Source organism: Lepisma saccharinum, chromosome 29 (genome assembly GCF_977018435.1).
Source record: "Lepisma saccharinum chromosome 29, izLepSacc3.1, whole genome shotgun sequence".
Lineage (NCBI taxonomy): Eukaryota > Metazoa > Arthropoda > Insecta > Zygentoma > Lepismatidae > Lepisma > Lepisma saccharinum.
Window position 1 is genome coordinate 48,594,600 of NC_139257.1, and position 120,351 is coordinate 48,714,950.

At 38.4% G+C, this 120,351-nt stretch overlaps 2 protein-coding genes across 5 annotated transcripts; both read left to right on the forward strand.

Moving 5' to 3' along the window:
- The first annotated feature begins 2,202 nt into the window (after positions 1-2,202).
- Nelf-A (Negative elongation factor A) lies at positions 2,203-52,631 on the forward strand. Of its 4 annotated transcripts, none has more exons than XR_014440964.1 (11): positions 2,203-2,416; positions 3,221-3,401; positions 7,031-7,116; positions 8,653-8,818; positions 12,303-12,491; positions 17,784-17,966; positions 21,010-21,170; positions 22,698-22,889; positions 36,286-36,385; positions 38,486-38,806; positions 40,943-52,631. XR_014440964.1 is itself a non-coding variant. In XM_083114790.1 (11 exons), the coding sequence occupies exons 1-10, from the start codon at positions 2,207-2,209 to the stop codon at positions 38,671-38,673; spliced, it is 1,656 nt and encodes a 551-aa protein (XP_082970916.1). In that variant the 5' UTR covers positions 2,203-2,206; the 3' UTR covers position 38,674; positions 40,943-52,631. The 4 variants fall into 4 exon arrangements, 3 of the variants coding, with proteins under 3 accessions (XP_082970916.1, XP_082970918.1, XP_082970919.1); XM_083114790.1 differs by having other exon boundaries at positions 38,486-38,674; XM_083114792.1 differs by having other exon boundaries at positions 21,013-21,170; positions 38,486-38,674.
- An 11,757-nt stretch (positions 52,632-64,388) lies between these two features.
- On the forward strand, positions 64,389-90,132 carry Idh3b (isocitrate dehydrogenase [NAD] subunit beta, mitochondrial). The gene is made up of 9 exons (XM_083115003.1): positions 64,389-64,460; positions 68,922-68,978; positions 72,043-72,144; positions 77,389-77,570; positions 78,794-78,935; positions 80,534-80,698; positions 84,185-84,394; positions 88,394-88,549; positions 89,862-90,132. The coding sequence occupies exons 1-9, from the start codon at positions 64,419-64,421 to the stop codon at positions 89,931-89,933; spliced, it is 1,128 nt and encodes a 375-aa protein (XP_082971129.1). The 5' UTR covers positions 64,389-64,418; the 3' UTR covers positions 89,934-90,132.
- The last annotated feature ends 30,219 nt before the right edge of the window (positions 90,133-120,351 follow it).

Here is a 120,351-nt window from a genome sequence, read left to right on the forward strand (position 1 = left end):
TGCACAGCACTTTTTACGTAACTTGCTTCACAATTTAAGTGATCTATTGTTGAGAATCCGGTAAAGAATAATGCATAATAATTCCGCGCGACTGTACTCTTATTTTTATAGTTGTTTTTAATAACTGACTTTTTTCACGTGATATTATACTTTTCCCCTTAGCTAGTAAATATGGTCCTTTGTTTTATATACACACATTTATCGTCAAGAATAGTTACTAATAATAATAATAATCCTTTGCGCAACAGTCCTGATGGGCCTTGGCTTACCTACCGACTGCCAGTCTCCCTCCCACGCTTTCCTTCGTCACCTCTATGCGTGGAGATATGCAACCAGTATTGGGATAGTCGGGGGGTCAGCCCGACGTATCCCCAGCCGTTATATCTTAGTAGGTTTCCGGGAGCGGATTACGCTTACTCATTCGAAGCTCCCCAATTTCCTCACGATGGTGGGTCCAGAGCCGGATTCGAACCTACGCCGTCGCATAGCGAACGATCTCAAGACGAGTGAACGCCTTAACACGCCCGGCTACGGAGGAGGACAGAATAGTTATTACAAAACATATTTTTTCTCCTGTTTCATGTCTCGCAACCGCTTGCCAATCCGGACAGGGCACCTGCATGTCAACAGAAGAATAGACCGTGTTAAAAATGTAAACATAAACATTAGTGAGGTCTTGCCCGGTCCCCCCGGAACTTCCGGTTTTGGCCAGTCCCTATTGTTGCCAATGCAGATTCACCGGTATACGAAGTAAGATATGGGCGCTTGTTTTCATCAGTTGTGCGACGATAGTCAAGAAAGGTATTTGCTAAAGTTCTACTATGAAGTAGTGGACGTCTACAATCCGTCGGATGATCAACTGCAGAGCAGATTATTAAAATATGAAGTGTCTTTATGGCCACCAGTTGTATAGCATATATACAAGTATCTCACACACGACGAACTGAAAACGTACGAAAGTTTAGATATATATTCAATTATTTTGTAAGTGGAAAACTGAGGGAAAGATAATTCTATAAAACTAGTGATATTATTATATTTTAAAGTATGCTTAAGTGAATCTTCGCCAACAAATCTGCAGAACTAATGAAATGACACATAACAAATGCTAGTAAATAAGTAAATATACGTGCTTTCAACGTCGCCTTTCCGCCTGAGGGATTTAGGGAAAACCTATGATATGGCATGCCACTTTCAGTTGCACGAATTTAATTCAAACAACAAGGGAGTTTTCAGATTGAAGCGACAAGCGATATCGGGATTTCGCACAGAGGCATTCGATCTAAAGCAAACCATTTACCAGTCACGCTTGCGCAAATAACAATCCGGGGCAACACAATGCAGGCGTGTATTGTGCCGCCTGATACTTGATTTTCCATGAGCTGTAAATGGTTATTTATAGACTAAATGGGCCTGTGTCGCTTGTCACTTCGGTACGAACCACTGCTGTCGCGTGTCGCTACGGTTTGAAACCTCACTAAGAGGCGTGCTTTTCACCTCAACACAATACGCAGATAAACGATCAACATGTTTGTAACAAAATGCAAGTCGTACAAATCCTTCCGGGTACCAATCCTTTCTTCGTTCTGCTTGTATCAACAGGTTTCGTCTCTCTACGTCCTTTGGAAACATACGAAGTGATACGTGACTCAATAAATTTGTTCCCGATCGAACTGTGCAACCATATGCTACACAGTTGACACCATATTTCCTTGTAAAAGAATCTCCACTTTGCCCTTTCATATTAACGTCCATATCACCGTAAGCGTAACCGGATGTTCGAGGGGGACCAGACGAGTGCGTATGCTCCGCAGTAGCTCCGCCTTTAACACAGTCTATAAGCGTCAAATCAAAATTTGCTCCTGCCACGTAATTCGTTTGACAAATCTAAGAATTGTACAGTATGTGTTACAGCACGGCCTGCTTTATATTAAAGATGGCCGTGGTTACAGACGTAATTGCTTACATAGCATGATGAAATCACGATAAAACAAAGACCGAGTCTGCTGCAACGCGCCTGTCTCTTTTGAGGTTACAGCAGAAAAATAACCTGGCAGCAGACACTCTAAATATTTCCCGTCCCGACCAGCGTACACTTCTCCGCCTTGCTGTTTTCCCGTTAGTGTCGCTGTATGCATCAAAATCAAGCGTCAAAGTCTGTATAAGTTTTTCTGCCTCCTCTCGTATTACTTTGAACTTCACCAATATGGCGAATGTGAGGGACAGTGATACTTCGTTGTGGTTACATAACAAGCTTGGAACCTCAAATGATTCATGGACTGGTGGCTCAATATGCTCTCAACTTAATGCAGAAGTACTACGGAATATTAAAGATTGTTTTCCGGACCTGCAAACCCAAGTAAAATTAAAACTACTATTGTCATTTTTTCACATTCCGCGCAGAAACGTTGAGGAGGTGTGTCGATAATTTTATAAATTTTTGATTTTTTTTAAATACTTGATTATCATAATCATTTTTTACAGTGTAGAGTTCATTATTTACTTTTTCTTACACGCTTCAGCTTGAAAATGTGCCTCTGTTTATTGTTGTGAAACAAGTTTATAGTACTTAAATATTGAAGTTTGCATACTTTTTGAAAATTATTTACAGTGGATTTTTTATTATTGTAATTATTCAGCAATGTAGGTGATTAACTTGTGTAGTATATTTTCGATGGTAAACTTTATTGGTAAAGTGAATATGTCAAAACATGGAGAAATTGTTGTCCAGATAGTGCTTCTGAAACTTCAGCTACATGATACAAATTTATTATTTTACCTACTCTTGTAGTGTAGTCTCCACTGGTAAAGGTAAAAGAAAATTAGTTATACATATTAACATTAGAGAAATTGTGATATGTCAGTAGCAACAACTGAGTTTTATGTAGATAATGACATTGATGAATGGTTGGTATGAATTTGCTCTTAGCAGACTAATATTTTGTGCCCAAAGGAATAATTTTGTTCATCCACCATGATATACCTATACATGTAACATGTTGGGTAAGTAGAATTTTAATATAAAATCAAAACTGTTTGTTGAATTTCTAGAATTAAACAATATTTCAACCCTTCTTCAAATTTGGAAATTTTTGAATAAGCTGATTTCTTTTTTTATCATTGCATATTTTTATGTGTGGAGGGGGAGGGACCAGAGAAAACTGTGCCTACACCACTGGATATTAAGAAGGAATTGTGTAATACCAATATTTTATTGCAGTGGCAAGTTGAATTGGAAGAAATTCTTGAAGTAGCCCAGGTGGATAGTGAACAGTGGGTATCCATGTTGGCCGAAATAATGAAAACATTCCCATCCACTGGGTCTCTCAACACAGAGACAATGGAATATGACGAAAATAGAAGGATATTTTTAGATTTAGTTAATGATCTCAAGAAGCTGGGTAAGTGTCTTAATTTTTATGACATGTTGTTCTAAATGCATGTAAATGTTATTTGTGAAGTGTTATGTAAGATTATTATTAATTTGATGTGAAATGTGGTCATTGACAAGCATTCCACTATTATAGCTAGTAAATCCAGGAATCACTTGATGTTTATAATTTTATTTTGGTCATCATGAAAAATGTGGCACTGTTATATTTGAGTTATATAATTTCTCGGTAACAGTTGTATAAACCGGAGACACATTAAACTCGTTTATTTTCAAATAAAAATCATTGCTACTTACCTCATATGCATAGCAGAACATTTTTCAAGATGGGGATCACTTTTTTTTCCATGAAAAAAAGCGTTATTTTTAACATTATAATCATTTATTGGTCGTTGCTAATTCGGCGGTCAAATCTTGACTCACATTGTCTATCGTCAACCAATCACCACCCCGAACACAAACGAGCGAAGCACACACATTCACAACGTGGATGCAAACATGAGCCTCCAGTGTTGCTAACCCCCATCACTTACCACCGAAAGGAGAAAAGGACTGCAAGTAGATTCTAGCCGTAATTTTGGTTATTCCTTTTTTCGCGTGCATAACACACAATAGACGCGAACATCTTGACTACCGTTGTAGGTATGCAGTGTTTCGAACCTCCTTCACCGAAAAATACCTAATTTCCGTAAGTAGTTTCTTCTGTAAAAATGAAGAAATGTGTCTCCGATATATGAAACTGTTACCCAAAGTTCAGTTGAGTAATATTAGTTGAAGTATCAACTTTGTTATTGGTAGAGGCATGGAAATTTCGTTTTTTGACGAAAACACGAAATATGAAATAACATGCTGTAATGTTCATTTTTCATGTTTCTGAAAGGTGTGAGGTACATTTTTCTACCCAGTTTTGTCACAAATAATGCGAAATTAACTGCAAAATGCGAAATATACTCTTAAACACGAAATTTACCGTTTATATACCGATGCGACACTTTCTGAAGTCTGAAGTATCCTGTGAGTTATGCAATTCACGGAAAATTGATTAATTATGCTGTAAATATTTGAGAAGCAAAAATGGACCCCTTTACATAGGAATAAACGTAATACTCTGGTAACTACATAAATGTGCTATTAGAAGGGATACGTTTATTTTGTGTAATAAGTGCAGTTTTTAAATCAAATTTAGAATTATATTCACAATTTTAAAACCAAAATGTCATTTTATATAGCACTTTTGATGGGATTATTCTCCGCTATAACACCAAAATTTTATTTACCGCTTTTGAACCCGAAATCGACCCTGTTCTTGTACCGAAATTTTGTTTATTTACCAAAAATATGTGCCTCTAGTGATTGGCCTGTTTTTGTTTCTCCTTCTCAGGCACAATGGTGCAACCCCTTTCAACACATTTCAATTTTGTGTGTGTGAGAGTGTGGGTTTTTCTAGCATTAATAGAATAGCCTGATAAAATCCATTGCAACTTGCACTGTATTAATTAATTGGAGAATTGTAATCTCTGTTAAGCATTTTTAAATAACTTCTCTCAAACTGTTACCAATTGTTGAAGCCTCCAGCCTTGCCCTCTCCCTGCACAAAGCAGCTCTGGACTCGACCAGCCTCAAATCAATGGGTACCTTGAAGCATCCTGGGGAATAAATGTGGCCAGAACATGGTGTTCATCACATCGCCTCCAAATTGGCCGAGTTCGAGAATGCCCCTAAATGTGTCCTCATGATATGGTGCTATATGCTCGGGGAACTTTACTTACACAGGTTTGCTATGCGTCTGGAAAACCGGGAATTTTGCAGATCGTCTGGAATTTACGTGCATTTTGGAGCCTGCAAGAGAGAGTGTTGCAAAATGAACAAGCAGTTCACTTCCACTTCTGGATTCGGTTCTTGTGATTCCTCTCCCAAAAATGATTCAGTTCAGAAACTTGTTTCTTTCGTTCTTATGATTCTCAGACTTGTTCAAAATTATGGTGCCTTCGAATTTCTGTAATAAATTTTCTTTTTTATAATACTAGATATTAGAAAGAATATGAAAGTAAAACTTGCAGTCCAGATATCTGATTGATAACTAAAGTACATTGACAATATGATCATAATTATCGGAAAGGTTGGTGAAGATGAAGTTATCGTCTATTATTTTATAGATCTTAGTTTTATTGGCATTTCCTATAGAATTCCTATATGCAGCATAAATTTCTCCAGATGCTGTGTACTTATAAATGTAAGCAAGAAAGCACCATTTTCTACAACACTATAAATCTGCTAGAAAGTGAAAAATTGTGTATGGTTTATGAACTGTCTCTGTTTTTATATTGTGGAGATCTGTTATGGTGAAACAATGTACCTCTGTTACCTTAGCCTGAAGGCTAGATGCATGTGTTTGTAGCACCCAATACATTTGATGCTGATTATAATTATTATGTGTTCTTGTGTGTGTAGAATGAAATTTGATATAAAAAAGTTGTGAAAATGAATATTCATAATAATTAACAGATTATATATTTAATTGAAAACACAAGGTTCAAAAGACAAAAGCACGAAGATAAACATGTCTGGAAAAATTTGTTTTTGGACTGGTAGACACAAAAATTATTACCTGTTCGATCTCGGCCGAACACCTCGCACTCGTTTATTTCGTCATTTGTAACATATGTACTTACCTATTCTGCATTGCGAAGGATTCTTTAAGCTGGGATTTTGCTTTTGTCACGAAAATAATTTAAATTTTTCACAACATTACATGTTGTGGATCATCAGTGGGTATGCAGTGTTTCCAACCTTGTTAACTGAAAAATACCTACTTTTGTGTTACTGATTTTGTATTTTTTCCTGGGTTAGGTTAGTTTAACATAGTTAAAGAAAGGGTTCCATGCACAGGTTAGGTTACGTTACGTTCACATAGTTAACAAAAAGGGTACCTTAATTTACCACGTCCCTGGGCTCTCTTCGTACAGGCATATATCCACTTCCCATTTTGTCGAATGTGTAGCTTACATGCACTGCAACATTTTGGACATTCCATTTCTTTCTTCACGATTCTGTGTTGAATTAAAAAATCGACTGCATCTTCCACACCCGGCAACAACTTCACAGGCCCATCCTGGACATCTCATGTTCTTTCAAAACAACGGCGTGGTTGGAAACACTGACAGGGGTTACATCATCAAACGTAATCAGCATCCGGTTCATGTAGAGGAAGCAAATAAAAGCAATGGCAATTGTGCGTCGGAGAGATATTTTTCTTGATAAATACATGAATTCTAGGTCAAATAGATTCCACGATGAAAGAAAATACCTCCACGAACTTTCAAAATGCTACGGAAAATCATTTCCGTAAGTAGTTTCTTCTGTAAAAATGAGGAAATGCGTTCGGCCGAGATTGAACTGTTACCCAATCAAATTAACTTCCCACACAAACTAAACATCGACAGTTACTGCAAAAGCAATACGCAAGAAGCTTGCAAATCAATAGTACAAATTCCCCACATGATTTTGGCAGTGGCTACCGAAATTAATATAGCTTCAAGAAACTAGTTTTGTGGATGAGTGAGTACTACTAAGTGATACATTGTCATGTTTAGCACAGAGCAGTTCTAGTGGTATATAATTATTTTTTATTTTTTGCAGTTAAAAGGCATGGTGACCATATGCTTTTACCTCTGGAGTGCCACTATTTGAATAAATCAGCGTTAATAAGTGTGGTGGGTCAGCAGGTATGTACACATCAGTTTTTTGTGTGCGGCAACCCTGTTCGAAAGTAATAATACGGAAAAGACATTGAATATAAAAAAATGTCCAATAATATACAATCCAATTTAGTAAGTTAAAGTATACAAATAGGATAACATCGTAGTGTTGTCCTTTGGATGTTTTAACCTCGCATGGATGTTCATTATCCACTCAAGAAAACAAAAGATGAGGGCAGTAGTGTAAGTTGTTACCAAATGTATGATACCTTAAAAATGTAAATATTATTTTTGGAAACGATTTTACAATACCGGACCCTTCTCCAGTTTCGTTCATATTTAGCATACTCACTAATTTAGGGCTCCTAATCACCTCACCGTGAATGGTTTGTGGGGAAAAATGTCAGTAAATAATGAGCAATCGTGCATTTTCATGGACCCCCCCTTTTTTTTTTGGAAATTCCACACGTGAACGCCAAATTTTAACTTCAGATTCGCGATTAGGAGCCCTAAATTAGTGAGTATGCAAAATATGGACGAAATTGGAGAATGGTCCGGTATTTTAAAATCATATCTTATATTTTAACAATAGATAAATTAGTTGTCAACCATTGAATAATTGACGCCAGAGCAGTAGCAGACTGTGGTCTGCTGCAGAAACTCTGAAATAGATTTGTTGTAGGTGACAAAATGTCAATTTCGGGGAAAAATCTGGGCCTTTTTTTTTTTTTCAGAAGGAATTGTTTAAGTCCCCTTTTTGCCCAGATAGGCTAATTGGAACTGCACCTACAGTTTAAAATTGGATCTGAACCAGTAGCCCCGTCCAGTTTGCTGCACTTTTTGACACCGTGTAGTGCAGGTGTACCCTGGTGTTGGGCTGGTGGAAGGAAATGACGTTCAACCAAGTAGACGAATAGCGGTTTTCAAGTTCAGAAGATTCACCAAATGCCTGTCTGCTGCTTTAAATGGTCATTTGATTAGTTAGCATGCATCATTAGGAAACGTCCAAAATGCACCGGTGCTCAACATGGCACCTTCACTCTGAGTCCTGTTCCCTCCAACTGGCTTTCTCAGCTGGCATGCACAATATTGCCCATTGGTATAATTAATGATAGTTACAACAGATATTTTGAAGCAAAAAACTGATAAGTTGATGCTTATTTAAGAAGTGGAGCACTTACACACTAATGTTAATCAGCTTTTTATAATTACAATTTTCCAGCATTGGTATCGGTGAGAATCGGCAGAAGTATCTGCATTGGTATTAATTTCAGGTCAAACTGGTATTTGCTTGGCCCTAGTAAAAATGTCATTGGGTTGTGGCAGCTTGTGGTCAAGCATGTTAAGTTGTCAACTTTTAATCTTGCCACAAAGTTGTCGGGTTCGAGTCTGGCCCGTGTCATGGGCATTTTTTGTGAGTGTTCCTTTATCAATTTCATCTAATCATCGTGACATTTGTGATTAGCCAAAAGTGTCAGAAAAGCAACACAAAATACAAGCGCATTGCGTTGTGGCTTTTCTTTATCATCACTTGGTGATATGTGCAACCGTTCTCCTTTGCAGGCACCCCCAGCCAAACATTTTACTTTAAAGAGGAAGCCAAAGTCTGCAGCACTCAGAGCGGAGCTGCTTCAGAAGTCGGTGGATGCAGCGAGTAACGTAAAGAAGAGCCTTGCTCCAACGGTTCCTGTTCGGTCGCGTGGCATGCCCCGGAAGATGACCGACACAAGTAAGAGACTGGAGATGTGTTTTTATCTATGAATTCTTTTCCATTCAAATTAATGCAGATTTCCTGAAATCTTGATGAAATTTTACATCAATTATGTGTTAGCTTGTGTAGAATATTGCTGACGTGTGTCAGCCCGATGGCCTAGTACATTGTTCGCTCAATCCACTTTTACCATCTGCACGCTTTCGTTCTTTTATAGCCTGAATATCCTTTTTCTGCTTCATGTAATCATGATACTTCCTCATCGCCACAGTTAACCTAAAGAGGTATTGGTAGAGGATACATATGTATTTTTTGATGAAAACACAAAATGTGAAATAACACATTGTAATGTTAATTTTTCATCTTTCTGAAGTGTGTGAGGTGCATTTTCCTACCCTCCTTTGTTACAAAATGAACTGCAAAATGCGAAATACCCTGTTAAACACGAAATTTAGAGTTTCTTTATCAACTTGACACTTTCTGAAGTGAGAATTAACCAACGCGACAGCCTGAGATGGAAAATTGATTAAATCTGCTTTAAATATTTGAGAAATCAGCTTTAAATATTTGAGAAGCAAAAATGGACCCATTTATACTGAAACAAACTTGATACTCGGGTAAGGACATAAATGTGTTATTAGAAGCGATATGTTTATTTTGTGTAATAAGTGCAGTTATTAAATCAAATTTTGGATTATACAAAGAGCGTTCAATAAGTTTTGCACAGATAGTTATAATATTTTTATTAGTTGCAATATGATGATGAAATTTTAGGTGAACATACTTTGATCCTTTGGCTAGAAGACAATGTCACTCAATGTAGCGTCCATCTGCTCTGATGCATCTCGTCCAACGTTCTTTCCATGCCTTGAATGCACTTTGGTAAAATTCAGGTGGCTGACTTTTACTCCATTGTTTCACACAATAAATGAGGTCCTTGTCACTGTCGAATGTTTTTCCCCGCTGGTGGGCCTTCAGACGACCGAACAGGAAAAAATCTGAAGGAGCCAAGTCTGGACTATAGGGAGGCTGAGGGGTGACTTCCCATCCCATTTTCATGATTTTTTGCTGTGTCGTCATGGCTGTGTGAGGCTTGCAATTGTCGTGATGGAGTTTGATGACCTTACCTTGCAGCTCTGGTCTCTTGGCCTGGAGAGCACGTCGTGACTCCATCATGACAATGCCAAGCCTCACACAGCCATGATGACACAGCAAAAAAATCATGAAAATGGTATGGGAATTCGTCCCTCAGCCTCCCTATAGTCTGGACTTGGCTCCTTCGGATTTTTTCCTGTTCGGTCGTCTGAAGGCCCACCAGCGGGGAAAAACATTCGACAGTGACAAGGACCTCATTTATTGTGTGAAACAATGGTGTAAAAGTCAGCCACCTGAATTTTACCAAAGTGCATTCAAGGCATGGAAAAAACGTTGGACGAAATGCGTCACAGCAGATGGAGGCCACATTGAGTGACATTGTCTTCTAGCCAAAGGATCAAAGTATGTTCACCTAAAATTTCATCATCATATTGCAACTAATAAAAATATAACCATCTGTGCAAAACTTATTGAACACCCTTGTATTCACAATTTCAAAACCAAAATGTGATTTTAGTGATGTTGAATAACTGAAAACACTGAAATGTCGACATTTCTTCCACACAGTACACCCTGTATTGCATTGTGCACACTAAGAAGGCCTGACATCTGAACTCACAGCCAATATACCTAGTCTTACCATAAATACTGTCCCAAAGTTGAAAGTTGTAAGTAAATAGACACAGAATGGTGAGAGATATTTTAATATCAGAATAACATGAGGTGCATGGATGCATTATGAACCAAAATCACAAATAATTATTCAAAATGGCCACCTTTAGCACTGACACACTTCTGAAGTCTTCGTGGCCACTCATCAATGGAATTACGCAACACATCAAGTGGAAACTCCGCAGCTGCCTTCTGAAGAGACCGCTTTAAACTGTCAATATTGAGATCTCTCTTCTTGCAAGCCATCTCCTGAAACTTGGACCACAATTTGTAGTCCAAAGGGTTTAAGTCTGGACTGGCAGAGGGCCAATCTGACGTGGAAATAAAGTCAGGAACATTTACCTCCAACCACTGCTGGGTGGTGCGTGCTTTGTGTGCTGGGGCTGAGTCCTGCTGGAAGCTCCACTTCTCTCCATGGAAGATGGTGTTGGTAAGATTCTTGCATAGTTTCTCAAGCACTGTCTGCTGGTACACTTTGGCTGAAGTTTTGACCCCCTTTTCACAAAAATGGAGATCCGTCGTGCCCTCGTAGCTCACACCCCACCACACCATGACTGATGCAGGATGGTGACCCCTCTCGATCCTGGGGGACTTGTCAGCAGCTTCCCGAGAGGATGTGGCATACACCCTGTCATTTTGGGCATTGAAAGTCTCCTCAACACTGAACATTTTTTCATCAGTGAAAAGGATTCGACGGTGCCCATTTGCTGCGTAAAGCTGAAGTAACCACTTTTATTTCCGGAGCCTCTGGAGCTCAGTTCACTTGTCAAGAGATGTCCTTTGCGTCGTTTGTAGACATGGAGTCCCAGGTCACTGCGTAACATACAAGACCAACATTTTTGAAATCTTTAGCTCACGAGCCATCACTGACTGTTTCCGTACAGGATTTTGTCGAACTTGTGCCGCCACTGCTTTCACAAGTTCTGGTGTTCGTACTGTGCATGGTCTTCCTTGCCATGGGCGATCTTTAACAGTACCAGTCTCAACAAAGCGCTGGATAGTGCGGTACACAAATTTCTTGGAGATTTTCAGCTTCTGGAGGGTTTTGAAAATCTCCCCTGGTGATTTGCCTACCTTGTGCAACGCTACCATGGCCACACGATTTTCGTACTCACCCCATTCCATCTTGAACACTTACAACAGACACCTTTCCACTTGACCAGCTCAACAACCAATGACTCACGCTACCGCTCTTGCCATCTCTCGCTTGTACGGGTGGGAGTACAGCCAACCTCAAATGTTGGTACAGTATTTATGGTAAGACTAGGTATTTCTCTGTGGGACTTGTGTGCTCTTCATAAGTGTTTGTGATTGTCCATTCATCAGTTTCGTCCTCATCTTCACAATTAGTCAAAAGCAGTATAAAAGTGAAGTAATGCAAGCAATAAATGCAAGCTTACAAACTCTGCATAGGATGTTCATGTAAAACACTGCACAATTGAATAGAAGCAGTATTGGTAGATGACAGGCATAAGATGAATAGACAACCAGAGTGTTTGCACAAGATAACCTGATGGAAAATCTTAGTGAAGAAACAAATTACAAACAATTTCACTTACTGAAAATAATGAAAAATAGAAGCTGTGTCTTGCTGTAGTGATGAATGTTGAGATTTCATTAAAAAAAGGACCTTGAGATATTTACTGTATAATTAGTTTTGCTGACTCCTATATTAGTAAATAAAGAATGCAATGTTGCCATATTGTAGTCATATGTTGTTTATTTTTCCTTGCAGCACCCTTGAAGGGCATTCCTAGTCGTGTCCCTGCAGGAGGTTTCCGATCGCCTAGTCAAACAAACCCTTCAATGTCTCGACCTATGCCCCGTACTCCTGCAGGGAGGAAGGACGGAGGGATCAAGTTACTCGACATAAACGAGCAGCCGCTGGGCTTTGCGCAAGCGAAGAAGAGGAAACGATTGCTTGGTAAGCATGGATTTTCAGTGTTGCCAACCATAAAAACTTTTCTTTATTTGTGTGTGAATGTTTCGTATAATTTTCAGTGCTGTTATATTTTGTAACATGTAATGAATATTGTCTTTCTTGACTTAAAACTTACAAGAACACATCACCACTCTTATCACTTTATTATCATATATCGTAGATTGGTCCATTTAACATGCATGTCTACAGAGGTGGTTGTTTACATTATGCTGAGCTCATTCTAGTTCTACCTCTTGCCAACAGATGGCATACATGGATTGTCTACAGTATAGTGTTCATTCAAGGAGGTGTTTATTTTTTTGGTATGCAGCTAGTTTATTTCATTACACATGCAAGGTGTCTACCAGTGAAGGAAAAGTCAAGAAATTATGCTTGTGGTCAAGAATTTACATTGTTATAAGGTATGCCCAAATGAAAAGGAGACCTTTTCTGTTGCGGCGTTGTATCTAATCAAAGAAGGTAAATATGTTTGCCGGTAGCTGGTTAGGTGTTTGTCCCAGTTTGCAGGTGTAGCGAACGGCTTCGCCTGCCGTTTCCTCAGTTAAAGAGAGTTGTTTTGAGTGGACGGGTGCATTATGGATTCCTCCAGATCAGCGCAGAGAGCTGTAATCCAATTTCCAAGGCGAGCATGCTTCACAAATTAATCGCAGGATGAAGGACGTTTACGGAGAGCAGTGTCTCGCACGTTGCACCATATCAGTTGGTGTCAGTATTATGTGGGGCGACGTGAAAGCACCAAGGACTTGCCACAACCCGGACAAGCGCACATTGCTTCTCCAGGACAATGCTAGGCCACATGTGGTCAAGAAGACCCTTGACTTGCCGAGAACATTTCAATGGGATGTCCTTACACATCCTCGGTGCAGCCCCGATATTTCCCCACGTGACTTTCATATCTTCGGCCCCTTAAAACAATCACTTAAAGGTCAACGGTTCGCCTGTGACAAGGAAGTGCAGAACACCGAGGAAAACTGGATCCGTAAGCAACCCAGGAGTTTCTACACTGAAGCCATCCACTCCCTTCCTACGCGCTGGGATCAGTGCATCAATATCAATGGCAATTATGTGTAGGTATCATGTTACACATCAATTGTACTTCACATATTATGTCATGCAAATATTCTGTATTATAATATCATTTAGATATAACCGTAGTCTCCTTTGCATTTGGGCATACCATATACATTCCTGTACTGGGATTTGATAAAATTGAATATTTGGAAGTTTAAAATTGTTTTGAGTTGTGGCTAAGCTTTGTCTTAAGAATTACATTCTTGTATGCATGAAATTTTGTAAGAACACTACATAAAATAACGTTGCCATTCCCCATCTAGGATGAAGTGTGAAGCATTAATTTTTACATGCATTAATAATTTAAGCAAGTTTAAATCTTGTTAAAGTACAGCGTCAGTTTTCATCTTCACCGGCCTTGCGGTAGTGATTTTTCATTGAATAAAAACACCTATTTTCTTTAATTTCCAACTACAGTCAAACCCTGATTTTACGTTTTTCAGGGGCCCATAAATAAGAAACGTAAAATGCAGAAATGCATATGGGAGGGGTGAAACTCAAGTGTCAGTAAGAAATGACTACACAATCGACGTTTTGGGGGTATATTATATCAAAAATTGTTTAACAATGGGATAGAGGTATGATTATGAATTTCCAAGGGAAAAAGCAAGACCTGCTGTGAAAGTCAATGACGGATTAACGGGACCCACTTTCGTAGGGTAGGGACGTTGGATGACTGTTTCTAACTGCCATCTGTTAGGTTCATTTGATTGTGTGGGATATCTATTTACTCTGTAAACTGGTAATTAGTTGCTAGTTTTTGAAGTCCCGGGTAATTAGAGAAGTAGGTGATCATTTAGAGCTGGACGTCAAGCATTTTTATATTCTGCAATCAAAGTGTCCTGAAGACATGCAGAATGATTCAGATTCCACTTTGAGCTGCATATGTATCCAGTCCCGATTAGCCCAACAGCATGAAGTGAAGAAATCAAGCTTTGTCAAACTTACGCATTTTTAGACGTCACAAGAAATTATGAGTGACGTGTGCAAATTTCCCCCCCCCCTTGGGCACGCCACTGAGTGTTATTTACATCCATATTAATTGACCATTTATTATTGGATTTATAAGTCTTGTGGTGGGCAAACACCCCTTCCACCAATAGTTTCCCAGTAAATAACGTGTTTCCTTTTTTTTTTTTTGTCTTCCCGACAACTTTTTTTAATTTTGCGTGATTTATTTTCAGCACGTGAATGGTTCCGAAGTAAACGGCGATTATATCATTCGTAGCATCATGTGCATTTCCTTCCTGCACTGCTCTGTGTGTTCAAGGTGTTTATCCGAAGCCAGAACAAGAAAAGAAAAAGATAGTCTTTTTTTGTTAACTCTCGCATTGTGTCTGTTGCTCGTGTTTCTTCCCTTATGAGTCATAGCTCTAAAGCCGGCTGCTTGCAGACACCCTCCGACCCGTTTGCAACGGGAGGGAGTCGAAGGGGGAGACGAAAAAAGGCAGTAGAGCCGCGCGTATCGGAAGTGTGCTCATTCCCGCTCGACCAAGTTACAGAAAGAAAAGATGGAAAGGGGGGGGGGGAGGAAGGATCACTGCTTGACACTCTCCCATGTTGTCATGTCAATGCTTCAGACATAGGAGCAAGATTTCCGACGCAGGACATTAAAGAATGAGAAACCGACTCAATCGTTCAATTACTGCATAGCTGTGCACGGTGGCTGATTAATGAGATCATGGAAGAGGGCATGTTTTTTTTTTTACTTGCATCACGTTATGTTCGTTGAATGCACGTATTCAGTTTCAAGAGCAACTCCGTAATTTTAGACGTCCAAGGAAAGAAGATGGGAGATCGCTTTTTGCCTTTTATGTTAATTGGTTAAGATGTCACGTCCACACGAGCAAGAAAATCAGGGCAGAAATACTTGGCACTTTTCACTAAAGACTAGTGATACCGTAGGGGGCATGAGAAAGCAACCCCCCCCCCCCCACTTTCAAACGAGAAAAAGGCGAAGGTACAGTTCCCCATGCACTTTGCACCATGCTGTGATGCATATAACATGCATGTGATCAGCACCATGCTCCGACTGCCTTTACCTCACATACTCTTCGATCTCTTCCAATTTGGAGGTGATGTGATCAGCACCATGCTTGGGCAGCCTTTACCCACCAAGGTTGCCGCCAGGTACAAATTTATTTTAGGCTGGGTGAGCTCCAGAGCTGCTTTATGTGGTAGCTTAGATCACCCGCATTTTAATGGCATTTAGATGCGCACTATATTTGGCTGCTCTCAGAAAATATTGCCGCACCCCTCGTTTATTCACTCATTTTTCCTTGCCCTGTCACTTTACAGCACACGAGTCACGTAATATGCATAGAGACACATTGTCTGCCTCACGTAGAATAATACATTTATCCAAACTTCGCCCCTCCCCCACACAATTGATTTCACAAGAATATTGTTACGTCAGTGAGTAAAATATCGCCCTATCCGCTCATAGAAAAGAAATCACTTCAGCTTCATTCTGATAACCAAATTATATAGCGTTCGTGACAAAACCACAGATTTAAAAAAAATCAAACTAAATCCAATCGTATTTACTTAGGAATCGAAACGACTTTCCATTGAAGAGGAAGTGCAGTTATCATCATGTATGGCAAATCCTTATTTTCCATTTCCAACTCTGCAAACAAGAAGAAAGGAAAAAAATTACAAACATGAAACAAGCCTCCTCCCCTCTTTTTCTCGTTCCCGTCAACTAGGAAGGATTCCGTAAATGAGTGGGCAATGAGTCCCGTTGTCAATTTTCCACTCGCATTTCTGTGGAGGGGAAGGGCAATCAAAGACACCTCAGTCACACACGTGTCCAATCTCTAGGGAAGGCAGCATTTAGAGAGAATCGGTTTGGCAACAGTGCACTTCTGAGACAAAAGGATCGGCCCATTTATTCTTCACAGGGACTACAAGAAGTGCCGTTGTCCCTTCCTGTCTTTCAAGGAAGGTGCGACAAATGCAAGTTGTAGCCCACCTCCCCCCTCCCCAGCCTTCCACAGACCATGCCTTTTCGCTCCTCTCCTCTTGCATGAAAGCCTAACATCTGGAAGTTCAAGGTTGCGTGGTGAATGAAACAACTGCAAAAGCAGGGAGAAGTCACGGTCAGAAGTCAGCAAAACAGGTTTCTGCTAAATTTTAAAGATATCGTCACAGCTCTAAAAACGTATAAAGCGGGAAACAGGAGTTTGAGCGAACGTAAGATCGAGGTGAACGTCCTATTATTTAACACGACCTTTTGCCGGGACCTGACTGGATGAACGTATTAAGCAGGAAAAACGTATAATGCAGGAACGTAATATCGGGGTTTCACTGGATACCTAAGTAAGGAGCAATTAAACAAGTGTTTAGATGAAGGGTGAAGAATTTTGGATTTGTTATTTTGTAGACACCCTGACATGTCAACACATGAAAAACAGTGTCATGATATTCATTGCAACTTTGACGGATAACTTGATGAAATGTTTGTACCTGTATTCAGATTCAACTGTAACATTTCCCTTTCGGAGGGTGCAAAGTCAAAATCAAACATATGCACAGACATGAGCATCGGGAGTCAATTAGGTTTGTCGACTCCTTCCCCCCCATACCCAGGAATTGGCACCTTTCATTTCAAGTTACAAAATACCGAAAGCTTGTTACTTCTTTCATTATTAATTACAGAAATATGGTTCAGTTAGTTATTATTTGAACAGACATTTAGTTATTATTCAAACAGAATAATGAAGTAAAAAAATACGTTAAATTGAAAAATGAGAAAACAATGACTACAGTTTATTACAAAATTGCGAAAATCAGTTTTATTTGCGAGTGCACACACCATACATTCTATCTAAAATTTCCTTCTAACTTTTAAGATTATTTTTTTTTTTTGAACGAGGTGTGACCTGGATATACATTACTTGGGGGATGGAGTAGAAATGTCTCTCCAAGGGTATATTAATAATTGTTTTTATTTCTATTATTCAAGTTTTATCAATTGCCTGACCCCCTACAAAAAATTCTAGCGACGCCCATGTGTACAAATGTTAGCTGTTAAATTAACATTAACTGTGCGTATTGAGAATATTCTATATAGTTAATATGAAAGTTATGAGAAAAGGAAATTTTAAACCATTATGTGGATATTATGTACATGTAATAGTAGGGAGTCAATGGTTATTTAGTGCTGTGTTAATATATATATATATATATTTTATTTATCAGAAATTGAAGAAGCTAAGAAAGCAACTGAAGCCCAACAACAACAGATGCAGCAGCAAGAGCAGAACAGCACGCCTGACTATGCAGTGGGGCTGACGGCAACAAATCCTCCAACGCCGGCCCCTGCCGTTGTGACGTACCCGCCAACGCCTCAGCCTGTTACTACAATCATTACCACGTTGCCCAGTAAGTGCAGTTCAATGCTTAGGTACATTTTTTTCATTTAGCCTCCCCGATGGTGCAGTGGTAGCATTGTCGCCTTGTAATGAAGGGGTCCCGGTGGATGCACATAGTGGTTTGGATTCAACTCTAAACTGTAGGCCCAGTCCCAATTAGCCTATCTGTGCATAAAGTGGACTTAAAACACCAACTCAACTCAACAACTCATTTAGCTCATATATGAGGGGATATCTGAGTAAATTTTCTACAGCCAAAGTATTCACAAAAACTGAAATATACATTTGGAAGTACATATATTTGGCACTTTTCCGTGAGATGGCAGGTGTGTGCATAGCGTGCACGCTGAGAGGCAGTTGTTCCAAACTATGCTGAGACGTTCGACACAGTTGAGCTGCAGAGTGTCATTTGGTTTCTGTGGTCAAAGGGACAGAAACCACCTGAAATCTTTCATGAGTTGTGTACAGTGTATGGTGACACGTGCATGACTTTCACAAATGTCTGTAACTGGTGTGCAAAGTTCAACGCATGGCATGTAAATGTCTTTGATGAACCCCGTTCTCGACGGCTTCACACATCCCACACACAGAGAGGAAGACCTGTGGTCAACAATCCAAACAAAGAGGATACAGTGGGCATTGCATATGGCAGTGCATACACCATCCTCCATGAAGAACTTGGGTATCGCAAAGTGTCAGCGAGATTGCTCCCCAAACAGCTCACGCCACAGCATATGGAGTACTGTATGGGATACTGTCTTGAGCATTTGCTCCAGTACCATAGGGCTGGAAACATATTCCTCGACCACATTGTTACCGGGGACGAATCGTTGGTTTTTCATTATACCCCTGAATGAAAGCAACCGAGTATGGTATGGAAACACACAAACTCACCCCCACCCAAAAACTTCAGGACAACCCCATCTGCAGAAAAGGTTTTGCTTACAGTTTTCTGCGACAGCCAGGGTGTCATTCTTGCTGATTTTTACAGGAGCAACTGTAAAAGCGGCTGCATATTGTGCCACACTGTATCGTCTATACGAGCTGCTCTGCGCCGTAAACGTCCAACAAAATCTCTGAAGGAGGTCATCATTTTCCATGACGATGCTCGTCCCCATGTGGCTGCATCAGTGACGCAATTCCTGGCATTGGGAAATTCTCGAGCATTCAGTCCAGTTCTGGCCCAGTCAGATTTTCACCTGATCGGTACAAAAACAGAGTCAATTTCGGGTTCAAAAGCCATAAATAAAATAAAATTTCGGCCTTATAGCTGTGAATAATCACATCAAAAGTGCTATATAAAATGACATTTTGGTTTTAAAATTGTGAATATAATCCAAAATTTGATTTAAATACTGCTCTTATTACACAAAGTAAACTTTTCCCTTCTAATAACGCATTTATGTAGTTACCAGAGTATTAAGTTTATTGCTGTGTAAAGGGGTCCATTTTTGCTTCTCAAATATTTACAGCAGAATTAATGAATTTTCCATGAATTGCATAACTCACAGGATACTTTGGACTTCAGAAAGTGTCGCATTGGTATATAAACAGTAAATTTTGTGTTGAAGAGTATATTTCGCATTTTGCAGTTCATTTCGCATTAATTTGTGACAAAACAATGTATGAAAATGCACATCACACCTTTCAGAAACATGAAAAATGAACATTACAGCATGTTATTTCATATTTCGTGTTTTCGTCAAAAACGAAATTTGCATGCCTCATATCAGCGTTGAACAAAAGTAATGAACCGGAAACTTTTACTAGACTATTCATGTCATTGAATGCAGCTTATCACACAGTCAGAGGAAAATTACTGCTATTATGGAATCTTTAAAACACACCATTAAATTTTCATAACTGATGTTCATTTTGTGGCAAAAAAAGCCAGTAATTGTTAAAAATTAAGATGGAATACACAACGTGTAATTCTAGGAATTTCAGCATGCTTTTCAATAACTCCCTAGCAACAGTAATTTTCTTCTAGCTGTACTACACTAGTTCAATATAACATCTAGGGATGTCGGTTTATTAGTAAAATTCCCGATAAAGTGCCCCCCCTGTGCATAGCACCATACCATGAAGGCGTATAGGGGGTGTGGGGGTAACGCCCCACACTTTCTTGATCCAGTCGTGAGTGGGGGTGATGTGATCAGCATCACACCCCTGACTGCCTTTACTCCCCAGGGTTTCTTCCAGGTACCCATGTTATTTGATGCTGGGTGGGCACCGGGGCCGCTTCCATCGTTAGAAAAGTTCCCGGACTTGAACCGGGCAGGGATCGAACCCGGGACCTTTATCATGGTAGTCAGATGCATTACCGATTGAGCCACCGTGGCCACTTATTGGGTCAAATAAAGTGCACGAACATGTTGATGGACAATTTGCACAGTAATACTCATGGATCCCATTGTACCAGCCAAAATTTCATATCGGACCATCCCTAATAGAATTGTATTAACCGTACTTACAGAAGTGCTTTTGTGTTGATTCGTGGCACATGTTTTACTCCTTTTGTACAGTCATGGACACTTGTAACGCCCATATGCTTTCAATGGGATTTCTACAACCCAGAAGTGTCCATGACTGTACATAGCCACTGTGCAGATTACGCTATTCTCCCATTGACACCATTGTACAGCATGCAGTGCCTACATGTTCAATGTTCTGGTTTTTAGTATGCACATGTGTGTTGTGTGTCTGCGATATGTGGACTGTGGCAGTTCTTCATTGAACCACACTTGTATAATAATGTGAGGTAGATGGGGCACTGTCTATGTGCACGATTACAAATCTAAACACAAGGTTTTGTACTTGTTTTATTTACAATTTTTTTATTTTTTCTTTGGAGGAAAATGTCATCCTAAGTGTATTCTTTAATACACTTAGGTGTAAGTTTATTCTTTCGAAGTGTAGTCACTCAGATCTGTCATTACTTTATAGCCATCTGAGATTTCACAATTTTATTTGTAGTTTTTCTTTATAAACGTTTAACCATTTCTCCAAGGTCTTGGAAAGAAGGTTTTTCATGTTTTCTTTTTTTTTTTCAGCAGCAAATGTTGCAGCCGCATCGGATGCAGCTCCACAGACTGGCGAGACTTTGACACAGCAGTTGCAACCTGTGACGGTGACCGTTGCGAACCCCCAAGAAACGAAAGTTCAGGTGGTGCAGCCAAGTTACGTTCCGCAGCCAGCAACGGCGGCTATTCAGGTAGTTTTTAGTTCCATTCATTATTTAATATCTTTGGTACTGACATTTCCTCAAGCACAGTAACGCTGCTTTGTTTATAGTTAACCTTGTACTGAACCAATATTTAAACACTGTAACAATTTCAAGTTGGAGGGGAAAATGACTTGGATGTATAATTACGTAATTTGAACTGTAAATTTCAATATTTGGTGAAGATAACTACAAACTTTCAGGTACAGTAAAACTTCTCAATAACGGACACGCCTGGGGGAAAAATAAATGTCCGTTATCAAGAAGTGTCCGCTATTCAGAAAATAGTGTAGTATGTTAGACAATAGGATAAGCATATTACAGTACATATGTACTTTACGAACATATTTTTTTCCCCCCTACATTCAGGGAACAAAATAGTGTACTACATACGGTGAATTTAAACTGTGCAGCTATGTCTCGAACACTAAGTTTCTCTTTGTCGTAGACGTTGATCGCTTCAACTTTTACCTTTAAAGTCAGTCGTTTGTGTTTCTGTGACATTGTAGCAGAAGTGACACACACTTCCCAAGATAACAACAAAGAATACTGTCTACTGTCTGCACTTTTAAAAAGAAATACGTTCGGTGTAGCATGAAACAATGCTCGCTAGTTCGAAATACTGGCCATTGTTGTGTCGAATTCCAGGACTTGCGACCGTATACTTTCAGGCTGTCTGTTATTAAGAAGTTTTATTTGTTTTGGGGAGGTAGTTTTTAGTGTCCACATCCATTATTAAGAATCTCCGTTATCGAGAAGTAATATTGCAATTAAATCCCATGTATTTCTACTGGGGAATGTAAAAATGTCCGTAGAGGTGTCCGTTAGGAGAAGTTTTACTGTATATTATTTATTGAAGGTGTTTCTCAAACATAAACATAATTTCACACACAGAACATAAGGAAATATGTGTGTGAGATTCAATCCGTGTGATGTGTCAGCCGCTGAGACAACACACGTACACTAAGTTGTCATCTCAAGATTTTGTCGCTGAAGACTTCTAGTTCATGTTAGCATTGCTCATCTAATCATTTCTCATCACTGTCATTAACCAAAAGCAGTAGAAAGAGATGCAAACTAAGAAAATTATAATTATGCAACATGTGCAAGATACTTATTTAGATTCTTTAAAACATTAAGAAGACTTGATTTCTTTAAATGTCTGAAACTGCTTTAATAATTACTTGAAAGAAAAGAAAGAGTTGCTAATACTTCAGTAGCCAGATGGTTAGCACCTTTGGTGCAAGCGATCCCAGGTTTGGAGCCCAGTGGGAGCCCCAAAAATTTCAGCGTTGACCCAGCATCGTGAGGTCAATTGCAGAGCTTCATAATGAAGTAGCAGGCTTCGGTCTCGAAACCAGAAAATTGTGGCGATGGCATTTAATGCGCTGACCCATGCATCACCCAATGAAAAAGTCTGCTCTGGCAGGCCTTGGCCTTTAGAGGGCTGTTTACATGGATTTTATTTTAGTTTAGCTTATCTTTTGTACCGAGTTTATCACACATTTCCCATTACAGGTGCAGTCGCAACCAGCGCAGGTGGTGGTGACCCAGCCAGCAACGGCGCAGGTGGCCACCATTCCGCTGTCGGCTCACGTGATTCAGATCAAACCAGCCACGCAGCAGGTGACGCAGATCAGGATCCAGCAGCATCCGCCAGTGCAGCCACAGGGACAGGGGAATCTGCAGAGGAAAGGATTGTCCCTTACGGTACGTTCATGCCCTTTAATCTGCAACTTTCAACTGAAATTGTGCAAAGCTCTTCTTTGCTTCAATAAGTTAGCATGAGACGTAACTGTAGTGTGTAAATAGGTTTATGAAAATTTCTGTGTGTGTATATATGTATTAGGGATGGGGCGATATGAAATTTTGACCGATACCGATAAAATACTGATATAAAATTGACCGATCTAATATAAAATTCCAAATGGTTCTTGAAGAACCTGAATGGAATTTCACAAACATTAATAAATGTGTTTCGAGGTGACTGCAGTGCAAAAGAAGTTGGGCTGTCATTCCCCAGGAAACCTTTCGCCACCTGATTGAAAGTATTCCTGCAAGAGTGAAGGCTGTCATCAAGGCTTAAGGGTGGGCCAACACCGTATTGACTGCCAGCGTTTCCAATGGAGGGCAGCCCAAACCTTTACTTCATTTTCAGGTGGGTGTCCAATATCTGATATTTTACTGGTCCGATATAAAATTGCAAATGTTCTTTGAAGTTTAGTTTATTATCTTCGTTAAATAATCAATGTAACAAGGTTATTGAAATGTGTGTGTGAAAAAGTAACTACTTGTTTAGACATTTACATTACAAACTAATGCATTGGAATTATATGTTTATACCTTTCAAAATAATAACAAAAAGCCTGAAAATATGACAATTGTTACTTACTGATGATTTACATGCCTTCCTCTTAGATCCACTGTAATCAGTAATTCAATCACTGTCTGAGTTTTAAGGTTTGATAACCATGGAAGGATTTGAAATATGTTTTCCCGTCATATATCATTCATGAAAGCTAAACTGTACATTATCAGGTTTGGAAAACAAAATTCACTTCTTTTTGTGCCGTCAATGATGTACTAATTCTTGAAGCATTGTCCAGGTTCTGGTACATCTGAGTTCAAAGATATGGGGATGTTTGTCCATCACTAATTATATTCACTTTTGTTTCACATAAAATGCAAGCACATGGGTTAATTTTGTCCTTGAAGTGTTGAGAATTTCATTTAGACTCTTATTAGACAAAGCAAACTGAATGAATATAGTGATCCATGTAAACGTAAATGTTTGGTTCAAGATTGAAATTCCAGACATTTATAACTACAGTGGAACCAAGATTTTACATTTTCCTGCTACATTCAATCATGATGGTCCCAACGTACCAAAATGTTATGAAGTTTTGCTCGATTTTACATTTTCTCGCATTTTAATTTTTTTCAACTTGGTTCGCTCAAAATCGTAAAATCAAGGTTCCACTGTATTTCGTGAACTAAATTTAATTCATAGCAAACGTGGCACTTTTTTGGGTGTAACATAATGTATCATTATTATTATTATATTTATATCTGTATTACTTATATTTACGCTGCTACTTTTTCATGTGTCAACCTGTGTATGTATACAGTGGAACTCTGGTTTTACTTTTTCTTGGATAATAGATTCAATCATGATGGTCCGAATGTAGCAAAGTGTTATGAAGTATTCCTTGCTATGCCACCTGTATTTGGTGTCTGTTCTATATACCATGGCTAATATATAGGGTTATGGGTTCTTTTTCTACGAATGTGAATCAAACAGTGGAATATCTGCCAATGGAGATAATAAGAAAATATATTCTGATACTTTTACGATACATAAGCCATATTTAACCCCTTAACCGCGGCGACCTTGAAGAGAAGTTCGACAAAAAAAAGATCGTCTACATATAGACACCGCAAAGTAATGTCATCATAAATAATAACTATATTCAGACTCTCTGCAAAATGAAGCTAATCAAAACAATCTATATATAGGCTCTGCTCCAATTTACCATTATATATTAATTTTTGGATTCATAAATTATTTTTATATTTTTAATTTGTACTTTCAATTTCTTTTCATAAGGTAAAATGTGTAATAGTTTTTTGTTTATTTCTTGAATAACAAACAAAATACACGTAATTACAAAATTAATATTATTAGTGAAATTTTATATACGAGGTTTTTTTTAATTAGGGACCGTTTTGCGCTCACGTTGGCAACACTGCGTGCTTGGCGTTTTGCGAATGTGTGTTAGTTACTGACATGCCTTGCACGTAAACAGATGCCATTTGCACGTTGTAAAATGCTTGGTGTGGTTGCGGTGGACAATGGAAGTGGTGCAGGTGATTGAAAATCTTGCCGAGTGTGAGATACGATCAGTGATCAGGTTTTTGACTGTGAAAAATGTGAAAGCGGCAGACATTTATCGCCAGTTACGTGAGGTTTATGGTTAGAATGTCATTATTGAAGGCAAGGTGCTTAAGTGGGTAAGTCCGTTTAAGGCCGGTTGCACAAATGTTGATGATGAATCACGATCAGGAGGCCCTTCAATCATAACGGACTCATTGGTGCATGATGTTGAGAGCGAGATAAGAGCCAACTGCCGAATGGACAAACAGTTAATGCAGCCATGTATTGGAACTCTCTCAAGAAACTAGCGATTATCACCTATTCCTCCACTTAAACACTTTCCTCACTGGGAAGCGATTCAACATCGCCGATGAAGCCAAACAGACCGTGACAAATTGGCTGTCTGAACTGGCGGCAGATTTCTTTGATGACGGTCTACAAAAGTTCATCTACCGCTACGACAAGTGTCTCAACAACTATGGGAACTACGTTGAGAAGTAGCTGAATGTACATATGAACAGCCACAGAGGTAATTAAATTTCTTCCTTTGCATGTTTTAATTTTATTTCAAAATGGTCCCTAATGAAAAATAAACCTCGTATTTTGATTACAATGATAAAATATGTATAATGCCACAAAAACTTCTGTTGCTATAGAGTCAGTATATACCTACTTACAATAAAGAAACTAACAATTGTGATCTACATTCAATATATAATGTCACTTTCAATAGTCCTTCTTTTTTCTCAGGCTCATATTTACTTTGGTAAGTAGTTCACTGTATGATACTCTTTAAAACATGGTATGATGCAGAATGGCAACTTGCATACATCACAGCAATAGATATTCCTTCTAACTTTGTTTTGTAGTGTACAATACACGTATCATCTTTGAAGCTTCTTGAGACCAGGTGCATCACCAGTAAGAATTTCGACTGGAAAATGTCTTCCTGTAAGCCTTGTTGGACGTGTTCCTAAGTTGAGGGGACATCAGTTTTCAATCCAGTAGACATCTTTTCCATAAGCGCTGATGAGCTGCTCAACGAGATCCATTTTGAAATCAATAAATTTCTTTCCACCTCCGTTGCGCCTGTAAATGATGTGACTGTTGAGAAGAGTTATCTCAAGCAATCTGAAAAATATCTTCTAGTATTTCTTAACTCCTTTTCTTGTAGGCGAGGAAGCAGATGTAATTTGGTCCATTAGATCTATTCCTCTCATGTGACACCTTTTATACTGTACACACACTGTGGGTTTACTAATGGGTTTTCCTGCAACCTGGACGTCTTCCTTCGTGCCATCATAAATTGTGCTCAGCATATTTACATATTTCTTGTCTCTCCACTTCATGAGCTTACTCTTGAACCTAACAATAGTTTTTATAACCAACCAAAGGTTGGGTATACATCCCCAATACATACAGGCAGCACTCCACTCCAACCAAAGTACAAGGCCAATTCAATTCAGGTAAAATTAATAGGAATAGACATTCCCAGATATGTTAAGATTAACAGAAATTAGGCCTAATTAGTAAAAGTATGATAAAACATCAAAATATTAAGTAAATAATAAGCCCCAGACCAAAATTCATTGGTTATCAAAAATACATCCCTTTTGTTGATAGGTAGAATTCAGAGAGCACATGTTACTTTTCATGCAAATTTTTTATTAATACAGATATTTCCAGGATAATATTTGTGCAAGCACAAAATAACTTGCTTTCCCTGAAAATAACTCCGAGTAACAATTATATGTGCAAACAAACCACAAAAACATCAAAAAATCGATGTTTTTGGACAAAAGACAATCGGTCTCACAGCACCAGAGCCATCTGGTGAGAGTCAGTGGAACTAGCCCTGACTAGACTGCCATCTATTGGGCTTCTCAAGGTACTTGATGAAGGCAAGTAACCCAAGGTGCTGTGGACCAATCAGATGGCCTCATGGGCGTGGCTACCAGACAATGAGTCTGTGATAGCTTTTAACATGTGAGGAAGCCATCTTGATTTCACTTCTTGCTAACAGTTGGTACAGTTAACATCGCTCCAAGTTTTGGGCCAGAGTAGGCCAGTGGAGAGAGGACAATGGTGTCACCAGTGTGTGAAATATCCAATAAGGGCTTGGGAATAGTCCTGTAGTGTATAATATGAACGAATTACAGCACTGGAAGTGTCTTAAAGTGCATGGAACCTATATCCATGAAAATTCTGAAATTCTCAAAAGCACATGGTGAGGACAATGAGCCTCCAGGAAGCCATGATGCTTTGTATCCAAAGACATCCATAATTAATCGGCACATCCTTTGTGATATAGCTCCCTGAAACCGTTCATTTGCAAGACAATACCCATATGTCTTAAGATACCGCTATATTTTTCGTGTAAATTCTCAGAAAATCTCCCCATTTATAGTTGGAGTGACATGTGCAACAAGGCCCAGGTGTGGTAAGGTGAATGCAGAATATGTAAGTACAGTGTTTTTATTACCCATTTTGTTGGTTCCAATTGTAAAAACAATCTTATAAGTTTGTGCAGTGCTTGTATATAGTTAAAATGTATTAGTACCCCGAATATTAAATGTGTCTTTCCAACATCTTGATTTATCAATTCATATTTGGGCGGGTAAGTCCGGGAAGCGTACCACTCGCTCCGGAATAACTAGGCTGAAAGTCCCTATGATACACCAGCAATCATTCCTCGGAATGGATGCTGGTCTACTGGGGACATCCTCCATGTTAATGGTCACTGGAGGACAGCGTAGAGCTGCATGGGGATGGGTGCGTCCAGGTTGCACAGCAGAGTAGTTTCATAGGTTCAATCAAGCCCAAAGTGGGTGAGTAGGTTAGGTTAACCTATCCTATTGTTCGGCAACGTAACCTGGAGGCACGTATCCCTGGACCAGCCGCGTAGACAAAGCCATTCAACTCCCGAATCCATCGTCTGTCTTTATGTCTTTGTCTTTTGTCTCTTGCGCGGATCGCAAGATTATGAGACTCAGTACCGGCACTCCCCAAATATGAATACCAGATCAAGGTCGTTGGAACGACCAGCAGGTCGTGGGTTCCCACCCAACGGTAGTGCAAGTACCAGTAGTAACCCCCAACTTGACCTCATTGTGGCAATGCTCCAGGAGCAAGCGAAAGTCTCTGAAAATGTTAGTCAGAAACTTGAAGCACAGGGTCAGAAACTTGATGCGCAGGGTCAGAAACTTGATGCGCAGGGTCAGAAACTTGAGGCACAGGGTCAGAAACTTGAGGCGAAAATTGATGTTCAGGGTAGGGAATTTGCCAAGGCATCGGCTGAAGTAAATAAGAAACTTGAAGCCGTAAGGACGGAATTCCAGGCCAGACTGGACTCCATCCACAATGCCACCACGAAGACCTCAGAATTGTTAACTAAACAAGTAGCGACCAACACCAATAGAATTAACCAAATAGAGATCCAATGTAATGACCTAGAGTTAAGATTAGGTAGGGATTTTACACAAGTGTCAGGCCAAATTTCGGAACTGAGGGAACTCGTTAGCGAAGTGCAAGGCGGTGACAATCAGACCACCACAGCTCAGATTCTAGGAAGGTTAGATGCCCTAGAAAACATATGCAGAGAGCTCACTTGCAGTGACCACATGGTCACGATCGAGAACAGGGTTCTCGAGCAAGTGAGGAAGGAAATGCCGAACTGTCAGGCGGAAGGCCGCAGCTCGCATGTATGCATTTCCGAGGGCCAAGTCACTGAGCAGCGCACCTCCTCACAACAAAGGGTTGGTGAGAAACAGCTGCCAGCAGAACAAAGGTCTGACGATGCAAGCCTGATGAGGATTCTTGCTTGCCTGGAAGGGATGGAGAGACGAATAACTCAGTCCGCCCTTCCACTTACGTCAGCCACCATGCCCGTCTCACCTGCACGGAATGTGTCTGTTTACCATGCCTTGCACAAAACCAAACGAAGACCTAAGGGTTACGAAAGCTCTGACCAGAGCAGTGGCTATGTGTCTCCCCCTAACAAGTACCACCCACTTGGTAACTCCCCGGAATCCAATTCCGAAAGCTCGGATGCCGAAGTCCGCAGCCAAAGGAAGAGGAAGAATCGGAGGAGGAACAAGAGCAAACCTAGGGTTAGGTTTGCTGATCTCAAACAGCTCCCAACCTTTAACGGGCAGGGTAACAGGCTGGCCTCAGATTTTGTGCAGGAGTTTGAGAGAGATCTCTCTCTCCTGGAGGTAGATTTGGCGGATGCCCTCCAAATAATCTCGTTCTGTCTACGGGACGAGGCAGGGCAGTGGTACGAGAGGAACGAACGAAAGTTCAAGTCCTACTCGGATTTCAAAAGGCAGTTCCTCTCATATTTCCAAGGGGATGGGTGGAGAGCTTCTTCCCTTGCGAAGGCTCTCAACGAAAGGTACAACCCATCCCAGCACAGATCAGTGCACAAATATTTCTGGCGACAAGTCAAAATGATTAGGCTTGCGTTGCCAGAAATCGCCGACAACCAGGTTTTCACCCATGTTGTGCAACAGCTGCCGCGCAGCTTGAAGGACCAGTTAATCCTGGCTCCCTTCGTCTCTCTTCAGGAGGTGGCCAACTCCATACTTCGGTATGAGAGTGTGCAAGTGCCACAATATCCTGAGAGGGAAGTTGCAAGGCCAGCACGACCCAATTACGGGAAAACCACGACTCGCATTAACCGAACCTATGTGAGTCGTGGTCAGGGTGAAGCGAGCGGTTCATCCAAAAAGGAGGACGCTCACATGTGCAAATCTGCGAGGGGCTCCCGGCCTAAGGAGTACCCAAACAGAAAGGTAGACCGGAGAAAGGGTGGAACGTCCCAGCGTAAGAGTTCCGCCAGCTCACACGGGTCTTCCGAGCATCTCGCTGAGGTGCATCCAAATGTGCACAACCAGGGAAACTAGGTAGGCAACGTCCTGACGTGGGGAAGGGCGATGCCAAACCTAAACCTGTCCCACAATGTTCAGATTCATGCAAGCACACTCCACTGATAAATCAATATCAGGCAGTGGGTGATTCAATGTTGTCACGTCTTGCGCAAAGAAAATTCGGGTATCCTGTCCAAAGAGACAGTGATGGTAATTACCACATCGGACTTTGCATATCTGGACAAACCTCAGCGCAGTTGCTCAGTGCTTTGAGAAGGGAAAAGTGTGTCCATAAAAATGTGTTATTAATGGTATCCACAAATGATATGCTCCGAGGGAAGGACACCAACCAGGTGTTCCGGAACCTCCAGGATATCATTTACACCCTAAAGAGGAAAGGTGCTCAGAAGGTCATTGTTCTGACTCCTCCACCAGTTCCCAGGTTAGCCAATGAGAACCGACACAGGTTCTGGGCCATGTATGACTCACTAATTGCAAAAATATTATCCCTTGATGATAATAGCAATGTAAGGGTTCTGGATTCCTCATCGAAATTTGTGCACAAGGGCCAAGAAATGAACATGTCGCTGTTCGAAGAAACCATGGGTTACGGTCAAAACATGAGACCCGACCTGGTTCACTTCAGCCCACGAGGTATGGATGCCATACTCAATGCACTCGATGAGGTAAAATGGTTCACCAAACCAGGTCACACACCCAAGGGTAAACAAATGGAATCTCAACAGAGTGAGATGAATGCCATTCTGCCCTATGAGCAACCCTCGGGAAACTAGCCTGTGCTATTCTCGCTGGGGGTGATGGTGGCCAGGGTGTAACAATTCCTACTCGGTTAGTAAGCATGGAATTTAATAGTGAGGAAACTCATTGATATATGTTTTGTACATTTTTCACTTCCCCAAAGAATCATAGTAGACAATGGTCCCCAGTTAGGGCCAAACAATTCACTCAGGAACTCCGTTATGGAACACTGCCATATTCCTAAAGGTGAACAAACCGAATGGGATCAGCAATTGTTCATGGCTGTATCCCGGACGGCCGAAAGGTGAAACAAAGCCAACAGTAAGGTAAATAAGTCACAGCAAAACAGAACTGTGATCAAAGTGTACGACTTAGTTTTTCTTAAATCCCATCTCCAAAGCAAAGCTCTAGAGGGACAGACCCACAAATTGTTCCACACCTTCTTCGGTCCATTAGTTTGTAGTGATCAGGTGACGGATAACATATTTAATCTTGTTCATTGTGTTAGCGGTAAGAGCCTACCCAACCAACATGTCAATAACATGAAGTTGTGGAGGTGTAGCTATAAGGTGTATAGTCATTACATTGAGAAGCTCAGACTACTACATCCGGTGTTAGCATCGAGAGTACCTCAAAGAAGTTAATTCAAGCCAAGGGGCCTCTGAATTCAACGAGGACTCAACCTCAATCCCGACGGGGTGCAGCCGTTTCCCTACGACTTGCTTTGTCTGTTGGTAAGACGAGTAACTGCGCACAAATGGCTCCACCCTCGTACCCTTGTGATACTTCCCCATGGAAACTGTAGATGTCTGCTCGTCAGCTCTACGTTTCTTCCTAAACCCGATATCAGTAGGACCTAGGAGAGAAGTACGCGACGGTACGGCTCCTGCGCTATAGTATTAGTCGCATAAGAGGTATTGGTATCCCTCTAGCGCATCCAGGGTAAGACGCACGGATAGGAGTGTACAACAGGTACAAGATGAGGAGAAAAAGCTACACATTTTTCGAACACTAGTATTAATATATGTTAAAGGTCAGAGGTTTTGTGGATGAGGTTCTGTCTGGTCTGTGACATTCACCCATTTGTACATAGGGTAGAAATTTTTTTTGTCAAGATCATGTGAGGGATTATTTTATCATTGTATGCAAAAGTCAATTTCAGTGTTGTATACCAGAGTATTTCATTGTTGCATACAAAAGCCTATTTCATTGTTGAGTGTAAGAGTCAATTTCATTGTTGTATACAAAAGTATTATTTCATTGTTGTATACAAAAGTATTACTTCAGTATTATATGCCAAGGCAATTTCATTGTGGTATAAAGGGTAATTTCATTGTTGTCTACCCAGACCATTTCTTTGTTGGACACAAAAGTGAGTCCAACCATCATATAGAGGTTTATTTCCCTATGAGTACAAATCTATGCTAGATCACTCACTACCAATCAAGCAAAATATTGCTTAGCAATCATTGGGTATTTGCACTACCGATGGGTTGGGTTCGACCAAACCAGGGTTAGCAGTAATGGAAATATGCGAGCACCCCCAAACATATAGGGTTGTTTATAAGGAACAACCCAAAAACCAACAAGGGTAAGGTCAAAGCCTGCGTGTGAAGTGGGGCCAGTGAGTACATCACTCCAACTCCCCCTCAGTGTCACCACAAAACCCCGGAGCAAACATACAAAAGTGCATGGTGTCATAGGCAGCAGCAGACCCCCAAGCATATTATACCAGGAACTAGAGACAATCTTTTCAGCGTTCCAACAATATGGGGAAGCAGGGAGTGTGTCAGGGGTTCGTAATCGAACAATGACATCCAGAAACGAACCACCATGACAATCCTACAGACTTCACAAAATGAGTGCATTCCACAGATTGTACACAATCCCAATGGACAGCCAGGTCGAAGCATTGTTCCGCTAAGCGAGCAACAAAAACATTTGATGGCAACGCAAAGTGCACAAAGCCAGGCGACAGCTATCTCCACCTAAGGAGATATTGAAGAACAATTGTGAGGTGATCAAATGTGGACAACAGACCAAGGCGTATGGTGAACATTTTTTGAAGGTACTGCACCCTCAAGTGAATGAGGGGCAGAGACATTAGATACGTACCTAAAAACTACTAAGCAGTTCGAATACAAAAACTGTATTCAGTGCGGCAATAAGCAGATATAACATGAATGACTAAAATCATTTATTGAAAACTTTTAAGTGTGTGTTATATTAACCATGTATATACCGTCTAGGAAATTGTTCGATATATCGGACAGAACAATATCTCAAACATAGATCCAAGTGACGGGCAAGAATAATTGCAAATTTATTTTCTTTCATGTATATGTTCTTTTCGGACCAGCGTGGTCTTAACAATTCAGTGTGTATATAAATATTTTGTGTATGTATTTGGGTATAGTGTAGTAAAGGGTAAAGAAAAATGATCCGCTTCACGTATCCTTTTTCTTTTCCCGAGGGCCCGGGATATGTATAACCAACCAAAGGTTGGGTATACATCCCCAATACATACAGGCAGCACTCCACTCCAACCAAAGTACAAGGCCAATTCAATTCAGGTAAAATTAATAGGAATAGACATTCCCAGATATGTTAAGATTAACAGAAATTAGGCCTAATTAGTAAAAGTATGATAAAACATCAAAATATTAAGTAAATAATAAGCCCCAGACCAAAATTCATTGGTTATCAAAAATACATCCCTTTTGTTGATAGGTAGAATTCAGAGAGCACATGTTACTTTTCATGCAAATTTTTTATTAATACAGATATTTCCAGGATAATATTTGTGCAAGCACAAAATAACTTGCTTTCCCTGAAAATAACTCCGAGTAACAATTATATGTGCAAACAAACCACAAAAACATCAAAAAATCGATGTTTTTGGACAAAAGACAATCGGTCTCACAGCACCAGAGCCATCTGGTGAGAGTCAGTGGAACTAGCCCTGACTAGACTGCCATCTATTGGGCTTCTCAAGGTACTTGATGAAGGCAAGTAACCCAAGGTGCTGTGGACCAATCAGATGGCCTCATGGGCGTGGCTACCAGACAATGAGTCTGTGATAGCTTTTAACATGTGAGGAAGCCATCTTGATTTCACTTCTTGCTAACAGTTGGTACAGTTAACATCGCTCCAAGTTTTGGGCCAGAGTAGGCCAGTGGAGAGAGGACAATGGTGTCACCAGTGTGTGAAATATCCAATAAGGGCTTGGGAATAGTCCTGTAGTGTATAATATGAACGAATTACAGCACTGGAAGTGTCTTAAAGTGCATGGAACCTATATCCATGAAAATTCTGAAATTCTCAAAAGCACATGGTGAGGACAATGAGCCTCCAGGAAGCCATGATGCTTTGTATCCAAAGACATCCATAATTAATCGGCACATCCTTTGTGATATAGCTCCCTGAAACCGTTCATTTGCAAGACAATACCCATATGTCTTAAGATACCGCTATATTTTTCGTGTAAATTCTCAGAAAATCTCCCCATTTATAGTTGGAGTGACATGTGCAACAAGGCCCAGGTGTGGTAAGGTGAATGCAGAATATGTAAGTACAGTGTTTTTATTACCCATTTTGTTGGTTCCAATTGTAAAAACAATCTTATAAGTTTGTGCAGTGCTTGTATATAGTTAAAATGTATTAGTACCCCGAATATTAAATGTGTCTTTCCAACATCTTGATTTATCAATTCATATTTGGGCGGGTAAGTCCGGGAAGCGTACCACTCGCTCCGGAATAACTAGGCTGAAAGTCCCTATGATACACCAGCAATCATTCCTCGGAATGGATGCTGGTCTACTGGGGACATCCTCCATGTTAATGGTCACTGGAGGACAGCGTAGAGCTGCATGGGGATGGGTGCGTCCAGGTTGCACAGCAGAGTAGTTTCATAGGTTCAATCAAGCCCAAAGTGGGTGAGTAGGTTAGGTTAACCTATCCTATTGTTCGGCAACGTAACCTGGAGGCACGTATCCCTGGACCAGCCGCGTAGACAAAGCCATTCAACTCCCGAATCCATCGTCTGTCTTTATGTCTTTGTCTTTTGTCTCTTGCGCGGATCGCATTTTGCCTTTTTTCAACACTTCGTCATTTAATTCCTTGCAAAGGTTCTTCCTCGTGAAATGCACTGTTACTATGGCATCTGATTTGTTAGCGACAAGAATCTCATAAAGCTCAGGAGAGACATAGAAATTGTCTATTCCAAGAGTGTATCCTTTATTCAATAATGGATCCATAAGACTCAAAACTATCTTCGTTGGCTTGATGAATCCTGTGCTAATTTCTTCAGATATTCCTGGAATATTACAGGGATAAGTCATTTTTTTACCCGTGTAAACTAGAAGATTCCAAACATAGCCAGTTTCTGCTTCTGCTAATATGTAACATTCAATGCCAAACCTGGCTCTCTTGAGAGGGATGTATCTTTTCCACCTGAGTCTTCCTTTCCACAAGAGCAATGATTCATCAATACTTATATTTTTAGCTGGAAGGTAATGGGATTTGAACTTTCCAAGAAGAACGTCTAGCACATCTTGTTCTACTTTATCAGACAAGTGCAAACGTTTCATAAGTAAGCTGAACCTGTCCCTACTAATGCACTTTGAGAAGAAAGGAGTGCATATCAAGCATTGGTAGAGTGGTAAGATTAGATTGTCTGCTTTCTGACAATCCCTTGCAGAATAATGAGAGCTAGGAAGACGTACATCTCACCAACACTTGTGTCCTTCCATAAAATGTCTCTGCTTTTCAGTCTCATTTTACCTGATTTCTTTTGTCATTTCCTACTTTTTTTTTTGTGTGTGTGTGTGTGTGTGTGTGTGTGTGTGTGTGTGTGTTTGTGTTTGTGTGTGTGTGTTTGTTTGTTTGTTTGTTTGTTTGTTTGTTTGTGTTTATTCACGCACCCTTTTTCCACAAAGGAGTCGGCATGAAGTTCACGACATGTCTTATTCCAATATTCCACAGACTAAACGACCAAAGGGAAAATCAAAGGTCGCGGTTATCCCAGCGTTGCCTCGACCCAGTGCAGGCTTTAGGGCAACAAATGTGGATATAGCGCCGCCAAGGGACCAAACAAAACTCTGGCAAGAAGCTACCTGTCTGCCAGAAGGAAAAAAAAACAAAATTTAGAATTGATTATTCAACTTCCCTAATCTTATACAATATATGTTGGTTATGTCGATCCTTGAGTTTTCCGTATTTCTTTATGCTTTTCTATTATTTATTTATAACAATTTAATCACTACTCAATCACAGTTACTTGTTTCGTTTGGTTTTAATCACTTCCTAAGTCCTTTTAATTGATCAATAATCTATTTTCCACTTCGCCGCTTGGTCGCCATCTATTGTTGTCTTCGCAAATATTTTTAATATGTCTACCGTTGGCTTCGCTCATCCAGGCATGTAACATCCTCGATTTTACATTTTCCTGCATTTTACGTTTCTTCAGCTTGGTTCGCTGAAAAGCATAAAATCGAAATTCCACTGTATTTTTTAACTTACTTTCCGGGTGTATTGTGCTTGCTGATTGAGTGCCAAACATTTTCTGCATTACATTGTATAATACAATTGACTTCTTTTTCAACAGAGGGAGCAAATGTTGGAGGCCCAAGAAATGTTCCGGACGGCCAACAAAGTCACTCGACCAGAGAAGGCTCTCATTTTGGGTTTCATGGCAGGTTCAAGAGGTAAGTGGACTTTCATGTCTTAAAACTAATGCACCTGCTTATAATTGGTAGCTTAAAAATCCAGACACACATGAACTTTCTCAAAGGATCAAGGCTCATCGCTTCTGTGATAGCCTAATGGTCAACATTAATGCCTTGCAACCAAGGATCCATTTCAGTTGTGTGGAACCTGTTAGGTAAATTGTGCGTAAAGTGATGTTAGAACAAATTGTGTGTGCATTCAAGAGCTTCTGGATATCACAATATACCGCAGGTGACATCGGTGGTCTAGTGGTAACGTCGTCGCCTTGTAATCAAGGCATTCCGGGTTTGATTCAGGTGCACGGTGGTACGGATCTCACTTTAAACTGTAAGTCCAGTTGCGATTAGTCTATCTGTGCATAACTTAAAACAATAATTCAAATTCTTCTTCTCTAACATTTAACAACTTTACTTTAAATGGATTTCCACTGAAAGGAACTAGTTAACAAATTTTAAAACCTAACATTTCATGCTGTCAACATGTTAAACATTAGATAAAAATCATAAAAGTTAAAATACAGAGGGTTATTATGTGTGGCTTACGAGATTCCAAAACCGATGTTTCGAATGTTGCCTTTTTAATGTCAATTTATTGGAGAACCCTGAAGAAGGATCTGGTGACGGATCTGAAACGTTGGTTTTAACAAGAACCTTGTAAGAACGCGTAAGAAAGAAGACTAAACTAGGTTGCGTTGTGATTTTATCTCATTTCTGATAGGGATGGGCCGATATGAAATTTTAGCCGATACCAATACAGTACCGATATAAAATTTACCAATACCGATCTGATATAAAATTAGAAATGGTCCTTGAAGACCCTGAAATGTTCATTGATCTTCGTAATAAATGTGTGTTTCGAGCTGATTGCAATGCAAAGGAAGTTGAATATTTAGACATTCACTTTTTCAGAAAGTAGGGCATGGAGATTATCCATAAAAATTGCAACAAAATGGCAGAATTTTGCACTAAATTGTAAGATATTTATCGATATATCAGATCGGTAAAATAATCGGTAATTTTACCGATAAACCGATACACATATCGGCCGATACCGATCGAGTACCGATTAATCGGTCCCATCCCTAATTTTTAATAATATGTTTATACGAATTGTAGCTTTCCTGGTGACGTGATTTGAACAAGTGTTCTCGGTTTACCAGCCAGATTAAATCGGCGTTAGTTTCCAACGTTTGAAGTGCATACATTGCTCTTGTCATCAGGGAATGTAATAAATTGAGACCATTCTAGGGTTAAATTTGTGACACTGATGTGGGTGGAACTTGGATGATGTCTTGCTATTGGCTCGCTCTGGATCCTGGTGTTCTTATTGGCTGGTGTCGTGTTTTACTGATTCTGCTCTGCACAGCCCCTCTACCAGTAGCAATACAAAATAGGAACATCCCACGACAACAGTTTGCCATTCGTTGGAAACACATCCTGGAAGTTGAGCAGAATTCTAACCAGGCACGGAGTGAAGACGATTCACAGACAGCCACTGAACACCAAGGCCCTACTATGTTCAGTCAAAGATGACCTGGAACTCCACATTACAGGAGTGAGTGTGGGACACCATATGTAAGTCAAACAAGATGCACCATTGAACAGCAACGTAATGAATATCAGCACAACATCAGATTATTTCAAAGAGAAAAGTCAGGACTTGGAGCATCACTGAGGGACACAGGATTTTATTTGCGGACACCAAAATAATAGCCAATTGTGCCTGCTACTGTGGCCGACGAGTAAAGGAAACCATAGCAATTTCACGAGAAAGCACCAATCTCGGCAGGAACGTGGGACTTTAGCTCAGTCACGCGTGGAACCAACTCCTCCGTAAAAACACAACACCAACCAGAGCGAACCAATAGGAAGACAGCATCCAAGCTCTGCCCCATCATAGTCACACATTTAACTCTTACATTGGTCTCCATTTTTACATTCCCTGATGCGCTTGAAACATTGGAAGCTAATGCTGATTTAACCTGGCTGGTAACCCAAGAACACTTGTTCAAGTATGTTCATGAATAATCCTTTGATATTACTGTGGCTGCCTTTTTCTCAAACATTGTGACCTTGCAGACAACCCCTGTCCCCACCTGGGTAACATCGTCACAATCAAGCTGAGCGAGAACCAGGAGAACATCCAGCAGCCAGATGAGACGTACCTCACCATGATTGTGGAGACGCACTTCCAGATGAACTACAACACCGGCGAGTGGAAGAGGATAAAGAAGTACAGGAAACTAGAAGAGTCAGCAGCTACTTAGGGTGAGTTACCCCAGAGGACAAAGATGCTCAAACTAACTTGCTGTTGGAAGTTACATATGCTCAAGGATAACATAACTTCTGCCATTCTTGCATGCTTTTCCTGGATTTGATTGTCCAAATTTGCTGGTAAAGGTAAGATAGTATGAAGTACACTTATTTCGGATTATTTGTTCCTTCATCATCTTCATTGTTTTTATCATCCAGCCCCCTCCCAGAAGGCTGAGGCAATTACACTTTGAACCGCTATTCATACCTGCCAACACTCTTACTAATTGTTAAAAGGTGTTGAAAACATTGACTAATATTAGTGGGCGAGTGTTCCATTCCCATTATATGCATCAAATTACCAGAATTTTATGATGGATGTGGTAAACATAATTTTAATATTACATACGAACGTGGAAACACAAAACTTTACATATGTAGCCAGAATTTAACTCAAAATATTCCAGAATTACATCAGAATGTTAAAATACCTGTTGTGTACTTGCAAAATACAGTTTTTTGCACAATCTTGGTGCAAAATAAATGATAATTTTGCATAGTTAGACTCCACCACAATTGTGTCACGTGCCATTTTTGTGGAACCCGCAAAGAGCCAAAATGCCGGAAAAGTGTCCTCGGGTATCGCTAAATAAAATGAAACCAATGCTTTCCAATACCAATATCATGGGAGTTAGCTGATACATACATTGGTATCAGCTCAGCCCTAATTACAATACAGGGTGTCCACAAATGAAGTATACACTTTCAGGTTGCTTGCAAAATGAAACTACAATGTAGTCCAGTTCCATCCATGTAAGCTCCAGAATGTCCAGTGTTACACTACCGAAGGCTACGTTAATGCATTCTTGGAGATCAGCGATAGACTTCCACCTGTGTCTTGTAGACAATATCCTTGATAAAGCCCCAAAGAAAAAAATCACAAGACTCGTAGCTTTTTCCTGCGGAGATGCCTTTTTTGTTTATTGAGCCCACTAGCGCCACACCTAGCTGGAGTCCCGAACTAGCACAGTGTTGCCAAAATTTCACAGTTGCCAGTTATAACCAACCCTTTAGCCTTCTTAAACTCGAAGGTTATGGCTGCAGCAACACAAGTCTTTCTTCTGTCCCTATCCTGGGCAAGATCAATCCAATCTTTTCCATCCATACCAGTTTCCTTTAGGTCCATCTGAGCATTATCTCTCCGTCTTGGTCTTCCTACAGGTCTCTTACCATTAGTTTTCCCAACAAGAATCCTGTAAACTCTCCCTTCCTCTCCCATTCATGCCACATGGCCTGCCCATCTAAGTCTTCTTGATTTAATTATTCTAATGATATCTGGACATGAATACAAATTATACAGTTCCAAATTATGTAACCTTTTCCACTGACCTGTCTCCTCATCCCTTTAAGGATTTTATTTTCAAATACAGTAACAGACAAAACATTTGTAATGTAGTTTTCATTCAACAGAAAAAGGAAGTTGTATACATAATTTATATACACCCTGTAGAATGTTCTATACAACATGAAGGCTCACCCATTGCTATAACTTCTAAAGCCATGAAAACCCTTAGATTAATTTACAGATTTAAAGATATTACACATGTTTCTGGTCTCAAAACCTACTTTACAACGTGTGTTGTAGCTATTCTTGAATATGGTTCCTGTATTTGGTCAATGGCCTGTGATAGCAATATAAAGAGAACAAACGAAGTGGTAAATTTCTTTATCAGAATAGTCAAACCTAGATGTCCAGCCCTTGCAAACTTTTCCAAACATGAAATTCTATCTATTCTTCAAATTCACGGTCTTTCCCTTCGAGATCTCACATTTCTTTTCAAAATCATGAATGGACAACTTTTCACTAACGAACTCTTGCCACATCTTCACATCCGGATCCCACGTACCAACAGCAAATGCAACAACTTCTTTTACACAAAAGCCTCAAGGCTATCCCTAGAACAAAGGTCACTTCTCTATAGACTACAAACAAGGTACAATACACTAAATGATCCTCCAGGCTTCCATTTATGCAGGCTTTCAGAACGACGTGCATCAAGCAGCTGAAGAGAAATTAATATTTGTTATATCCTAGTTATTGTTTTATTCTTGTTTCTTATATACGTGTGTTTGTGTATGTATGCATGCTTCTCATTTGTTAATTTCTTTTTTTCTCTGTGTTGATATCTTGATATAAAATGGATTTGTGTATTCAGGATAAATGCAGCCTGACTTTGCTGCACAAATGTGCTTCTATCTTATTTTTGTTTCCGATTTGCTTAGTGATGGAGTTTACCTCTGAGGAATTCTACGTGCATGTGAGCTGCAAGAGAAGATGCCAGGAGTTAATGGTTGTGAAGTCAGTTGCCAACAGTACCAGACTGAATATTGGTAGTGCTTAGAGTAACGCTTAATGTGTCTTTTGTAAAATGCCTGTGAAGCTGTCTGAATTAATGAGAAATCAGTATTGTGGTTTCTCTGTATACCCAAAGACACTTTGCTATTTACACAGCGGCATTTGTTCCCTTCCAATTCCCTTTCGAGTGTGCCTAGGAATGTTGTATACTTGTATGGTGGGCAAGAGTTGTTGCATGACTGTAAAGGTTGTAAAAGAAACTGTGTGTGTGTGTGTATCGAGACTTAAACAAATGCCTTTGTCAGTATGTACATACAATGACTTTGCTTTCAATGTAAGTTTTCATTTGTTCTGACTGAGGAATAAACAGTTTGTTATAATTTTCTATAAAAATAAGAGTTACTTCTGCTTTGGCTTTTATGTCAAGCTAAGTTGTGTGCAATATTATGAACATTATTAAATAATTGTATAGAGTAAATTTTCACATTAATAAACGTGCAGGAGGGTCTCTTAACATGGTAGGTTCAAGATAGCTTCTGCTTGCACCTACCTATACAGGGTTTTTTCGGGCTGATGATACAAACTTTCAGGGATGATGGAGAAGGGCACATGTATCAATTTGAGATCCGGAACCCTGGTCCGGAAACGACTTAGTCGAAAGTTATAAGCGAAAATCGGTGTATGAAGATGTAATACTTTTATTACCTGCACAAGTTTCACAAGGCGCTACATTCACAACAGTTGTTCAAAGTGGTGTCCCCCAGCTTCGCTTCAGGCATGACATCGCCACACACAGTTCTGGCATACCCATTGGAACAAGCCTGGGGTCGTTTGAACAATGTCACAGGCAGCGTGAATTCTTGCCAGGAGATCCTCTTCAGTCTCGACAGGTGTCTCGTACACAATACTTTTCACATGACCCCACAAGAATAAATCAAGTTGGAGTCAATCAGGTGACCGAGCTGGTCACGGAACAGCTTGTGAAACTTGTGCAGGTAATAAAAGTATTACATCTTCATACACCGATTTTCGCTTATAACTTTTGTCTAAGTCGTTTCCGGACCAGATGTTCCTTATCTCAAATTGATACATGTGCCCTTCTCCATCATCCCTGAAAATTTGTATCATCAGCCTGGAAACACCCTGTATAGAGAAGCTCCTAAAGCAGTCTTGTAATAATAACTTTATCTTTTGATTGATGTCACTACATCCGTAAGTAATGTATGGTTCAGAATTCAAGGCTCGAGCAAAAAAATCTGTTATGTGATAAAGACCTGTAGTGACATCTTGTGACCAATTCTGGCAGTGAAAGAGAATTCAGAATATTAAATCAATAGAAAGTGTTATCCTGTGGTGCAGTTACACTGGGGTTATCATTTAAGTATATCACAGGTTCTGAGGGCAATAGACAGATCTAGTTCGTGAAGAAGTAAGATTGTTAAATCCTTATTCAAAATTATTTTGTGTTGTTTGAAAAACTAAGTACCTCTTGTAGTGGTATCCAACAATTTTTTTTTCCATATTCATCCACTGTTATATGAATATGTTGTGTAGCTTTGAAACAATCCGATTATGTCATTGGTAATACTTTTCAATCTCTGCAACTGTATCTCCTTCAAATTGTATGTGACAATAGATATACTGTCAGGTGTTCCTGAAATTAATTTTTGCAAGCCCGTAGTGTAGTATCTCAATGCATAATGTTTCAAGCCAGTTTGCAAGAGAACATTTTTCAGCTGTACACAAACTCACATGTATTAGTTATTCATGTGTTTAGCCCGTAAGGTAAAATTCGTTGTAGAATGATTTTTTTAATTTGATAAATCCATACTCCATTATGATGAGCTTCCATTGTTTTTTAAACATTCTGATGGTGAATTTTTTGCATCAGTATTATCAGATGGCTTTTTTCTAAGTTGATGGATGGCAAAATAGCATGGTCCCATTTTGTTACTGATTTATGAGGTGGAAGCATTGTACCTGACTATACTTGATGCTAAATCATTGTATTTTTAAAGCATCCCAAGCGATAACTGTCTTCTCAGTCTCCATTTTTCTTTGGACAAAAACCGAACTCCGTATGTCTTCTGGGTATATTAAAATGATGATGTATTGTGTATGCTTGAACTGTTGGCCATATATTCTTTCCAGATTGAACATGTTGTCAGTTTCCATTAAGGAGTGTGAATCTGTTGGTGAATATAGTTAAACTGTGATTTTCACCTTAAAAGCTTGTATTGTCCACAATACTCTAATGGTGCAGCTTGTATGAAATTCTACCTAAGTACATAAACATCTGATATTCTAAAATTTTCTTATTTAAAATTATGATTATATTTTCATTATCACAATTTTGTATTGAAGAAATTGGCAAAATTCCATGCATGATAGGTAGTTAGTTGTTTCTGTAATTATTAAAATAAGTGAAGTTAAAATGCAAGAGAGAGTTTTCTATTATCACACCAGCAGTTTGGTCTAGCGTAAATTGTTCATTATTTATTATTTGATGCTGTAATTGGTTAATTAAGCATTCAGGTTAATATTCTAGTAAATAGAACACATTAACATAAAAGACTGAAAGCAAATTATTTGTTTTTATGTTATAAATGTTTATTAATTTAGTAAAAAGGGGGGGGGGGTTTCATTTTTGAGGATGCTGCAAGGTAATATATTTGTACGTAAATGTTCTCTGTCCTCCTTCATTTTTGTCCATGTTCGAAAAGCTTTGAAATTTAGCCTTATTTCATCAGACCCTTATGAACAAATTGCCAGTATTTTTTGAACAAGAGTGCGCTTTTAGAAAACTAAGAAAATATTGCAAATTCTATATTTATACACTATAATAAACTTGTAGTCGGCATGATCTACTCGAAGCTATCTTAAAGTGGTACAGATGCCTATGGTGAAGTGGTAATGTCGTCATCTTCTAATATGTGGTCCGGGTTCGATACCTGCTGGAGGCACATGCTTTAAACTGTATGCCCAGTCTCAATTTCATGCATAAAGTGGTCTCAAACTCAATGAATCAAATAAATGTGGTAATGTTATATTACAAGTAAAGATTGTGGAAGTTTGAAAACCACGTTCCCAAAGTATTTTCTGTAATTTTGTTGAACTATTTAAATTTCCAGTCCTTAATAATAACATTTTCATTGTTGTCCACTGTCCCCACCTCACCATTGGTTTAAGTACATAACAGAGCAGATTTCCTTACAAGACTGTATTGTTATCGTGTGCTTATGTCACAGGATTATATACCATGGAAAACCAAGCCAGTCGTGCAGATTATTTAGATATCCATCTGGAAGATTTGAATGCTTTAATGATCCACATATATTATTCAGACTGTGTGCATTTTTGGTTATTGATGTAATTTAGATTATTATTTGCATTCAAAAGGATATTGTATAAAGTGAAATATGATTTCTATAGCTTATGCATTCTTTTCTGCCAATATATTCTCAGCTCAATGCAATCACAGAATTTTCTAAATTATCAGGGGCATCCCAAAAGTAAGTTTACAAGGCCTATTTGTCAATAATCATATTTTATTTGGACGATGAAGCAATGTACATGGTGTGGTACATGCAACATTTTATTTATTTTTCAACATAGTCACCGTAATGATTAAGGCATTTGTGTAATCGTGGGACAAGTTTGTTGATGCCACGTTCGTAAAATGAGGTGTCCTGCCTGTTCAGCCAGCGTTGGCACCGTTGCATTCACATCTTCGTCACTTTGGAATCTTGGAATGTTCTTTCAAGGCCGGGAAGAGATGATAAACCCAAGTCATGCATTAGTTGTGTGATAGTGATTGCATGCTCAACATGTGTTTTGTTGTCTGCTGTGCCAACTGTTGTGGGTCTGCCACTCCGTGCACAGTCCACTGTTGTCACCCTCCCAGTTCGAAATTGGGTGCACCATCTTGCCATACTGTGACGACTCATCACGTTTTCCCCATAGATGTCCACCAACTGACGATGAATCTCCGCAGCTGACACGTTCTTCGCATTCCGAAATCTGATTACAGCATGCACTTCCTGCTTGGACCATTGCTCTAGTCGACCCTCCATCATTACCTGGCACTTGTCAGCAAATGGTAGTGTGGAATGTTGCCAATGGATATGACGTTACCACCTGAAACAAAAAGAGAGATTTTGCTATAGTTTCATGGTGTCTAACTACAAAGTCACTGAAGATATATGCCTTGTAAACTTACTTTTGGTATGCCGCTTGTACTTCAATATTGGTCTGACAGGATTTACCCAACTGGTTAGTTACAAAAACTGTTAATTTATTCACAGCATGGTAAGGTAAATGTGGTGAAAGAATTCTGTGGTAGTGCAATGTTGAACTGTATCATGCAACTTTTATATTTTGTTAATTTCCTTGTCGTTAAGCAGATGGTAGACATTTGCAACTTAATAGTAAGCAAACTGGTGCCATGTTAAAAAAGAATACAAAGAATATCATTATTGTAAGCCACTTTCAAAATAAGATTGTTTTATGTATTGCATTGATGCATAAGTTCATAGCATTTGATACTAATTTGAGATGAACAAAAGACATAAATTAATCAGTAATCTACCAACGCTGGGGAAGTTTTTCAATTCAATGCCTGAAGAAATCAGCTGCTTCGGGGTTAATAGCATTGTCAAGCCAAGTTTGAGGAGCATTTTCATCACCAAAGGAGCTTCTTTGAAGATTGATGGATTGAGAGCTGAAAATGTAGCAATCCGAGGGTGCAAGATCAGGAGGAGTAAGCAGGATGTGGAATAACTACCAACCAAGCTCCTGGATAGCAGCTCTTGTCAGCAGAGTGTGGGTGTGCATTATCTTGTCGCAGCACTTGCTGTCTTCCTGGCCTACTCGCTGGTGTGGTTGTTTTCATTTAAAGCGTGCAGTATCCTGAACCTTGCCCATGGAATGCAAATGTCACACGATGGTTGAATGGTCACAGTTCATTACAATTCTTGAGCCAACTGATATGGATCCTCGTGGATTAAAAGCATTTAAACTGTCTTCATTAAAGCCCGATGGTCTTCCTGAACATGGAGAAATGCTTGCATTTTCTTGCCCTGCTTTTACTGTTGACATTCTCCCCGTACAAGGGACAAACGTATCGAGCCGCCTCCGCTGCCTTTGCCCCATGTTAAACTCTGAAAGAAGAATATGTTGTAAATGCCCCCACTAGACGCTTATTGTTCTTTAGCCCATAAGTCTTTCTTGAAATCTGTAAAATTCAAGGCGTATTCACAAGCACAACAATGCCACTGCAATTGATGAACATTAATAATAAACAGACTCCTAGCACCACAGTGTTACCACGCCAAACACAAATGCTATGAACTTATGCATCAACCCAATACAATCATAATTATGTAAATTTAAGAACATGTGGTGCATATATATAGATCCACCAAGACATTTGAAACTCTGGCTAGTGAGGAGTGGCGCTAGTGTCACTAGTTAAAATCACAGGGAAGTCTGTAGTTCGCATATTTTCCAAGGTTTCAGATGTCTTGGCGCTACTATACCATTCACTTGTTATCAATAACTGTCATCTGTACATGTTGTAAGGGTCCCATTTTGATCTTCCAATCAGTGTTGCCACATGAAGGGAAATTTCCATTTTGCAGGGAAATTTGGACCGAAATTGAAGGGAAAAGGAAATTTCGATTAAAAATACCACAATTGGAGGGAAATTTTAAGGTCGTCTGACTACATTATTACAGTTTACATTAATTTCAAATTTCATATCCACATTTTCGTGTTTTTTTTTATGCATCTTTGGATAAATAGTAACGATGAGGATTAACAATGAAATGGATTCCTAACCAGGATTCAAACCTGGGACATCTAGTCAGGAAGTGAACTAAAATGTGATTTTTTTAAAAAATAATTATTCAAAAGAATAACAAATTCAATGGGATACTTAACTACGTACTACTGCTGCTTACACCACCACCACCACCACTAATAATGCTGCTATTCCACTACTACTAATTATTATTATTATTATATAATTTGCTTAGGTGAAGGGAAAAATTGGTCCAAAAAGGGAAGTTTTGCTCCTTGGAAAGGGAAATTGTGCCCTCATATTGTGGCAACACTGCTTCCAATGCAAGCTACTATTCCAGATTGCAACTATAGTTGTTATTCATCCTTCCTACATATTGCCAAATTACATTGAGTTCAGTTATGAGCCTTTAATACAAACCTGTCAACCACAATTGCTGATATGGTCTGAAATTTCTACATAAATATTGAGTATAAGTTTCAGTAAAATGCATAAGGTTATCAATTGTGTCATCACCTGTTTGTGACAAATACTTGTTCTTCCTTACTAAGATATATACCTACATATGTACGTATTACATTTTTGTACATAAATTATGTTTTCATGTTTGGGGAATTAAAGATGTGCTTGTATAATAAATACACATGAACAAATTACTAACTTAATCCACCAGACTAACTTTTAAAGATTCTATTAATTCACTGAAGCAACAAGTTCCCAAGGGGATGCTGGCAGGGACCACCAAAATTAATAATGTAAGTAAAAAGTGGTCTCGTCGGTGTTATAAGGTAGGAATTATTTCCGGCCTTCTCCCCGCATAAAGTGACTCTGGGACCTACCCAGCCTCAAATAAATTGGTACCTGAGAGCAACCCTGGGGATAAAGGTAGCCAGAGTTTGGTGCTGATCACATCACCTTCGAAATGGCTGAGACCGAGAATGTGTGGGGAACTTTACCTTTACCTTACCTTAAAAGTAAGTCTCGCGGGTAAATTAGTAACTTGTTTGTGTGTATTTATAAATGGTAGTGTGGCTACTTGTGACAGAAAATGAAAGCTTTCTAATGCTTTACTTATGGTTAATTTAATCAATTGTTTTTGTGTAAAAAGAATTTAGTCCTTTTTCCATGAAAATAAGTAATGTACGTACTGTCTTTATCCCAGAAATGAAATTAACATCCTGCTTCACATGTGTATAACCATGAAAACTAAAATGGGCTATGGCTGGCTCTGTGGTAGAGCATGTTTATTGGACAACTTTGATCTCTCCACCGATGTATTCATGCTTTAGTCTCAGCCTAGGAATGATTATTACTTGTAAGCTTTTATTCGTCAGTTCCATTTAATCACCATTCATCCATATTGTTACGATTAGCCAAAAGTGGCAGGAAAACAAAGGTTACAAGATTATAAAAAGGACTAAGCATTAGGTTGAAATCTCAGAAGCTAGAACTTATAAATATTGTGTGTGTGTCATACAAGTACTTTTTTTTTCACTCATTACAAGTGACATATGAGTTTTAAAATTGCCTTAACAACATGAAGTTTATTCTCATGCAGAAATGAATTCTGTTTCATGTAAAAATCAATCTTCTTTTTTTCCCCTGGAATATAATTTCCCTCATCACACGTACACAGTAATCAAGAGAAAGATTAGCCTGACATATTTCACAGGAAGCAATTGAAAAAAACACTAATGAACAAAATCTCCCTTTCTGGTTAGTCACACCCTCGTCTACACTGACCTTTAAGATAAATAAAATTGAATATTTTAATCACAGGGTGGCTATTTACAGGGAATTATATGTGAATTTTTGCCTCTGGGAATTATGCATGAATTTTTCTCCGTAGACATGAAAAATTGCCACTTTTAAACAGAATTTTCTCAATCCGATTACTTTGTTAGTGTCCTTTGCAGAACAATCTGACACACGGACGATTATTGCAATATAAGATACCTTGAAGTCGATAAGTAAATTTGAGGTTGAAATTCTTATACAATTAACAATTTCTTGTAGATTATTATATCCCGTAACATTTGTGACTTGCATTTGTAAATGTATTTCTAGTCTGAGTATGCAAAATGGCAAATGTAAGTTCCGCACCTTAATTTAAATATATATACCGTTTAATTGATTTGGATCAGAATTTTTGGATACATTGGAATCATGAAGACCCTTTATATTGTTAATTTGTTTGGGGGGCGTTAATACATAAGGTTGAAATAGAGAAAACATCATCCTGTATCCTTGAGAACCGGGAATTATACTTGAATTTTACCCAGTGGCGAAGCGTAGAGTTCCTAGCAGGGTAGGCACAAAAGTGCGATAATTTCCATTAGTTGCTTAAATATGTAAAAAGAAAGGGAGGGGGCTATGTAATGGAGAGTGGTTCATTGTCTCTCCAGGCCGCTACTTTACTTGCCAGTGGCGTGACGTTTTCAAAAGTGTTGTTACCGGCCATCAATACGATAATTATGTCTTAGACGTTCTCCTCCCGCCCACCAGATGTCATCGATCTAGATTTTTCTTCATTTCGTTTTTTTTTTTATTTGTTTGTATTTTTTCAACCCCTGATTTATGCACACACCTCCAGAAAGAACTACCAATCATGGGACATCGCGAAAATCCAACGAATAGTGCTCGAGCCCTGTTGTCAATTCTTCATCACTTTTTTTCTAAATTTATTTTGCAATTGAGGTGAAATGGGCTAGAACTCCCCCCCCCCCATCATTTTCGGGTCAGTGTGACGTTTGTGCCGTGAGCAGACGACAGAATTCCGCACTTTCAGCGACTGTCAGTTTGGTACGTTCTACTGCTGCCAACTTAGTTTTCTTTAGCAAGACTTCCTCGCACCGAGGAAAACACCATTGTTATCTGTTGTCTAACTAAAGGAATGGTTGTAGTTAATTCCAGTCTTGGCTTTCTATATAAATGAATTTCTGACACCTGTATATGCAAGTAAACATAATTTAAATTTTGAATATTTTCGTCTCATTTGTTCTAATCTATGCTAATCGTGACGACGAGAATGTATGGAGAATGAATTAAAGATGATCAGGAAACATTGACATGACCACAATTAGGTCACCAGGCTTTGTAACGTGTTAGGATGACCACCACGGGGCTTTCAAGAAAAAACATAGGTAAAGGTGACCTATCTCGGTCAGTGTGAACACTTCGCTTCCTAGTTTGTTCTACCCCTTGTGTTTAGACACCTTTACATGATAATAGAACACAGGATCCTTGTTTGGGACCTGGCAACACGACATGTTACTATGTAACATATAAACATGTTATAATAAATGTAGTTGCTTGAGGGAATAGAATCCCAATTTTTAGGCGCAATTCAGCTCTTTTCTGACAATCCAATGTGACAACACTGGCCTGTTCCGCCAGACCTGAAACAGACATGGCCCGCGCAATAACCCCATAACAGTCTTTGTCCTAAACCCAAAAAAGTCTTCCCTTGCATTGCACTCTCATTGACCGCCCTATTCTCTTGTTATCCCTTCAGGGTAAAAGAAACTGCCTACCTCTTCGGAGTCGGCTGCATAAAAAAATGTCTGCTTGTAATATCTATTCGACGACAGTGTTAACACATTAAATAACGTTTCAACAACTTTTAATTATTTTTTTAAATATTTTGCTGTCACTTGCCACTGCTACTTGCAAAGGAAAATATAGTTGAAATTGAAAACATTTTAGAAATGATTGTTATAAGAAGGAAACATGAAAGACCAAAAGTGGGTCCTAACTTACCGATTATTACATATTCACTCGATTGTTCTTGCATAAATCTGATCGCTGCACACGACACGAATCACAAACAAAAGTCTACCGCCACGAACCTCGCGCTCCGAGTCCTGCTCCCTTGTAGTGTCCTGAGCAGGAGGCGAGTTTTCACGGAAAGGAAATAAACGAGGGAATCCCCGTTCACGATAAAAATAAATTATTCTATTTCCAGTGAAAGTAAAACTGCTTCGTAAATATAAGTCGTACCTAGCATTTTAATTTACATAATTTGGTATGAAGACTTACTTTACAAATAGAAGTTCTTTAGACTTTCTGTTTACGCTACGGTGTTGGGTGAATCAACAAGACCATCAGCACTCTGACCAGAAAACGAAGTCAGAACTACAGTACTCCGTAATTTTCAATTTACTTACACTTGTCGATGAAAGGAAGGAAAACCTAAGTTTCGTACAAAATATGGAGAATGTACAATGAAATAGAAATATATCTGCACGAACACAGGCTAATGTTTACCAAAAATGCCGGTACACCACAAATTTCCAACCCTGGCGGAAATGCAGTGTTGCTGATATTCTGTTCGTCCTAGTGGATAACACCGCGAGGCCGGCCTCAGGAGCACGTTATGAGCATACGTACAGTACTCGTAAGATTAGGCTTCCCGCATATACGACCGTACGACGGAATGTGAAGAGAGGAGGCCCCAGCAAATGTGCCTCACTCCGTGGAAAGTTCGTATACTGGACAGGGTTAGAATTTTTTTGCAATTAACATAAATGAAAATTCCAAACTTTTCCATTGCATTACATGTGTTTTGACGAAATAAGTAAATACACCTTTAAAAGAGTTATGGCGTGGGTAGGCCCGGCCTCCTGGCCTCATAGGACGCTTCGCCACTGATTTTACCATGGTCCTAGAGTGGCCACCCTGATTCAGTAAATTTCTACCATATTTAAACCTTCATGACATGAACATAATGAAAAACAAACACAAAAAAATCTGTATACAAAATCGAACTTTTCATTTGTAGAATGGAGCAGTCCAACCAGAACACTTTTCAGTAAAATAAAATTGAAAGTATACATACAGGTATATTGTGCAATCATGGTTAACTGCATCAAAACTTCCATTTGTTCTTTATAGCAATAATTTTCAGTGAAACATAAAATTCAGCGCTTGTAATCCACATAATTCCAAAGTGCTGTTTTAAACCAAACGGTACTGAAAAATGAGTGTCATGTCCACATTATTTACATAAAGAGAAAATATGTTGTTTTGCATTCATGGTGAAATCTCGGATAGAAATGCTGGAACATTAAAGATAAGCCAGTGGCAATCTGAGAAAGATTTCTTGAATGATTCTTTCCCTTAATCTAAATATGTCGCAGTGTGCCTTCATCCAAAAATGATTTCATTCAATTTACTTTGATACTTCCCTACATACGTACATGGAAATCAAGGGATCTGATGTAATGGTACAAGGACAAGATTTTTATGTAACCGCTCCATTACTAAATTTAACATGAACGATATGCATCTATCTGCTTCCCTGTACCCCACCAAAGCATGAACCTTTTGTAAGCTATATAGACGCTGTGTCATGATTTTGTAAACAGTGAAGTCTTGTGTGTCGTTCTTCTGTTTATTTTCTTAACCATGGAAAAATGAAGACTTTTCTTTGAATATATATGTGTGCATGTGTGTCAAATTGTGGCATTTTGAATGATGCTTTATTTTCTCTGCATAATTTATGAATCATTAGACAAATTTCCATTTTTCTATTTACATGTCATGGTGACATCAACTATAGCATACTTTGTGCAACTTCATGATCATCATCATAAGCCATATTTTGCTTCTGTAACTTACATTTATTACTTGTGCAATTTTATACACACATATATATCTATGCATAGCTGACAGATTTTCTAAAGGGAAAATGGAAGAGTTGTGAGAACTGCTCTATTCATACAACTCAAGAAAGATATTTGTAATTACTTGAACATATTATAAAGAAGCTGTCACACCTTTAATGTAAAGGTCTGATGTTTATTTTCTGTACAAAACGAGGGGATAAACTCCTGTAAGTTGTGTAAATAAATATTTTTCTATAATAAATTTGATGTATTATTTGTTTTTATGATCAATGTGTCATCAATGTAAAAATAAAGTTTTGCCGACGTTCTCAGGGTACCTGGGAAATCTGGAAATGTCAGGATTTTTGTAAAAAAATTAAAATATCTGGTACAAATTACATAATTTATCAGTCTCAATGAATCACACCTCAAGGACTAGAATATGCTCTTATAATAATAATTACACATAATGTGTACTAATAATTACAACTTCAGTAACTTCCTGTACACAAACTATGTTTTTTTTTTTTTGCATTACAGATTAATTGTAAACTTCTTTTTGTAAACGGTGTTCTACATGTATCATGTTTGAAATGTATTTTGAATTACAGTTTGGAGGCACGGTGGTCTAATTAGAAGGGCACCTGGGTTTAACCCAACCTCAAATCAATGGGGTAACCGAGGAGTAAAGGTGGCCAAAGGCTGATACTGATCACGTCACCTCCAAAATGTCAAGAGATTGAAAATGTGTGGGTCTCTACCCTCAGTTTGAAGCATCCACAAATCATAAATATTTCATAGCAATACTGCACACAGGAGATGCTGATTATACAAGTATCATGCAAAAACATTCCTTGATCTGGACTTGAATCCAAATCTCTAGCATATTGTAAAAACTAAAATGAAAGCTGGTTGAGTAGAGTGGTAGATAGGGTTGCCAGACGTATATACGGGATTGTCCCCTTTTTTAAAGAAATGTCCCGGTGTCCTGGAAAATGTTCTCGGGATGCCTATTTGTCCCGTATTTAGCTAAAGAAAAAACTAATTCAAATTTCAAAATTATTTTATACAACAAGAAATTAATAACAATTTATAACTAACCTAATTGGCTACCAATTACCATTTACCACTCAATCCTGATATTAACATTGGCATAGAACTGCTCATTGTCGATTGTTGAAATGTTGAATAAGAAGCGACTCACGACTGGCAAAGGCAGTTCTGCTTCTAATACAGGTATCACTTGTTTCTTTTCTTGGTCAATGGAATCAGAGTGGAGTGGATAATATTCAGGGCTATTTCGTAATGCCAATGTAGAGTAGTGATTATTCTAAACAATGGTCCTCTTAAAGGACGCCAAGTGTTCACTCAAATATCAATATATTTTGTGAAAATGGTAGAAATTCAGCATTAACAATGCTTTAAACTGCAATTGATTTTGGAATGTTTAAAAATTTTATAAAAATAAATATAACTATAGAGTCATTCCATGCCAAATCAACACAGATGTGTGCAATTTCCAACCTGACCATCTCCGATTTTCATGAAATTTGGGGAGTTGAAACTATGCATGGAACTTAGTAACTGTGAAAATTTTTAGTCTCGTGCGTCTTGTAATTGTTAAATTATTCAATGTCAAAGTTTGCATAAATTGCCCTTTTTGAGCCCGCTTAGCTATACTAAATGCACTGTAACTCCGCACTATTTTGCCTAGGAAACTCAAATAAAGCTTATTGTACAGGGAACGGAACAAGCTTTCCAATGATATATAACAAGCCCACCTTTCAATAAAAATATAATTTTGTCACGTGACCTTGACCTTTAACCTTGAATATCTCAAAACATGTCATCACCAAAAATCGTGAAAAAAATATAGTTGGTCCCTCATGCCATACTATAAAACATATCAAAAAATCATTCTGGGACTGCAATGGGATCAGAAGATACAAAATAATATGTGTAACTATGTGACTGATAAAAGCCTCATTACATGAACTATGACGAGTCAAAAGTCCCGTAATACCCCTAAAGGAGTTATCCTGGTCATGAAAGAAATAGGTTAGGCACAGGGAGATCCCTAGCTGTGTGTGTCAAGCGCAAATCTGGTACATTGTTGAATTGAATTCAACGCAAAAAATTCAAAGGAATGGGTGTGAAGTAATATAGAAATCAGGCTAAAACTTCATGAGAAATGAAACGGCAAAGGTTTTTCCAAAGTATATTTAACCAGAAAAAAGTTATTACTGCATGCTTGTAACCATTTTCTCCTTTTCGAGGTGTTAAAAACAAAGTATTAATAATGCTCCTTACATGTTAGGAACTCGTCGAGATCACGCTGATATCTTGGGAGAGATAGAAGTATACGCACCATTGCATATGATTTTAATCAGCAACATTCACCAAATACTTTAATAGTGGAGAATATTGGGAAGAGTATCTCAAACAATTACGTGACACTTCCTTTGGAATAAAAAATTCTTCAGTGGCGAGGCTAATTTTTATGTTCATGGTAAAGTTAATAAAATTTATATGCAATACCTGTGATTTGATAATCTACAGTAGACAGATCCCAGCCGAATGGTTGTTGCTGGTAAGCTAATTATGTGGTATAGTGTATGGAGAATGGGAATCGTTGTTCCATATTCAACAACAGAACCTTAAATGGTGAAGGCTTGTTGGATGTGTTAAGTGAACAGGTTTTTCATCCTTGCTTACGGGATATGGCAGTTCTCCAGAGTTTTGAAACAGGACAGAGTGTGACCACACTATGTGAACATTTGACAATTTCTTCATGGTAAATTTCTAGGTAGATTGATGGGCACCCGGGGATCTATTAAAGTGCCTGCACATTCCCCAGATCTAACATCTTAGGAGGACTTTTACCTTCAGAAACATTTGAAGAGAATGGTGTATGCACTAAAAGTCCCTGATATTGACCATCTGAGAGAAGTCTTTGTTGCTGCTGGCAATGATGTTGCACTTGCTACATTGCCAAATGTTTTATGTGAGTGTGAGAGACTTCAACGAGCGTGCTCGCAGGAATATTGACAACACTATAATGTGCATATATCGTAAGTGAAAGATATGCGTATAATGTTTTGCTGCCTAAAAATAAGTTGGAAAAATCTTCGCTGCTTCATTTCTTGTGAAATTCTAGCCTGATTTGATATATCACATCACCCCCTCTGCTTTGAAATTTTTGCGTTGAATTGAACTTTACCGTGAACATAAAAATTAGCCTCGCCACTGAAGGATAATTTATTCCAAAGGAAGTGTCACGTAATTGTTTGAGATACTCTTCCCAATATTCTCCACTATTCAAGTATTTGGTGAATGTTGCTGATTAAAATCATATGCAATGGTGAGTATACTTCTATCTCTCCCAAGACATCAGCGTGATCTCGACGAGTTCCTAACATGCAAGGAGCATTATTAATACTTTGTTTTTAACACCTCGAAAAGGAGAAAATGGTTACAAGCATGCAGTAATAACTTTTTTCTGGTTAAATATACTTTGGAAAAACCTTCGCTGTTTCATTTCTCGTGAAGTTCTAGCCTGATTTCTATATTACTTCACACCCATTCCTTTGAAATGTTTGCGTTGAATTCAATTCAACAATGTGCCAGATTTGCGCTTGACACACACAGCTAGGGATCTCCCTGTGCCTAACCTATTTCTTTCATGACTAGGATAACTCCTTTAGGGGTATTACGGGACTTTTGACTCATCATAGTTCATGTAATGAGGCTTTTATCAGTCACATAGTTACACATATTATTTTGTATCTTCTGATCCCATTGCAGTCCCAGAATGATTTTTTGATATGTTTTATAGTATGGCATGAGGGACCAAATATATTTTTTTCACGATTTTTGGTGATGACATGTTATGAGATATTCAAGGTTAAAGGTCAAGGTCACGTGACAAAATTATATTTTTATCGAAAGGTGGGCTTGTTATATATCATTGGAAAGCTTGTTCTGTTCCCTGTACAATAAGCTTTATTTGAGCTTCCTAGGCAAAATAGTGGCGGAGTTACAGTGCATTTAGTATAGCTAAGCAGGCTCAAAAAGGGCAATTTATGCAAACTTTGACATTGAATAATTTAACAATTACAAGATGCAGGAGACTAAAAATTTTCATAGTTACCAAGTTCCATGCATAGTTTCAACTCCCCAAATTTCATGAAAATCAGAGATGGTCAGGTTGGGTGCTGTGTTGATTTCACATGGAATGACTCTATATCCATGTCTATATGTCCCGTTTTTTTTTACTTTAGAAATCTGCAACCCTAGTGGTAGAGAAATTGCAGGGTACATATTAATCAGTTCATAGTCAGTGTTATAAAAAAGGGGGGTGCAGAGTATGCTATCCTCCCAGATAAGAAAATTTTCACGAATCATCCCTCCAGTTCCTGCATTGTCTCCACTTTGATTGATACAAGCATCCCCCCTCGTACCTCCAAATTTGACCAAGCATCGTCAAAGCTAGGAATTCCCACTTTTAGCACTGTTCATTATTTGGTGTAATTGCTATGATTAACCTAGACATACAGAAAATCAGTATAAATAAATTATCTAAAATCTTGATAATACACACAACACAGGAAGTAAAGATTAAATCACAAAAACTGAATTATAATTTTAAAATCACAGCAAATGAGTCCGTATCATATTCAAAGCAAACGCAACCAGTAGCACGTGGCCACCCCTGCAATGTGAAGAGGGGGAGGGGTCCTGCTATATTCTCAATTTGTTATTGAAGTTTTGTATAATCTGTTACAAAGAATAACGTCTCACGGGGATCTCTGTTATGTACATTTTATTTACACATACTTCCTCTTCTTCGTATATACATCTTTATGTTACAAGCCAATAATAACTGCTCCCGGTTGCCTTTTGCCCCAAAACAGAGAAATGCACTTAACAGGAATTCACTCTACGAGCGCACTATTTAGCATAGCGCTAACCTGCTCTCGCAGTTTATCATGCAAGAGCCCCTACGCCATCCTCTCATTCAGTATTGTACATCTTATCTGAGCTACAAGTTCACTATTTAGCATAGCGCTAACCCATCCCCGGAGAGGTCCTTATACATACGGCGCTGACTCTCTGTGTATATCTATGCATCCATCTGGCTCTGTGTAACTCTGTAAAAAGAAATGTCTCAATCCATCGGGCCTTGTATCTGACAGTCAGCATAACAAGTCTGAACCCAGTATTTATACCTCTGACAAACTGGCCTGCTCCCAACCCTATTGTTACCTTCCAGACAGAGGGAAAAAAACCGTTTGCTTCCCCGCCTACCAGGAAAAAGCAACCTTGGGAAGAGCATTTACAAATATTCAAAATTTTACATATATATTCCCATTTTCCAGCTGTGCACGTAAAAACAGCAAATCCCAGAAATTCAACGCACATAAGCAGCTCTATCTAACAATTTATTTAAGAAACGGATGTTGGTTAATGGTGACACAATTCGAAATGGAAATTATGTGAGGTTACCACTGGATAGAAAGAGCCAATCTTTGTGTTTACTGTCCATGAAGTTAGAAGATGTATCAATAGAGTTAGCTCTATTGCACAAGGAGGGTGCAAAAACATTGAACACTAGGTGGAAGAAGGAAGATCGTAATTTACACCCACACATGAATTATGCATTATTAAATACATAGAAAGGAATTTATTTGTTACACACACTACATGGCCACTCATCCTCCAAGTGAACTTGACCAATGCCCAGTGTGACGTCAACACATGTGACTAATGCTAAATCTCTAGCCTTCTTAAACCCGAAGGTTCATGGCTGCAGCAACACAGGCCTTCCATCTGTCCCTATCCTGAGCAATATCTATATACTCTTTTCCATCCCTACAAATTTCCTTTAGGTCCAACTGAACGTAGTCCCTCCATCTTAGTCTTGGCCTTCCTACAGGTCTCTTACCATCAGGTTTCCCAACAAGAATCCTGTAAACTCCTCTTTCCTCTCCCATTGGTGCCGCATGGCCTGCCCACCTAAGTCTTCTTGATTTAATTATTCTAATAATATCTGGACATGAATACAAATTATGTAGTTCTAAATTATGTAACCTTCTCCACTCACCTGTCTCCTCATCCCTTTTAGGTAAAAATATTTTTCTAAAGATCTTATTTTCAAATACTCTCAATTTATGTTCCTCTTTAAATGTAAGGGACCAAGTTTCACACCCATATAATACTACAGGCAAAATTACTGTTTTGTATATTTTAACTTTTAGTTTCTTAGATATTAAACGAGAAGACAAAAGTTTATGAAGAGAGAAGTAACATGCATTTCCTGAATTAAGCCTACTTTTTATTTCCTCTTTAATATAATTTTCATTTGTTAATATTACTCCTAAGTATTTGAATTTGGAAACTGGTTCAAACGAGTTGTTATCAATAATTAGATTTTGATTATTACCTAACACTTGGTTTCGGCCTGTAAGCATATATTTAGTTTTCTCTTTGTTAACTTCCAAACCTATCTCTTTAGCAGTTTTGAAAAATATTTTAGCATTATTCTTAATTGTATTTATATCATCCCCTAATAAGTCTACATCATCTGCATATGCTGACAACTGAGTCACAACATTTAATGTTAGTTCTTCGTTAGTTTATTTTACCTTCCTAACAGCATATTCTAAGGCAATGTTAAAGAGCAATGGAGATAATACATCTCCTTGTTTTAACCCATCATGAATTGTAAATTTGTCAGACACATTAATACCCACACGAATTTTAATTTCTCTTTCACTGGTGCTTACTTTTATCATATTATCAAGCTTCTTAGGTATTCCAAATTCTACTAATATATTATATAATTTATCTCTTTTGACCGAATCATATGCTTTTTTGAAATCAATGAATACCTGATGGACATTTTGATTATTTTCCCACTTTTTCTCAAGTGTCTGTCTGATGTGAAAAATTTGATCTGTTACATTTAAATCCACATTGATAATCACCTATAATTTCATTAGCATATGGGGTTATTCTTGTTAAGAGAATGTTAGATAATATTTTATATGTTGTTGAGAGTAGAGAAATTCCACGGTAATTATTGCAGTTCATTTTATCACCTTTTTTACACACAGGAACAATTATGGATTCTTTCCACTGTTGAGGGATTTCTTCTTTATTCCATATTAAACAAATTAATTTATGAATTTGACATATTACATTTCCACCATATTTAATTAACTCAGCTGGTATTAAATTAATGCCAGGTGCTTTGTTATTCTTTAGCCTTTTAATAGCATCTTTAACTTCAGTCAAGTTAGGTTCTGGAACTAAAGGTTCTGCTGTGTGTATGTGACTAATGCTATACTAGTGAAAGCACAGAGACAAGGGAAAACCATGTCAAGGAATCACAACAAACTTAGTTCAAAGAATTCCAGTCACAGCAGATTTCAGACAACTGAAACCAAAACACAATTACAATGAAAATGAAATACAAGGAATTACGAAGAAAGGAAGATGACCATTCGACCCATTCTGAATCAATCTGAGACAGACATTCCACATGAAGAACATCAGAATGAAACACAATGGCAGGATTTTATGGTAAATAGTAAGTATCTGCATTGGCCACCAGCGGCGAAGATATAGTACAAGCACTGCTTGCACTATTAAAATATTATTTAATGTACTTAATGTTTTAGCCTTATTTAGTTTCCATCGCAATCGATTTCACAAGATTTTACGGCCTCAAACTCCTTCAGCAGTCTGTTGCAAGCAGCAAATTCTCTGCTTGCCCCGCCGACATGGGGAATCCTATGCACGCAAAGAAACATATGGCGAAGCGTGAAATCTTGTTGGGGAAACGGGCCTCATCCCTCTCAGAAAAGTTGAGCTTCTTAGTGCTTCTCGGAAAGCAGAAGGAAATATTGCCAGCAGACCAATAACCAATGTGTGTCTTCATGAGCACATAAAGAAGATCACAAGGATACTGATAATTAATAATCATAAAATAACTGAGAGAAACCATTATCATTACAAACTATTTTGTATTTCGCACATTTTAAAACGCGTCAAAAATTTGACATTAGGGGTTGAGGCAAAAGGTGGAAAGGGTGAGCGCTTGTGTTTCCGGGAAAAGGAATGTCTGCACCCTGCGTCCAGCACGAATTACATAACCAGTGTTGGCAACTGTCAAGCTATTTACACGGTAATTCAAGTGAAATGTTTAACAAATTTTACAAGTTAATTCAATAAATTTATGGGTTTTGAATAGAAATTGGGGTGGAAAAAAAGTATCTAAAAAGGGACTATCTTCTGATATTTGTAAACATCACAATCTAAATTGTATACATTAAGAAGAAAGAAACATTCTGTATTATTATGGCACTTTATCACATAAACATTGTATACATACTCTTTCTGTTATAATGATTCTGATTCCACAGCGAAATTTCTATCTCCCCAAACTAGGTATCTTCTCTCCATTGAGTTGTAAAATTAAGGAAATAGGTTGGTATCACTTTCTGTTGTTTCAGAGCTTTTCAAAGTGATCTTGTTTGGATGCTTTGTAGCTGGGGAAAGAATCTGTGAGGAAGTGAGTGTTTGTTACTGGGGTTTGTGTTCTGAATTAATCGAAACAAACATGAATTTGGGAGCGGTTGATGCGGGTGCTTTACTGTTTGTTACAGTTCACTTTTTGCAGAGATAGGTTAATCAGGTATCAGGACTGGGCCTACAGTTTAATTTGGGATCCGAACTATGGTCGAATGTGCCTCAACTGGGTATTGAACCCAGAACCCCTTGACTACAAGGCGACATTACCACTACACCATCGAGAAACCCAAAGAGGTGTGTTTATTCTCTAGCAATTTATATCTGCTCCGTTTAGCTTGAGGGAGAAAAGTGTAGAAATGAAAATCATGGAAGCGAGGCGACCAACATCCGATTTACATGACTTTAAAGAATTATCTCATGGAGGCTTTGTGCAACGCTTACAGGAGAATTATCTCATGGAGGCTTTGTGCGACGTTTACAGGAGTTTGGAATTTATTGTGGTGAGTATACATCGTCAATGCATGTGTTTCTCTTGTATGAGATTTTAATGTTTATGTCCCCTTGAGCCAGAAGCACCACCTTAATATGAATTTGTAGGGGGGAGCAGAATTTGAATCAACAATTACATATATACATATATAAATATCTGTCTAATCGTTTGCCTCATTTGTCAGTCCATGCTTCGCTACTGTTGCCCCCACACACTCCCTCAGCAAGTGTTAAAAATCTGAGGACTGCACCAGAGCGGTTTTCTTATCTTTGTTTATCCGTAAACTAAAATTTCCCACTAACTTTTATGTTTCTTGAATGAGATGTGCATAAGTTAATAAAGAGATGATAAAAAAACAGTTGTGCTGGATATTCATTCATTTGGTGGATTGAGTAGAAAAGTCTCCCCCAAGGATTAATAATAATAATACTGGGGGATGCTCCTATGGTTTGGTTTCACAATGAGACAGAGTGGTGGTGGAGGAGGGGAAGGGGGAGATGATGCTTTGCAAATTTTGCTAGTTAGAATGTCTCCCTGTATCAATACAGTGGGACACCTTTACTTCGAGCATTGACAATACTCACAACCATGACAATAATAATAATAATTATTATTATTTCTAATATTCAAGTTTTACCAATGTCTTGAACCTATACAAAATTTAAATGAGACATTTGTAGGATTTGAGGGGGGAGAGGGGCTTCAGCGCTCCGAGCCCCCCACGCTACGTGCCTGCTTCTTCGCCTAATGGTTAGTACACCGCCGATAATAAGTCGTGTCTACATCCGTATTCTCTTGCAAAGGGCACCGTTATTATTTTTGGAATTGTAAATTAAATTTTTCAACCATGAATGGCCAGAGAATACGCCGACTGCTATCTCTCATCGTATCTGTTGAGTTTATTTGTTACATTTGTTTGTAACAAATTGTAATACTGAACAAGATTAAGCATTGCACTAATTCCTGTTCGTTAAAGCATAAAGTATCCTGATATTGCAATATACAACACAAATGAAATAAATTGATAGGCTATGTATGAACATTGCACAATGGTTCGGATCCCAGTCCCACTTGGTCTTGTCCAGCCCTGGCCCAAAACCATGGTAACGGTTGAAGTTTTTGCGTGCGATGACGTGGGACCGGCCAAGTTAATGCATCACTTCAATGTGAAGTCACGTGAAATGACAAAACGACAGTGTTGCAGTATGCAGATATTAAACACCAGAACAAGAACAATGTCTAGATGAGGATGTGTACTACAGGCTGTGGAAAAGGAGATGCGATAACCACTAACGCCGTCAAACGGTTGGGCGGGAACTTTACGTCACATACCATGAAGAAGTAATAGGGTCTGAGCTGATTATGTCCTTTGCGATTAGTCCACTCAGAATTAGTTCACTTCATCAAATGATTTACTAAATCTCATCAATTTACATTGTCGAATTCATTATTTGAGTTTTTTTGGTTTAGGTTCAACATCTTCACCGAAGAGAAAATTATGCTCATTTCTTTGTTTTCGTTGACCCTGTACATCCAGGTGTGTTATATACAGTGTACGTACAACTATAGATTGAATTGTATATGATTGTATCTTCTCCAAATATGATGTATAAAGAAACAAACTGCCGGAGAACTAAGTGAGGTGAGTGTACAATTTTATATTACTATTATAGTGGAACCACAAGCAAAGAAACCTGCGCAGACTCGCGACTCCTGTGCACCGTACTCCAGTGTGGAGGGGAGGGGGAGAGTGGAGCATGCTCACTTATAGTCCGAGTTGAACAGAAGAGGAGGAAGGTTCTTTTTCTTGTGGTCATCTCAATTGACTTAAATGGCCGGAAGAGCAAAGTAAATTTATCAAATATAAATACAAACACGTACCGTTTAATAAATAACCAAAATGGAATGAAAAGTTAGCAGTTTGTATTTTTATTGCTTTATGTGAATATGTAGGGAAAAAGCGAGAGAGAATGTACACCAATGGCAAAGAAATGATAGGCGAAGTATTTACCAGGATTATACTCCCTACATTCCTGCTCATAATAAGGAGTCGAAGGCATCTTGCTTAAGGATCTTTCTTCGATGTAAACCTAAAAGTTGACTTTTCAGATTACGTACTAAATCTTCTGGGCAGAAATGCGCACTGCAGATTCTAGCATTAGCATGATTCACGTTAGCGTTCCCACACGAATCCAAAGCTCGGTGACCGATGAATCCTTTTGAAAAACGTATATATTATGTTCAACGTACTTGGAAGATGTATCTTGTGCTGAACTAAAGTAAATAATAATAACAAGTGGTGTGCGGTACCTCGAAAATTCGGGACCGGGATCGGAAAGAAAAACTCCGTCCCTATCCCGACTACAGCAAATGACTTCCCTACTTTTCTGGATCCCGAGCAGTCGGGAAATACCGAATGGTCATTTTAAAACGGTATTAATTCTTGACGTTTTCTGCATTCCAAGTGTCTGGAACTTATCGGAAATTGTTAGTTTTCATTCCAGAAATGCAAAGAAAATCACTTAAGGTGAAAATGAGAATTTGAGATTTCCCGACTAGTCGAGAAATTGCGAATATTTCCCGTCCCGAATGTCGGGATTTTAAAAAAAATTCCCGTTCCGATCAATAATATTCTGTCCCGCATAACAATAAATAACTATCTATATTTATTTTCAATTTGTCTGAAGCCACAAAATGTAAATGGGTGGAAATGCTCATTTGTGTACTCGATTTCGTGTGTTCAATTTCTGGCATGGTTTCCTATCTGCATAGTGCAACACTAGCGCATAAATTTGGAATTCATTTCATGGATAAATTCACCTCTTACCGTCGTTTCGTCATCACGAGTAAACAACGGATTGGCCCAACCTATACTTCTAATAACCTTGGTCTTGTCTGCATCTGCCTTCCCCCCTTTTTTTTCCGAAAGTAAACTGTGTTCACAAGTTCGCAAGTGGTAATCTGTGTGCAAAATGGCAGCCTTCGGTAGAAGAATCGCCCAAGTTTTCGCAAAGGTAAGTTTATTTTGCCAGTTGGTTTTTTGAAACTTCTAATATTATATATGTATTTAACGAGGCAAGATTTCGTTGTTGTTTAATTTCTTAATTCTATAGTCTGGTTGTATTTGCTAAATGGATGTGTAGAATGTATGTACCTCCTCCCGGGTTCGATTCCCGGTAGAGGCACAAAGTGGTTCGGATCCCACTTTAAACTGTACGTCCCGTCCCAATTAGCCTTAGTGTGCAAAAAGTGGACTAAAAACACCAAATCAATCAATGTACGTACCTGCAAATAGTTTTTGAATAATTCTACATATTTCTTAAAAATGTACATCATATATTTTTATGTAACTTTTTAAGGATATACCATATTCTTAACAATCATGTATCTTAAACTATTTGTAGAAAAACTCTCAATAATACACATGTAATCCTTGACGTTTTCCATACCTATGTATTGCAGGTTTACGGAAATAAATTATTATTATTATTAAATGCTTCCCCAATGTCACAGCGGAACGTATAAGGTCATATGTAAAGTTTTGCATATTCAAGGAGCAAGGAAACTCAATTTTAAGGAGAAATATGAGGATCTACCGTAATATCAATAAGTGCAAAGGTCCAAATATGGCTTTATATTTGCCGAATTGTGATAGTTCATTTACCTGTTGCTGCTAACATGCATGACCTTGACACCCTTATCCAACAGCCAACATTACGGCATATTTCAAACCAGAACTCCAGTTGTAAAATATATTGGCCCAAGTTTCTTTTTTGAGTTGAGAGCCATCTCAATTTACGGTTCTAATTTCAGGGTTTCATTCTCAGGACCCGTTACAGTTGAAGCTAACGGGGCTACTGACCAACAGATATTGGTAACAGTAGTATAAGCCGGAGACACGTTAAACTCGTTTATTTTCAAATAAAAATCATTGCTACTTACCTCATATGCATACCGGAACATTTTTCAAGCTGGGGATCCCTTTTGGTAACAGTAGTATAAGCCGGAGACAGATTTCTTAAAACTTACAGGAGAAAAGACGAGAAAGTACTTACGACCCCGTGAATGGATAGTGGGGCTATCGTGAACAGAAAGTGTAAAAAGAAAAAGGTACTTACCTGAAGAGATGCCAGGTGCCGCACCACGATTGCGCACCGCGATTGCGCACCGCGAACGCAAAGAAACAATCATCATACAGATAAGGACGTAAAGTAGAGTCTAGCCTCAATTTTCGCTTAAAAACCTTTTGTGAATAGTTTGTGCGGCATTTATCGGTTCATAAGTTTGGAAACACTGCACATCAGCTGACGATAGACAACATGAATCAAAATTTGCGCGCCAAATTAGCAACGACCAATAAATGATTATAATGTTAAAAATAATGCTATTTTCATGGGAAAAAAGTGATCCCCAGCTTGAAAAATCTTCCGCTATGCATATGAGGTAAGTAGCAATGATTTTTATTTGAAAACAAATGAGTTTAATGTGTCTCCGGCTTATACTACTGGTACCCAGATATTTGCTTTAGACACAGTTTCCAATCCAAAAATGAATTTAATTTATGTACTTTAGAATTTCCAAAATTATTTTTTCTCTTTTTGTTTATAAGCACCACTTGCACTATGCATTTCGCCACACATACACAAAATGAAAAGAAACCCACACTACATTATGGTAGCTACTCTGTGCATGAACTGAGAAACCAGAATCTTGATTTCAACAATCAATATCACTCCACTTGACTTTCAATTGTTGGTATTAAAAATGTTTCTATTTTCAATTGTTTGTATTCGAGCACTGTTAAATGACCTTGCGCAGCTTCCTTTGTTGTCTGCCATACAAACTTGCACTCAGGTTATAATACAATACTGAAAATAGGGTTTCGATCTAAGTTATTTGAAAGCTAGATACTCCTTCCTCCTATCTTCTTTCATGGAATAAGTAATTAAAAGGACTTGACACTTTATTTTCCTATTATCACAACATTAGTAGATGGTCTTTGTAATTTCTGCTCCTTCAGCATCTCATTTTTGTGCAGCTTCTAGGTTATATCCTAGTGCAGACCCCCCCCCCATCTTCCCCTTTAAATGCATTTTAAATAACATATCAGTATGCAGTCCTATTAATATTACATGACCCGAAGTGAATTGTTTTAAGTCCACTTTATGCACAGATAGGCTAAACCTATAGTTTGAAGTGGGATCCAAACCACTGTGGGAGCGAATTGACAATATAGAGAAAGTCTCCAATTTTGTTAATTTTCGGCATACTAACTAATTTTGGCCTCCTAATCACAAATCTGTTGTAAAAAAATGGGGGGTTACGTCTGGAAATTTGAAAAAAGCCGATTGAATTTTTTATATATATATATAGGTGTATATGCGTAGTTTTACGAACGAAAATGTAATCTCCTGTCATTGTTTCCAACCACGCCGTTGTTTTACAAGAAAATAATTTATGATGTTCAATTTTAGTATGAACCCTATTTTGTCGATGAATTTAGGGGTGAAATGAGTGCTAATGGAACCTAACCTAACCTAACCTCATGTGAATGGTTCATGGGGCTACCCGTGGATGTTTTTTGGGGCTAACATCAATGGTTTATGCGGCTACCCATGGATGGTTGTTGGGGCTAACAAACAATGTTTCATCAAAATGTACAATTTCCAAACGTGAACCCCAGTTTTTTACAACAGATTCGTGATTAGGAGGCCAAAATTAGTTAGTATACTGAAAATTAACAAAATTACAGACATTCTCTATAACGTCAATTCTTACCCCACTGTGTAATGTAGTATCGAACCCAGGACCCCTTGATTGCAATGCAACAGTGCTACCACTACACCATCAGGGAGGCTCTATATGATCCACATGTAAGAGCTAAGACAGTAGGTTGATGCAGCTTGTAAGTGCCTGTAGGTTTGTTAAATAAAATAAATGCTAGATGTAGTAAATTAGTACCTACTAGTGGGTAGTGTTCGACCACCCATCTTTCCCCACTTTGAGTTCTTAAGTATTTTTTTCCCATAGGGCTTATTGTAGCAATATCAAACCTACATATATTCTCCAAAGGTGTAATTTTTGATAACTACTAAGATGTTAATTTGCAGGCAACTTAAAGCTTTTCATCTGTCTTGCATATTGAAGCAAGTTTGGTGAGTTGTATTGACAATATTTATATTAAATATCTTACAAAAAGCAAAGATGAGAAGAACTTACATTCGTAAGACAATTTTCCCCAATTTTGAGAAAGCTGTTATCACAAATGCATGCTTCTTAGAAATATACAGTGTAACTCCGGTACCAGTTTCATAGATCGGAGACACATTGAAATCGGATATTTTGTTTCGTATGGTTTGTACTTACCAATTCTGTATTGCAGAACATAGTTCAAGGTGCCGTTATGCTTTTTACATGAAAACAAACTCAATTTTTCACATACAGAGTGATTTTTTTTATTCCTTTTTTCGCTTCCTTAACACAGAAAAATACCTACTGTCGTGTTCGTCACGTGTGCAAATTGTACATTATGCACGGATAGCCTCACGAACCATTCCGATAAGGTTAGGTTAGGCAAGCATAGTTTAAAAAATAAAAAAAAAACACTGACAGGGAGTTACATCATCAAACGTATGCAGCAATGGCAATTGTAGGGAATGCAATGGCAATTGTGTGTCGGTGAGATATTTCTCTTGAAAAATACATGATTTCCCGGTCAAATAGATTCCACAATGAATGATAATACCTCGACGAACGTTGGAAACCTTAGAGAAACTCATTTCCGTAAGTAGTTTCTTGTGTAAAAATGAAGAAACGTGTCTCCGATATATGAAACTGTTACCGTAACTCCTTCTGTGGTAACATTTCCGAATGTTTATTGATTTTCACAAGTTTTATAGGAGCATTTGGAAGTCTTGTATAAAAATTGAAATGATAATATGAGACTTTCAGCAAGTAGCTAATAAATACAGTTTAGAATTATGCAAAGAACTATTTAGTTCTTGGTTTTTTTCCCATACTCTAAAATAGTCAATTTGATTCCAAAGTTATTGTATCTTGTGTTGACTGGTGTAGGGCGATATATGGTGTGGATGATATAGCCCTACTGTTATATTGAACAGGTGATATGAATTAGACAATATATCGACACAGTATTTTAACAAGGTGGGCTGTATATCGTCACGATATTTTGGAAATAAATATCGTTGATATATCACCACGATATGTTCGTGATATATATCGTGTTGATGATATATCATCATGATATTTTCGTAATATATAATGGGTAATATATCATCATGATATTTTGGCGATATATATAATGTGGAGATGATAAATTGGTGATATCACAATACAGAAAAATATCATATCATCTGTGACGATATTTTGTTGACTATTACGATATCTAATTTCCGATATTATCCATCCCTACTACTGACTGTAGCTTCTGTTAACTGGCAATCCTGTATTTCCAGGTACCAGAGCATGTTGTTAGGAGATCTCTTCATAGAAGCATACCTGCTTTGGGCATTGTAAGTACTACTTTATTTAGCTATTACTTTCACATTGCTTATTTTGCTGTCATTTCTGAGAGTTCTTGAATCTGAGAAATAAGTGCATAGGATACAGTTTTGCATAAGATACACATTTATTTGTATTTTGTCAGAATGCGAATATGTATTATTTTTTTTAGCTCCATTGTACTCAGAGTATGTATTCGTACTCACAAGCTTTTTTTTATTATTATTATTACAGAGAATGAAAACATTTGCCATGAAACTATTGGAAATATTAGATAAAAAATCATGATTTTTATTTTCAAAGAAATAACTTTTTGATATTTTTTTTTATTTAAATCTATTTTTTAATTTTAAAAAAAATGCTTAAAATTGCTTGTATGGTTTTTGGCACCATACTGGTAGATATACGTTTCTTTGTATATATATATTTTTTAAAAACAGCCATGTAAAATATTTCAACAGATTGATTAAAGTAAATAAAAAAAATGTGTAAATATAAATTTCTCTGTTTCTGATACTGTATATGTGAACCTACTGTGGAAATGTTTGTTGAGTGTGGTCGTGAAACTATAATAATTTCAGTAACTTTTTTTCCAGTGAAAATGAAACATTCTGGATGTACTCTATAATTGCAACTTAAAGTATTTTTTATAGTCTTGGCAGCTGAATTTTGTCAATTTGGCAAATTACATGTAATGATCATCATCAATTCTTAATTTACCCTGTATTGTATGGACTTGCGATGCCATGCAGTATTCAGGACCAAGCATGTGTCATTTTCGGCTAACAATGAGGCTCATACCAGAGTATAGCCGAAAGGATGCACCATACATTGAAATTTCAAGCATTTTAGATTGGAATTTACCTATTTCCAACTTGTTTACATTTTTCGCTATGTGCACTAATAACAAGTTCCCTATGGGACTGGACTTTTGAATCACCCTGTATTTTTAATAACTGCGAATTTAAACATTAGATTCATGTATGATAATTCAAACAATATTATATTTCATTAGATGTTTACTTTTGAATATTAGGAATTTGTCTATCAAAATATGTTATCATGCATTACCTAACCTGCTGTACCCTACCTTAAATTTAACGTAACTCCGGATCCCATTTTCAAATTTTGTACAATTATTGAGTAATAGTGTACGACATATTTTTGGAAAAAAATTAAAAGACCCATTTTTGTGAAAATGGCTACCAAAGTTTTCTTTACACCACCTTCAATTGTTTTTTCTACACTGACATTGATATGCCATATCTCGTGTAAAAGAGCCCTTTAAGACCTTTCCAACGCCGTCCGAATCACTTCTATAGGTGGCCTGGTTGCCGAAATATTGCAAATTAAAGTTAACAAAATGTTGGAAAAAATTGTCAAAATTGCATAGTTTGCAACACTGTAATGTGGAAAATATAAATGATATGGATCTGCAACTTTGCATATTTTCCTTTCTCAGTTGGCCCTTCCAGAATGCCAAATTTTAAATGAATCACAAAATGTAGGGTTGAGAACCTTGTTGATTTCACATGGAGTGACCCATTACATAAAAATTCGGGGTGTAGTTATTAACAAGAGAAGATTTTTAAAGGTCCTTTGTTACCCTGTTATATTGGGTTGGCCCATAAGTCCTGGCGTTTTCTTTTTAAGTGAAAATTTTGGCTGAAAAATAAAATGTGTTGGCATTGTGTTTTATGTTATTCGATAGAGAATTATGTGCTCTACAAAATAGTGTGTTTAGTTTTTTATGCTGATATTCTTTTTGTTCTTTTCAGATCATTAAAATGGAGTGTCAAGTCGACAAAAAAAGAGCATTTTCGACACCTTGTTTTGCCCGCGGTGTCGCCCATTTGTCGGGGCTAAGCTATTCTATGCGCTGCTTCATATTGACGCACAGGCACCATTTTTCGTCGCCAGTAACAATTCGGTAGAGGAATCGGTGCTTGTGTCCATGAGTTGACCAGTGACGGGCAAGCAAACCGGCGGAGATTGTGGCTCATTGATTTCTGTTGTTGTCGTTCAAGGAATGTGGAACCCATGCGCCCAACTTTTTAACCTTTCGCATTGAGTGAAGGTGACGGTCTATGGTACTGTGGGAGCATTCCATTCTCTGTGCCAATTCCCTCGTCGTTTGGCGTGGATCTTCGTGAATAAGCTGATTCAGTCGCTCCTCATCGAACTGAACAGAACTTCCGGCGCGATGCATGTCTTTGAGGTTGAAATTGCCGTCTTTGAATCGCTTAAACCAATTTTGAACCGTCCTAAGAGGCATCGCTTCTTCTCCATACACTTCACAAATCTCTCGAGCAGTTTCTGTGGCTTTGGCACCTCGATTAAACGCAAACAGCAGAAGGTGTCGAAAATGCTCTTTTTTGTCGACTTGACACTCCATTTTAATGACCTGAAAAGAACAAAAAGTATATCAACATAAAAAAACTAAACACACTATTTTGTAGAGCACATAATTCTCTATCGAATAACATAAAACACAATGCCAACACATTTTATTTTTCACGCAAAATTTTCACTTAAAAAAAAAATGCCAGGACTTATGGGCCAACCCAATATTATGGGATATATTTGTAAAAATGGCTATAACTCCTAAACCACCACATTAAAAAAATACAGTAATAATGAAAAAAGCAACATATTATGCATTGTGCAACAATTAAGGGTCACATAGGAGCAATGGTCCGATATGCGAAGTTTGCCTCACCCATGTGGGAATGTAGGCTGAAAAACTAGTCAATAGGGGGACAAGAAAGGAAAATGTATTTTAAAAAAGGAAATCCGAACCATGTAATATTGTTGGTGGAAGATAATTATCAAAGATCCATGTTGAAAAATAAAAGGAATTCCATTTAAAATTCGGTCTCTACTTATGACCCATTCTAGTGTTTGATCATGGAAAAAACTGGCAATTATGTAGTGTGGAGTTCATAATTACTTTCAGATAGCATACTTAGTTTACTGTAAAGACATTGCACGCTTATTCATTATTTTTTCTTGTGCATAAATTGTGCAACTTGTTGAATTGCTAATGTGAAGATATTGTCTTTTCTTTCCATACAGCAAGCTCCAGTGTCGAAGCCTGAAGGTAGCACCACTTGCACACTGATTCCGGGAGATGGAGTTGGCCCGGAGCTGGTGTACTCCGTACAGGAAGTGTTCAAGGTAATGCAGCTGATTCCAGGGATGGAATCTTATGATGCTTTTCTGTTTGTCTGTGACAATGCCTCCCATATTTCTTGGGAACTTCCATACCAGAGGTATTTTTGGGGGGCCAGCTCCTGTATTGACATTCGGTTTCCCCCTTTATATACCCGATATGATATGAGTTCAGCATGCAGAACACTGGGCTGCAAGATCTTGTACATTTAGCCTTCAGTGGGTGGAAGTGATGTTACATGAAATCTGATTTCAGATTTAACACCCTGACGAAATTCTAGCCTATGGTCATGTATCGCATGACTCACCTATCATTTTAAATAAAAAAGTTGAATTCAATATGGCGGAACCAAAATGGCGGCCGTCCCTGTGACATACTCCAAAAGGTGTCCCCCTAGGCCTATTTTGTATCGCCCATATCAAATTCCATGATAAAACATCACTGCGGATTTTACAAGGGGTGCTAAGGGACTTCTGATACACCCTGTAGTTCATTGATGATAAATGGTTGTAAATTTTTAATCATCATTGTGATCTGTATATTACATAAAGTGTAAATGAATTCTTTTTTAAAAATACAGGATGGCTACTCAGCGCGAATTATGCGTGAATGATTGGCTCCGGGAATTGTGTGTGAATTCTGCTTGAATTTTGCTCCATAGATGTGAAAAATTGCAACTTTTATTAATCCAAATCCCATTGAATTTATACATATTTATTAATGCTCTGAGGCAAGTAGAGGCCAGCATAGTCTGCATTTTACCTACCCACTGCCCGCTTGCCCGTGAGGACAGGTATACCTGCTAGCCTGCCCACGGCAACGAGTCGACTTGCGCCTTTACCTGGGTTCTTCGTCTTCCAGGTGCTCTGCGCTTACAAGGTAACTGGGCATTCAACAAGACCCAGGCGCCTGCAAAACCTGCTGGAAGGAAACAGCCCTCCGGCAGCGTGTCGCTCCAGGTGTTTCATCACCACGTGGACAGCTTCAGCCAGTGTTGCCTACTTACGTAGCTCGTAAATCCTACGAGGTCCTAGGAGGAGCTCTCTCCTCCAAGGAGAATTTATATACTTAGCGATTTCAGTTCAGCGTAAGCAGTTTTTATCTTATTGCCAGGAAATGCACGCAGTATTACAGCTTCATTTATTTGAATGAATGATCGAGCAAACAAAAATCTCCTCACTGAAAACTAATTGCTTTTCATTGCATGGTGCCTTAACCGGGCACGCAGTGGCGCAACCAGAGGGGGTAGGGTGCATTGCTCACAACCTTGGACGGAAATTAAGTCTAGCGGAGGGGCAAGGGTGGGGGTCAAACATTAAAGTGCAAGAAAAAACAGAGTAGCAGGGCTAAAGGGTACTCAAGATGGAATTAATTTTCATATTTTTCTTGCATTTTCCTTCCAGACGGCCAAGGGCACCTGCAGAGGGGGAATGGAGGGGTAATTGCAACCCCTTGATTTCAAATTTTATGAAAGTAGAAATATATTATAAAATATTATCCAGTGTCATCAAGTTCAATGCCGTAGCAAAGGGGTAGCGGGAGTCGGCCCTGAGCGCCGAACGATCTAAGTGAGAAAAGTTTTAAAACAGAGAATGCTATGGCGGCCCGTGATATTATTTGCTATTAATGTTGGTTTGTTACGAGTTGGATGAATTGATTATGTAATACGTCGCTCCATGTGAAAAGAAAATATTGTAGATGGAAATTTTACATGCCATATGTCTGTACATTCGGAATGCATTTATCATGCACTTTCTTTCTTTCAAAAACAGTTTGTGTGCTTGTTTTCCATTATTAGCTAATGTGAAATTGACGTGTTGAAAAAAAATATTTCTAATCCTCTGTTTCAACACAAATGCGCGTGAGAACCGACTTCTATCCCCTTTTTGCGTGATTTATGAGGATTATAATGCCTTTCATGCTACTTTATTACTATTATTGTGATTGTTCTTGTTGGCACGTTTATCCAAGTACTTGGCCCTACCCCCCAAACGAGGGTAACGGCAATGGCCCTGGCTGCCTACGGCCCTGGTGTTCGCAGTAGAACAGTGTGTTGTTCGACTCGCGACCTCAGCGTCGAACGTGACATGTTTCAGTCCTGTCCTATATCACTATATATACGTATATTGGTTGTTTACGACATATACTTATGGATCCTGTGCCACGGAAAACCTATTTCAATGTGTGTGTGGGGGGGGGGGGTAGCAACATTCGTAAATCTCATTTCATTGGTGATGTGGCTTACGAAGCTTCGAGTTCCCTTTTTTAAGTAGTGAAAATCTATTGCAGTTGGCAACACTGCAGAACGGTGTGGGCCCGGTGCAGTTTCTACTCGAAGCAACTACGTCATGCAGAGGGAGGGGTCTGCAGTTGATGGAATGAACGAACTGAGACCTACTAGGTATCGTAAGACTGCGGGTACCCGCCGGGTCTACAATGCCTGCCAGGAACGATCTGTGCAGGTGGGCATACAAGCTGCTCAAGCGAGGGTGTTGCGCAGGTTGCATGGCATTTCAGGAGCGATGTCTCGCGAACGGGTCTGCTCCAGGTCTTGTGCAGGCCTTTAGAGGCAAGTTTTCACAGTTTAACTTTTATTTTTTAACGAGGAAGGAAAATAAAAGAAAGCTGCGTGAAAAATAAAACCGAATTTTCTCAATCTGTTTGCTTTGTTAGTGTTCTTTGCAGACAGACTGAAAATTATTGGGGAAATTTGAAATTCTTAATCAATTAACAGTTTTTCGTGGGTTACCATATCCCGTAACATTTGTGATTTGTGTTTCTAGATGTATTTCTAGTCTGGTATACGTATATTGTTAATATATTTGTATGTGTGTGTTGGGGGGAGGGGGGTTAGGTGGTAATACGTAAAATTGAAATAGAAAAAACATCTGAGTGTACCCTTGAAATTTTGTAAAGTTTGCCATGAAAACAGGGAATTATACTTGAATTTTATCATGGTCCCAGCGTGGCCACCCTGAGTATCCATTTCCTAAACATTTGCTAGAGTGATGCTGCACAGCTAAAAATGGCAAAATTTGTTGTGACTAAATCTCCCATACATTCAATACCGAAATTTGGAAATTTTCCTTAAATTCATGGCCGAAAGTTGGTTGCTCCAGTTAATTTCAACATTGATGATGAGGGAAAGAAACTAATGAGAAATTAAACGGTGAGATACATAAAAATAAAAATAAAGTTCATTGTGAAAGTGCATTATTTTTAACACTGCTCAAAATTTCTACGGCTGAACAAGAATATTCAACGTTCTTCATTTTAGTGAGATAGTGTTTAGGAGCTAATTTGAGGACATGATTCGGACTTCCATTGTGTCGTGGTAAGTGCAACACTGAAAGCCAAAGGCCTGTATTTGGATTCAGCATGAGGCATGCTTGCGCTTACAATGTGCAATACACATGTCGACCTCCATGATGGAGTGATTAGCACAGCATGGTATGATGCCAGTGGTCTCGGTTTTGAATCCCAGCCTGAGCATGGGTGTTCTATGTGAATGTCCCTTCATCAGTTTCATCATATCATCACTCATCCTCATCTTTGTGATTAACCAAAAGTTGCAGAAAAACTAAGTAAAATAACCCAATCAGTTAACCTAACACAATATTGTGTACTACGAGGGTCACTATTTATATTTTGAGCCTAACAATGAAAAAACAGGAATTTGGCATTGAAAACTGCTTTATTGTTTTTCGAAGTATTCTCCTTTATGGTCAATACACTTTTGCATTCGTTCGAACCATTTGTCAAAGCAGTTTTTCCAATCTTCTTGAGACACCTCCATAATATGGTTTTTGAACGCATCAACGGCGTCTTCCGCTGACGAAAATCGTTATCCACGCAATTTATTCTTGACATTCGGGAACAAGAAGAAGTCATTGGGTGCCAAATCAGGACTGTACGGCGGATGACCCATCAATTCGATTTTTTGACTGTTCGTAAAGTCGGTTGTTAGACGAGATGTGTGACAGCTGGCATTGTCTTGACGAAGAATGATCCGACGGCGTTTGTTTGTTTTCCGTATTTGAACGAAGTCCTGTGGCAAACAAATTGTCGTGTACCATTCAGAGTCGACCATTCTACGTTCCTCTAAAGACACAGTTGCCACATGACCAGTTTTCCCGAAAAAACAGGCGACCATTTGTTTCGATGTGCTTCGAGCTCGAACAATTTTTGTTGGATTGGGTTCATCATGAAACACCTATACAGTCGACTGCTGTTTACGTTCCGGCTCATATGCATTTATCCATGATTCGTCACCTGTTACAATCTTATATACGTCTTTTGAAGCACCACGATTGTATTTATTGAGCATTTGTTTGCACCAATTGACGCGAGCGTCTTTTTGAGTTTTTGTCAAATTGTGTGGGATCCAACGAGAACATACCTTTCTCACAGCTAAATGATCATGTAATATTTTATATATGCTGATGGAACTAATGCCTATGCTTGCCTCAATCTCACAGTATGTCACATGACGATCTTGCAGTATTAGGTTTTGCACAGCATCAATGTTTTCTTGACCAACAACTGATTTTGGACGACCTTCGCGAATCTCGTCGGTGAGCGAACGGCGGCCACGATTAAATTCGTTATACCAGCGCTTCACAGTGGCAAAGGATGGGGCTTCATCGCCAAATGTGGAAGTAAGTTGATCGATGCACTCTTGTCTTGATAATCCACGTCGAAAATCGTAAAAAATCATCGCACGAAAATGTTCACGAGTTAATTCTTTTTTATTGTTCTCGCGCAATCTCCAAGGCAACATAAACAACACAAATGAAGCTATTGACAAAACATTTGAAGTACGTTATGGTCAATAATGCCAGACGATTCCGTGCAAACGTCAAATCGCACCTAACTTCAGTGTTGCCAAGGCTCAAAATATAAGTAGTGACCCTAGTATCTGTGAAAATACATTCACACTTTTTAGTTATTGATTGTAGGACTAAATGGAGAACAGTACTTCAACATGTGAGTTTCAATTGTGAGTAGTTACATATTTTCAAGTATTGGTTAATGCAATGGAACTTTTGCATTTGACTGTGTATGTCCTAGTTTGGCCCTTGAATATTCACAGATCACGTATACGATAATCAGAATATAAAAATAGATGTTCCTGCCTTTAAAAGTGTATCAGCTTGGTTCTAATTGGTTCTTCAGTGTAACTCCTTGCTATGTAAAATCGTAAAATTTCGGAAATGTCATGAGAAAAGTAATGGATTTCCCCTTTCCAGGCTGCAGGTGTTCCTGTGGTTTTTGAGGAATACTTTCTGAGTGAGGTCCAGCACACGCTTAGTGCTCCGCTTGAGAAGGTGGCAGAGTCCATCGCGAAGAATGGCATCTGCCTCAAGGGGATCCTGGCCACCCCTGACTACAGTGCCACCGGAGAACTTCAGACGCTGAACATGAAATTAAGGTGAGTGCGAATTGCAGTCTTAACCCCTTAATTGTGGAATTTTCTGGGCATGTCACCACTAGGGATGGAGGATATCGGAAATTTGATATCTCGATATATCGTCAAGAAAATATTGTCGCAGACAATACGATATGTTTTCGGTATTGTGATATCAGAGATATATCATCTCCACGATATGTATTGACAAATACCGTGATGATATATCGCTGACATGATATATATATCACCAAAATATCGTGATGATATATCGTCTAGTTGATATCGCCTGGACTGTATTTTTTCATTATCGTGATATATCATCTGGACGGTATATTGCCCAGCACTAGTCACCAATGAAAAGAATGGAGATATTTAGCAAAATTCCTTTTCATCACTCCTTTCTTCTTCTTCTGATTCACTTCCACTAGTTTCAGAGATCAAGAGGAAAATGAAGGTGTTCTGGGTTCAAGTGGAGGCACATTTCACAGTGGTTTGGATCCCACTTTAAACCGTAGATCCAGTCCCGATTAGCCTGTATGTGCATGAAGTGGACTTTCCCTGGAGAACACAAAAACAAAAATTTCCCATGATTAATGGGATGGGGAGAATGAAATCTGAACTTGGAGAAGGGGTAAAAAATCCTTATTTTGTGACGAGGCCGCCCACAAATCGGGGTCCGCTTGCACCTTCTTTCTCTCTCTCTCTTGTTGGATAAAATTAACTGCTTTGTGTCGCACCTTACACCTCTGGTTCGATCTCTGCCAAAAGAAAATGGTGGAGGCACAAAACTTCAAACATCACATAAATTTGGTTTGTGAGTCATATTTTGGTTTTCTATTATGCATGAACTGCACTACACAACAGTAAACGTTTAACTTTTTATTATATTTCTTCTTCTTCATCTTCTATTGGTTTTGTTTTTGCTACTGCTAGCGTAATCTCACCAAACTTGACTGTTAGGTTATCAACGTCTGGTCGTATATATACGCCAACACAGTAGAATCTAATCAAAGCGAATACAAAACGTATATATAAATGGCATATACACTTAAGGGGTTAACGTATCCACGTTATTCTGGCTGTAAAAGAAAGAGAGCTGGTTATGTCTGTTGATTTTCAGATTTATATTATTATTTCCTATTTACTTTCTTTTGCCTTTTCTTTTACTTTCTAATGAAGTAACGGCGGAGGGTTTATTATTTTCTTTTTCAGTTGAAGTAATTGTCCTGGTGCTTTACTTTCAGAAACTCTCTGGATCTTTTCGCCAACGTTGTCCACGTGAAGAGTTTGCCTGGCGTAAAAGCTCGCCACCAGAATGTTGACATGATCGTGATTCGGGAACAAACCGAAGGGGAGTACTCTGCATTGGAGCATGAGTCTGTGAAGGTAGGATGTTTGAAATGGGACGTGGTGTAAAGATTGAAGTCAGTCAAGTGTATGTTGTATTTCATGCCTCTATGCACATGTGACCACAGGAAACAATGGCTGTTTTGAGCTGAATATGTCTGTGATGAAAAGAAACTTGCACAAGATTTGGAGAAAATACATATTTCATTTATAGTAGTGACCAATCAGCCATTTATTAAAAATTGCAATAGCTCTTTTTTTAACCAAATCGTTTTTGCTGTTAATTCCACAGGATTCCCAGGCACTAGAATATTGTCCCTATTCCACTTATTATTTTAAACGTAGTTGAAGTCTTGAGTTGAATGCCAGTTCGGTATCTTTGACATAGCTCGTGAGGAAGCCAACCGGACGCGTTCTTGGTTTTGAGCCAGCACCTGTTTTCCTGAGAAGCGTTGTTGTCACTTTTACGTGCAGTGTTTAGACATCCAACACGAACTGAAACGACGTTACAATCCCAAGGGGGAAAAAAAACCTATCAAAGATAACTGCAACCTCTAAAGAAACTGAATTGGCAACACTTCATTTACTCCATGTGGACTAGACAAGTACTGTCAGTTCATCAAACTGACACTATTGGTGGGAAAGGTTTGAGGGGAGAATACACTCCATGTGGACTTGACATATGGTTGTCAGAGGGACACTGATCTTTTTTTAAGTAAAGTGGCATTCGAATCAGGATTTCGACTAGTTATAATGAGTAAGAGTTAGCAATTTTGTTTGACACAGTGTTAATTGTGGATTATGGCTAAAGTATAAATTTTATATAGCTACCAAACTTTTTCTCTTACTGTTCAGCACTTTCAAGTTGTTCATGCTTTCTGGTTCTTGAGTGGTAAGAAGTCTTGTCTCAGAAAATCTCTCTGTGAAGATTTTTTGTTAAAACTAATTTTCAGGTTGTATTCAGTCCATGACTAAAATGTTTTTGCAATATATCATGATGACTTTCTGCTCTGGTGAAGTCCTGGCTTTACTTCAAATAATCACAACTTAAAACGTGCATTTTTTTTAAACGTAAGTTAGCCGTACCGAAGATGTAACATTGCTATTTGCAGTAATGATTTGATTGATAGTAGGGATGGGCCGATATGAAATTTTGGCCGATACCGATAAAGTACCGATATAAAATTTACCGATACCGATAACCGATATTCTACCAATTCGATATAAAATTAGAAATGGTCCTTGAAGAACCTGAAATGTTCATTGATCTCCTTAATAAATGTGTGTTTCAAGGTGACTGCAGTGAAAAAGAAATTGCATTTTTAGACATTTACTTTTTTAGGCAGTAGGGCATGGAGATTATTCATAAAAATTACAACACAATGGCAGAATTTTGCATTAAATTATCATATATTTATCGATATATCGGATCGATAAAATAACCGGTAATTTTACCGATACACCGATATGCCTATATCGGCCAATACCAATAGAGTACCGATTAATCGGTCCCATCCCTAATTTGATAGTAAAATACAGAATGTATCAAATGGTATTTTATTTCATCAGCATGCTTTTAGAACTTTTTTTATCCATACCTTGTATTTTCATGTTAATTGCTTCATTTCTTCTCTTAGGGGGTTATCGAGTGTTTGAAGATTGTGACAAGGACAAAGTCTCAGCGGATCGCAAAGTTTGCATTTGACTATGCAACGAAGTACGGCCGGAAGAAGGTGACTGCTGTGCACAAGGCAAACATCATGAAACTGGGCGACGGGCTCTTCCTCAGGTGCTGTGAGGAGGTTGGTAATGGTTTCTCACAAGTTTTTCTCTGATTTATTTGCAACTGTGATGAGTAACACCAGATTAGTAGTACAGAGCTTAATTGGCTGGCTATTTAAGTGAATTCATGTTTTTGCCAGGGTTTGTACATACAGGGTTTTTGTAAATGATTGTCGGGGTTACACACAAGCACTCTATTTTACGTAATAAAGATAGATGCATGCAATTTTTTTTGCAAAATGTTAGAAAACTCACCAAGTTTTTATGACAAAGTTACAAATGTTCCATGTGCTCGCCTCGTGATATCCTGCAGATATCTAAATGATAGTCCATTTCCTGCCACACTCGGGATAGCATATCACGTGTAACACTGTTGATGGAATTCGTGATGCGTGTTTTCAGTTCCTCGATGGTAGTGGATAATGGAGGATGGTAAATGGTATCTTTTACGTATCCCCAGAGAAAGAAAATTGCAAGGAGAAAGGTCAGGGGAACTTGGTGGCCATGATAAAAGGTTTTCATCCTCATCACTCCAGTGCCCAATCCAACATTGTGGTAATTTTCTGTTGAGCAATGATTGCACTTCACAGTGGGAGTGATGTGGGGCTCCATCCAATTGCATGATGAAGGTGTTAGAATCTGCTTCCACTTGAGGAAATAGCCACTCATTCAACATATCCAGGAATGTCAATCCCGTAACCGTTTTCTCCATGAAGAAGAATGGACCGTGCACCTTTTCTCGTGACAGCACAAGAAACGTTCACTTTAGGCAAGTCCCGAACCAACTCAACAAAGTGATGAGGATTTTCTGTTCCTCATATGCGCACATTGTGTGTGTTTACTTTTCCACTTAGGTAGAATGTTGCCTCGTCAGTGGAAACTAAATTCTCAATGAAATTGTCATCGTCAGCCACGAGATTTTGCATATCGCTGGCAGACGTTTCCCGAACACGACAGTCGTTACGTGTTAGCTTTTGATGCAGACTTAGGCGGTATGGTTTCATGTTTAGCTGTTTTCGTAGAACACGCAATAATGTCATCTTCGGAATGTTTAGTTCCTTGGATCCAGCAGGAATCGATTTCTTCTGGCTCCGTAGATAGGTTTCACAAACTCGCTCCACATCATGTTCCGACACTGATGGTCGTCCACTGCTTTTGCCTTTGCAAATGCAACCTTTTTCTTTGAACTGTGCATACCACCTTCTAATCGAATTGGGTAACTGTGCATCTTTCCGGTATAGCGCACAAATATGTCGTTGCACAACTGTAACGGACCTTGTTGTGTGATATTGCCTTCTCACTAGTAATATCCGCCATTTTGGAAAACTGCCGCGTAGCAGAGGTCTATGAAACAGATAAGGAACAAAACTTGTTGAGTTTCTCAACAATATCATGCATTTGTGTTCATGTCATTCACCCAGATCGATTACAACAATGAGGAAACTCCAACAATCATTTACGAAAACCCAATATTTACACACTTTATTATTAAATGTCCATGAATAAAGTAGCTCTGGGGCTCACCTAGACTCAAATCAATGGATAGATAAGGTGGGGAGTACCTGGAGGATGGTGCTAATGATGTTACCTCCAGCTGATATTGTGCAAAAAAATTGCCAAAATTCAGCCACAAAGACTTTAAAAAATATAAGTTACAATTGTGCTCGGCTGTAAAACATTGTAAGTGACATTTTGGTAATTTTTGAGTTACAAAGTAAAATGTGCCATCGTTCAATTTTCGAGTGAAATTTACCATGTTATATAATTTGCATTGGACTCATTGAAACCTTCTGAAATTTGTAAACACAACATGAAAGCAATTTATCTACAGTATAGCTTCTTATAATCTTTTTTCTTAATGAACTCAGAAATGACGAAAATATCACTTACCATGTTTTACATGTACTGTGTATCCATTTTGAAGTCATATGTCCTTCACTATGGTGTTGTTTATTCCCCTCAACATGAATAAAAATCATTGTTTTTATCCACCCTGTCTCCAAGTGAATGTTGAAGTGGAAACACAGATCAGATCAGTGCATTTCCTTCCATCATTCATCTTTTCTTGCTCCCCATAAATTCCAATTGGATCATTTTCATACCACAGTACACACTCAACTTAATGCTTTTGAAGTTTTGGATACTTTTCATTATTTTATGATCAGTTGTAATAATAGAAACAAAAATTTGGAACAAAATAAATTTGGAAACATATAATTTAAACTTTAGTATATTTACTAAGGCCGAGCTGATACTCTTACCGATCCCCACTAATAATTGAAAATTGCAATAATTAATATTTGTTCAAAATATTGATCAATATTGGTGTGTAAATATTCTTCTTCAATTATACACATGAATTTACCAAAGTATTTGCTTTAGAATAATCAAGAATTGCATCAGAATATTAAAATAGATATTACATAATCACAAAATATATATTTTTTTTTGTAAAAATTGGTGCAAAACAAAAAGGAAAGTTTGGATTGTGCATAATTTCCAGAAAAATTGCGAAAGTGTTGCACAGCATGTTTACAGACCTTGTGAAAGACCAAAATGCCGGAAAAGTATCGGCTGATATCGTTAGGTGTCTTCCAACCGATACTTTCCAATACTGATATATCGGTATCAGCTCAGCCCTAATTGTACCGGGTGAGCAAAAGGTAACTGTGCACCTACACTATGCTTCATTACGCAGAGAGAAACTTCCCGTTCTTGATGTTTGTTGGTACAGAAGGACATGGACAGTTGGTTAGTAAGACACTCGGTGTTGTCAGTCACTCATTCTTGTTTCTTCGGAGCATGATCTTGCAAAGCATGTAACTGCATTAGCAATGGTTAGTCTCTGAACCACTGGCAATACTCAACATGCTTGTCGTGGTGTCTTTCTTGCAAATTTTGCAGTACTGTTATTTTGTAGGGGTGTAAATGTAAGTGCTTTTTCAGTGCAGTTCTTACGCTGCTGTACGACACACTCACTTGCTGTGGCAATTTACAAATTGACTTCTTTGGGCTTTGCTCTATTCTAATCTAAATATCCTGTAATTTGTCCTCTATTAGAACTCGTGAACTGCCTGATTTTGGCGCATTTTTCACTTATCCTGTTCTGCGAAATTTAATTGATCAACGGCCACACTGCATTACGATGTGGTGGATCTGTATCAGGAAACCTTTCCATAAACTTATTTCACACTTCTTCTGTATATTCACCTCCATGTCGAAGACTTGTTCCACCAAAAACACACGAGCTTCGAGTAACAAAACCATTGCTAATGCAGTTCCACGCATTGCAAGATCACGCTCCGAAACAACAATGAGTGTCTTACTAACCAATTGTCCATGGCCTTATGTACCAACAAACATCAAGAAAGGGAAGATTTTCTCTGCATAATGAAGCGTAGTGTAGGTGCACAGTTACCTTTTGCTCACCCCGTAGAAATTTTTAGAGGTCATGCTGTGCCTTGAGGCTGTTTTTAATTCTTTTACGGATTGACTGTTTATTTCAGATGGCCAAGCTGTATCCTAAGATAGAGTTTGATCAAATGATTGTCGACAACACCACCATGCAAATGGTGTCGAACCCACGACAGTTTGATGTGTTGGTTCTGCCAAATCTGTACGGAAACATCATAGACAACTTGGCATCAGGATTGGTTGGCGGAGCAGGTGTTGTGGCCGGTTCCAGCTACAGTGCAGATTGCGTTGTGTTTGAACCTGTAAGTTATGAAGATAATTTTTATCTGATAAATTTTAGAATCTAGTACAGTGCGTTTGTTTTGGCTCTGGGCCGAGATAGCACGTGATTGCAGGTGGCGCAGCATGGCACAGATGCCGGCATATTCGACCTGTAACATCCTGCTTATTTTTATGCACACTTCTTTAGCATGCAGACAATTATATTTATATTGCATAACAAGTACTAACCTGTGTTATAAGAGTTGTTCAAAGTGGTGGCTAACGGCATTAAAACGTCCCAGGCATCTTTTGATAAAATTTTGATTGAGACGCAATAGTTCATATTCTGTAATTCTTGTAAGTTCTATTTTCCTGTAGTTTACGGTTATTACAAGCATAAGAAAACAGTTTTCCGTTGTGACGTTTCAGGAGAACACACGCTCCCTTCATCAGACATTTATTTTCATTTTCACTTAAGATACAGTTATAACAATGGTTAGCAATTGTTTAAACAAAAAGAATCCCTTATATAATGGATGTTGTCAATGTTACATTGTTGTAATAAAGCAACATAGCTGTGAAAAGACGCAGTCTGTTATTTTTATTTCTGATAGGAAAAAAATGTATCACATTATTTTTTTATTTAAAATTATGAATCCCAAATATCATCAGGTAATTCAAAGTCATCATTGTTTTCACAAAGTCTCTTGATGTTTTCTGTTACATTAAATTTTAAAGATGGTGGCTTACTCCACTTGTGAAAAAGAAAAATCCATACCGGATCTATGTTACCATTTTCATTATTTAATTTATTCCAGTGTTCTTCTTACAACAATGTAACTGACAACATCCATTATATAATGGATTATTTTTGTTTAAAAAATTGCTAACCATTGTTACAACTGTATCTTTAGTCAAAATGAAAATAAATGTCTGATGAAAGGAGCGTGTGTTCTCCTGAAACGTCACAACGAAAAACTGTTTTCTTATGCTTGTAATAACCTTGAACTACAGGAAAATAATTCTACAATGCAAGCAATGCATACATACCAGAAAAACTTGTAAGTTCTGTTTCTCTTAATCTCAGAACAAGTTGCCTAACTGTTTCTCTACCTGTAGCTGCGACACAAGTGTCATACATAAAAATTCTTTGTTCTGGCAAACTTTTCGGGTGGCATATCAATGGTCTTTACTTTCCGAATGTCCCTTGTACATGTTAAATTTTGCCCAAACTCGTTCTTCTTGATTTCAGGCAGTTTTACTAGATGTCACTTGTATAGACATTCAAACTCTTTCATTGTTTGTAATTTGTTTAAAATTTATTGCCACAGATCCTGTCTTTTGCCTGTGTTTAGTGTTGCACTGTTGTGAAGGATTTAATAGGTTCCTTAAAGTTTTTTCACTAAACAGGGTGTCTACCATTCAAGAAATTATGCTTTTGGTCAAGAATTTTTACTATTTTTTTACAGTATAGTGAACTTACATTCTTATATACCTGTACTGGGATTTGATAAAATTGAATATTTGGAAATTTAAAATTTATATTGGAAGTGTGGTTAACATTTGTTCATTTTGTTTCTTAAGAACTACATTCTTGTATGTAACTAACTAACTAACTAACTCTCTAGCCTTCTTAAACCCGAAGGTTCATGGCTACAGCAACACAGGCCTTCCATCTGTCCCTATCCTGAGCAAGATCTATATACTCTTTTCCATCCCTACCGATTTCCTTTAGGTCCATCTCAACGTTGTCCCTCCATCTTCGTCTTGGTCTTCCTACAGGTCTCTTACCATCAGGTTTCCCAACAAGAATCCTGTGAACTCCTCTTTCCTCTCCCATTCGTGCCACATGGCCTGCCCACCTAAGTCTTCTTGATTTAATTATTCTAATAATATCTGGACATGAATACAAATTATGTAGTTCTAAATTATGTAACCTTCTCCACTCACCTGTCTCCTCATACCTTTTAGGTCCAAATATTTTCCTAAAGATCTTATTTTCAAATACTCTCAATTTATGTTCCTCTTTCAATGTAAGGGACCAAGTTTCACATCCATATAATACTACAGGCAAAATTACTGTTTTGTATATTTTAACTTTTAGTTTCTTAGATATTAAACGAGAAGACAAAAGTTTATGAAGAGAGAAGTAACATGCATTTCCTGAATTAAGCCTACTATTTCCTCTTTAATATAATTTTTATTTGTTAATATTACTCCTAAGTATTTGAATTTGGAAACTGGTTCAAACGAGTTGTTATCAATAATTAGATTTTGATTATTACCTAACATTTGGTTTTGGCCTGTAAGCATATATTTAGTTTTCTCTTTGTTAACTTCCAAACCTATCTCTTTAGCAGTTTTGAAAAATATTTTAGCATTATTCTTAATTGTATTCACATCATCCCCCAGTAAGTCTACGTCATCTGCATATGCTAACAACTGAGTCATACCATTTAATTTTAGTCCTTCTTTAGTTTCTTTTACCTTCCTTACAGCATACTCTAAGGCAAAATTAAAGAGCAATGGAGATAATGCATCTCCTTGTTTTAACCCATCATGAATTGTAAATTTGTCAGACATATTAATACCCACACGAATTTTACTTTCTGTTTCACTGGTGCATATTTTTATCATACTAACAAGCTTCTTAGGTATTCCAAACTCTACTAATATATTATATAATTTATCTCTTTTGACCGAATCATATGCTTTTTTGAAATCAATGAATAGCTGATGGACATTTTGATTATATTTCCACTTTTTTTCAAGTGTCTGTCTGATGTGAAAAATTTGATCTGTAGTTGATCTGTTACGTTTAAATCCACACTGATAATCACCTATAATTTCATTAGCATATGGGGTTAGTCTATTGCAGTTCATTTTATCACCTTTTTTAAACACAGGAACAATTATGGATTCTTTCCACTGTTGAGGGATTTCTTCTTTATTCCATATTAAACAAATTAATTTATGAATTTGACATATTAATGAATTTCCACCACATTTAATTAACTCAGCTGGTATTAAATCAATGCCAGGTGCTTTGTTGTTCTTTAGCCTTTTAAGAGCATCCTTAACTTCAGTCAAGTTAGGTTCTGGAACTAAAGGTTCTGCTGTGTGTATTTCATTTACTTCTGATTTATCTCCTACATGGACATTTAAAAGGTCATTAAAGTAGTTCTTCCATCTATTTAGAATATCGCTTGGGTCAGCTAGAAAATCACCGTCTTTACCTTTTATCAAGTTTACTTTAGGTTGCCAAATTTTATACCTTTATGTAAATCTCTGATATTTTTATTTGTGCTGTTTGTTTCAATTTTGTTTTCAAGTAATCTCTTTTTTTTACTTCTAAACGTGCGGTTAACTTCTTGCTTTATTCTATTATAATTGTTTAGATTTGTATCATCAGAGTTATTTAACCACCTAAGTCTAGGCTGATCTCTTATTTCTATAGATTATGACATTTAATATCAAACCATACTTAAAGTATAGTATCCTATACTTTCTTTAGCTGCTGATTCTATGGCATTACATATGTGCTCCCAATTCTTGTATGTCCACTTTAAATTTTATAAAATATTAAATAATTTAGCCACTCCTCATCCAAGATGAAATCTGAAGCATTAATTTTTACATGCATTTATAATTAATTATTCAATTAAATTAAAGCAAGTCTAAATCTCTCGTTAAGGTACACCTTCAGCTTTCATCTTAACCAGCTTTGTGGTAAGGGTTTTTTATTGGATAAATATTTATAATTTTGCAACTATACTTAAGTAGGGGGGGGCATTAAATATATGTTAGGAAAAAGAAAGGAAAGGTCAAGAATTTGGATTTGTTATTTTGGTAGAGTTACACAGAATTGCTATATATTGGGTAAGAAGATAATTTAACAGTGTTTGTGCTATGAATTTAAATCATGGAATTTGTTTTGACAAAATGAATTGTAGCCCTGATCCAGTGTGTTGCAAGGAATGCTACAGTGCTGAGTTAGTGCTAACTTTTTTCCTAATGAACTCTTAACTTTCCGCTTGCAGGGTGCACGGCACACCTACTCAGAGGCTGTCGGGAAGAACGTGGCAAATCCTACTGCAATGCTCCTCTGCGCATCAAACATGCTGAACCATGTGAATCTCCAGTATTATGGTGACATGATACGGACTGCCGTGAACAAGGTGCTGAAGTCGGGCAAGGTAAGCTAATGTGGAGGAGCAAAATATTGATGATCTCACTTCACTAAAAGAGTGTAATTTATGTTTGTGTAACTTCATTTCTTCATCAACAAATGAATGTTGAGTTAACGTAATCTTAAACTGCTGGGAAGGAGGTATAATCTTTAAGCCCCTGCTGCTGGGAAGTTTTCAAGTGCTTTTACTGATGTACAAAAAAGTTAGAGGACCACAACTAAGCCTGACGGTTTTTAATTACAAATGAAAACAAAACTCTTTCATGCAACAAAGTCAATTTAATATATGTTGTACTACATCTCAAGGCATTTTAAGAAAATAACATGATCTGCAGTTTCATTCATTCATTCAATTTTCTTTTGGCAGAGCAGAGATTGTGTTCAAATACTATGATGTAACTTGTATGTTTATGTTATGTATTTTGCCAATCTTTTTCTAAAATTTATTTCTTATTCATTTTATTTCATTTTTATGTTGTCTTTTCACAATTTTTGTATCATTTTATTCATACATTTATTACAATTACTTTATCAATAGATTTTGTAACTAAATCATGCAGTTTATTGTACACTGTATTAATACTGTAATAACATATGTATAAGAAATGTAAATTTAAATGTTATCAATGACACGGGTTAGGTGTCGCCCACGCAAATAAAGAATTTGAATTTGACAGTTCAATTTTTTTTGAATGGCACACCTGTGAGGCCTGTCATCTGAATCTGAGGGTTTTTAAATCAACACTGAACGGAAGTTGCTCGAGGTAACGACATTCACCGTAATCTGCATGTTCCCAGTCGGAATGCCAGTATACTGTGGGTAAGGAACTTCAAGGAGATGGCATCAGCAATGAAAAGAACACCTCGTGGACATCCTAAGGTTCGAAATCCCGAGAACATCGAACGAGTTCTGTTCTCTGTTTTCAGGAGTCATTCAAAAGATGAACTGTCCTTTTCAAGAAATTGCATGAAACTACCTCTCATGTTATTTTCCTGAAATGCTTGTATTAAAAATTGACTTTGTAGCATGAAAGAGTTTGTAATTAGAAACTGTCAGGTTTAGTTGCAGGACCCTGTATTCAGTGTAAACAGTTGGGATAGGTTTTATTTATTTATTAGAGCATGACGACTATTTACTCTAGACAGTTGGGATAAAGATTATGGGGAATAAAATGAGACAAAAGCTAATCATGTTATAATAATGCAGAATGTTGTGATCTTACCTTGAATGTTCTTTCAATTTGTTCCCTTCTCTTGTGTATATACTCAGTGTGCCATATAACATTTGATTTATAATAAAAATTATTTCAATTTTCCAGGTGAAAACCAAAGATATTGGTGGACACTCTTCAACAAATGAATTCACGTATGCTGTGATTGCAAACCTGTAAAATTATCACATTATGAAATCTCACAAAGTGTGTAAATTGTATCTTGTAGATAGTACTGCAGTATTCTTTGTACAGTGTTGAATATAACTTATTCGTTAAGTATTGCTAATGAACAAAAGTGAGAATCACTTCGACTGTATGTTATAAATATATGTACAGTGTTGTAAAAATGTTTGTAAATATATTTATTAAGTAGAGAAATAATTGATTTTTAATACTATTTTTTTTACAAAATATTCAAGGACAGTTAGTGCTTTTTACATCTGAGAGGTTGCTGTAGAAAATTTTAATTGTGGAACCAGTATCTGCCTGAGAGTCAGAACTAGTGTTGGGCGATATATCGTGATATTGAAAATATATCATCCAGGTGATATGAACTAGACAATATATCGTCACGATATTTGGCGATATATATCGTGGAGACGATATATCACAATACGGAAAAAATATTGTATCATCTGTAATGGTATTTTCTTGACAATATATTGCGATTACAAATTTCCGATATCGTCAATCCCTTGTCATAACTAGTTGTGAAATAGTGTGGAAACGCCAAATTAAAACAAGAACGGATAGGGAAACATGAATCAAATATCCCTATATCTGATGTAGGAAAGAGAAAACTTGTTAGGATATGTTACCAACATGGTTATCTTTGAGAACATCATTTTTATAAATGGGAAGGTGGCTATGTGGCATCAAGATGACCTAGAATGGGAAACACAATGATATGGTTAATTTCAATGCAACATTAATCCTTTTACCCTTGAACCCCAAATGTTTTTGTTACATAAGGTTTGATTTACGATGATGATATTCCAAGAAAAATAGTGAAGATTGTTCTACTCATGTCATGTTATTGTACAAGGTTACAATGCATTTCAGTCAGATATACTATTAGGAAGATCTTTAAGAAATTTTGAGAAAATTGTGTTCTTAACATCATCATCCATCAACCAAGTGTAACGAAAACATGAAGTATGAAATAACATACTGTAATGTTCATTTTCCATGTTTTTGAAAGGTGTGAGGTGCATTTTGATACTATGTTTTGTCATGACATGATGCAAAATAAACTCTTAAACACGAAGTTTAGACTTTATATACCGATGTGGCACTTTCTGAAGTCTGAATTATCCTGCGAGTTATGCAATACATGGAAAATTGATTAATTCTGCTGTAAATATTTGAGAAGCAAAAGATGGAATAAACTTATTACCCTGATAACTACATAAATGTTCTATTAGGAGAGAAATGTTTCTTTTGTGTAATAAGTGTACTTTTGGAATCAAAGGTAGGGTTTCATTAACCATTTTTATGCCCCTTTTGGTACTGAAATGTGACCAGTTATTGCACTGAAATCTTTGTTTTATTCACCACAAGTATGTGGCTCTAAGATGAATAATTAAATTTATTTCCATCTAACCATACCATTATGTTCCTTGTGAAATTCTAATGCATTTTGATATGTAATATGGCCACTCCGCCATTAAAAATAAAATAAAGTTGGCTACAAGATGATGTCAGATTTGAAGATGGCTACAATGGTGGTAATATATGTGTATTTCACCTACGTTACAAACTGTTGCCTTGTGGCTTCGGTAACACTTTCATATAGGTGTGACGGATTTCTTACTTTTTACAGGAGAAAGTACTTACGCAAATCATTTTCTGCAGCGTTGTGGAAGTTCGTGAATGTAGTTTTGATCCATTTTAATGCAAATGCATGTTGTTTTCTGCAAAAATCTCTGTCCGACATGCTGTTTCTGCTACCGCCATTTGCTTTCTGCACGAGAGCACAATGTTCCGTGTGTTAGATGACGTAAACTCCGTAGTCAGTGTTTCAAACCTCGCCGTGTTTTCACTATAACATGACGTGTTTAGTATTTTTATTCTTTTTTTTCCAATTTTTTAAACTATGCTTGCCTAACCTAACCTAACCTTACCTTACGGAAAATGGTTTGTGGGGCTAATGTCAATGGTTTGTGAGACTAATGTCAATGGTATGCGACTTATTAGCATAATTTCAAATCCGGGCATGAAAGTAGGTATTTTTTGGTGACCAAGGTTGCAATACTGCATAAATCGACAAAACACATGCACAACGCGCGATGAACCATTACGCTATCGGCATAATGTGTGTTACAGAATTGAAATAACGAGTAACAGTAAGTACTCGTAAATGTAAGAAATAGACATTATTTTTGTTAGAAATTCATTATTTCACCTAAAGAAATGTTCCGCAATGCAGAATAGTACGTTAGCAATGTAAAAAAGTGAGAAATAAATTATTTATAGGTGTCACACCTATACAAAAGTGTGGTGGATATTTCCTTGCAAACGACAAATAGAATTGGCCACAATCATTGCCCCTATGCACATTCTAACGTCGCATGAAACCCACCTATACCGTAATAAGTTCTCACCCTTTTCTATATATATTGATTTGCGTTTCCTTATCCATATTTTCTTTAATCTTTAACAGAGTGTGTTATTTTACACTGTAAGCCCTGTCTGGATGGAAGCTTTTAGGCACGCACTACCCTCGTCAAACACAGTGATTACAAAAAAAAAATGTACAAGGAGAAACTAATTACTAGGGCTAGAAAAATCACCAAAATATGGAAAATAAAATACTGATGACCTAAAATTTTTACAAAATATGCCCTTCTAACTAGACTATTTCAAACATCAATATCTAACTTATGCTGAAATATTTTCATATCCATACTGTTTTTAGTTCACTTTATGGGCCCTGATGAGTTGAAATGCACAATGAATACTTTCTGTAAATTTTCAAATAAAAATGAAAAAGATTTTGCTGCAGTCCAAAAAAACCAAAAAAAAAACCAAGTGAACATGGGAGTAAGAACGAATCCACTTGAAAAATGACTGTATATTTTTGAAAAAGCAAAAATATGCTGAATATGACCGAAAATCCATCAAAATATGCTTTATCACATAGAAATGGTCAAATATGCCCTTAAAAAGCACCTTGATTCAATTAGTTTCTTCACAATATGAATTTCTATATATTTAGGGAGCACATCACCCTTACCAAGGAAAAGATGCTAAGTCATGAAAATCCTAACCCTACTAAACTTTGTTTTATTTTTCGAGGAAAGACATGCTCTTGTGGGAAGTGAAATATTGTCTTCCACCCTCCCAGCAAGCATACTTAGAAGAAGGAGAAAAATGATGGTCCAACCAAATCAAATGACCAGAGGTATATCAACTACCACCACATATAAGTATGCAATATTAATAAGTAGGGAAGGGATTTTAAGGTGCAAAATTATGGTCGGGAAAGGTAAAAGAAGGATCTGAAAATGTTTTCAAAAAGTTGCTGATAAAATGCTTTTATTCAATTCTCTCTTTTTCTGCGCCTTCTGTATATAATGCACGCGGACCGCGTAGAGAACTGTCGTTCTTCCGAATAGGTTTTCTTAAAGATTGTGTTTTCTCTTGCGGGTTTTGCTACATTATATTTGGAACTATTGGGGCTGCAATTTATATTATACCACTTTAAAGCTCTTGTTCTGTTCTACAAAATGAGATATAGTATTTTCTGTAGTTGCTCTAGAAGAGTGAAAATCATTTATTTTTCTTTTCAATTTTTTAATAAAACATGAAATAAATACAGAGAAACTAGTATTCACTTTTATCCGCAAAGCTGTTTTTTCTTTTTCGATTAATTTCAGTGGCCACTGCCACCATCCTCGTTGGAACTTGCTGTACTGTTGCTTGGTGTGCGGCTTTTGTTTGTAGTTCTCTGGCTGCCACTAGGTGCGCTGTCGTTAACTGTGTCTCTGGGTCTGTGTCGTCTGCTATTTCCGGGTGATAACTGTTGTAGTAGGGAAATCCAAGTGAGGTGCGCTTGCCTGCTATCGGTGTTTAGCTCGTGCGGGAAGTGCATTATGGCATGCGTTTCCTTGATTTTAGTGTCTACGAGCGTGTGGGCAGTGTGTTTGACTTGAACCTTTTGAATTTTATGGCTAATGTATTTCATATGTTTAGCAAGACCAGTATTGGGTTGGGCTTTATTTGCATCTGCTAGGTGCTGTTGGATTCTTTCATTGACAGATCTGATGGAGCTGCCGATGTAATGAGCCTTGCATTCACACTCTGCATCGTATACACCTGGGTTGTCAAGGGGGGAGAGGAAGTACCGTTTGTGTTTGTTCAGTTTATCGGCTATTTTGGAATTGGGTTTGTGCGCTACTTTGATGCCATATGGGAGAAGGGCTTTGGATATGCGGTTGGAAGTGGTGGGATGGTAGGGGAAGGAAAACCATTTATATTGGCCAACGTGGCTGGGTTGCTAATCTCATGAAAAGGTGCAACAAAGTGTGTTCATTTTACTTGATTTCATGTCCTAAAATACGTTATCTCAAACGATCGGCTTTAATTTTGGAAAGGAGCTGCATCTTAAAATCCCTTCCCTACTAATGTTGCATTGCATGGCAGCCCTGGCCAAGGCGCACCACTAGGCAAGCCCAGGCACCTAGCATCCAGTTGCATGAGGATGAGAAAGGCACATGACTTGATCCATCATGTAAAGGCAAGAACTGCTTCGTGCTAAATGTGGAAATGTTGTTGGGATTTGTCTGCTATTCTGGAAGTGGATAGTTCATGAAACTGTTTACACATAAAACTCAACAATAGCAATCCTTTCTTGCAAACAGTAAGTCATGATGGAATCAATGCCAACACAACCAATGTACAGTGTTCGCTGTCCTTTTTGACACACTTTGTGCCCATTAATACGATGTTATTAACGAAAGAAAGTTATGTACAATACTTTGTAGTATTATTTATTATCTTAATCGTATCTGAGAATTGATTGAATAAATGTGCCTTCCACACCACAACCAAATCAATCCATGGTATAAAGTATACTGAGCTTCAGATATCTACAAACAGATCGACCGAGAGCTGTGCTACAATTGGATCCAGAAGAGTGTAGACATATGACAATATTGAAGTTTTTTGTATTTTTAAAATACTACTGATGTAATTTTTCACAAACATAGCCAGCTGGTTAAAATATTTTTTTGGTGGAGGCCCTTCACAGCTTCCTTTTGTTGGGGGTCCCGGGGCAATTGCCCATAGGTTAATCCGGTCCTGCCCGTGCATCTTAATTGGTTACAAAGTGCAACACTGAGTTGTTACTTCATAGATTTGGTATCATGTAGTGTATTTAGTATCTGCACCATTTGCACTATATTCTGGAGTGGTGTCTGGTGTGCTGTATGCTCACGGATTTTTATGTAATATCGAAATACAAAATACATAAATATGCAACAGTAATTGATAAAATATGTATTGTCAAAGGGATATGTAGTATCAAAGAATATGTAATATTAATAATCATGAAATATCCAAGGAATTTTAAGGACATAAGTTGTTCAGATTAAACTTAGTGTCAAATTTATTTATAAACTAAAAAAAGCTCAGCAATGTGTACGTATTTGAGAAACCAATATGGTCAACTACAGAGCATTTCCTGACATACGCTACAAGACTCGGTGGCAAGCGGCCTGGCATCAGCACTTGTCTTTCCCGGCGAACGGGTCCGCGACAGTCGATGCTATACAGTCCTGTTTTTTCGCTCTCTTTCTCTTTCTTTTGACGACTGACGGCAGTATAATCCTCCCTCGGAAGTTGTGTTGTGTCGTGTCCGTGTGTTGAAGATTGTGGCTTAATATGGCACCACAAAAGTTTACATTACAACAAAGGATTTTTCTTGTCGAGTGTTACTTTGGAAAGAGGAATTGTGGAGAAGTGCAACAACGTTTTGCAATGAAATTTCCTGGTGTTCCCGTTCCACATAGGACCACTTTATTAAACCTCGTAAAAAAGTTTAGAGTAACAGGGTCAGTTCTGATTAAAAGTGGAAAGAAAAACCAAGTATAAAAATACAATCCGCACACCATCCGTGAGTTAAAAGAGAGTATTGTACGAGAAATCGGGAGAATTACAGTAGACGAACTTGCACGTGTAAATGCCAATTTTCTACGGAGATGCCAGGAATGTTTTGCAGCAGAGGGACATAATTTTCAACACCTTCTGTAGTCAAGTTGAGTACACAATATGAGAACGGAATTTGAATAGCCGACACTAGCGACTGTCGCGGACCCGTTCACCGGGAAAGACAAGCGCTGATGCCGGGCCGCTTGCCGCCGAGTCTCGTAGCGAATGTCAGGGAATGCTCTGTATTAATTACTTTTAATTTTTCACGTCGCAAATTATTGTAGAATATGTAAACGTAGGGGCAGAGTCAAGAATAATTAATGTATACAGGACTTACTAACTGGATCAACAACCAAGTTATTTATTTGCAATATGTTCTCTTAATTTACCCTCAAACTGCATCCTAGAGTAGTCAATTTGAGCATAAAGTGGAAAATTAAGTATGGTAATATTTGTTTTAATTAGCTGCATATGCCCCTTCCTCATACATACACACATCATATGTATGTATGGTATGTGTGTATGTATCATCTCTCTCCTCACACATATACATTATATATATATCAGGCCTGTACACAGGATTTTATTGAAAAGGGGGCCAGATCCGGGGGTTTCTTGAATTATGTTATTTTACGTCTCTTTTATACCAAGTTTGTCTAATCGTCATGATGAGGATGAGATGATGAAATTGATGAAGCAACGGCAAAGAACACCCATCCCCACACCGGGATTCTAACCCAGGGCTCCTAATGTCATAGCGTACTGTGTTAATCACTCCCTCATTGTGGACAGTGATATGTTGTTGGAGTATTAGATGTGATCATCAATGCTATGGTAATATTACAGCTAGAGCTAAAAGTACAATTGTAGAGCTCCAGGTCCAAAGTAACGGGAAAAAATCAACTCGCCAATACCCTCCCCCCACGACACTATCACCAAGACAGTTGTTTATAGACAAAGGCTGTGTTTAGAAAATAATATATTTACAAATTAAATTATACATATTAGCAATTATTATTATAATAAAAGCATCTGTAGATGTGAGTTAACTGAAAGAAAAATTAAATTTTTGGATCACGACTGCTTCGAAGAAACTCGGAACAGGAATGGACTGTCCCGACTAAATCGGGACATCTGGTAGTCTTGCATCAATAGTTATACAACTAAAACTACCCAGACTTCTGGTGCCTGTCTCTCTACACAATAAACCCACTCATTTATGAAAGGGCAAAAATCGAAATTTTTACAAATTTTAAAAATCTTTGAGATTACTTTTGTAGTTTTTTATAGGTTCACATATAAATATTTCATAGTTCGAGGGAGGTGCCCATGGTCCCATTGGCCCCTCCCCTGGGTACGGGCCTGATATATATATCCACTGTCTTCTGGCGAGTGTTTCCTTTCTCCTACTTTGATTTTTATTTAGCCCTTTTGGCCCTCATTGCTTTTATCCATACATACATATATATATATATATATATATATATATATATATATATATATATATATATATATATATATATATATATATATATATATATATATATGGCGTGGCGTGACTTTTAAAAAGTGTTACCGGCTATCAATCAGTACGACAATTATGCCTGCTAGACGTTATTACACCCCCCCCCCCCTTTCGGTAAAGAAAACATGTCTTCGAGCTAGATATTTGTTCATTTCGTTCATGTTTTGCAATCAGCACAGTGATTCAGTAGCGTACGCAGGATTTCATCAAGGGGGGTGTTATTTCTAAAACTTTTTTCCAAATTCACATTACCATTGTTTTATTATACTTTAATTAAATAATAAAAATCACAATTAATTAATAATACTTATAATTAATTATTTAGCTAAATTAATACTAATAATACTACTAATACCACTACTACTACTATTAAGTAGTATATATATATAAATATAGTATTTATGAAAACATTAGAACGAAATTACTTTCTAGTCATTCGATTTTTATCAAATCCTGGGAGCATTTTTTTGTTTCTTTGTTACGAAATAATTGTCTGGTCAACGAGGTGAGACATTTCAAGGGTCTTCCATAAATACAAGAAAATATATTTAAAAAAAATGAAATAATCAAAGTATGGAACTCATCCAAGGAGCTGCGGTGGTCTGGTCGGTAGAGCGTCTGACAAGTGACAATCACGCGGGAGATCCGGAATCGATTCCCGAAATTGGTTGGCATTTTTCCGGCTTCTTCCCCGCATAAATGTCCCGGATAATTCACATGTGGATTGTCTCGCTGTTCTTACCAACAAAACATTTTACAATAGTTAAGCTTATTGTCGTTTCAATAATTGTCTAGTCAACAAGGTGACACATTTTAAAGAGAGACATTCAAACGTGCTGCGGTAAACAATACAATGGGAAGGCGGACTGGTGACTGTATTCTTGTCCGCTTAGCCTTTGTCTATACATTAGCCTCTTACAACGTACCAAAATTTTATTTTGTTAATTCTCATTGTTCACACACAAAATAAAATACATGTTCGTTGAACACGGCGTACGTAGATACCGAAATTTTCAGAAAATCAGAATTTTCAAATAGAAATCCGTTAAGAACTTTAAAAAATCAAAATGTGTAAATGCGAAACCTCTTTTAAAGTGAATCCAGATTACCATTTTTGTCTTTGAATACAATTTTAATAGACTGAAAAGCTCCAAAAATACGAAATATTTTATTATGCATCCTGCCCACCAAAACGAAGGCATGTGCTATCCACATTTACTATTCCAGCCCCTCCCGAAAAAAAAAAATCCTGCGTACGGCAGTGTATTGAACATTGTTGCAACTGAGATACAAAACAACTTTTTTCTCTTTTAAATCATAGTTACCCTAACCTCACCTCATAAACTCGTGTTTATTTTCAAGGCATCACTCTGAAAGACGCCTGTGTTTGGAATGCTGTGCTTTTGTCCATCTGACTGTGAAAAATTGGCCATTTAATTTTTTTCCACAGCATTTTTCATAATATTTCACAAGCTCAAGGGGGGGGGGTTTAAACCCCGTAACCCCCCCCTTGCGTACGCCACTGCAGTGATTTAGCCACAAACATTTCTAGAAAGAACTACCACTCATGAGACAGTTACCACAAAAATCCAATGAATAGTGGTAGACCTTTGCTAATTCTTCATCTGTCTCAGTTTCTTTGAAATGAGCTGCGAAGGGGTAGAAGAAGAACCACACTTTTCCCGGGTCAGTTTGACGTTTGTGTGGCGAGCACTGAGCAGACGACAGAACTCTGCTCCTTCGTGGAAGGGAAACCCAGTTGTACGTACTACTGTTGCCAACTTAGTATTTTGGAGCAAGGTTTGTCCAAATCACGAATGACACGAAGGAACTATATTTTCGTCTATTACCTAACTGGTCTCAGTTGTAGTTCAATCCCCTTGGCTCTGCAGTGTACCTCTAGTTGCTTCAAAGAAATGGTATTCCTATTTTAGGATGGATTTAGCTCTTTGTGACAACACTGACTGATCCGGTAGGTCTGAACGGCAACAGGGCCCCGTAACAGGCATATGAATGATACACCAAAGTCCTTCCCCACTCTTTCCTTGCATTACGGCTGTTCGTAAACTCCAGCCAACTCAGCGCAGATCTTACGAGTGGATTACGCAGACGTCACACGAAACGTCATGTCGACGTCATTAGCCAAGCTGTTCCACGCTGCAGTTTACGAACAGCATGGATTATGGCGTGGTGGATCGACTCGTCTGCTTCACTCTTGAGCAGGCGCGTAGCGTGATAATGTTCGCATGAGCACGTGAACACTCATGTATATGTTTTAAATTACGTACATATTAAATGCACACACACACACACACACATATATTTAATTGAAAAAAATACTTTTTTGATGTTCGAATATATACACACAATTTACTCGGAGTTGACGTCTTTCACGTCTGATAACTTTTTTAGATAGTTGGTAACACTGACTCCTGTGTTGCACGGTTGCGATGAACACAATTGCTGTGTTGTGTGTTGTGAACTGGCAGCTAACGGGCTGTTGGCCACTATACCGCGGAAGTGTTCACTGGTCTGTGCGAACATATGGTGCTGGGAGCCCGGATTCAAGCGGCAATACTTCTTGCATTCGGCACCAGAGTGCAGCATATACAAGGCATGCCTAGGGGGACTCGAGACGGTCTCACTACATAGTTGCAAACTTTAGTGAGAAATCGCTAAACCTGGCGGATTTTAAATTCCAGTGGGATCTAAAGTTCACGGAATAGTGACGAGCGACTTTTCTTTAGAAACTAGTCTGCAGGAGTTACATATCTTTCAAGGTTTATATGATTTGCGCATGTGCGGCTAAGGGCCATTCAGACTGTGCAACTTTTTTTTAGTAATCGACGTTTTTAATGAAAAATAAAAAAAGAACTCTCACCGAGTTAAATGGACATTTCCACTTTGACATGAAAAACGTTTTAAATCCATCCATTTTACAGATAATGACACAAACATGAGATGTGCAAAATATCTCGGCGATATTTGTTTTGGTTCTCGAGAAACACCCCTTCAAACACCGCTGAAATTCACCTCCTACGTCACGGATTTGAAAACGTCCTCTCCACAGGCAGGAGGTCCTCTGACGTCATCACATAGAAATGCGTGCAGGCAGAGCTTCTTTCTGCTCGTCCCCTCAACTTAGCATGAGCCGCGGAATCAACAGCAAACTCACCTGTTACTGTGAAAAACAAGTATCTTGCAACTTTCAGTGCAAAAATCTGTGCTCCATTTCTTGGAGATGAATTATGCCCTAACAGTATTTACCATAATTCAGGCACTCGGTAGGGGGTTTTCCCCATTAGGGTGACAAAGCAAACCTTGTAACAGTCAATGGCTGAACACGTGAACAGCCTTGTTCATTGCGAATACATAGGTTGGTTCTGACAGGCAAGAACTTCATGTTAGAGGAATGCCTTTTCTGGTATTACAATTATTTTCGTCATAATATTTTCTTCGCAAATTTTAAGATAATACTTTTAGAACACTGGTTTACACGCCAATTTCTGCAATATAAGAGGTGATACGGTATAATTTCCTGCAGTAAATGACAGTTTTCTTCAGTTAATATATATAAAATATTGCAAATTTTTGTATTTAGCCTACTTTTACGTCGCTTTTCTGTTCACTTTGTTTAACCGCAACGATGAGAACGCATGGTTAATTTAGTATGTATCTTCTCTAACATCACATTTCTTCCTACTTTTGGCTAATCGCTACAATGAAGATGAATGACTACAAGCAGTATTCGAAGTCGGGGTGTAAGAGGACACCCCCCCCCACACACACACTACCACCAACTGCACAATCTAAGTATCACCCAACCTGCCATGATAAGAGACGAACTTTTTCTTCTGTCCCATCTCATTTTGAAAACATTTACTTGTCCCATCTCCTTTTATGAGACGAGACGGAACATGCCTCGTCTCGTGAGCAACACTAACATTAACAATAGAAGCATCCCCTTAAATGTCCCCAAAGTCTCGAGCAAACATCCTCCCATGTAACAATTTCCAGTTCAATGAAATGTCACTCACAAGGAAACAGTCATGCCCAGGTCAAGAGTCAAACCTGGAACATGCGACTTCCTCAGATAGGCATGAATTTTGTGTATAATAATTACAACGCCAGTTCATTCCTGGCAATTCTGAATCTGCAGTTTGGTTTGCATATATGAGCAGGATAATATTCAGATTTCGAGGGCTGTACCGTCGAAACGAGGAGTCAAAAAAAAAGTATTAAGAAAGGGTTTTTTTTTGTATATATAATGATAAGTCTTTGCATACGTTGTTAATTCTATATTTTTCGAGACTTGAGACGAGAACGAGAATTTCCATTCCAAACCGAGACGGATGTTTATAAATTGAGACGAGACTGTCAATGAGATATTTACAAATAAACACGAGACAGACATTTACAACTCTCAACGAGAACGAGACCAAGGCTGTCATTAGTGGTGAAGTTGTGAACCAACCAATTAATGCGTTCGGGGTAACGAGATGAGGTGGCTTTTTTCGCAGTACAAGATTGAAAATATATCGTACCATTTCAGTATGGGATATTGTTATACACATGGGCGTATATATAGTTCACGGAGGGGCGGGGGGATGGATCAACTTTTGTTAAGATTAGAGTTGCTTTATTTCGTAAGTGAAAATCCAGGACACTGTTGGCCGGAAACTTGTTGGGGAGCAGGGTGTGTTGGACCCGACAAAGTTGTGTGTATGTAGTCACGCTAGTATTGATACTTTTCTGTTCATCTTGTGTCGCTGCGTTTTAAAAAAACAAATATCTTTAAGATGACTCGAGGGGGAAAAAATTACTGATTTGACAGTCCCAATGCAGTTTCTTATCGCAGAAATTCCAAAACTATCAGGAAATTGCAGACATTGGTTTGCAGTCCCATCTGGTATGTGGAATTACGAAATTTCCTTCCCATCCGTATCCCGTCCTATTCGTCTCTAATTTAAGAGAATCAAATAAGTCCGAAGAATTTTTTATGAACAGGCGGATAGAACAGGTTAATCTGGTAATTTTACTGAACCAAAAAAAGAGGGGGGTTGGACCCGTTGAATCCCCCTTAAATACGCCCATTGTTATACATATTATTTCCTTGTAATAATTATACATAAACTAAGTATAGATATGTACTGTGCAACTAATGTAATCATCTCACTGTATTTTCTCTTATCTGCACAAAAATATTTGATCATAATTTGCGCAACAGAAATGGAACACAAACTGAAATTGCTTTATGCAAAAGAATGTTAAATAGGCTTTATAAATAAAGTGAAGAATGTGAAAATTCTTATTTTGCATACATAGGTTACGGTAAATTTCGATAAATATAAGTTTAAAAAATATTTTTGAGTGTCTGGTCAGCAACCAATTATATAAGCAATATTTTTTTTGCATGGCCTGAGAACACACACGCAGCTGAACCCTTTCATTTATCTTGCACGTGAGTAGCACGGATATTTCATAGAAAAATATCATTACAAAGCATAGCTTTCCTTTCTCCTATCGCTCCTTCTTCCATTATTTAAATCGGTACAGATTTGTAAAACTGCTGCACGCGTTCGCTCACCGTGGGCTACCCATCCGGAACTGGACGCTCGAAGCAGACGACAAACGAGCTCTCTCTAAGGCGTGACGTATTAACATGGCGGCGGCGTGTTTTCAGAGCAACGCTGGCCTCGCAACTTTGGAAGTCTCGTTTCTGCCTTAAACTGGACGCAGAGAAACGCGAGAACTTGCAGGGGTCATTTTTCCAGGGTGTAGTTTTTAAAATTGTTGTAAAAAAATTGAGTGGAAATGTCCATTGCAAAGGAAAGTGCCGACTACATTTACATCAATTGAACGCGCATTTTTCTGGTAACTATACTCAGAATCAGAGGGCTGCATATCGGTCAGAATCGCTTACTAGGCCCGCCTGGCTGGTCGGGCGGGCGAGTAAAACTATAGACCTGAGTTTTGACCCGTCAAGCATCGAAAGCCCACGGGTAACTGGAAGGACTTGCAAGACAAGCTCGCTTATCTTCAGCGAACGCTCATTCCGGTTTTGCTCCGTCTCCAGATACATGAGTCACGCAGTCACCGTTGCCAACTTTTAGATTCTAAAGTGTTCTAGGAGCACTTAAAATGTTCATCACTTTTATCAATTTGAAATTGCAAACATTTATTCCTTGGTAGAAAACATTTGTATCACCCAAACCCAGTGGCGGAGATTGGGTTCCAAAACTAAGGGGCCAAGGTGCAAAAGTGGGGTGGGCGGCAAGGACAGTTTAATTTCCCTTGATACATGAGGTTAGCGTGGTGCAAAAGTTTCAAAAAGTCGGGGGGAGGGTCAACTGCACTTTCTCGGTCCCGCCCCTAATTGCCGCCACTGCTGACACCTGTAAAGGAGTACGAACCAAGTTTCGCAAAAAGTGGCATCGTAAATATTTTGGAACTTCGTGTGACTGGTGGTTGTTCTACATTATACTTTTGGGGGGGGTTCCCCTATGGCGCAGTGGTAGTGTAGTCGCCTTGTAATCAAGGGGTACAGGGTTCGATACCCGGTGGAGGCACATGGTGGTTCGGATCCCACTCTAAACTATAGTCCAGTCCCGATTAGCCTTATTGTGCATAAATTGACCAAATAAATAAATCAATCAATCAAACAGATTTTCTCTCTGGTGTAATTTTGCCAATTCAATATCCGAATTAGTTGCTCAACCCCCCCCCCCCCCATGAACACTAAGGCACGATGGTCCATAAAATGGAACATGAAATCAGAATTTGCAATGTAAAAGGTTTTTGAATATTGTCATCACTTTCAACAAATCGTCGTTCGCTCATGTTGTTGTAACACCAGTTAGCCTTGTTTCCATGATATGAAAAACTCAATATTCTGACCAACGCAGAAATTTATTTTATTTTAAAACATAAACTAAACGTAACGTTTCAACCTTCTAGCAAGGTTTTCTTCAGACTCTGTACCCAGTACAAAACAAAATGTTGTTGCTAGTTATCTATTTCTACAGACCGCATTGATAGTAATACGATGCAAAATATAATTATTGTTAGCTTGTATCTTCATACGAGTGCAAATAGCAGGCAATGCTACTTACACATTTAAACAAACGAACAACGTAAAAATGAAACCGAGAGATTTACGAATTCAAGACCAGAAAAGTGACAAAAAATGAACAAGACACACAAACCAATTTGAAGACCTTCGAAACAAATTTGGAAAATGTGTGGTAGTTGGTTTGACACTAATTTGAGAAGTTACAAAAATCTTAGGTACAGTGGCGTAGCAACATATCGCGAGGCCCTGGGCGAGATTAGAATGCTAGGCTCTATCCGTTCTTTAAGTTTGAAATATCAATGTGAATCGATGTACAGTCATCAAGGAAACGTCAGCAAATTATTATATTTATATAATAGCCTATAATAATAATAAATTTCTGAAAAATTATATTTAATAGTACGCGACAGAGAAATTTACACTTGGCAGAGCTACATTAACACGCTGCTGGAATTTTCATTAACCAAGGCAGTAGTAATCTTTTTTAAGATGTTCTTTAGACAGTGAGACAACTGAAATATCCTTAAATAAGAACCTTGAAATATAACCTATCTATTATTTAATGAGTCGTTCTTTGTTTCCTCATTTCAAAATTTGTAGGATGTGAATGTCACAAACCATGGCTTAAGTAGAAAATATCGAATGAAGCACATAAAATGTCTGTGCTTGATAGAGAGGGGGAAGGGGGTGCGCTAAACCACAATCCTGTCTAGGGGCCTTCAAGGTCTTCGACACAATCGGTTTCAACATCAACAAATCTTAAAACGATAGTCATTTGCATCATAAGTGTGAAATCTTTGGTGTAATCAATTGATACAGCTAATTTGACTTTTTTAATTGGCAATTTTGACTTTGTTGCACATTAATTGTACCAGTTTACTTTGAATTTTAGGGCTTAGATGATAATAATAATTGTGAATCTCATTTTGTTGTTACGTCTTAATGTTTTTGTAATATTAAATATTTGACGCAGTGGCGTAACAAAATCGTAAAGTACGCTTCCGCAAGAAACAAATTTAGGTCCCTCAAGTACAGTCAGATTCTTCCAGGAAATGTATGTAATTACTTAGAATGGCTGGTTGTGGCTACACTTACATTAATAATTATACAAATCGATGCTCTACCTCTGAATTTTCACATATTACAACATATCTTTCTTTGACATTTATGTATTCAAAAGAAGAAAATACAAATACTTACTTTTCCCCTTCCCCGCCCCTCTTAACAGCTGGGTGGGTAAAAATAATGTTTTTTTTATTGTTTTTTTAATTTAAATTGATATTTTCTTTGGCATCGTACACATAGACATATTTTTTAAAATAGAAAGGCTTTTTCTGATAAACGTCCCTGTAAAATATTTGAACAGTTTGATTAAAGCAAATAACAAATTACATGTAAATATGCATTTCTCTGTTTCTAGAACTGAACATAATGAACCTAATATGAAAATGTTTGTTAAGTGTGTTAATGAAACTATTATAATTTCAGTAACGTTTCTTACAGTGCAAATATAAATTCGGGATGTACTTTATAATTTTAACTTAAAATAATATTTACAGTCTTTGTAGCCGAATTTTGAGGTTTTAATGATAGGTATTGAATTTTAAATCAAGGGAAATTTAGGTGTTTTTTTCAGATGACATATTACATTTATTTTCGTATGAGCTTCACCCCATCAGGACATATATTTTGTTTCCTTTATTTCCTTTCTTAGAGCATAATAAACACCATTAAATGAATACGAGATTAATATACTTTCACAAAAAGTGATTCTGATATCTACAAATTTCTTGTGTACATTATTCTGTAATTTTATTTAAAGTGATTTCAATAAGTGATTTTTAAAATATAATTCCCCAATTTAAATTTTGATTTAAGTCAAACCACCTTGCTTAACAGAAAGCTGGCTTCTGGGCAGCGAATGACACTTTTACATTAGATCTTGCCCTTTCTCGTTCAAGAGTGAGATTACTGAGTCCGGTACATTTGGGCTGAATCATGCCATTCGACACTACCTTCCAGACGTTTTTCCTAAGTTTCAATTTTGAGAAAGATAGTTCTTTCTTCGTGGTTGTTACTTGAAGAGGAGGAAACAAACAGAAGGCGGTACAGGATACAGAGAACACGGGACGCTAGTGTAGAGCTATCAAGGAGTAGAAACTTTGCCAAAACACTTGATTTCGGATTTAAGCACATTCCTGAAACTTAATACTTTATCAGGATATTCTGAAGATAAATCATCTTCGTGCCCGTTACAGAGGGCAATAGCTGCATCTGAAGTTGTAGGAACGAAGGAAGAACTGCTAATATTATCCATGCCCTTCTTCAGTTTAAAACACCGGAAGCATTTAAATGCCCCATACTTTGCTCCGTGGCAGTTTGAGGTGCTTTACCATTAACATATAAAAATCGGGTAGGCTATGCAAGGTCACGAGACAGAAGAAAAGCCAAGACAAAGCGCTTTCTACTCAAGAAAATAATAATTCGATAAAATTGTCCAAGCAACTTATGCGTTAATATTTCACATGAGAAATGATAATTATTTTGACTTTTTCCGGGCCCCTTAGGCTTAGTGCTCCCGCCCGCCTCTGATTTGACGTATTCATTCAAATTATAACGTTAAACTAGAATATAAAGCCAGATAAAAAAGTTTTAATTTTATTGCCCACAAAAATTAGCCTTTTCTATCTTTCTCACTTCCATTTATTACGTTCTTCGTATCAACCTCATGGGAGGCGAGGCACCTAAATGCGCGAGGCCCAGGGTGGTCGCCCACTCCACCCACCCCTTGCTATGCCAATGGTTTTACAACCTCAAGGCACCTGCGCGTAGCAGAAATTCAAATATTTCCATGAATAGTGTAATATAATGGCCGTTGGCAACACTGACAGCAGTGCTCGCGTCTACTTGCAAGAACTACATCGAGTCTCACGGGTCTTCTTAAGACCCGGGTAATAGAAAAGCCTGGCAGGCATCGATGCCTGTGCACAACTGTGACGTGAAGCTAGCTTGCGCGATGTCGAACACCTGGGCTTGACGTGCGTGTTGCATATTATTGTAGGCGCGCCTCCTCGCAAACGGGTTTTTTCCGGGTCTTGTGCAGGTCTCTACTCAGAATAGTATGGAGTCCTAGGCCTAAATAGCTGTTACCGTAAAAAATTTAATTGATGTTAGTAAATTATTTTTACTATTCTCTACGTTATTGGAATATGCTTATTGTGAAGAACAAAATATAACTTTCAGAATACTAGAGATGCATTTTTGCTACACATAATATTTTCTTCTTTGAAGTTAGAAAGTTAAAATGAAATATGCATAAAATTCTCATTTGAAATTAAGTATTTTTTAATGTACATATAAACGCACAAACATTGAAATTTAATTTATTGGTTGGAATAAACCTGATGTAAGTTGTTCTTTACAGCACTTTTTAAAAATATATTTTGCATTTTTCACCAGTAAATTTGATTCAGCAACTTTTAGCGCATGTTGAAGATTTAGCAACTTCTGCGTTTCAGTTGTTGGCAACATTGTTGCTGTGGGAGACCTGCAAGGGACACGTTATTTTTGGAAAGGTCAAGTTCCCTTCCTTTTGCGGGGCAATAAAAAAGCCTGTGCTCTTTGGCGGCAACCGGCAAAACGCGGTTAGAGTGGTGTCGACTGTTGGAGAGCGCGATATCTATTGGCAAGCGGTTGCGTGAACTTACGTGCATTGACTTTCAGACGTCCGTGCGTGTGTGTGTGTGTTGTGCCGTGTGTGTGTGTGTGTAGTGTAGTGTTGTGTTTTGTACACTATGAATACTGTTAGGAGTTTGAAAGAAATTCCATTTTCGCGAATGAGCGAAGCAGAACGAACTGAAGTAAAAAGGATGGGCCCTCACCAGCCGGACCTCTACATTGTATTATACAAGAGGTAAGTACTCCCAAACGCGTGTTTAAAAGAACATTCAAAAATGACTGGTACACGAAGTACAATTGGTTATGTGGATGCATCGTTATGAACGCGCTCTTTTGTTTTCCTTGTTTATTGTTTGGAGGCGACAATTTATGGACAAAAACAGGGGTGAAATACCTTAGTCACTGAAGCCAGTACATTACAAAACATGAATTGTCAAAAAAACATTTAAGCAACGTTCTGAATTTATCCATGGTAGGGAAAGACAACATTATGAGACAACTTGACAGAAGTTATACTTTAGGAATTCTCCGTCACAACGAAAAAGTCGACAAAAATCGACACATACTTTCTCGCCTGATTGATTGCATAAAATTTTGTGGTGCTTTCGAACTCGCTTTGCGTGGTCACGACGAGTCAGAAGCTTCGGATAATCCAGGAGTGTTCCGTGGATTAGTGGACTTTGTGAAGAGCCTTGAAAGTGCAATGCAAGAGCATCTGGAAACAGCAACCACATTCAAAGGAACTTCTGCAACGATTCAAAATGAGCTGTTGGATTGCATGCTAGAAGTGTGCAGGGACCAGATTTCCAAAGAAATTAAAGACTCTGAATTTGTAGCAATCCAGGCAGATGAAACAACTGATGTAACAACTCACACCCAGCTCGTGTTAATTTACCGTTATGAAATGGAAGGAAATCCCATTGAAAGATTTTGGGTTTTTTTTAAACCCTCAGAGCAATGATGCAACATCCATTTCAAATATAGCGTGATTTTTGTGGGAAATAGTTGAAAATAAGTTGAACTGTTATTCTTACTTTTTCAATTGAAGATGAAGTTACAAGGGAGAGGAGTAAATCTCGATTCAGTATAAAAAAATTATTGTGAACACCCGTATGTGAACCACACGCGACGCCACTGCTCTTGAGCATGTTTAAAAGCAGTTGACTTTCTTTGAAGTAGTATTGGGTGTAAATGGCACTAAATCTCGCTTCTATATACAGCTCGGCTACATTAATATAAATTAATAGAATATTTTGACAAGATTTGGAAATCGACACAAAAAATAACCGAAAAAAATGATCATACGTATGCCTACACATCAAAAATAATTATTTTGTAGTATTTTATTGGTTGGTGAATTTAGTTTAGTATACCGTGTGTTAACACCAACTAATAACGCTGAATTATGGTAAATGAAATGGTTTCAAAAATATTTATTTCATTACAGTTCAGATCAAAAACAACTATTCATTGTTTCATACTTTTTTCTCTTCGGATACCAGTTTTTGCATATTTTTCCCATATATATACATCTACGGAAAGAATTATAATATAATATTAACTGCACGTTTTCCTTCAACTGTCTTTCTGACTTACGAAGGCATCAAATAAATGATTGCCGACCATTGAAAGCTGTCGCGTTGTGCTTTCTGCTAGTTTTCGTCTGCAGTCAGCCAACTCAGTCGCATCGAGAACGGCTTACAAATCGATGCGACTGAGTTGGCTGACTGCAGACGAAAACTAGCAGAAATTTTGTAGAGAATACGAAGGTGAACACAAAAAACTGGTAACTTGCTTACATAATTTTAGATAAATTAAAAATCAAATTTTCCGTGAAAACACAATTTTTACATTGTTTTCATTCCTAACGTTGAAACATGCCGTAAAATTGAAGCATTCATTATTAAAAAAAATTGACACTGTTTTTTAATTGTCATAGGTGATGGTGGTCCTCAGAATTTATCAATACTTTAAAGCATATTCGCATTAAAAAATATTCAAATAAAGTATGTGGAGATTTTTTATATTCGTGCAGTAGAAAATGTCGTTGCTGGCCATTTTTTGTTCTGTAATTCCAAGTAAAAACTTCCAGCGACAAAGTTGTGGAGAAAATAATGAAATTATTTTTTATAACCACTCAAAGGTTCCCAGAAATATTACTTCCATGCATTTGGAGTTTCTTTTTAACCCGAACCGCGCGCGAAGTAAGGAGACGTTGTCTGGCCATCTTGAGCCGACTCACCGCAGCATTCCGGCTATCACCACCAAGTTTTCGAGTTGTTATTTTATTTCCATTCAGTAAAAATATGAACTTCATGCAGTTTGTTATAATAGAATTGAAATTACTTAAATTTAATAATTGACAATTATTTCCAATGCTGATGTTGTGAGCAACATTAGAGCTGTCGCAAATACACGTTGTTTTCGTTTACATTACTGTCGACATTAATACTGAAATGCAGATCACCTTTCAGTTTCCAACGTACACATAAATTCATAGACACCATATTAACCTTTGAAAGGCTTTCCAACACGTGACAAAATATGGGGCTTCAAGATAGAAATATGACATTCCTTGCTTGAGTCATTCACGTCTTATCAGTTCACGTGGGCCATAACTCATTTGTTTGTTTGGGTTGCAACTTGAATTTAACCCATGTGCCAGGTTCCCCTTACTTGAGTGAGAGATCTACTTTGGTCTGTTTAGACTTTTTCCCTCTCCCGAAAAAGTGTTTTCAGTTGTGTGAGCTCTCAGTGATTTTTACTTTTTTAAGTGATTTCTGAAGTGTCATATTCGTGCATTACACTCGCGTGTGTAGTGATCGCAATGGATCATAGTAAAAAGGGTAACTGTAACGTTCACAGTATAATATTAATATTAATAATTACACATAATTATCATTATATATACAAAATATGTAACACCTTCATTGTGAAGGAAGGTCATCATTTCCCGGCGACATGAGCTAGCGCTGTATTGGCAACACTGTGCGGTTTCTCCATAAGCGCCGTTGTGTCTTCTGAACGTGAAAACGACCTTAGGCAATATCTACTCGACGGCAACGGTGTTCATTAACGTATTTAACAATGTTGTCATTTTATTGATACAACTTTTTAATTCTTTACATTTTGCTGTTACCTGCGGTAACACCGGCTACATACACGCCACGCCTCTGATATAGATATATATATATATATATATATATATATATATATATATATATATATATATATATATATATATATATATATATATATATATACAGGGTGTTTCTAAAGGTCGTTTACAACGCTTGGGAGGTGATTCCTCACACGAAAACAAGCAAAAAGTCTAAGTTCCATTTTTACGACTGAGGCTTCGTTTCCGAGATAGGAGCCTCGCAAAAGGTGACAAAGTGAACGTCACACTTAACTGGGACGAATACTATCACAGATAGAGAGGCGGTTCCAAGGGAATCATAAAGGAATCATGTGCTTAGTCCGGAAGTCACTATGAAAAGTTCACTGCACGCATGCGCAATGGAGTCCTCAAAGGAATTGGGGATTTCCAGCAAGAACAATGCATGGAAAGGGTATGTAACGCAGCAAGATGGACCGTGACAACGAGAAATGCGTTAAAGACAACACATCCCGACCTCAAACATCAAAACATGACCACGGAATACAAAATCCGAAAAGTTGAGCACGGTTGCATACCCCAGTTACACGCGAGGAATGAACGAATCTTGTCATGTGCCATACGAGAGACACATTACTCCACCAGGAGGAGGGAAATAAAAACACAATATCAGATGATTGCGACAACGTGTATTTTTACACGCGACAACTACAATTGATTGATTGATTGATTGATTTAATTTATTTTACTTCGCGTTTTGTGCCTCTTGGCTAATTTGCGAAGATGGGGATGAGAGATGAAATGATGAAATGGATGAAAATGGACATTCACAAACAACCATACCCGACCGGGATTCGAACCCGGGACCCTTGGCGTCGCAGCGCGATGTGCTAACCACTCGGCCACAGGGTCGGGCACGCGACAACTACGTAATACCCCCTCCCCACACGCTCAACAAACAACAAATGGTACAATGTCTTACGCACAGACAGTGCGTGTCACTTTCAGTCGTGCCAGACGTGTTCCAGGTGCTGGGATGTGATCAGCAGTTCGCTCTAGGTTGTCATACGCATTGAAGAGTACTAGTATGTTGTATTGAAAGTTGATGTGGTGGAGTGGGCAAGTCAAGTATCGCAACAATTGGTCTGTGGTGTTCGTACTGTGATACGGCCAATTTGCGCAGTGTGCCAGTGTTGAACAAAAACGAGACTTTGCAGTTCCAGCTCCCTATTACACAGATTGCTGCGTATACGACCCAGCAGCTAGCAGACATGCATCTCATGTATGGGGAGGCACGTGGTAATAGCCGTGAGGCGAGGCGTCTTTATGGAGAACGCTTTCCACATAGACGTTTACCGTCTCGCACCTTCTTTCAGGTAGTGGGCAATCGACTGCGTGAAACAGGGTCGCTGTTACCACCGCGACAAGAAGTTGGAAGACCCCGAAGTGTACGCACACGTCAGTTTGCAGAAGATGTGTTAACAGCGGTCGCAGAACATCCTGGCACTCGCTCGGGCACGAAACACGTCTGATGTGAATGTTTGGCGAATGTTGTCAGAGGAAGGAATGCACCCTTTTAAACTGCAGAAAGTACAAGAACTGTTACCTCGTGACTTTCGCCCTCGTATGGAATTTTGCCAATGGCTGTTGCATCAGCTGGACACAAACCCTCACTTCGGGGCAAAGGTATTGTGGACAGATGAAGCCATTTGCACCAGGATGGATGTCTTCATTAGTAGAAACAGTCATGTCTGGGACTTTGACAACCCACATGCACTTTTTGTGGCCCATCACCAGCACAAGTTTTCAGTGAATGTGTGATGCGGGATAGTACATGATAATTTAATTGGACCATACATTCTCCCTGTTCGCCTGAATGGTCGCACGTATCATGCATTTCTTAGTGAGGTTCTGCCGAAACTGTTGGAGACTGTACCTTTTGCACTGCGGCAAGAAATGTGGTACCAACACGATGGGGCACCAGTTCATTTCGATCGTAATGTAGTACATTTCCTGTATGATGTGTTTCGCAATAGGTTCATTGGTAGGAATGAGCCTGTGCCTTGGCCACCGAGGTCGCCAGATCTCAACCCTCTCGATTTTTTCTTCTGAGAAGAAATGAAAACCCTCGTATACGACACACCTATCACATCAGCTGAGGACTTCGTTGCTCGCATCAACGTCGCCGCCGCGACGGTAGCAGATACACCTGGCTTGTTTGCCCGTACTCGACAATCCTTGATTCATCGCTGTCATCTCTGCGTAGAAGTGAACGGCAGTGAACGGGATGTGTTGTCTTTAACGCATTTCTCGTTGTCACGGTCCTTCTTGCTGCGTTACATACCCTTTCCATGCATTGTTCTTGCTGGAAATCCCCAATTCCTTTGAGGACTCCATTGCGCATGCTTGCAGTGAACTTTTCATAGTGACTTCCGGACTGAGCACATACGATTCCTTTATGATTCCCTTGGAACCGCCTCTCTATCTGTGATAGTATTCGTCCCAGTTAGGTGTGACGTTCACTTTGTCACCTTTTGCGAGGTGTAAACGACCTTTAGAAACACCCTGTATATATATATATATATACAGGGTGTTTCTAAAGGTCGTTTACAACGCTTGGGAGGTGATTCCTCACACGAAAACAAGCAAAAAGTCTAAGTTCCATTTTTACGACTGAGGCTTCGTTTCCGAGATAGGAGCCTCGCAAAAGGTGACAAAGTGAACGTCACACCTAACTGGGACGAATACTATCACAGATAGAGAGGCGGTTCCAAGGGAATCATAAAGGAATCGTATGTGCTCAGTCCGGAAGTCACTATGAAAAGTTCACTGCACGCATGCGCAATGGAGTCCTCAAAGGAATTGGGGATTTCCAGCAACAACAATGCATGGAAAAGGTATGTAACGCAGCAAGAAGGACCGTGACAATGAGAAATGCGTTCAAGACAACACATCCCGACCTCAAACATCAAAACATGACCACCGAACACAAAATCCGAAAAGTTGAGCACGGTTGCATACCCCAGTTACACGCGAGGAATGAACGAATCATGTCATGTGGCATACGAGAGACAGGAGGAGGGAAAGAAAAACACAATATCAGATGATTGCGACAACGTGTATTTTTACACGCGACAACTGCGTAATATCCCCCCCCACACACACACACAACAAACAACAAATGCTACAATATCTTACGCACAGACAGTCCGTGTCACTGTACACCAACTGAAGATGTCACTTTCACCACACAAAGGGGGTGGGGAGCAATACCAAAAGTGTTCGCACGCGATCATTGTGACGTAAAAGAGACCAGTTTTGGAAGCGCTGCACAGGCAAGTCTGGCTCTCGTAGTCTACGTTTGACCTTCATGACTGCTGTTCCCGCGAGAGGAGCTCGAAGGGTTGGTTCTCTCCGGCAGTCGTCCCAATCGTGTTGCAGGTGCTGGGATATGATCAGCAGTTCGCTCTAGGTTGTCATACGCATTGAAGAGTACTAGTATGTTGCATTGAAAGAAGTTGACGTGGTGGAGTGGGCAAGTCAAGTATCGCAACAATTGGTGTGTGGTGTTCGTACGGTGATACGGCCAATTTGTGCAGTGTGCCAGTGTTAAACAAAAACAATACTTTGCAGTTCCAGCTCCCTATTACACAGATGGCTGCGTATACGACCCAGCAGCTAGCAGACATGCATCTCATGTATGGGGAGGCACGTGGTAATAGCCGTGAGGCAAGGCGTCTTTATGGAGAACGCTTTCCACATAGACGTTTACCGTCTCACACCTTCTTTCAGGTAGTGGACAGTCGACTGCGTGAAACAGGGTCAGTGTTACCACCGCGACAAGAAGTTGGAAGACCCCGAAGTGTACGCACACATCAGTTTGCAGAAGATGTGTTAACAGCGGTCGCAGAACATCCTGGCACCATTACGCGAGTGCTCGCTCGGGCACGAAACACGTCTCATGTGAATGTTTGGCGAGTGTTGTCAGATGAAGGAATGCACCCTTTTAAACTGCAGAAAGTACAAGAACTGTTACCTCGTGACTTTCGCCCTCGTATGGAGTTTTGCCAATGGTTGTTGCATCAGCTGGACACAAACCCTCACTTCGGGGCAAACGTATTGTGGACAGATGAAGCCATTTTCACCAGGATGGATGTCTTCAATAGTAGAAACAGTCATGTATGGGACTTTGACAACCCACATGCACTTTTTGTGGCCCATCACCAGCACAGGTTTTCAGTGAATGTGTGGTGCGGGATAGTACATGATCATTTAATTGGACCATACATTCTCCCTGTTCGCCTGAATGGTCGCACGTATCATGCATTTCTTAGTGAGGTTCTGCCTGAACTGTTGGAGACCGTACCTTTGGCACTGCGGCAAGAAATGTGGTACCAACACGATGGTGCACCAGCTCATTTCGATCGTAATGTACGACATTTCCTGCATGACGTGTTTCGCAATAGGTTCATTGGTAGGGATGAGCCTGTGCCTTGGCCACCGAGGTCGCCAGATCTCAACCCTCTCGATTTTTTCTTCTGGGGAGAAATGAAAACCCTCGTATACGACACACCTGTCACATCAGCTGAGGACCTCGTTGCTCGCATCAACGTCGCCGCCGCGACGGTAGCAGATACACCTGGCTTGTTTGCTCGTACTCGACAATCCTTGATTCGTCGCTGTCATCTCTGCGTAGAAGTAAACGGCAGACATTTTGAAAACCGTCTGTGATTATTGCCCTCGGCAAATACCAGTGAGAACACTTTTGGTATTGCTCCCCACCCCCTTTGTGTGGTGAAAGTGACATCTTCAGTTGGTGTACAGTGACACGGACTGTCTGTGCGTAAGATATTGTAGCATTTGTTGTTTGTTGTGTGTGTGTGGGGGGGGGATATTACGCAGTTGTCGCGTGTAAAAATACACGTTGTCGCAATCATCTGATATTGTGTTTTTCTTTCCCTCCTCCTGTCTCTCGTATGCCACATGACATGATTCGTTCATTCCTCGCGTGTAACTGGGGTATGCAACCGTGCTCAACTTTTCGGATTTTGTGTTCGGTGGTCATGTTTTGATGTTTGAGGTCGGGATGTGTTGTCTTGAACGCATTTCTCATTGTCACGGTCCTTCTTGCTGCGTTACATACCTTTTCCATGCATTGTTGTTGCTGGAAATCCCCAATTCCTTTGAGGACTCCATTGCGCATGCGTGCAGTGAACTTTTCATAGTGACTTCCGGACTGAGCACATACGATTCCTTTATGATTCCCTTGGAACCGCCTCTCTATCTGTGATAGTATTCGTCCCAGTTAGGTGTGACGTTCACTTTGTCACCTTTTGCGAGGCTCCTATCTCGGAAACGAAGCCTCAGTCGTAAAAATGGAACTTAGACTTTTTGCTTGTTTTCGTGTGAGGAATCACCTCCCAAGCGTTGTAAACGACCTTTAGAAACACCCTGTATATATATATATATATATATATATATATATATATATATATATATATATATATATATATATATATATATACATATACATACATACATACACACCAAGACACATGTAACCGTGAATGTAACTACAAATGTCACACTTCAAGGTAACCTTGATATATCCCCCCTGTTTTTATTTTTGAATTTGCAGGTGCCCATGTGTATGCATGTATGTATTTGGAAGAGAGACAGTTATCTTTTTTAAGGTATCGAAAAAAATTAACCCAATCGAAGTATTTTACCTCCGCTAAAACAATGGCTATCACAAGCCCGATTTATTTTGACTGACTGTTACCAATCATTAGAAATTAAGAAACCTTTCACCTAAAGCAGGATCACATTTGTGCTAACCTAGGTATTTACCTAGGAATAATAAAAATATACATAACTACGAAACAGATTTTAAGGTGTGGCACCTTTCCAAAATATATAGCTGTGTTTATATCGATCTTTTGACATGTAATTAGGACATGAAATCAAGTAAAATGAACAAACACACTTTGTTGCACCGTTTCGTGAGATTATCACATTTATCCCCCTTTTACACTCTCTTTGCTGCTTCAGTACCTTTTTCCTTTATTTTCTTTCATGTTTTGTTAAAAAATTGGACAGAAAATAAATGATTTCCACTCTTCTTGAGCAGCCACATAAAACCCTATAGTCTCATTTTGTAGAACAGAACGAGAACTATAAAATGGTAGAATATAATCATTGCAGCCCCAATAGTTCCCAAGATAATGTAGCAAAACCCGCGAGAGAAAACACGAACTGCAACAAAACCTATTCGGAAGAACCACAGTTCTCTCTGCGGTCCGCGCGCATTATATATAGAAGGCGCAGAAAAAGAGAGCATTGAGTAAAGGCATTTTATCAGCACCTTTTTGAAAACATTTTCAGAACCTTTTTTTATTTCCTTTCCAGATCATAATTTACACCTTAAAATACTTTCCCTAATAATATCCAAATGTATGTCAAAATTAAGGATGGTACCGATCCGTGACGAGAACAAGAAAGTTTTAAGGGATATTGAGATGGAACCTATGCCTACTCTGTTTCGTTCTACAACTGTGCGAGACTTCCATAACTATCCCAATTTTTGATGCTTACATAAAAGTTATTGTAAGTTTTCCAAATTCTTATTTCAATTAGGCTATGTCTAGTTAATTAAACCAAGAGAAGTATAATGATGAATTTTGTTTTGCGCTTCTAGGTGACTCCTGGACATTCCCATCTCTCTCTCTCTCTCTCTCTCTCTCTCTCTCTCTCTCTCTCTCTCACACACACACACACACACACACACACACACAGAGAGAGAGAGAGAGAGAGGGAGAGGGAGAGAGCAGTGACGTGCGGTGACGTCGACACTTGGGGTAGCAGTCAGTGGCGTGCTCAAGGGGGGGGGGTTGGTGTGGGTCACACCCTTCCCCCCTTTAGGGCCCAGTATTCCTAAAAAAAAGAATGTCAATAACAGGAAAAGATTACAAAATGATGAATGAGTACTAAAAAAAAGTACACGTAACCCCCACCCACATTCGAAAATAAAAAAACGATTTGATTTTACTACTAAGCCAGAGATCCTGGGTTAGAATCTCAGCTTGGCCATGGGTATTCCTTGTGTGTCCCTTCATCAATTTTATCGTATCATTTTCGCGATTAGCCAAAAGTGGCGGAAAAACGAAGTAAAATAAACCAAATCGAGCAATCAATCAATGATTTCATTTCATTTATGTTACTTAGCGTCGCTTTTTTTGTCACATTTGGTTAATTGCGAAGATGATACGATAAAATTAATGAAGGTACAAACACAAAGAACACCCATGGCCAGGACGGGGTTCGAACCCGGAACTCCTGGTGTCGTAGCGCGATGTGAAAACCACTTCCGCACAGGTGGTTGATTTGGTGTTTTAAGTCCACTTGATGCACAGAAACAAAACAGGTAACAAAACACACTTTTTTGTAGTTTCTTCAATAATAATCATTTGGCTTTTTGAGTTCTGAGATACATTTTTCATTCCAAATTATTTCATTATTCACTGCAGAGTACAACACATAGGACAAGAATGCGCACTCATCACGGGTTCGAATCCTGGCCTGGATTGTTCATATGAGGTCCCTTCATCAATTTCATCATATCATCACTCATCCTCATTTTCGCAATAACCAAATGTGGCAGAAAAGCGAAGTAAAATAAACCAATCCAACAATAATATGAACGCGCGTTCTCTTGCCCAAATAAATACATCCGTATTTAGGACTGTTAGAGACCAAGATATTAGTATATTTAAATAAAACACTACTAAAACGAGAGTGTGAGAGAGCCCGAGCACATATTTGTAATTTAATCATTATATATTCCATATTTGAAAGAGAAAGAAAGCATAACATTATTGTCTGCACATAACACGTTCCTATTTCATAAATAATAAAACTACATCCCATATTATACATACATATTTTACGTACAACGTGTAAATACAGAGAACTGCAGAAAATTTTACCCTGAGTCCTTTAGAGGATTTACAAAAAAATCTATGAGAAACCAATCCCCTATCTGTCCTATAGAAGATAGACTGGGGGACCTGAAAGCACGGGCTTTCAACCATTGCAGCGGGGAGAGGGGGCAAGGGAGGTAGAGGTAGATATGTTCCTATTCTTTCAAGCAGCTGCTTCTACCTGGAAACTGGTCTGGCGGAAGAAGAGCGAGCTAGGGTATCCAGTCAGCTTTGCCCGCGGAGAACACCGATGGACGAGAAGAGCGTGGAAAAAAGGTGTTGCATATGAGCTGTGGTGGCTTTAACAAGACAATAAATATTGTGACTTGAATATAATTCGAGATGTGAGATTGATTGATCTATCTCTGCTAGACTAGCTACTCCTCAGTGCACGTCACAGAGAGAGAGAGAGAGAGAGAGGGAGAGATAGAGGTTATCCGGAAGTTACTGTAAATTTTTGCTTAGTGATTTTTATTAGTAAAATTCACTTTTCTTGTTTCGTAAGTTATTTTGCGTTTTCTAATTTGGCTGAATTATTAAAATAGGAGTTTAGGGATAATGATAAAATAAACAAATAATCGTATTCACACAGTCTCCTCGCCGGCTACCAGGGCCTCCCCGATGACGTAGTGGTAACATCGTCGCCTTGTAATCAAGGGGTCCTGGATTCGATACCCGTTGGAGGCACATGGCACAGTGTTTTGGATCCCATTTTAAACTGTAGGTCCAGTCCCGATTAGCCTTTCTGTACATAAAGTGGACTTAAAATAGCAATTCAATTCGTAAGCTGCCTTGTCAAAGAGATTGGGGAAAAACATTTCAAGAGTAAAATTAATTTAGTGGCTCGGGACATGGACGTCCGCAGGATTTTTTCAGGGAGGGGCAAGGAAGGTATTTTTTCCAGGGGGGCAAACAAGGCACATTTCCCCCCAAAATAGTGTTTTTACCTAAAAAAACATTGCTTAAATTTGAATTTATGGTGTTCATGCAATAATTAACACATATTATTGTGGCTAAAATGAAATTATATGTGTGAAATACATAATTTCAAGTTGATTTTCATTTTCCAGGGG

Bases quoted from the DNA above. Each gene is read 5' to 3' on its own strand.
- Idh3b (XM_083115003.1), top strand. From the start codon at position 64,419: ATGGCAGCCTTCGGTAGAAGAATCGCCCAAGTTTTCGCAAAG. The intron at 80,699-84,184 runs GTTGGTAATGGT...TGTTTATTTCAG, and splicing joins TCCTCAGGTGCTGTGAGGAG to ATGGCCAAGCTGTATCCTAA. The intron at 88,550-89,861 runs GTAAGCTAATGT...TCAATTTTCCAG, and splicing joins AGGTGCTGAAGTCGGGCAAG to GTGAAAACCAAAGATATTGG.
- Nelf-A (XM_083114790.1), top strand. From the start codon at position 2,207: ATGGCGAATGTGAGGGACAGTGATACTTCGTTGTGGTTACATAACAAG. The intron at 7,117-8,652 runs GTATGTACACAT...TCTCCTTTGCAG, and splicing joins TAAGTGTGGTGGGTCAGCAG to GCACCCCCAGCCAAACATTT. The intron at 17,967-21,009 runs GTAAGTGCAGTT...TTTTTTTTTCAG, and splicing joins AATCATTACCACGTTGCCCA to CAGCAAATGTTGCAGCCGCA.